Below are 137,885 nucleotides of genomic sequence, written 5' to 3'. Positions count from 1 at the left end.
GAGAGTGTTGTAAGAAATTCAAAACAACAACATAACAACGGGATGCTGGACTACATGGGACTTTGACCTGATCCAGCAGAGCTACCATTGCTCAACAACAGATTCAAGGCACTGGTCCTCCTGGTTCTTCAGGAATTTCTAAGTACTATATCGCTATACTACTAACTACCTGGTCCAGCGGAGCTCTTCTTGTTGTGTTCTTATGCTGGGATTCGAGGCTGCCCGATTTCTGCAGTTTCGTGCTCTGAGCCATGCAAGAAATAGGCCTCTTTGGGCTTGACTGGGAGCTTCAGGGTTAAAGCCAGCGAGTCCCGCTTCCTAGCAAGGCATGTAAGAAAGAGGGATTTTCACTTCCTGGCCAGTCTCCTCCAGTCGGAAAAGAGCACCGGCTGGGTGCAGAGGAGCCCCGGGACGGGGGTGGGGGAGGACAAAGGAGATGTGGGAGGTGCAGGGGAAGGGACTTTGAAGTGCCTTGGCGGTAAAAGCCCAGCTAAGAACATAGGAAGCTGTTGACAAGCAGATGGGGTGGTGTGTCTCTCCCAGCCCTACCTATAGATGCCGGGGCTTGGGCTTGGGGGCTTTTGCCTGCAGAGCACGTGCTTTATCACTGACCTGTGGTCTCTTCCCTAAGATTCCAGTCCTCATGGTTCTAAATGAAGAGCTGTTTAATTAGGAGCATAGGGCCGGGATCTCTTCTCAATCGTCCCAGAGTGCAGGGCACGGTATAATGGGCTCAAGTTGCAGGAAGCCAGATTTCGACTGGACATCAGGAAAAACTTCCTAACTGTTGGAGCCATATGCCAATGGTACCAATTACCTAGAGAGGTAGTGGGCTCTCAGACACTGGAGGCATTCAAGGGGCAGCTGGACAGCCATCTGTCGGGAATGCTTTGATTTGGATTCCTGTATTGAGCAGGGGGTTGAACTTTATGGCCTTGTAAGCCCCTTCCAATTCTACTATTCTATGATTCTATGAATCTGCTTTAGACGGACTCCCATCATTGGTCCATTTAGCTCAGTATTGTCTGCTGCCAGCAGCTCTCCGGGGTTTCAGGCAGGAAGTCTGTACCAGCCCTGCCTGGAGATGCCATCGGGGATTTGCATGACCTTCTTGGGTGAGAAGCAGATGCTCTACCTCGTGAGCCAGGGCCAGGGAAAGGATGCAGCCGCCGTTCGGGAAGGGGAGGGTGTGACGCCCTTCCCTGGCTCTCCCTGTCAGGTTCCTACCTGCTCGTGGTTACTGCCTGTCACTAGGCACCACCAGGGACTCCACCAGTCCAGACTGTCCTTTTTTTATGGTTTCTCTCCCCGCTCTAGCATAGACCTCACCAGATCCCCCTGCTAGGCAGCACCACCAGTCACGTCCTATAACCTGTATTCCCAGAGACTCTGTCATCCTTCCATTTATACCCTCAGCCATTCTAAACACTCAGCCAATCATCCAGCATTCTACTGCCCATTCACTCCCCCCTCCTCTTTCATTCCACTTACCATGTATCTCCTATACAAACAGCACTTACCATATATACACTAATACATGGACATCACATTTCCCCCCCCCTTAAAATAACGGCAGAGTATTATTCCTGTTCCAGGATTCATACGCCGCGTTAACAAATAAAACAAGTCTCTCTGGGGAAAATGTCTTTCTTTGTTCCCCCGTCTGGTCACGTCACTGCAGTCCCAGCCACCTGCCTTGACAGTCCATCGGCCAATACATAGTCCTTGCCTTTGATGAACTGGAAGTCCACTTGATAGTCTTGTAGGGCCCAGGACCACCTCTGCAGCATAGTGTTATGGTTTTTCATAGTCTGTAACCATAACAAGGCCCGAAGATCCGTTGTTACCGTGAATCTTCGTCCCCACACGTATGGGCGCAACTTATTCAGTCCCCACACGACCGCTAGGCACTCCTTTTGGACCGACGAATAGTTTTTCTCCCTCAGCGTCAGCTTGCGACTCAGATACGCCACTGGATGTCTGGTGCCTTCTCTCTCCTGCAGCAAGACGACTCCCAGCGCGAGGTCTGACGCATCTGTAGCCACGATGAATGGTTGCTCATAGTCTGGTGCTATTAATATGGGTCCTTGGCACAAGGCTTGCTTCAGCAGATCAAAAGCCTTCTGACATTCGTCCATACCACACGCTCAGAACACTTCTTCTTTGTTAATTCATGCAAGGGTGTTGCTATTTCCCCAAAATTTTTCACAAACTTCCTATAAAAACCAGCCACACCTAGAAATGCCCTAACTTGCTTTTTGGTTAAGGGGATAGGCCACACTTGTATTGCCTCCACCTTGCTCCATAAGGGGGTGATTCTCCCATTCCCCACCTTATGTCCTAAATAGACCACCTCCTTCAACCCAAACTGGCATTTCTTCGCTTTTATTGTGAGGCCTGCCTTTCTTAATGCCTCTAATACCGTTGTCAGCTGTTGGTGCTCAGGCACCGACTTGCTAAAAATGGCCACGTCATCGATATAGGCCACTGCAAAATCTGCCATGCCTCGCAACACAGTATTGATTAGCCTCTGAAACGAACTTGGTGAGTTCCTTAGTCCCATGGGTAAGGTCACAAACTCATATAACCCATCTGGTGTACTGAAGGCAGTTTTGGCTCTGGATTGCTCATCTAGTTCCATTTGCCAAAATCCTTTACAGAGGTCTAACGTAGAGATAATGGTTGCTGCCCCCAATAACTCTAACATTGCGTCTACCCTGGGCATAGGATACGCATCTGGGACCGTAATTTTATTGATTAGCCGATAATCAATGCAAAATCTTGTCGTTCCATCTTTTTTCGGAACCAGGACAATACTTGAGGCCCAGGGACTGATGGATTCCTTGATCACTCCTAGTTCCAGCATATCTTCGACCTCCTTTTTAATCTCACTCAAAACTTTCCCATTCACACGGTACGGAACAGATCTGATTGGGGCATGATCTCCAGTATCAATGGAATGTTTGGCTATACTGGTTCGGCCAGGTCTATTGCTGAAGAGATTCCCATAGTTTTTCAAAACTCTCAGAATCTCTTCCTTTACTTCCTCCTCCACCTCCTCTGACCATTCCACTTGATCTACCCCTCCTTTGTCTTTGCTTTCCTGTACCAAATCTGGAAGTTCAGGCCCACTTCCCTCAGGGAATAAGGTAACTTGCAACACCTTTGCATCCCTGGTATGGTAAGGCTTTAACATATTTACATGAACCACTTTGCTTTTGTTTAATTGGTCTGTGGTGCTTACATATGTCACTGTGTCAAGCCTTTCTCTTATGGTATATGGTCCTTCCCAGCTAGCCTGTAATTTGTCATGTTTCCTGGGTATGAACGCCATAACCATATCTCCCACATCATACACACGTTCCCTGGCTGTTCTGTCATACCAGTAACTTTGCTTCTCCTGTGCTTGACTCAAATTCTCCTTCACTACTTCCATCATTGATGTTAATTTATTGCAGAATTCCAATACAAAATCTACTACAGATGTTTTGTACTCTCCCAGGGTTCCTTCCCATGAATTTTGTAACAGTTCCAAAGGTCCCCTCACTTTTCTAGTGAACATCAGTTCAAAGGGTGATAAGCCTGTTGACTCTTGAGGGACTTCTCTGTATGCAAATAAGAAGCATCCCAAATGTTCATCCCAGTCTTGTGGGTGATCTTGAACATAGCTTCTTATCATGCCCTTCAAAACCCAATTGAATCTCTCTGTTAGCCCATTAGTGGCAGGATGGTAAGTAGTGGTCTTTAGATGTTTTAGACCACAACATTTCCACATACATTGCATCACTTCTCCCATGAATACACTGCCTTGATCCGTCAGCACTTCATGAGGGAAACCCAGCCTCATAAAGATTTTTAATAAAGCCTCTGCCACTACAGGGGCTTCTACAGATCTTAGTGCTTCTGCGTCTGGGTACCTGGTGGCAAAATCCACCACCACCACTAGATATTTCTTGCCATGCCTTGTGGGTTTGGAAAAAGGGCCCACCAAATCTATTCCCACTCTATAAAAGGGTTGTCCAATTATAGGAAGGGGCTTTAAGGGTGCCTTAGTCTTTACTCCACTTTTTCCCACCTTTTGGCATATACCACAAGATAGACAATGTTGTTTTACATCTTTGGAGATGTTTGACCAATAATAGTGCGCAGCCAATCTCCTCTTGGTCTTTTTTATTCCCAGATGTCCTGCACATGGGACATCGTGGGCTACCTCTAGCAATCTGGTTCTGTATTTGCTAGGTACTATCAATTGCTTCACTGGTTCACATTCATCCTTTCTCTCAGCAGGCATCCACAGTCTATATAAAATCCCATTCTCACACACAACTTGATTCCTCAGTTTGTCAGTGAAACGAATCTGTTGGGTCAGGGCTTGCTCCTTTATTTGCTTCAAACTGGTATCCTTATCCAGTTCTTCTCTGAAATGCTCTGTCTCTTCCCCAGAGACCATTTGATACAGTTTGTCTCCTTCAGCAGGCCTGCTAGTGGTTGCTATGGTGACCTGAGGCTCGCAAACAGATTCCACCCTGTTTCCTTCAGCCCCTTTTAACATGGCTTCTGTTTCTCTGCCAAGTTGCTGTCTGGTCACCACATATATTTTCCCTTGTGCCCCCATAACATCTCTTCCCAGTATCACTGGTTCTTATTGTTGGGCATTAATACCTACTTTATATTTGCCCTCTCGGCCTCTCCACTCCATTTTCACTAGGGCCATAGGCAAGCTTTCTGGTCTACCCCTCACTCCTTGAATAGTCACTGTTTCCTGAGGTAATATTTCCTCAGATTTTATTAAATCTAGCCTCAGTAACGTCTGAGCGGCACCAGTATCAAGCAATGCCCAATAATTTGCCCCCTGTACACTCACTTCCTCTCTCAGACTTGAATCAAGGTCTGTTACTTCTGTCCAGTTTATCTGGCAGAACTGAACCTTTTTCGTGGTTAGATCTTTTGGTTATATTTTTACTGCCCTTGCCTGAGCAGGATTACTAATGGGGTTGGCAACCTCACATTGAAAACGTAGGTGCCCCGGTCTACCACATTTGTAGCATAATTTCTCCTCTATTTTAGGGTACACAGATCCACTCTGGGGTGTCCTGTGCCCTTCAGATTTTACTGGAGGACTCACTCGCTGTGGTACCACATCCTTTCTGCCGCCACTATATGGTCTGGGTTTAAACTCTCTTGATGTTTTCCCCACCCAGCCAGTTCTGTTGGAGGCAAAGTGATCCGCCATCTCTGCGGCCTCCTGCACAGATGTAGGGGAACGGTCTTTGACCAGGAGCCTTATTTCTGGTGGTAACTGATGGTATAATTGATCCAGTATCATGAGGCTTTTTACCTCTTCCACTGGCTGAGCTTTGGCACTACTCATCCACTTTCCAAATATATCCATCAGCTTTGCTCCCAGTTCAACAAAAGACCTCCCTGCTTGTATCTGACAGTTTCGGAATAACTTTCTAAAATAGTCAGGTCCCAGTCTGAATCTTTTGTAGACTGCCTCTTTAAACTCAGCATAGGTGACGGGCCTGTCTGAGGGGAAATATTGGTATACCTCAGCCAATTCCCCTTTGATCAGGTTTGATAAATACTGCATGTATTTATCTTCAGGTAGCCCCCACAACTGAGCTGCCTTTTCAAAGGTTGTGAGATAAATTTGAGGATCTTGACCAGGCTCATACACAGCAAAGTCCTTTGGAGTAATTTTTATTTTTGCTCCATCTCTGTCTTTCCTTGTCTCCTCAGAGTGAAATTTCTCTCTATCCAATTTTAATCTTTCCCCTTGTATCTCAGCATCCACTCTCATTCTCTCAGTTTCCATCCTCATTCTCTCAGTTTCCATCCTCAACTTCTCAGTTTCTAACTCTCGCTGTTTATCTTTCCCATCAGCTTCCATCCTCAATCTCTCAGTTTCCATCCTCAACTTCTCAGTTTCTAACTCTCGCTGTTTGTCTTTTTCCTCAGCCTCCCATCTTAACTTCTCTCTCAAATACTCTATATAAGCGGGATTGCTTAAGTATCCTTCTGGGGTCTCTTCCCTAACAGGTTGTTTTTGCTGGGCAGTTGCAAATCCTATAAGTGCTACCCTCAATTCATCTACCCCTTTACCCTCGTGAGGTAAATTGAATGTTATGCACTTCTCCACCAGCTCCTCTCTTTTCATTTTTATATATTCAGCCATGGTGTTTGAGTTCACTCACTCTTTGCCACACACTCTTTGCCAGTCACTCTCACAAGTAATCTTGTTTTGTTATTTCTGTTTGCCACACCACTGTTAGGGATTCTCTAGTATTCGTACCACCGCTACAGCCAACACCTGTGACGTAGTCTCCTTTGTTCGTATCCCACCGCTACTGCCACCACATGTGACGCCCTTCCCTGGCTCTCCCTGTCAGGTTCCTACCTGCTCGTGGTTACTGCCTGTCACTAGGCACCACCAGGGACTCCACCAGTCCGGACTGTCCTTTTTTTATGGTTTCTTTCCCCGCTCTAGCATAGACCTCACCAGATCCCCCTGCTAGGCAGCACCACCAGTCACGTCCTATAACCCGTATTCCCAGAGACTCTGTCATCCTTCCATTTATACCCTCAGCCATTCTAAACACTCAGCCAATCATCTAGCATTCTACTGCCCATTCACTCCCCCCTCCTCTTTCATTCCACTTACCATGTATCTCCTATACAAACAGCACTTACCATATATACACTAATACATGAACATCACAGAGGGCTGGAAGGAAAGAAAAAGCCACGAGATCTCTCCCCAACCCCCAACACGCACCAGATTCAGCCCTGAGGAAAGGTGTGATGATTGAAAAATGCCTTTTGAGTGCAGGGGAATTTCCAAATCAGGGAGTGAGGTGGGTGGAAGGGAGGGCAGGGAAGGCAGTGAGGGGAAGGGAAGGCAGGAGATGGGGATTCAGAGGTGGCTTACCATTGCCTTTCTCTGAGGCTGAGAGGCAGTGACTGGCCCAAGGTCACCCAGCAAATTTCATGGCTGTGTGGGGATTTGAACCCTGGTCTCCCAAGTTGTAGTCCAACACCTTAACCACTACACCACACTGGCTCTGTATAATCTAATAATAAATAAATAAACGTACAGATGGGGGGGTGCATTGTGTGATGATCACCCAGGTGAAATCTTCAGTTTCTGGGGGTAGCTGAAGGATTGCTCTCCCATCTCTCTTTTCTCCCTGAGTCTGAACATTCACTTACCTTTCCTGCAGGGAGAACTCCTGGTTGGTTGCTGGCCAGAATCAAGCCACTCTTGCTTGCAACAATATTTTTTTGAAAGCCTCCAGAAGTGCAATACTTTGCCCACAGAGTGAACATTTGGCTTTGCAAGCCTATACTGCCTCCCTATCTGCCTAGGAGTCCTTGCCTTAAGAGAGAAACTGTTAGAAGACAAAGGGAGATTTCTCTGTAAGAGCATAAGGAGAGCCCCATTGGATTGGGCCTTTGGCCCATCATAGTCCAGTAACCTTGGAAGTAACTTTGGAGTACAGAGCAAAGATGGAGGAAGAAGATTTGGCTGTTCCTGACACAGAAACAGGAGGCCTTGAGGTCACTGAGGTTGAGAGGAGTGGGGGATTCTGGGAAAGAACAGCGCGCAAGATCCTGGCCAAGGACAAGGTATGCCCAGATGCACAGCACCAGCGTTTCAGGTACTTCCGCTACCAGGAGGCTGAGGGCCCCCGAGATATTTGTAGCCGACTCCACCATCTTTGCTATGAGTGGCTGAAGCCAGAGCGTCACATGAAAAATCAGGTCCTGGACCTGGTCATCCTGGAGCAGTTCCTGGCTGTCCTTCCCCCAGAGATAGAGAACTGGGTGCGGGAATGTGGAGCAGAGACTAGTTCCCAGGCGGTGGCCCTGGCTGAAGGTTTCCTCCTGAGCCAGGCAGAGGACAGGAAGCAGAAACGCCTACAGGTGAGAGAGTTTTGTCCTGGTGGTTTCTGGAGGTAGAAAACATGATCGCTCATACATTGACCCCACTTGTCCAAGCTCCATTCCAACCACCTTGCCTTGGCCTGCCCCATCCCGTTCCTAATGCTGCTTCCCTTTCCCCGGCTGGGATCCTCTCTGCTGTTTCAGGTGGAGGGGAGGACAGAAGTGGCCAGCGATCACCCTAAGGCACAGAAGGCTCTGCTGCATCCCTCACAGAAGCCGCTGTTCAGGAGGACTATGGAGGAGGCTGACAGAGGTGGTGTCTTGCCAGGTAAGATTAATGGGCGTGAATTTCCCCTTGCCTGCAGTCTCTTGAGCGTGCCAGCCGCTGTTGATGTTCCCCTTGAGCTTTTGGTGGGGAAGTGCTGTCTCCAGCCTCTCCCACAATTTAAAGATGAATTCTTCTGCGATGCTTGAATTGAACCCAAGAGCCAATAAAAGAGGGGCGGGATTGTTTCCATACTAGGGGCTGAAATATCAAATGTCTCTGCATAAGAATTTATTTCATGCATGGCTTGGTTTCTTGCCAAGCCGTTATTTCAGGGAACATTGTTTTCCCTCGAGCCCTTGTCCCAGCTTTCCAAACTTCCAGCCTCTTGAGTCGTGTGGTCCCCAGGCCATTAGAGCTTTCATACTGAGGACTAGAACCTTGATGGAAGTCAGGAAGCCAATAGGATCAAGCATCCTCCTGCCAACTTTATCTTCCTTGCAGGCGGTGAAATGACCCTGATGTTTCATTCCAGGCCTCCTCCTCTTTCTGGTGGAGCAGAAATGGCTTCTGAGCAGCTGCCGGATCAGGTAGGAGAACAGTGATTGTAAGGATGGGCAGGGGACAGCCTGGTTGCCTCTGTCTCTTTGCATGGCTCCCCTGAGCTTGAAAGAACCTGCCTCTTCCCTTTGGATCATCTCAAAACTGAGAACAGGAAGAATATATATGCATGATAAGAGGGAAGATTAAGAAGTTACTGGGGCTTGCAAAGTGCCACATTGCAGAAGAATTTTAAATTATTCCTTATTTATTTATTATTTGATTTATATCCCGCCTTTCCTCCCAGCAGGAGCCCAGGGCGGCAAACAGAAACGCTAATAACACTTTAAAACATGATAAAAACAGACCTTAAATTACATTAAAACAAAACAACGTTAAAAACATTTTTTTAAAAATGCTTTAAAAATCTTTTTTAAAAGGGTTAAAAACGTTATTAAAAACAACATTAACAAGCAATTCCAACGCAGATGCAGATTCCTTACCTATTGAATCATATTATGTGAATTGAGTATCTTAAATTGACATACAAGTAGAAGCCCTCCAAACAGATGCCACTGACAAAGACTTTTTCAAAGTCGAGGCAAGTCATTTGGAACACATTTTGTGTAATCGGTGTTTATCTTTTGTATTTCAAGGCTTTGGGTAAGAATATTTTTGTATTTTGCTACTGTGGTGCAGTTAGGACTTACAATGCATATTTTGCCAGCACAGCTAGAGCTCAGAATCATTTCATGTGAGATCGCACACGGTGTTTGTAGGGGAATGTTGTAAAGTCATATAAGATCCTTCGGCTCTTAGTGTATATTCTATCAGCCACAGATCATATTCTGGCATAGTTTTAAATTCTTGTATATGTATGTTTAAAAAAACCCATGACATTCATCTAGACCTTGACTTCCTTCATTTATGTATATTTAGTGATTGGTCAGGGATTATGTTGGCTAAGTTAGGTTTCCTCTCAAAGCTGCCCATGCGGGAGGCTTTGAAGGGGACCAGAGAAGCATCTTTGGTCCCTAAAAGGGAACCTCCAACCACCTCACCTTTACTGCCTCTTTGGATTGGGAAGTTCCCTGTGAGGTGAGACTCTCCCTGTTCTTCTGCTTTCAGGGTCTGGTGACCTCCGAGGACGTGGTTGTGTATTTCACTGAGGAGGAGTGGAGCTTGCTGAATCCGGACCAAAGGGCCCTGCTCAGGGAAGTCATGGAGGAGAATTACAGGAATCTGGTTTCACTGGGTAAGGGCTCCCTCTTTTCCCTTGGCTGACGAAACTCAGACCTGTTTAGCTTCATCCTGCTATTTCACTTTCTTCAATAGGAGATGCTTGGGATTGGATTTGGGATTTTCTGCTTGCAGTCACTAACATACTCCCGACGCTCACCACCTCACAGGGAGCATCCTAGTCAATCAAATAAAAATAAAACAAACTTCCTTAAAGAGCAATAATGCTCTTTAACGAACAGCACATCAACTTCTTGTAACCAGGAAGGCCTTCCCCTCACCCCCGTATTTACAGTAAAACCAAAATGGTGGAATTTGTCAAAAGGCCCAAGTGGCATAACTTGATCTTAGGCGGTCATATCATTGAACAGCATCGTTTGCTTTAAGTACCTAGGGCTTTATTTTCATAAAACACTTAATGGCACACCTATTTCAAGGCAATTAAAATTTCATCTGCTATAATCCTAATCTTTTGTTAGAATCAATGATGAGTTTCTTGTTTCTTAAACCATCCCCTGCATGTTATATCAGAAGTAAGGAACCTTTTTCCACCAGAGGGCCACATTCACTTCTGGGCAGCCTTCCAGAGGCAAGATGCTGGTGGTGGGTGGGGTCTAGGGTTGGTGGCAACCAAGAGGTCTTTTGTATCTTTAAAAGTTGTGCAGGGGGAAGGGAGAATCCCACCTTGTGGTTTTTCTCATTACAGTGTTGCAAGTACACCTGCACTTGGCTGACTTTCTCTTCTCCTAAAGATACAGGATCAGACTCAGGCCCCGAGCCTGACAACCCTAGTGAGGTCAGAGGCAAAAGTGGGTGGCACAAGAAATGTAAACTTTGCCTTTCTACAATAGGTTGGTTTTGTCGGTGCGTGCGTATAGATATCGTACAAGTAAGAAATTCTGGTGCCGGATAGATCCAGTAAAATAAGCCAGGCCAGGCAAGTATCTTGTAAGAGTCTTTACTGACAAAAAGCATTAAACACAAACGACTTTCCCCCACACCTGACCTTCAGTGAGTTCTCTTCTTATCTCCCCGGTTGCCCTTGTCAACCAGCTGCTGACCTTGACAAACCTGGCACTCTGTTCTGCTCTTGTTAACTCTTCTGTTTCAGGTTTCCTTCTCTCACCCTGTCTGTGTGTCTCATAGCCTGCATTACTGATCAACAGCCCCCACCTGAGACTCACAGATCACAAAACTACATTTATCTTATTTTACAGTCATACATTACAAGTTCAATACACATATATATACACATTATTTTGTTTCTCTTTACAGTCTCTATTTCCATTTCAGTTTTGTTTCTTTATTCATACAAGTTTTACAGAGTCATTTATATCACGCACGTTAAGCATCTGTACTAGAGATTGATACTTATCTTCACTGAGTGGTTTCGTCAGTATGTCTGCCAACATATGCCTTGTGTCACAGTATTGTAGCCTAATGACTCCCTGTTGTATACAATCGCGAATGTGGAAATATCGCACACTGATATGCTTCGTTCTTTTTGTGTTAGCTTCCGACGTTGCCAATGCGATAAAAGTCTGGTTATCCTCGAATACTGTTATGGGCAAAACAGTATTCACATGCACTTCTTGAGCAAGTTGTGTAAACCATTGGATTTCATTACAAGCTGCAGACAGACCCACATATTCAGCCTCAGCACTGGATGTTGCTACAATATTTTGCTTTCTGCTGCACCAATCCAGTACTGAGCCATGCAATCTAATTATAATGCCTGTTGTAGATTTTTGACTGGCTAGGTCTCCAGCATGATCTGCATCTACATAACAATCCATGCCTCCTTGTTTCTGTGCTGACAGCATTAATCCCTTTGTTCTTGTGCCTTTCAGGTATCTTAGCACTCTTTTGACCCCAAGCCAATCATGTTCTGATGGTTTTTCAACTTTTCTACATAAAATGCCCACTGCATTGCATATATCTGGTCTAGATACCTTTACAAGGAATTGCAGTTTCCCTATAACATGTCTGTAAAAATCTGGCTTTTCATATGCTTTGTTGCATTCTTCTTGCTGGAATGAAACTGTCATTGGTGTACTCACAGGATTGCATTCACTCATGCCACAAGTCTCTAGCAGACTATCTATCTTCCCTGTCTGCAATAGGGCAAAACCACTATCAGTAGTGCGTATTATTTCTGTTCCTAGATATTGTGCAACTGGCCCTAGGCGCTTTGTATCCACTTGCTGTTGTAAGCTATCAAAGAACTGTCTTTCTTCTGCTTCTCCCGGGCAAAAAAACAGAATATCATCAACATAAATAGCACAATACGTTTTCTTGCCATTTATGCTTTTCACATACACACACGTATCAGCAACACATCTGGAAAAACCCATATCTTTTAACACTTCATCCAATCGCATGTTCCAGCACCTCGCACTTTGACGCAAGCCATACAATGATTTATGTAATTTACAAACTAAGCCTGGTGTTTCGGTGAACCCTGCTGGCTGTTCCATGTAAATGTCTTCTGTTAACACTCCATGAAGAAAGGCAGTGCTAATATCATAGTGGAACACCTGCATTTGACTTATAGCAGCAATCTTTAGTAACAGCCTGATTGATTCGAATTTTACTACAGGCACGAACACATTATCATAGTCAGTGCCATAAATCTGTGTGTAGCCCTTCGCTACTAAGCGGGCTCTATATCTTGTGACTATACCTGCACTATTCTTTTTTCTCTTAAATATCCATCTACATCCCACAGCCTTTTTTCCTTCTGGCAATGTACACAGTGACCATGTTTGGTTTTTCTTTATGGCATTTAGTTCTTCTTGCATTGCAGCCTTCCACTTTTCTTGCTCAGCACGAGGTAATTGAGCTATATCAGCCAAATTAGAGGGATCTCTTTGTGTACCTGATGTATTGATTGAGGCTGAAACGTCCTCCTGGGATGGTTGTTCTACAGCACATTTCTTCACAGCAGCTTGTTTAATATCACGTACCTGTCTTATGAATGCACCCTTTTTGACATATTTTGGTTCATCAAGCTTGCTCTCTACCATATACATTTGGTTCTGTAATTTCCCTTGCATACAGATTTCACCATCTTTTCTCACAAAACATCTATTCCCTTCAAATGTAATTTTACAACCTATTTGAGCTAGTTTTCTCACCGATAGTATGTTATATTTTAAACCAGAAACTAATAACACATCTGTCAATATAGTTCCCAAATTACTTAACCTGATCGTGCCTCTTGCAATTGCGTTCTGAGTTGATCCGTCAGCCAGGTAGATCTTCTCTTGCACTGGCTTTGATGTGTAAAATAAACTACAGTCTGTGATCAGGCAATTAGACGCTCCGCTGTCCAGAAGCCATTTAGAGTTAATTAGTTTATTATCCACCTTAGCAATAAAGTTCACGCTTGGTTTCCGACGTCCAAAGTCCCTGTTATTTCTCTTCTTACTTAAACAATGTCTCTGTATATGTCCCCGGGACCCACAAAAATAACATATTTTATTCTCTTGCCTGTTTCTTTGATATTGTTGTTGTTGTACAGCCTCAGTCTCTTTTATCTCAGTCCTCTTACTCTCTTGTCTCCTATTCCATTCTTGTTGAAGTTTCTGCTCTACAAAGTCCAGAGATAAAGTTCCGTCTGGTAAAGTCTCCAAACTAGAGACCAGTACATCCCATTTTCGATCAAATGAAGATAACAGTATATAGACCATCTGAATGTCACTATGATGTACTCCTCTATCTTGAAGTTCAGCAAATAATCTACGAAATTCAGCCAGATGCTCTGTCATAGTCACTTCATCTGTAAAACGCATCTGATAAAGCTTCCGCGCTAAACACAGCCGGCTCCCTGCGGTTTGCTGCACATGAGCGGCTCTTAGCTTCTCCCACATTTGATTAGCTGTCGGCTCATTACTCACCAGCAACAGTTGAGAATCAGACAGCCCCAGAGTAATAAAAGCCTTCGCTTTCTCATCTTTCTTCGTCCACGCTGCTGAAGGAGCTGCCGGAGGGGTGTGTGATGCGTCCTTCCCTGGCTCTCCCTGTCAGGTTCCTACCTGCTCGTGGTTACTGCCTGTCTCTAGGCACCACCAGGGACTCCACCAGTCCGGACCGCACTCTCTTATGGTTTACCTATCCGCTCTAGCACAGATCTCAACAGATCCCCCTGCTAGGCAACCACCAGTAACGTCCCAATACTAGTATTCCCAGAGACTCTGAATACTGGTATTGTTACTCTCTTCACCGCTGCCACCATTTGTTACAGTTCCCCTTCAGCCTTGGTCATTACCTTACCCTCCCTTCTGGTCTGTGAAACTCCAGCCAAGGATCAGGCCTTTGGTAAACCAAATTAAGTATTTATTAAAGATAACAAAGCTAACAAGATTAACAAGATTTCTTCTTAAGGCACATAAGCATATGGTTTTACTCAATACTAATCCGAACTCCACCTCCCTCCTGGTAAACAACTCTCTAAACCCCACCAAGCAATCCACTCTTTCTCTTCTCCCCCCAGATTCCACAATTCACCACCTCACATTCCCCCAGATTTACCTGTCATCCTTTCATTTATACTGTCAGCCATTTTTCACATTCAGCCAATCATCAAGCATTCTATTGCCCATTCACTCCCCCTCCTCTTTCACTACTTACCATGTATACTCTAAACAACCAGCACTTACCATATATACACTAATATATAGGAACATCACAGGGGTTTTTCTACAACATCATTCAAATCTTCTTTAATCAGAACTGCTCTCATTCTCCATTTCCAGCTGGAGTAGTTTTCAGCATTCAGTCTCTCCATCGGCATCCCGGATGACAGGTTTACAGCCATGTTGTCCACTCTTTACTTGCCTCTTTCTTGCACTTTCTTTTCTCTGCAGCAACGTCACGTAAACGACACTTGAACCCCTTACTATGTATGATAAGCTGGGCCCATATCCCCTGTCGGTGCGTGCGTATAGATATCGTACAAGTAAGAAATTCTGGTGCCGGATAGATCCAGTAAAATAAGCCAGGCCAGGCAAGTATCTTGTAAGAGTCTTTACTGACAAAAAGCATTAAACACAAACGACTTTCCCCCACACCTGACCTTCAGTGAGTTCTCTTCTTATCTCCCCGGTTGCCCTTGTCAACCAGCTGCTGACCTTGACAAACCTGGCACTCTGTTCTGCTCTTGTTAACTCTTCTGTTTCAGGTTTCCTTCTCTCACCCTGTCTGTGTGTCTCATAGCCTGCATTACTGATCAACAGGTTTCTACAAATGGACTCGCAGAGGATGTGAAATAAGGCCAGTGCGGACTGTGGCCTGAGGAAAGGGGGTGTGGCTAGAGGAGGTGTAGCCTGGAGACAATCCCAAGTGCTAGATAAAGAGGCCTGAAGAGTCACTTTCCGGCTTGGGCCTGAGGTTCCCCATCCATGAATCATATGGTACAACAATTTGGGGTAGCTCTAGTACAGTGGTTCTTAACCTGGGGTGCACGCACCCCCGGGGGTGGGAGACACTTTTTCTAGGGGTGCGAGGCATTGTTCAAGAGAACAACCAAAGATTTTGGAAGACTGTAATTTATCTTAGTTAAGTAGGCTAAAACACATTAAAAAAATGAATGGTATTTTTTCACGGGGTGCGAGAGCATATTTTGGAAATCCAAAATGGCAGTGGAAAAGGTTAAGAACCACTGCAGTAGAAACCAAACTGGATATGATCCAAAACAGGTTTCTTCATGGACTGTTGGGAATCCCACCTAATACACCTGGCGCATTACTTAGAACTGAAAATAGATTTCCCTTCTCTAAAAAGACATATTCATAAATTAATGATTCCATGCTGGAGGGGAAATGTGCTAATGCCAGCATTTAGCAAAACCTTTTTTGTTGTTTAATACATTCGGTAGAGAGGTTGGTTGTAAAACCACTCTGGGAGTTGTAGCTCTATGAGAATAGGGGTCTCCTAACAACTCTCAGCACCCTTCACCAGGGCCTGAGCCAGACATGCCGGGGCCCTTGTTCATGGATGGTCAGCTTGGAGGCTCTCTGGGGCACAGCCAGAGTTTAACTTAATCTGGTAACAAATTCTTTTATGGAGGAGCCCAACTGTGCTCCGGAAAGGAATGAGGGACTACCTGTGAATGACTGCAGTCTTTTTGTATGCTGAAATCTGGAATGTGTCCCTGCTTGAAAAGCTCTCTAATGAGATAAAAGGATGAGGACAACCAGAAATTATTTATTTCTAGGATTTCTTACTCATCCTTCACTATAAGGTGCCAGGGTGGGTTACAGTAATACAGGGGTTGCGAAATGTTTGAGGCCAGCAGACACATTTGGAATTCTGGGAAACGTTTTTGGGTGCCAGTCACAAAATGGCTGCTGCGGGGGTGATGTGTGGCATAACACAAAATGGCTACCATGGGAGATGTGCCATAACAAAATGGCTGCTGTGGCATATGCAGCATAATGCAAAATGGCTTCTAAGAGCAGAAAGAGATAGGTACTGTTAACTCGCATTTATTGGGTACCTGATCGTGTGAACCTGCCATCCACGTATCGCATTAAACACGCCTCCTTGAAAGTGTGTGTGTGTGGGGGGAGGTTGTCTTTTGCCCGGGATAAACCAGACACTTTGACCTAAAATATTCCTAAATAGTGTGTGTATAATCCAATTAATGTAGATCCAAACCAGGCTAAAGTAACGATTTCTTTTATTGAGAGAAAAGAGAATAATAGCAATACAAAATTATTGTGGTTTGTGTGGCAGCATTATTAATATCCCAACCCATTCATAACTAAACTAAAGAGATAAAAGGTGCCTACTGCTATAAGAAATGACAAGTCACAGAGATTACCTATCCTAGGCCCAGGGAGCGGGCAGTGGAATACAGCTGAAGTGTTGTGAAGGACCTCTAGCCAAAAAGCAGGAAGGAATCTTTTTGCCTCAGGGTTTGCGCAGAGACACAGACTCCCTTCCCTGAAGTCCTGTGCTGTGATCCTTGGGAGCGTAGTTATACATGTTGAGGCTCTGATCGCCATCTTGGGTCTCAAACTCCTACTCTTAAATACACTTTCTCTCGTACAAACCAACACGAAAAGGAAGGGTCTGGATATTAGGTGAGCTCATGTTGTGTGTGCATTTCTTGCTGACACTCAGAAAAACTAGTTCTGCTTTCTAATGCTATCTTTGAACAATGGGGTTGTTCTGCTGGGCATGAGGGAAATCACCCAAGAAATTAGGTGACATTTAGTTCGGGGTCTGCACGTTCCTCTGAAAGTGCCAAAAGATGGCCCTTGCTGCTTGTCTTCATCTCACAGTACTCAGGAAGGCACAACGAGTCAGAAAACAGGGTGTGGGAAATGTAGTCCAGGATACTCCAGGGCCTTGCCACCCCGACTCCAAATGAACCAAAGTGGGAGTTAGCTAGAGCACTCCTAACAGTACACAAAATGGTGTGGGCATGCTCCGGCCTCTCCTGCACTGTGGATTTTGGCGGAGATTTTTACTGAGACATTTTTTTGGTCCCATAGGAGGGACTGGTGGGCTCAGCAGTGCCCATGGGTGCCTGGCTGATAACCACAGAAATACAGTTACAAAAAAATTATAAAAAGAAGTAGAACAGTTACAATTAAATTAGTAAGTAAAACAAATACTGGCAGGAACAGCAATGATGGGGAAGAGGGTAGAGCTAGCACACTCATCCCCTCTGCTGTCCCCCTTGTGTTTTCTGTACATTTGGTGATAATGCCTGAATAAAAGTATAGTGGCTGACATTAGATCCTGTAATAGTGTTCTTAAGAGAGGACAGAGTGCGGGACTGAATTGGCACCTTGGATTGTTATATGTTTCCAGTTTCTGTCCACATTATGGGGCCTGTTCAAGGTGGCAAATATAGATGTTTCAGGGTTTTCTCAAATCCCCTCTCAGCCACAAAGCTCAATGGGTGACCTTGGGCCAATCACTGTTTTTCAGCCCTAATCTACCTCTCGGGGTTGTTGTGAGGATAACACGGGGGGGGAGGGGAACCATGATGTATGCCACCTTGAGCTTCTTGGGAGGAAAGGTAGGATATGAATGTGATAAATAAATGAATAAACATGAAGGGGGAAGGAAAAATCACAGCGGTGAAGAGCATAAAATCAACAATAACATTACATTCATAAATCGAGTATGAAATACATCACAAGTCAAGAGATCAGATGAATGCATCAACATAGTTGGATCATGACCCTCCCCCCCTCACACCGGGAAAGCCTGGATGAACCAATGAGTTTTTAAGCAGGTGACAATACTGTAGGTGCCTGCCTGGTGTTCCATGGCAGTGCATTCCAAAGGGCGGGGGACACTACACTAAAAGCCCCAGTTGTATTGGACAGAAGATGGACCTTGGGGTCTCGTCTGTAAATAAGAACAGGCCTACCACTCAAGGCCTCTGAGAGGGAGAGACATCATTCACCAGAATGCCTTGAAGATCCTTTAGAATAAATTGGAGTGGTTTCCGATTTCTTGTCTGGGTCTGTCCTGTAGTAGGAAATGGCCTGCCTTCAAGTCAATTCCGACTTATGGTGACCCTATGAAGAGGGTTTTCATGGTAAGCGGTATTCAGAGGGGGTTTACCATTGCCTTCCTCTGAGGCTGAGAGGCAGTGACTGGCCCAAGATCACCCAGTGAGCTTTATGGTTGTGTGTGGATTCGAACCCTGGTCTCCCAGGTCGTAGTCCAGCACGTTAACCACTACACCACACTGGCTCTCATCCTGTAGTAGGATATGCATATTTCATTTGACAAAATTGGAACTACACATGTAGTTCCATAATGGTTGCGCATCCAGGGGTGGGAAATACCTTTTAGCCCAATGGCCGCATTCTCTTCTGGGCAACACTTCAGGGGCCACATGTTGGAGGTGGGCAGAGCCAGAGGCAAAAGTGGGCAGAGGAATAAATGTGAATTTTGCCTTTGCGCAGCAGGCTAATTTTGAAACATTACACAGTTCTGAGGGTCAGATAGGCTGCATTTGGCCCACAGGCCTGAGGTTTCCGCGACCCCTGTTTTGTAAGATGCCCACAAACCATTTTGTTAAGGAAGAAACTAAAGCAACACTGTAGAGTGAATGCAGTAGGTTTTTTTCTTTTTAAATGAAGCTCTCCTTGATAAAGACTGACTGTGAACCCTTTCCCTTAGAATAGACATGGGCAAACCTGTGGCCCTCCAGATATTCATGGGACAGCAACTCTAGACCCCAGCCAGCTTGCCAAATGGTCAGGGATGATGGGAGTTGGAGCCCAGCAACATCTGAAGGACCACACAGCTCCCACAGCCCTTAGATGTCACTGCTAAGTTTACTGAGTGATTTACACAGAAAATATCAGGCAGTGGTAGAAATCAACTTCTGAATAACACAAAACATGATATTATGAAACTCTTTATACAGAACTCAAAATAAACGATTGCCTTTCAAAAACAAGATGACCCGCACAGCTAGACATAGTCTGCTTCTTTCTGCGGGTCTTTCTTAAGCAGAGTTCACTTCTCACCCAAACATTCAGATTTTTCCTGAGGCTTTGGTAGGATTATTATTATTTATGAATTTAAACCCTGTATTTCTACAAGTTCCACAACCCCACCTCACTGGAAGATCAGAATTTGTGCTCCTGCATGGGTGTAGGGCAGAAAACAATGTCCTTATTTATTTATTTATTAAAATACCTTTCATTGAGCTTTCCATTAATTTACAATCCTGAGAAGAGGAAAGAAACAATGAACATAGAAACAAACATGGGGTGCTTTCATCGACATTGTATGTTTTTGGGATATGGGATAACAGAGGAGCAATGAATCTACGAGAGAAGCCTAAAAGGTCAAAGAACCACTTTTCATCTACTAGAGTCCCTTCAAAAGAAGGCCTGAGTAGCTGGTGGTCGAATGCCATCTGTTGTCAAGTTAATAGAAGGGATAAAAGGGAACCATACAGTACTGCCTCAAAAGCTGCAGGTTTGGGCTGACCTTTTCGCAACTGTAATTGTGCATCATTTTGTCTGAGAGAGCAATATGCCAAATGCACCTAAACCAATTACTAAGTGAGAAATCAGCCCAAATCTTCCAGCCACCCCCCTCCCTGATATGGTCCTACTAACAGGAATAGAATGAGGTCCCAGAACAGCAATCTGGGGCCAGTGTTGATAGGAGAGCCAACAATGGGTGTTTTGTTTTGTTTTGTACTGACTGATTGGTGATTCCCGAAACATGAATAGATGCCAAGTCCCAAAATGATGGTGTTGGGATTCCTGGATGATAAGGGAGTTGATAATGTGGCCAGTGGCCAGATCGTCACACCAAAAATGGGCAGTAGAATCACACAGACATTCTGCCCAGAGCCAACACAACAAGAGTTGCCAAAATAACCCCAAAGTCAAACAATCCTGAAGCGTCGGACTGAACCTGCAACTCAGCCTCAAGGAGGCAATCTTCCCTCTGAAGGACCTCTACACACCTTAAACCTACAAAGCTATATTTACAAACATGTTTATACTGGCAGTCCCAGGGAACTACTTACACACTTAGATACAATTTTTCTAGATTATTATTAGTCAGCCACAAAAACCCTTATATGTGCGAGACCAATGTGGTATAGTGGTTAAGGTGTTGGGACTACAACCTGGGAGACCAGGGTTCGAATCCCCACATAGCCATGAAGCTCACTGGGTGACCTTGGGCCAGTCACTGCCTCTCAGCCTCGTGAAAACCCTATTCAGAGGGTCGCCATAAGTCGGAATCGACTTGAACATGCAAACAAAAGATCAAACAAGGCAGGAAAATTATCTGTTGGTAGGGTATAAAACCAAACTCTCTCACCCTCCTGGCTGGCCTGCCACAATGAAGGATTTTAATTTAGTGCCCCATGAGGGAAATTTGTCTAATGTGACTGTTGACAGTCCTTCAGCTGCCTAGATTTTGGGTCCGAGGATGGTAAAGTACTGTCACAAATACCACTAGACCAGCAATAAAATGAATAAAAGCTTTATTGAAATTATATTCCCTATTACAGAAGAGAAATCTAACAGTTATTAAAATTAACTAACAGTAGTAAAAAGAAATCTAATTAAGGTTATACTTACTAGTTCAGAAGACAGATCTAATGATTAAAGCAATAAATTACACTCACACACACAAGCGAAGAGCTAGCTATGTTTTCCAAATAATGGGACGTCTTCCCACAAGAGGTCACCTTCCTGAGGTTTGATACCCCAGTCTTACAGGTGTGGCATTCTTCAGGTTCAGCTCTAACGTTCATCACTCATGCCATTTGAGATCCAAGGATCATGACTGGACCAGCTAAATTTGGGGTCCCTTTACTGTTCAGTCCCCTCTAAGTCAGTTCATTGTTCTTAGGCAGTTATCTGGCGCATATCCAGAGGGAATCACTAAATCCTATTTCCTAGTCCTTGCGGTTACTTTCTCAAGTCAGTGAACCCACTTCTGTGTTCTTTGGGGGCAATATGTACCCTGTTCTATCTCCTAAATAAAGAATATAGGCCCAAGGTCACTTGTGCCAACTAGTGTAGTGGCAAACGTAGAAGTCCAGAGTCCCTTCATGAGTCATCAGGATCAGCCTCACAGGCCACCATTTGTCAAGTGACTGGGGGCACTCACCTGTCAATCGCATGACATCATTATCCAACCCACTTATCAAACCCCCTTGCAGGGGATTCCCAAGCCACAACATCCCGCTAGCCATCAGGTGCTTGGAAACAGCTGCACATGGGGAATTGCTAGCCCTGGGCTACGCACTTCCCGAAGCACCAAACAGAGCTAGCAAAGTGGTTGTTTCTCCTCTCCCCATGGGGAGATGGGGACAAAGAAGCTGGTATTGTACAGGTATTGCTGCCTCCAAAAGTGATCCCTCTCACAGCTGATCTGCAAAAAGCAGGTTTCTTCCTCCTGCATTTTGCACATCAGCTGAGAGGACTTCTCTCTCACACATAATACCTGTAAAATTTACTGTAGTAAAATGGTAGCACAAGGCATTTCATCACCACCACGTGAATCCAGAGCTTGGAAAAGTTACTTTTTTGAACTAAAAACTCGCATCAGCCCCAGGCCATTTATGAAGGAGTCGGAGTCGGTACATTTCTACAGACTCCGACTCCACCCAAAATTGCTCCTGACTCCGACTCCACAGCCCTGCCTTCTTTCCTCCCCCTTCTGTGAGAAAACGTGCTTTGTCTCACTCTTAGTCCCAACCTCCCCACTGCCCCATGCGGCTGTCTTCACCTACCCTCCAAGTTGGATGCCATGGGTCTGCGTGGGACTGTTTTAAAGCCCTTCATTTTAGTAAGATTCTGATGCAAGCCCCCTCTTAAATCAAGGTTGGCTGTCTCTCCTCTTCTCAGTAAACTTCCCTCTCTTAACTATTAACTCTCTCCTTGTGTTTCTCTCCTTGCCACAACAATCAATGGTGGGAGCCAATTATCATGCAAGGAGATTCATACTGGCTGCTGATTAGCTGTAGTGACTCCCAAACTTGTTGGATTTTCCTGCTCTCCTAACATTTGTGGCCCAAAATATTAAAATTACACACTTGATACTGCTAGATACTATACTGGTCCACCTAAATTCCACCAGTCCTCTAGTTTAAAGATGTAGTGAGGCTCACACTGAAATTCCTTCCAAGTTCCATTCATTTTAATGGTTTCTTCCCTGTGTGTGTTCTTGATGAAAAGGTGGTGCTCATACTGAAGATCTTTCCACACTGCATGCATTTAAATGGTCTCTCAGCTGTGTGAGTTCTTTTATGTAAAGTAAGGTTACTGCTCTGACAGAAGCTCTTTCCACCTTTTATGCATTTAAATGGTTTTTCCCTGACAGAAGCTCTTTCCACCCTTTATGCATTTAAATGGTTTCTCCCGTGTGTGGTTTTTTTCACGTAAAGTAAGCGAACTCACAAGATTTGAACAGGGTGGTTCATGACAGATGCTACTAGAGGTCGCTGATTCATAGGGTCGCCATAAGTCATAATAGACTTGAAGGCACATAACACACACACAAGGTTATTGCTCTGACAGAAGCTCTTTCCACAATTTATGCATGTAAATGGTTTCTCCCCTGCGTGTTTTTTTTTCATGTAAAGTAAGGTGACTGCTCTGACTGAAGCTCTTTCCACACTGCATGCATTTAAATGGTTTCTCCCCTGTGTGGGTTCTTTGATGCCTAGTAAGGTGATTGCTCTGACTGAAGCTCTTTCCACATTCCATGCATTTAAATGGTTTCTCCCCTGTGTGGGTTTTTTTATGTGAAGTAAGTGTACTGCTCTGACTGAAGCTCTTTCCACACTGCATGCATTTAAATGGTTTCTCCCCTGTGTGAGTTCTTTGATGCCTAATAAGGATACGATTCTCACGAAAGGGCTTTCCACACTCCATGCATTTAAATGGCTTCTCCCCGGTGTGTGTTCTGTGATGTACACGAAGACTTCTGCCCCCAGTGAAGCTCTTTCCACACTCCATGCATTTAAATGGCTTCACCCCTGTGTGGGTTTTTTTATGTAAAGTAAGTCTACTGCTTTGATTGAAGCTCTTTCCACATTCCATGCATTTAAATGGTTTCTCCCCTGTGTGAGTTCTTTGATGCCTAATAAGGCTACTGCTCTGACTGAAGCTCTTTCCACATTCCATGCATTTAAATGGTTTCTCCCCTGTGTGAGTTCTTTTATGGAAAGTAAGGTTACTGCTCTGACTGAAGCTCTTTCCACACTCCACACATTTAAATGGTTTCTCCCCTGTGTGTGTTCTGTGATGTACATAAAGATTTCTGCTCTCAGTGAAGCTTTTTCCACACTCCATGCATTTAAATGGCTTCACTCCTGTGTGGGTTTTTTCATGTAAAGTAAGCGTGCTGCTCTGCCTGAAGTTCTTTCCACACTCCATGCATTTATATGGTTTCTCCCCTGTGTGAGTTCTTTGATGATTAATAAGGCTGCTGTTCTGACTGAAGCTCTTTCCACACTCCATGCATTTAAATGGTTTCTCCCCCGTGTGAGTTCTTTTATGAAAAGTAAGGTTACTTCTCACACTGAAGCTCTTTCCACACTCCATGCATTTAAATGGTTTCTCCCCTGTGTGCGTTCTGTGATGTACACGAAGACTTCTGTTCTCAATGAAGCTCTTTCCACACTCCATGCATTTAAACGGCTTCACCCCTGTGTGGGTTTTTTCATGTATAGTAAGTCTACTGCTCTGACTGAAGCTCTTGCCACACTCCATGCATTTAAATGGCTTCACCCCGGTGTGAATTCGTTGATGCCTAATAAGGCTACTGTTTTGACTGAAGCTCTTTTCACATTCCATGCATTTAAATGGTTTCTCCCCTGTGTGAGTCCTTTTATGGAAAGTAAGGTTACTACTGTGACTGAAGCTCTTTCCACATTCCATGCATTTAAATGGTTTCTCCCCTGTATGAGTTCTTTTATGGAAAGTAAGGTTACTGCTCTGACTGAAGCTCTTTCCACATTCCATGCATTTAAATGGTTTCTCCCCTCTGTGTGTTCTTTGATGCAAAGTCTGAAAGGTAGTAGATTTCTTACTCGAATTCTTTGACTGTTTTCTTTGAGACATTTTTGGTGACCTGTGAATTCCAAACATCTCTTTTTGTTGTTCACGCCCGGCTATTACCAATGACACCGTCTGTGGTTCCCTATAGTTCTCATTTTTCTGCCTGTCATCTGCTGAGGGGGAGGAGGGAGGGGAAAAAAAGTCACGTTGGAATTTCAAGGCAAAAACACTCATCACAGATCAAGCCCAATTAGCTGCTTCTCAGTTTTTGCATCTCCGCGATTCTCCCCCAAGGGTACAGAAATATTCTACAGTTTCACATAACAACATAAATTCCTTTCAGGTTCATATGCCAATTTTTTAAAAAAATATTATATTATTGTTGTTGTTGTTATTAACAATAACAACAACAACAACATTTATATACTGCTCCATAGCCAAAGCTCTCTGGGTGGTTTACAGCAATTAAAAACATTAAATACAAATTTAAAAACACACAAAAAAATTTAAAAACACATGCTAAAATGCCTGGGAGAAGAGGAAAGTCTTGACCTGGTGCCAAAAAGATAACAGTGTCGGCGCCAGGCGCACCTCGTCAAGAAGATCATTCCATAGTTTGGGGGCCACTTGATGTCAATATGCCCGTATTTTATTTATTTATTATTTGATTTCTATCCCGCCCTTCCTCCCAGCAGGATCCCAGGGCCGCAACATGTCTGGGTTTTCCTTCTACTGCGATATAACGGCAGTATACCTTTCAAAAAGAATATGCCAAAAGAAGCAGGGGGAGGGAGAAGAGAAATGCAGCAAAGCTGCAGAAAAGGCATACTGGGCACAGCTCACTGCTTCCTAAGAATTTGACTAAAGTCAAACGAGGTGGCCAGACGGAAATATAGGAAGTTGCCTTATACTGAATCAGCTCATTAGACCCTCCAGCTCAGTACTGTCTACCCTTGCTGTTACCTGCTCTGCAGGGTTTCAGATGAGGACCCTTCCAAGCTTTACTCAGAAGTTTCCAGGGATTAATCCTAGGAACTTCTTCCTAGAACTCACGTGGTCTGCCACTGATCTAAGACAGGGATGTCCCAGGGCCAACACACAAGTTTGAGATGATGATCTAAACTGTAAGGGAATCCCTTACCAATCAACACACAGCAGGAAGGGCAGGATATACAGTATGCCACCCGGGGCTCCTTCTAGGAGGGAGGGTGGGATATAAATTTAACAAATAAATAATATTTCACTGGAAACCTTCATTGTCTTGTTTCCATTACAACCTTGCCCAAAATATTTTTCAGATCCATACCTGCTGACCTCTCCTGCTCATCAGGGCCCCGTCCATTGTGATCTTGTCTTGCCAGCCAAGGGAAGAAATGCAGTTTTGAAATTTCTTTCAAAGAAACAGAGAAGCTAGTTAGTTTTGAACCCAAATTATGCAGGCATCGAGGACCTAAGAAGAGCCAGCTGGATCAGGCCAGTGGCCCATCTAGTCAAGCACCCTCTCTTCACAGTGGCCAACCAGGTGCCTACGAAAGGAATGGAAGCAGAACCCGAGTGCGAAGGTTGCCTTGTTGGCAGTATGGTGACTGTTCTAAAGCTGCAAAACGCTCTTTGGAGTAGCCTCCCCTCTTGTTTGGGGTGTGTGTGTGGAATTACTGAATGACGACCACCACTGAATAGCAGCAGCAGCAGCAGCACCGGCAGCAATGTGGTTGCTCTTCCAAATGGCCACCAAAAAAGACGCATCTTGACCGACTGCGTGAAAGTATAAAGAGATGAGGCCAGATGCACCTCAGTAAGGAGAGAGTTCCATGCACAAGAAGTCGTCGCTGAAAAAGCTCTCTCCTTTACACCATGCATCTCATCCCACGTAAAGGCCACATCTGCTGGTTTTAAAGCATAGGTAGGTTGATATGGGCAAAGGTGTTGTTGGCTGGCTACTAGCATACGAGCCTGGGAGACCCTCTATCCCAATATTGCCTACATGAGCGTAAAAATGGCTTCAGTTTGGTTCACTTTGCAGCAGGAGCAAAGAGGCCGCAGGAGGCCTGGTGGGAAAAGTAGCCTAAGGAGTGAAATTGGTCATCTCAACTAAGGCGATATTGCAAGTCTCATGCACTGCATGTGTGACCTTTTGCAATGCAATCTAATCCGCCATCATAAGGGGCCCCTCAGGAGAGAAGTCCCTTCTTCGGGTCCAAATCCAATCAAGCTGGCTAGAGAGTGCCTAACACCACTTGTCTCCACAATACAAAATCAGATCAGGGTGGATTGGACCCTGTCTCCCATCCTGTCATGAAGTACCACGAAGCACATAATTCTACTATGCGAGGCTGGCCAGGCAAGACGCCTCTCTCATCCAATCAGTGTTTGAATTGGCTTTGAAGCTTTAGTGCAAAGTTGAGCTTCGGGTCCCACTCTGGGCTCTAGTCTGCACGGTTCCGTTTGCTGCCAGAAACCTGCGTGAACTTGCTCTTGCTGAATCAGTTATCCCCAGATGGCACCCAGGGTGTGATTTCATTATCCTGCCCTGCTTTTCCTTCCCTGCCTGTGGTTCTGGACTGCCAAAAAGCCTTTTAAAGGCTCTGCTGTAGTTCCTGGTTTCCCTAGGCCCCTGTAAGCTGAAACAGAGATCCTTGTTCCACTTGCCTGGAAGCCATTTCCAGTGCTCCCTCTTGCCTGCTGCCTTGGCTGTTTTCCTGCCTGACCCAGCAGCTTCAACGTGCCCCAGTTCTACCTCTTCAGGGTTTCCCACCAGGGCTGGGAAACATATTTCTTGCTCCCTATCCTGTCATCCAGAGGTCTGTCCCCAGAAATTGTAGCCTCCACATCTGCTCCCTTTTCTTCTCTTTCAATGGCTGTGTGGGATGGTGTTTTAGAAGCCACCCTCTGGTCCTCCCTGCCCAGGTGCCCAGGAGGGATAGCTAATACCCTGGAGGACAGACACAAAATTCAAAGCGATCTTGATAGGCTGGAGCATTGGGCTGAAAACAACATAATGAAATTTAACAGGTTCTGCTCCTTAAGGGGGAGTTCAGTCCCTTTAAGAACAGGCAATTCTGCCAACTCCTGAACACAGAAACTGCCTACCCACAGTATTTCTATTTTGTCTGGATTCAGCTTCAATTTGTTTGGCCCACTTCCAACAACGTTACTGTGTCCAGACATGGGTTCAGGATTTCAGTGCCTCTCCTGGGATTGATGGAACAGAGAGACAGAGCTGAGGATCATCAACGTGCTGGAGACACCTTGCTCCAAAACCCCTGAACTCTAAATTCTGGAAAAGGCAGGATACAAGAATTTCAAATAGATATTTGTAAAATATACAGACGCCATCCAAGTAAACCTGCTGGGGAATTGCAGCCTTATTTTAATTTCCAGTTTCTGTTATCATTTGTACATGAAAAGGAGTCCAGAAGTGTGTGTGTGTATGGGGGGGGTAGAGTGAGAAATTTATCACAGAGAGTGTTCCCCCCTCCAACTCCCATTGGCACCTGCTACAGAAATAATGAATTGGAAAAAACATGAATCAGGAACAACCATGGAATCTTCCTCAATGCAAATACAAAACAACTTGTAAAAGACAACAATGTTTTCCAACCCCTAGGGATGTCATGAACCTAGGCAAGAACCCCAACTTCTATGCTTGCGGGCAGGATCCAGGCACTGCTAGCCCTGCACACAGCCTAATGCAAGCATGGTGGTGCCCACCTTGATTCTGCAAACTGCCCCCTCCACCTCTTCCTGCTTCAAAGACAAGAACTTACCTTTGGGCAGAGGAAGGAAGGGAGAGAAGGCCGTGGGTGCTGCCATACGCCAGGGGAGCATCTCTTCCCACTGGGGGTTCAGACTACAAGTGCCAGAGTGTCCGTAGCCTGCAGAGGATTCAGGAGAAGATGCTCTGCTGGGGCTTGGGAGCACATGCCTTCTCCTTCTGCAAGGTACGTCTTATGGGCCGGGAGTGGCAGAAGGCGGCAGGGATGGCAACTATTTGCCGTGAATCAGTGACAGCTGGTGGCTCCATGTCAGTCGGGCAGGCGAATCCACTCTGGGTTTCAGCACCTTGGACAGCTCCTGGAAAAACCTGGAGTGGATTCTACTGCCCCGCTGATGTGGAGCCACCAGCTTCCACTGAAGTGAGTGATGAAAAAGCCCCAAGACTATAGAAAGCTGCATTATACCAGGTCAGTCTTTGTCCATCTGGCCTGGCCTTGCCTACTGCAACAAGCAGTGGATCTCGGGCAGACAAAGACCTTTCCTGGCACCTGCTACCATATCATTCCTCCCCCCCACTCTCAGCTGGAGATGGCAGGTGTTAACATCAGAGCCTATTGATCAGGCCAATGGCCTATCTAGTCCAGCATCCTATTCTCACAGTGGCCATCCAGGTGTTAAACCAAGAATCTTCTGTGTGCGAAGCAAGTTCCCTCCCACTGAGCTGCGGTCCCCCTCCCCTGGCCCAGATACCTGCTTCCGTAGTAGCATCCTTGCAGCACAAGAATAAACAGTGCAAATTCTAAATGCACACCTTTGACATTTATGAGTCAAGAGGGGGGAAAGGGGGAGCTTACCTAGAGAGGCCACAGTCTCATAATTCTCCTCCATAACTTCCCTGTGCAGAGCTCTTTGGCCACAATCCAGCAAAGCCCATTCTTCCTCCGTGAAATACACAGCCACTTCCTGAAAGGTCACCATGCCCTGGACAGAACAGACCCTGGAAAAAGAAGAACAAGTAATATCTCCAACACGCACTGCTTGCCTGGTCTGAAAGGAGTTATTTTATCAGGACTTATGCCTAGGTCGAGAGCCAGTGTGATGTAGTGGTTAGAGTGTTGGACTACGACCTGGGAGACCAGGGTTCGAATCCCCGCACAGCCATGAAACTCATTGGGTGACCTTGGGCCAGTTACTGCCTCTCAGCCTCAGAGGGAGGCAATGGTAAACCCCTCTGAATACCGCTCACCATGAAAACCCTATTCAAAGGGTTGCCATAAGTTGGGATCAACTTGAAGGCAGTCCACGCCTGGGTCACTCTGAGATCTTGCAATGACAGCCGCCAACTCTGGAAGGCTTTTAAGAGGTTAGACCAATTTGTGGAGGATAAGGCTATCAATGGCTCCTGCCTAGATGGCTATGCTCTGCCTCCACTGTCAGGAGGCAGCATGGTTCTGCGTACCAGTTCCTGGACGCTGGATGAGATGGGCCCTTGGTCTGATCTCACAGAGCTCTTCTTATGTAGCGTCAAAAGGAGAAGCAAAAAGGCATAGTCCTGCAGACCCCCGCTAAATACAGAGAGGTGCCCAAGCTGCTGCCTCTCCCCCACCATCCGTCCTTCCGTTATTTGAGGTAGCTGCCAAGCACCTCTTTCCACTCCACCCCCAAAACGAGAGGATCCGTAGGGTGCTTTTGAGGCCATTGTGCTGTCTGTGGGGGAGACAAAGGAGGCGGCAGCACAAAGCAGGCTGCCTCCGGGATTCTCAGAGCTGTTGCCAGGATGCACTTTCAGGCAGGGAGGGGCTCTCAAGCGCCTGCAGGGGAGAGACAGTGGGTGGGAAGAATGTCATCCTTCATACGAACTGGCATTTTAGGGGTTGAAATGTTATGAGCTCCTGAGCTCCTACTGGGAGAAAGGGTGGGATATAAATCTAACAATGGATGACCTTTATCGGGAGAAGGACAGGAGGAGTGAGACTCTGTTACTCTTACTTGATCTCTCGGCGGCTTTTGATACCATTGACTATGGTATCCTTCTGGGCCGACTTGGTGAGATGGGTATCGGAGGCACTGTTTTAGAGTGGTTCCAATCCTATCTCCAAGGTTGTTTTCAGAGAATAGCATTGGGTGACTGTCTTTCTGCCCCCTGATGAAAGTTAAAGAGGAAAACACAAAAGCAGGACTACAGCTGAATGTCAAAAAGACTAAAGTAATGACAACAGATGAGGACATTGAACTTGTCAAGGATTATCAATACCTCGGCACAGTCATTAACCAAAATGGAGACAAGAAATCAGAAAAACGCTAGGACTGGGGAGAGCAGCTATGACAGAACTAGAAAAGGTCCTCAAATGCAAAGATGTATCACTGAACACTAAAGTCAGGATCATTCAGACCATGGTATTCCCAATCTCTATGTATGGATGTGAAAGTTGGACTGTGAAAAAAGCGGATAAAAGAAAAATCAACTCATTTGAAATGTGGTGTTGGAGGAGAGCTTTGCGCATACCATGGACTGCGAAAAACACAAATTATTGGGTGTTAGAACAAATTAAACCAGAGCTATCACTAGAAGCTAAAATGATGAAACGGAGGTTATCATACTTTGGACACATCATGAGAAGACAGGATTCACTAGAAAAGACAATAATGCTGGGAGAAACAGAAGGGAGTAGAAAAAGAGGAAAGCCAAAGAAGAGATGGATTGATTCCATAAAGGAAGCCACAGACCTGAAGTTACAAGATCTGAACAGGGTGGTTCATGACAGATGCTATTGGAGGTCGCTGATTCATAGGGTCACCATAAGTCATAATCAACTAGAAGGCATATAACAACAACAACCCTGGCAGCTGTGCTGTGGGGTGCTGCAGAGTACCATCTTGTCCCCCATGCTGTTTAACATCTATATGAAGCCCTTGGGAGTGGTTATCAGGAGATTTGGGACAAGGTGTCAGCAGTATGCTGACAATACCCAGCTCTGTTTCTCTGTAACGTGATCAGGAGAGGCCGTGCAAGCCCTGGACCACTGCCTGGACTTGGTGGTGGGCTGGATGAGGGCCAATAAACTGAGACTGAATCTTAGCAAGACGGAGGCACTGTGGGTTGGTGGTTCCCGAGTTCAGATAATTGGTCAGTTGCCTGCTTTGGATGGGGTCATAATCTCTCTGAAAGAGCAGATCCATAGTCTGGAGGTGCTCTTGGATCCATCTTTGTCACTAGAGGCTCAGGTGACCTCAGTGGCTAGGAGTGCCTTTTACCAGCTTTGGCTGGTAAGACAGCTGCAGCCATTTCTGGCCTGGAATAGCTTGACCATTGTTGTCCACATACTGGTAACCTCCAGGCTAGATTACTGTAATGCACTCTATGTGGGACTGCCCTTGAGGTTGGTCTGGAAGCTGCAGCTGGTTCAAAATGTGGTGGCAAGACTGCTCACTGGCTGCCCATTTGCTACTGGGCAAACATCAAGATTCTAGTTTTGGTGTACAAAGCCCTATACAGCTTGGGACCAGGATACCTGAAAGACCATCTTATCCCTTATGGACTGTGTTCAAGTCGATCCCGACTTATGGCTACCCTATGAACAGGGTGTTCGTGGTAAGTGGTATTCAGAGGGGGTTTACCATTGCCTCCCTCTGAGGCTAGTCCTCCCCAGCTGCACAAGCCAGCCCCTTCCTGCTCTGCAACTGCCAGTTGGGGGGCAACTAGGCTTCTTGGGACTCTGCAGCTTGCCCACGGCTGCACAAGTGGCAGGGCACATGACCCGAGCCACTCGCTGTGGGGGTGATCTTTAGCTGGCCCTTGACACCCAGGAAACACGAGTGGGGCTTTGAACTCAGACTCTGGACTCCCAGCCAGGCTCTCCTCCCCACTGTGCTATACCTTATATACCCAGGTGATCACTGCGCTCTGCAGGTGAGGGTCTCCTGCAGATACCATCTTATCAGGAAGTCAGTTCTCCACAACATAGGAAACACACCTTTAGTGTGGCGGCACCTACCCTGTGGAATTCCCTCCCTTTAAATATTAGGCAGGCGCCATCTCTGTTATCTTTTCAGCGCCTACGGAAGACCTTCCTCTTTCAACAAGCCTTTGAGACCTATCCCAGTCTGCATCTGTGCTGGAATTGCTGTTTAATGTTTCAAACCTTTTTTAAAAACAATGTTTTTAACCTTTCTCTTTTAAAGATGTCTTGAAAGCATTTTTTTAAAAATGTTTTTAAAGATGTTTTGTTGTAATATATTTTAAAGTCTATTTTGATGATGTTTTAAAGTCTTTCTAGTGCTTTTGTTTGCTGCCCTGGGCTCCTGCTGGAGGAAGGGCGGGATATAAATCAAATAATAAAGAAATAAGCAGTGTGAAGTTTTGTCCACGTCGCTTTCACCTATTTGTCTTCATGCTCGGTTTGCTTCTGGATGTCTAACTCCCAAGAGGCTTTAACACTGAGGCCCTAAATCTCTTTCAGACTCCTCCCCAGTCCAGTGGAGGCTGGTGGCACCATGCCAGTGGGGCAATGGAATCTACTCTGGGGTTTTCCAGAGCTGTCCAAGGTGCTGATACCTAGTCCTAAAATAGCTTTCAGCATCTTGGACAGCTCTGGGGAAAACCTGGATTAGATTCCATTGCCCTACTGACATGCAGCCCCCACTACCCCAGTTTCTTGCAGACTCTTCTCCGTACCTGGGGGAAGGAGGATCTTGGCCTCCTTTGCCATCCCCCAGCCAATCTGGTCCCCCTCCCATCTCATCTCCACTCCCGCTTCTGCAAGACCTTTCCTTCCTGCTGTCAAGAAATCCTGAGTTAAGTGCTTGTGTGGCGAGGCTTTCATGTACACCCCAAGCCTGGGAAGTCCCAAACAACTATCCCTCTGATTGGTTAGTGTATGTTCAGGTCTAGAATCCAACTGCCCCTTTGATTGGTCCAGAAATCTGCCTGCTATTGTTAAACTTGAGTTATAAAAATATTTGGGGATCCTTTGTTCCCTGCCCCACATCTTGATCCCCATCTTGGATGCTGAGACCATGTTACTTGCTGGTTGCTGGGGCCAAATGCTCTAATATGGTTTATATTTAGAAAAAGGCAAGTTAGCAATGTTTCTTTTATTTTTGTCTTGCTTTGTAATCTGCCCTTAGATGTACTGTCGCTCTTTGTAACATCTTTTTAATCTGTATACTTTCACTGGATGTGGATTCCTATATTTTCATGCTGCTACATTTTAAAAAATATTTAATAAAACCTACCTCTTAAGATTTGGTGTGCTTCATTGATGAGATTTGCTTTTAAGTGCAGACCTAACTGTTTGGCTCATAGCTACTGAGGAATTGTTGAGGCTTTGAGGATCAGGGCCAGAGTTTGGCTTTAGCTTTTCTCCTGGTGAATCTCAAAGGGCATCTGGGAAGACTCTTGGGAGTCTCCAGGCTCACATAGAGGAGGACATAAAGAGTGGTGGCAGAAGTATTACACGGCAGGGCTGGTTTTACCCTGGTTGTTTGGCACCTTGTACCCCACCTGTCATGAGTCCCGTGGAAAACGTTTCGACTGAACATCAGGAAAAACTTCCTAACTGTTAGAGCCATACGACAATGGAACCAATGACCTAGAGATAGTGGGCTCTCCGACACTGGAGGCATTCAAGAGGCAGCTGGACAGCCATCTGTCAGGAATGCTTTGATTTGGATTCCTGCATTGAGCAGGGGGTTGGACTTGATGGCCTTATTAGGCCCCTTCCAACTCTACTATTCTATGATTCTTTGAAAAGGCATGGACTGATGTGAGTGACGACAGGCAGTCAGACTGGGAATTGGAGGAAAGCGCTGATGACGTGCCTTTGGGTGCATTTGAGCCTGCCGACTCCCACGCCATGGACAGTGACAGTTCAGGCCCTATAGACTTGCCTGTCTCTGAGGAGGCACCGCCTGTTCAGGAAGTTGCTTCTTCACCCTCTCCTAGCCCCCTTCCCTACTCGCTCAGTCATTATCGTGCAGCTCTGCTCCTCCTTGGGAGAAGGACCGTGCTGAGGTGGTTCAAGCCCCTTCATTGTTCATTCCACTGCTGCCACCACACAGCCCCCCTCCCAAGGGGGAAGATATTGTCGAAGTGGTCCAGCCCCCACATTGTGGACCTGTGGACGCTTGAGCTGGCAATCTCAGCGAGCTCTCGCTATCCCTCTGGGGCGGAGCGCTCGTTTGCACGTGCGCTCTCTGTAGTGACTGGCAGGCCACGCAAGTAGGGCACCTGCCCGTCCTTACTTAAGGTTGGTGAGGGGGCATGACTAGTTGCTGCGACAATGTCTGTAGCCTGGTCTAGTCGTGCCTAGTTAAGTTCTGTAGAGATGCTGATTCCTGTATAACCTCTAAGTTGACTCATGAAGTGCTCTGAGCCGAGACCATCTATTAAACTAATAGAAATACAAGCACACCTTTGTCTTCGATTCTGAATTCCGTGGGCTTGGGACCCGTCCACCTTGACACCTGCCCAACACAGCCCTTAAATTGGGCCCTTTACATCAGGTCTGGGGCACAGAATAACAACTTAACCAGTACGAATAACAATCGAATATAATGTCCCTGACAGTTGGCACTACATAGGCTTTGTACAGTGGGGAGGAGAGCCTGGCTGGGAGTCCAGAGTCTGTGAGTTCAAATCCCCGCTCGTGTCTCCTGAGTGTCAAGGGCCAGCTAAAGATCACCCCCACAGTGAGTGGCTCAGGGGTTACGTGCCCTGCCACCTGTGCAGCCATGGGCAAGCTGCAGAGTACCAGTTGCCCCCCAGCTGGCAGTTGCGGACAAGGAAGGGGCTGGCTTGTGCAGCTGGGGCAAGCTGAGCAGGCCCTAGCCAGCTGGGGAGGACGAGCCTCAGAGGAAGGCAATGGGAAACCCCCTCTGGATACCGCTTGCCATGAAAACCCTATTCATAGGGTAGCCATAAGTCGCGATCGACTTGAAGGCAGTACATGAAAGGGAGGAGTGGATGAGGCCAACGACTCCATCTTGGAGCTTCCTGGAGAGGCAAAAAGCCTTCATTCTTTCCATCAGAAATATGCAGAAAGGAATATTGAGTTGCATGAAGTCTGGTTCAGCTCACTGGGCAAGGAAAGTGTTTCAACACATCTGTGTTAAAAAATAGCAGGATGCTTTATTGGTATCATCCACTTGAATACCCAGTAGACTACAACTCCCATCATCCCTGACCATTGGACATGCAGGCTGGGGCTGATGGGAACTGCAGTCCAACCGCACCTGGAGGGCACCAGGTTATAGAAGGCTGCTTTGTTGAGAAGGGGGTGCATATGGTGGAAAGCTTAACAGCATTCTTACTTACATTATAGGCAAGTAATATTTATTTACTTAGATTTTAATCCATATATTTTAAGGGAAGGGGCCATAGCACAGTGGTAGAGCATCTGCCTTGCATGCAGAAGGTCCCAGGTCAAGCTCTGGCATCTCCAGGTAGGTCTGGGAGAGACTCCTCGCCCGAAATCGTGGAGAGTCACTTCCAGTCAGTGTAGATAATACTGAACGGGATGGGCCAACGGTCTGACTCAGTATAAGGCAGCTTCCTATGTTTTATATTTCTAACAAGGCCATCCTCTAATCAGCTTGCAGTGGGAAACATATTTTGACACCCTCCTCCCTTTGTCTTCACAACACAGTCAGTGGGGCCAAGGTCACCGACATGATTTCACTCCTGAGCAGGAATTTGATCCTGGATCACTTTGGACATAGGTCAGTATTACATGGAAAGTATTTCTAATAACAAGATCGATACACACACACACTTGCACAGATGCGAAAGCTCACACATAGTGGATGTCCATAAAGGCTGTCCCTTTATTCTCACAACAGTCCAATGAGGTAGGCTGAGCTGAGAAACAGTCACTAGCTCACTAGTGAGCTGTGAATTTGATTCTGGGTATTCCTGGTTCAGGCCAGCGCTATGCACCCTCAAGTGCTGCCTGCAGTTGTGTGGCTAAAATGTGGCCTAGTGTAAGGTCACTGTTCCACCCACACTTTCCCCCTGGGGCTGCCAACCACTGGAAAGTGGTCCCAGGGAAGGCTTGCTCAGGGTGGAACGTGGCTGTCACGACTGGAACATGTCCCTCCATCACCACCACCTGCACTAACCCCTGCATTATGCACAGGCTCTTGTCCTGGCTGGCCCACCTTGCAAGGCTGTTGGGAGCATTGCCCAGGAGTTGTCCTTCAGACCCCCTTGAGCACTAGGAGGGCCTTCTGCCAAAGCGGATGTTTCCAAGGCCAGCGGGGAGGCCAGCCTCAGCAGAGAAAGGCCCTCAGCACCGCTCGGCTGGGCCCATCCCGCAAGAGAAGCTGAGATCCACCTGGCGGCTCTGAAGGGGAGACCTGGAGAAGACTCCCCCACCTCGGCTGTCTGCCCAGCGAGTCCATCTGAGGGGGCATTTATTATTTATGTATTTCTTCCAGGCTCTGCCTTGAGATTTGTTAGGAGGCCATGAAGCGCCTGGTCAGTTTCAGCCCCCACTCCCCCAAAGTGCATCCCCCCCAAGACTGTTTCCTTTCTGCCAAGGCAACCCCATCTGATCAGCCCCTTATCTATGGATTCCAAGAGGGGGACTAGGATGTGGGGGGATTCTTTTCTCTCCCCCCCCGAAATGGCACATTCGTGGTTCCCCATCCTCAACCCCCAAGCCCCACCTTTGGGTGCATTTTCTCGCCAGGCCGATTTCCCTTCCCAATGTCTATCTATCCCTGGCGCCCAGCCCCCAGCCCCATTTAAAATCCCTTTCCTCTCTCCGAATCTGGGGCAGAGAAGTCACCGCAAGCCCCCCCTCCCTCTCTCGGCCCAGGCCTACATATCCTCTTGAGGGGGTGGGGAGGAGGGCTGATGCGTTGATCTCTGCGGAGGGGAGGCTCCGAAAAATGACCTTGCAATGGAGACCCTGCAGGAGTTGGGGCCGCACTTTGCAGCCAGGCTGCCTGAATGAGGCCCCCGCCTCTGGATTCCCAGTGGGGGGGTCTCTTCCCTCCTTTCCCCTCAACCCCCCCTTCTCGCTCCATTGAGGGAAAACAGCACATCCTTTCTCTTTCTCTCCCCACCGCCCTCCATCTCCCTCACGTTGCACCTCTTCGTCCTGTGCGCGCGCCAGTCTCCACCTCTCCGGGCCTATTTCGCTTCAGGGGGAATGAATGGCGAAGCCCCTCTCCCTCTAACAGTCTCTCTCTTATCCCCCCCCAGACCCCGCTTCTAAAATTTCCCGCCTATTTAGGAACCGGAGCGCAGTTCCTGGACCCAATCGGAGCGCTGAATGGTCCGAGCTCCCGCCTCCCCCTCTGCAAGCCTTACGATTCCCCCCCCCAACACACACACTTTTGCAAGCGAAGCCTGTGCTTGATCGGTGGGGCTGCCCCCCCGTCCCCCCACCATTTTAACCCTCCTCCTCCCTCCTGCTATCTTGTCTGGTCTGTCTTTTTTTAAAAAACCTTTGTTGTTTCACTTACCACTCGGATGGTAGACCGCTGGGACTGGGGGAAGGAGGGATCAGCACGGCTGGGGTCTCCCAAGCCCCCTCCCTCCTGCCCTCCCGTGCCCCTCTCTCCCCCTGCACAGCCTGATGGTCCTTTCTGCCTCACAGCTTTGCTAATGGCTTCGAAGACAAAGAACCCCACTGAAGTTTGCAGGAGCGATTTAAGAACATAAGAAGAGCCTGCTGGATCAGGCCAATGGGCCATCTAGTCCAGCATCCTGTTCCCACAGTGGCCAACCACAAACAGGACCTCTCCCCTCCTGTGGTCTCCAGCAATAAGTATTCGGAAGCAGAGCTTCCCACTGTGGTGGCAGAGCACAGCCATCATGGTTATGGGCCATTGATAGCTTTATCCTCCATTTGTTGTTGTTGTTATGTGCTTTCAAGTCGATTACGACTTATGGCAACCCTATGAATCAGGGACCTCCAAGAGCATCTGTTGTGAGCCACCCTGTTCAGATCGTGTAAGTTCAGGTCTGTGGCTTCCTTTATAGAATCAATCCATCTATTGTTTGGCCTTCCTTTTTTTCTACTCTCTTCTGTTTTGCCCACCATTATTGTCTTTTCTAGTGAATCATGTCTTCTCACGATGTGACCAAGGTATGATAACCTCCGTTTCATCATTTTAGCTTCTAGTGACAGTTCTGGTTTAATTTGTTCTAACACCCAATTATTTGTCTTTTTCACAGTCCATGGTATGCACAAAGCTCTCCAACGCCACATTTCAAATGAGATGATTTTTCTCTTGTCCGCTTTTTTCACTGTCCAACTTTCACATCCATACACAGAGATCGGGAATACCATGGTCTGAATGATCCTGACTTTGGTGTTCAGTGATACATCTTTGCATTTGAGGACCTTTTCTGGTTCTCTCACAGCTGCCCTCTCCAGTCCTAGCTGCCTTCTGATTTCTTGACTATTGTCTCCATTTTGGTTAATGACTGTGCCAAGGTACTGATAATCCTTGACAAGTTCAATGTCCTCATTGTCAACGTTAAAGTTACATAAATCTTCTGTTGTCATTACTTTAGTCTTTTTGACGTTCAGCTGTAGTCCTGCTTTTGTGCTTTCCTCTTTAACTTTCATCAGCATTCATTGCAAATCATTACTGGTTTCTGCTAGTAGTATGATATCGTTTGCATATCTTAAATTATTGATATTTCTCCCTCCAATTTTCACACCTCCTTCATTTTGGTCCAATTCCACTTTCTGTATGGTATCTTCTGCGTACAGATTAAACAAATAGGGTGATAAAATACACCCATCTCATACCCTTTCCTATTGGAAACCAATCGGTTTATCCTCCATGAATTTGTCTAATCTTTTAAGTTGGGGGCCATTACTGCCTCTTGTGGGAGCAAATTTCATAGTTTTAACTATGCGCTGCGTGAAGAATTCTCTTTTGTCGGTTCAGAATCTTCCAACATTCAGCTTCACTGAACCTCCAGGAGTTCTAGGGTTATGAGAGGGAGATTTGTGGGGCATGGGGGAGGGCAGATGAGCAACAACAAACTGGCTCTATCCCTCCTTCTCTGCTCGCTGATCTCCCTGGTTTTGATGCAAATCGTGGCTAAGTTGCTGCTGCTTGTGATCAACAAATAATGACAGTAACTTGCATCAGGCTGAACTTAGCTCAGGCAGCTGCCACCTTAACTTCCTTGGCTTCAGTTAAGTTGTGTAGAATTTGGCATCAACACCAGCCATTTGGACACCAACCTTGAGGACTTTCCAATCAAAAAGTAGAGGGAGAAACAATATTGAAAGAGGGCAGCAACAGGAACAGAAATAAGCCTGGAGAGGAGGCTGCAGAGGATGATCAGGGAACTGGAAACAAAGACCTGTGAGAGACTGAAAAACCTGGGCACGTTTAGCCTTGAGAAGACTGAGGGGAGATATCATAGCACTTCAAGTACTTGAAAGGTTGTCACACAGAGGAGAGCCAGGATCTCTTCTCAATCATACGAGATTGCAGGACGCAGAATAATGGGCTCAAGTTGCAGGAAGCCAGATTTTGACTGAATATCAGGAAAAACTTCCTAATTGTTAGTGGTAAGACTATGGAACCAATGACCTAGGGAGGTGGTGGGCTGTCCAACATTGGGGGCATTCAAGAGGCAGCTGGACAGGCACCTGTCAGGTGTGCTTTAATTTGGATTCCTGCATTGAGCAGGGGGTTGGACTCCATGGCCTTAGAGGCCCCTTCCAACTCTACCAGTCTATGACAAAGGTGCAAGATATGGGAGGTGATGGGGAGGGAGGAACCCAGCAGGAGCCCAGGGCGGCAAACAAATTGCTAAAAACACCTTAAAACATCATAAAAACAGATCTTAAAATACATTAAAACAAAACAGCATTAAAAACATTTTAAAAAACTTTTAAAAGGGGTTAAAACATTATTAAAAAAACGTATTAAGCAATTCTAACACAGACACAGTCTGGGATAGGTCTCAACCTAAAAGGCTTGTTGAAATATTTGCTTTTTGTAAAGTGCTGAATTGAAAAGGGGGGGGCAGGATGAGAGGGCATATACAGCCCAGGCAGAGGGAAAGGATACCTTTGAGGAGGGGAAGGGCAGTTTGCTGTGCTGCTTTTGTGTCCCAGAGCTAGAGAGGAGACACATTTGGATTCCCTGGACCTGAGAAGTACTTGATCAGTTTTCCTCTTGCTAGGCAAAGGATCAGGATTTGAAACTCACCAGCCTCCTGAGGACCTTCTTAAAAGTCTCTAGGCAGAGGCTGAAGAAAATAATTGCCCCCTCCTCAGCTGGACTTGAAAGGGTTTCTCCAGATGTCCTTTTGCGAGTTTTGGATGGGAAGATTAAAAAAAAGTCACCAGGTGGATCTCAGCTTCTCTTGGCCCAGCTGAGGGTCTTTCTCTACTGGTGCTGCCAGCCTTGCTTCTGCCAGGCCACACCACTTCCTTTGGAAACATGCACATTGGCAAGAGAGGGTCTGTAAGTTCTGTAGGGGGTCCAAAGTACAATGTCTGGGCAATGCTCAGAACCCTGTAAGGTGGGCTGGGGGGTGGGAGAGCCTGTACATAATTCAGTGGTTATAGATGGGATGGAAAATCTTTCCCAACCTGAGGGCCACATTCCCTCCTGAGCAACTTTCCAGGGGCCACTTTCCACTGGTGGGCAGGGCCACATAAAACAGTGGGTGAAGCATATGGATGTAACCCTTACCTTTGTGCAGTAGGCTTCATTTTAGCCATGCAAAAGTCAATAGGATCTTCAACACACACACACACGAGCACTCAAGGAAGGTGCAGAGCACTGCGCTTAGATCAGGGAGTTGAGATTTAAAGGCTCAGGAAAAAGTAGAATCCCATTATTTCCCTCCCCCCTTTTCTAATGGGCCTTCACATCTCTACCAGGGCCCCCCAGAATCAAATTCCCAGTCAGCTATGCAGCTCCGAGTGACCTTGTGCCAGTGACTATTTTTTCGCCTACCTCACTGGATTGTTGTGAAGATAACAGAAAGAGGACTTTATGTGCTACTCTAAATTTTGGACATCCACTATGTGTGAGCTTGCACATCTGTGCAAGTGTGTGTGTCTTAATATTAAAAATACAATTTAATACTGAACTATGTCCAAAGGGACCCAGGTTCAAATCCCTCCTTAGGAGTGAAATTATTCAGTTGGTAACCTTGGCCTACTGACAGTGTTGTTATGAAGACAAACAGCGGGCCTTGATAAGTCACAAAAGAGATGTAGGAAGCAAAGCCAGAATGATCTCCTTGCCGCGTCTGTTTCTCCTGTTGCTAATGCCCATGGGCTCTGTGGGTCTTAGGAACTTGAAGCCGAAATGCCCCCTTGAACCTGACTAGGGAAGAAAATTATGCACAGAATTACTACCGGCATGGAGACTTACTCATTAGCAGAATCATTAAGGAGAGAACAGTTCCCTCATGGAGAAAAATAAATGACAATGCAACTCTCCTTCCGTAGGTCTCTCTTTTAGAGTTGGATGTAATGGTGGCTTGGGAGAATTTTTGTGTGGGTTATAAATATTCTTATAAATAAAATCAATAAATGTGTTGTCATCTCCCAGATTTGAGATCTGAGTTGGGTGCCAGTGTGTTATCTATCCTAAAGGACTGAGCCTGGTCCATTCCTTGTGATTTATCTGTAGTTTATGCTTCTAAATGTCTCAAACACACTTCACACTGTGTATCTATGTAGCTCTAAAACACTGCAAATTAAGGTATAATTGTATTCTCTAGCAAAGAGAGCTCCCGATACTTTAAATCAAACTTTTATTACTCCGATCAGCATTCCCTCTGAAAAATTCCCTTGCGACGTTTCCCAGGCGGTTTGTTTAGTTTCATCCACTCTGCTTACATTTTAAAACAAGACCGATTTTATGAGAACTTTCTCTTTCTGTTGCTTCTTCCTTCACGGAGTCTTTGATGAAAAGTAAACCTTTTGCTCTCAACAGAAGCTGTTTCCACACCCCAAATCAGTTTCGTGTGGTTTCTTTCATGTGAAGTAAAAAAATTCTCTTCCTGAACCATGTCCTACTTTCTATATATTTGTATATTCCCTGTGTGGGTTTGTTAATCCCTAGTAAGACGACAGCTCATACAGAAGCTCTTTCTACAGTCCAGGCATTTATATGGTTTCTCCCCAGCATGGATTGTTCGAGGTAAAGTAAGGTGTTCATTCACACTGAAGTGTTTTCCACATTCCAGACTTTATATGGTTTCTCCCTGATGTGGATTCTTTGATGTTTAGTATGGGTTCCGATCACATGGAGGCTCTTTCCATATGCCATGCATTTATATGGTTTCTCCCCTGAATTATCGATGTGATGTACGTGTTATGCTACTACCAAAGGTATTTCCATATTCCATAAATTTATATCGTTTCTCCCATGTGGATTCTTTGATGTTTAGAAAAGTTCCACTCATGCTCAAGCTCTTTCCACAAAGTACACAGTTTCTCCTTTGTGTGGACTCTTTTATGTAAAGTAAGGCTACCGCTCACCTGGAAGACCTTTCCACAGTCCACACATTTATATATTTTCTCCACTTTGTGGACTCTTTGATGTTTAGCAAGGGTTCCGCTATGCCGGAAACTCTTTCCACAGTCCATGCATTTATATGGTTTTTCCCCTGTGTGGATTCGTTTATGGATAGTAAGGGTTCCGTTATCCCGGAAGCTCTTTCCACACTCCATACATTTATATGGTTTCTCCCCTGTGTGGATTCTTTGATGTTTGGAAAGGGTTCCTCTCACACTAAAGCTCTTTCCGCACTCCATACATTTATACTGGTTCTCTCCTGTGTAGGTTCTCTGATGTTTAGTAAAGGATACACTTTCATGGAGGCTCTTTCCACAGTTCATCTTTGCACAGTTATATGGTTTCTCCCCTTTGTGGATCCTTTGATGAGAAATAAGGTGTACATGCTGACTGAAACTTTTCCCACACTCTGTGCATTTATATGGTTTCTCCCCTGTGTGGGTTCTTTGATGCAAAATAAGGTGTCCACGCTGACTGAAACACTTTCCACATTCCATGCATTTGTATGGTTTCTCCCCAGTGTGGGTTCTTTCATGTATAGTAAGGGAACTGCTCATATTGAAGTTCTTGCCACACACTGTGCATTCATATGGTTTGTCTCCTGTGTGAGTTCTGCAATGTGTATTTAACTGTGATTTATATTTGAATATTTCCCCACACACTGGACACATTTTTCTCCCATTTTCTTTACAGTCACCATGTGGGATCTGAAGTTCATGGCCCTTAGCAGCCTGTGAAGTAGAGGATTTCTTCCCTCCGAGCTTCGGTTGGTTTCCCTGTTGACTTTCTGGTTCACTTTGATTTCCAAACATATCTTTTTGCATGTCACACATGGTTGTTTCTGATGACACTATAGATGGCCCCTGATCATTCTTATTGACCTGCCCATCACCTGCGTGCGGGGAAAAACAGAAAACGGGAATCCTGTTAGAAGTTCAAAGCACCCAATTGCTCCAATTTCTGCCTCTCAATTATCAAACCATGATCACCAATCACTCAATCCACTCTATTTAGGATGTACTACAAAAACACCCGGTGACAATGAAACCACTCATGGGAGTGGCAGTCCAGCATCATCCAGAAGGCCACAGGTTCCTCCACCCTTGTTCTATATCCAAGGACCTACCAATCACTCTCTCCTGGACAAACAGCTCTTCTTTTTCTTCAAGCCAGGAGATGAGGTCTGATTGAGGCATCAGAGGTGCTTCTTTGTGGGAAGAAAAAACATAAACAAAATGGTTATTGATGGCACATGTGACTGCAGAAAATAGTAATAATGTTTTAAAAACAGAAAATCCAAACAATGCTGCCTCTTTTCCATACCTCCATCCCATCTAAAAGGCAAATGGAATGAAGGCCAAGATATTTGAATGAGGACAGGAACAGGTAGGGAGAGCACACAGTGGACTTGGAATCTGATGCCTGAAGCTTGCTCAGCTAGCACCAAGATACCAGATGAGCAAAAGGGCAATGCAGGGGTAACCAACGTGGTACCCTCCTGATGTTGTTGGACTACAACTCCCATCAGCCCCTAAGCACTGCTGGCTGGAGCTGATGGAGGTTTGAGTTCAAAACATCTGGAGGCAGTAGTGTCTGGTGACCACTGGGAATGGTGGAGCAGAAAGCAGAGAGCCAAACAGCAGGTGGAGCCAACTAATTCTAGTTTGGTCCCCATCTTCTTCCCTGCTGATTTCTACAATGGCAGCACTGAGACTAAGCTGACAGCCAGGGGCTCCCCCTGGACTGCATATAAGTAAAAAGGCAGGCAGGTTGGGGCTGACTGAGGTTGGTGGGGCAGGACTGCATCTGCCCTAATGGACCAGCCACCACTGCCTGGAGGGCACCATGCTGTCCGTCCCTGGTATAGAAGAAGAGAAGCCTGAGCGGTTCCCCTTCACAGCAGTGTCTGAGCACAGAGAAAGCCCAGCCTAGGGGAAAACACCTGCTTGGACCATCCCACCACCTGCAAGGGAGAGCTGGGAAACAACTTTTGGAATCTGTTCTGGTGCCCCTCCATGTAGACCTGGCATCACGCCACCAGGCAAGGGTTCCCCCATCTCCAAAGAGCCTCTGGATCCTTGCCAGGCCAGAAGAAAGGAGCACAGGAAGGCTTGGCTTAGCCAGAACCAGTCAAAGACTTCCTATATGGTGGGGTCCCTACTGGCAAGGAACAAGAATAAAAAGGAATTCAAGTAATGGGAAAAAGGGATCCTTACCCAGAGAGGCCACATTGCCATAATTCTCCAGCATGATGTCTCTGTAGAGCACCCTTTGCCCTGGATCAAGTAGAACCCACTCCTCCCTGGTGAACCTCACAGCCACCTCCTCAAAGGACACCAAATCCTGAAAAAAGTAGCAGTAATTGTGAACAGGGTGGTTCAGGACAGATGCTCTTGGAGGTCACTGATTCATAGGATCGCCATAAGTCATAGTTGACTTGGAGGCACATAACAACAACAACAGTTGTGATGATCCCTTTGCCCAAAAGAGAGAAACAAATCCAAGCAGAAAGTAGAAGTAGAAAAACACTGTTATGAGGACCCAAAATCACAATGCCTTGAGCCTTTGTGTACAGCAGCGACTCTCCCTAGGCCACGCCCTTCATGAGCTTTGCTTCACACCCTCCTTGAGTGCTTTTGCCTGGCTGGAATGTGACCTTGAGCTCTGAGATTGTTGCCTGTTTGCCTGGATGGAGAATAGAGAGGAGTGTGTGAGCATGTGGATGCCAGTAGACAAAGCGGGGCTCGCCCTCGGCTGCACTGACAGCAAGCCCCTCATCTGCACTAGAGGTTTCCCAGTAGGGAAGTCTTTAGTGCAGCTGATGTGGGGCAAGGGGCCTGATTAGAACCCGTGCCAGGCCTAATTCAGCTCCTGGTCTGGAGGTTCCCCAAACCCACAGTATGGATTTGTTGTTACAAATCAATATACATAATGGAGAGGATTTGATGAAGCATCTCAGAAATATAAATCAATTACACAAACAAAGAAGCCTCCCCCACTGAAGGAGACCCCCTCCCTTACCTGAGCTGAGTGGAAAGTAGCTCCTTCAATTTCACCACAAAGGGAAAAGCATCTGGAACATGTCACTGACGAATTTTCACTACCTGTAAAGGTGACATAAAAAAAAGATGGTGGAGATATATATATTGGATTTGTTATACTGGCTCCTTATACGTCATTTGCCCTGGTCAGGGCTATGGAGCCCTTTTCAGCCTGGGAGCCATACTCTGTTCTGGGCTACCTCTTGAGAGCCACATGCCAGGAGTGGGTGCAGTCAGAGGCAAAGTGGGTGGAGCATGTGATGATCCCACCTTTGGCTCCACCTGTCAGGTTCCCACCTGCATGTGGCTACAGCCTTTCACTAGGCACCACCTCAGGACACCACCAGTCAGGATCGTCGTTTTTATTTTTTCTCACTCTGCTCTAGCACAGATCTCACAAGATCCCACTGCTAGGCAGCACCACCAGCCACTCCCTGTAAACAATACTGCTAGAGACTTTACCTCAGTCTCCCTATGGCTTGTTACTTTGTGTCTGGGTGCCCTTGCTGTCCACAACCCCCTTGTATCTTTGTCTATAAAGCATACAATCCTGGGTTGCTCTAGATACTTGATGTTGTTACAATATCTCCCTTCACTGCTGCCACCATTAGGTACAGTTTCCCTTCAGCCTTGGTAATTACCCTGCCCTCCCTTCTGTTTGTATATCCCCAGCCAAGGATCAGGCTTTAGGTAAACCAATAAAAGTATTTATTTGATAACACCAGGAAATAACAAGATTACTTTAGGAATGTTTAACAAGCGTATGGTTTCATATAGTGTCACTCTTATGTTTCCAGTTATATATATATTCTGTCCAAATATCAGACTAATAGAATCCAAACCTCCCTCAGAACTCTGCCAACCAACCCATCCAAATAACTCTCCACTAACGACTCTCCAACAGCTCTCACCAACCACTCTCACCAACCGCCCTCCTCTCAACTGTCATCCTCCCATGTATACCTTCAGCCATTCACTCAGCCAATCATCATAAGAACATAAGAACATAAGAAGAGCCTGCTGGATCAGGCCAGTGGCCCATCGAGTCCAACATCCTGTTCTCACAGTGGCCAACCAGGTGCCTGGGGAAAGCCCGCAAGCAGGACCCGAGTGCAAGAACACTCTCCCCTCCTGGGGCTTCCGGCAACTGGTTTTCAGAAGCATGCTGCCTCTGACTAGGGTGGCAGAGCACAGCCATCACGGCTAGTAGCCATTGATAGCCCTGTCCTCCATGAATTTGTCTAATCTTCTTTTAAAGCCGTCCAAGCTGGTGGCCATTACTGCATCTTGTGGGAGCAAATTCCATAGTTTAACTATGCGCTCAGTAAAGAAGTACTTCCTTTTGTCTGTCCTGAATCTTCCAACATTCAGCTTCTTTGAATGTCCACGAGTTCTAGTATTATGAGAGAGGGAGAAGAACTTTTCTTTATCCACTTTCTCAATGCCATGCATAATTTTATACACTTCTATCATGTCTCCTCTGACCCGCCTTTTCTCTAAACTAAAAAGCCCCAAATGCTGCAACCTTTCCTCGTAAGGGAGTCGCTCCATCCCCTTGATCATTCTGGTTGCCCTCTTCTGAACCTTTTCCAACTCTAGAATATCCTTTCTGAGATGAGGCGACCAGAACTGTACACAGTATTCCAAATGCGGTCGCACCATAGATTTATACAACGGCATTATGATATCGGCTGTTTTATTTTCAATACCTTTCCTAATTATTGCTAGCATGGAATTTGCCTTTTTCACAGCTGCCGCACACTGGGTCGACATTTTCATCGTGCTGTCCACCACAACCCCGAGGTCTCCCTCCTGGTCGGTCACCGCCAGTTCAGACCCCATGAGCATATATGTGAAATTCAGATTTTTTGCTCCAATATGCATAATTTTACACTTGTTTATATTGAATTGCATTTGCCATTTTTCCGCCCATTCACTCAGTTTGGAGAGGTCTTTTTGGAGCTCTTCGCAATCCCTTTTTGTTTTAACAACCCTGAACAATTTAGTGTCGTCAGCAAACTTGGCCACTTCACTGCTCACTCCTAATTCTAGGTCATTAATGAACAAGTTGAAAAGTACAGGTCCCAATACCGATCCTTGAGGGACTCCACTTTCTACAGCCCTCCATTGGGAGAACTGTCCGTTTATTCCTACTCTCTGCTTTCTGCTTCTTAACCAATTCCTTATCCACAAGAGAACCTCTCCTCTTATTCCATGACTGCTAAGCTTCCTCAGAAGCCTTTGGTGAGGTACCTTGTCAAACGCTTTTTGAAAGTCTAAGTACACTATGTCCACTGGATCACCTCTATCTATATGCTTGTTGACACTCTCAAAGAATTCTAATAGGTTACTGAGACAGGACTTTCCCTTGCAGAAGCCATGCTGGCTCTGCTTCAGCAAGGCTTGTTCTTCTATGTGCTTAGTTAATCTAGCTTTAATCATACTTTCTACCAGTTTTCCAGGGACAGAAGTTAAGCTAACTGGCCTGTAATTTCCGGGATCCCCTCTGGATCCCTTTTTGAAGATTGGCGTTACATTTGCCACTTTCCAGTCCTCAGGCACAGAGGAGGACCCGAGGGACAAGTTACATATTTTAGTTAGCAGATCAGCAATTTCACCTTTGAGTTCTTTGAGAACTCTCGGGTGGATGCCATCTGGGCCCGGTGATTTGTCAGTTTTTATATTGTCCATTAAGCTTAGAACTTCCTCTCTCGTTACCACTATTTGTCTCAGTTCCTCAGAATCCCTTCCTGCAAATGTTAGTTCAGGTTCAGGGATCTGCCCTATATCTTCCACTGTGAAGACAGATGCAAAGAATTCATTTAGCTTCTCTGCAATCTCCTTATCGTTCTTTAGTACACCTTTGACTCCCTTATCATCCAAGGGTCCAATTGTCTCCCTAGATGGTCTCCTGCTTTGAATGTATTCATAGAATTTTTTGTTGTTGGTTTTTATGTTCTTAGCAATGTGCTCCTCAAATTCTTTTTTAGCATCCCTTATTGTCTTCTTGCATTTCTTTTGCCAGAGTTTGTGTTCTTTTTTATTTTCTTCATTCGGACAAGACTTCCATTTTCGGAAGGAAGACTTTTTGCCTCTAAGAGCTTCCTTGACTTTGCTCGTTAACCATGCTGGTATCTTCTTGGCCCTGGCGGTACCTTTTCTGATCTGCGGTTATGCACTCCAGTTGAGCTTCTAATATAGTGTTTTTAAACAACTTCCAAGCATTTTCGAGTGATGTGACCCTCTGGACTTTGTTTTTCAGCTTTCTTTTTACCAATCCCCTCATTTTTGTGAAGTTTCCTCTTTTGAAGTCAAATGTGACCGTGTTGGATTTTCTTGGCAATTGGCCAGTTACATGTATGTTTAATTTAATAGCACTGTGGTCACTGCTCCCAATCGGTTCAACAACACTTACATCTCGCACCAGGTCCCGGTCCCCACTGAGGATTAAATCCAGGGTTGCCGTCCCTCTGGTCGGTTCCATGACCAACTGATCTAGGGAATAGTCATTTAGAATATCTAGAAACTTTGCTTCTTTGTCATGACTGGAACACATATGCAGCCAGTCTATGTCCAGGTAGTTGATCTAGTTGATCCGGCATTCTCCAGCCTTCCAACCCATGCTCTCCCCCCTCTCATTCAATCCACTTACCATATGTCCCTTAATAAACCCACACTTACCATATTTACAGGTTTTAACATATAAGGACATCACAGAGCACGATTTGTAAAATTCACTATAGTAATCTTTTTACACACTTTCACACATCTCTCTCTAGTAATGTGGACTCTATCACTTTAACTCTAGAGATTGGGCTGCCATGTCTCCAGCATACCAGAGGAGACAGGGTCTGGTGATGTCACAAGATGGCCAATCTTTGAAAAAGAAGCTCCTAAGCAGAAAATGAACATAAGGAGAACCTGGCTGCTGGGTCAGGCCAAAGGTTCATCATAGTCCAGCATTCTGTTCTCACAGTGGCCAACCAGATGCCTATATGGGAAGCCCACAATCAGCACAAGAGCACAACAGCACTCTCTTACTGTTGTTCCTCAGTGACTGGTTATTTAAGGGCATAACACCTGGCACTGGAGGGTAGTAGTACAGCCATCATGACATCTGTGTTGCTTTGATGAAGAACAGATCACAGTGCCTGCAAGGGGAAGAGGACCATCACCGCCCAGGGAGGGAGAGCCATCTGCCTGTCTGCGCTGCTGCTGCTGCTGCGCTCCTGCTTGGATAACATCTCTGCTCTCTCCTTCTTGGGCTCCTGCTCTGCACGTGGGCACCTTGCAGGACCAGGCCCCAGGTACTCAGCCAGCTGTGCCTGATACTGTTCCATCTGTCCCTTCTTTGGAGGGGATATATAAGCCGGCTGGCTGAGGGGCCTTGGGAGACCCATTGCCTGCTTGGGAGACCCACTATCTTGGCCAAGTCGGCCGCTGCAGTCCCATCTGATTGAGTGTTGAATGTTTAAACGCCTGTTGTTATTGTTTAATTGTGGACTGTGTTTAGTGTGTTAGTGTGAAGGAGTTTGAGTCTTTATTCGAATGTATTTTGTGTAGTTAATTTGTGGATTGTGTTTTGTGTGAATGAGACTGAGTGAGTGTATGAGTACGTGAGTGTGAATTTATGTGTATTTTACTATGTGCCTGGGAGAGAGGACTTCGCTCCAAGCGGGGGGACTTTCGGGGGCCCCAATTAATGTAGTGACGGGTAATGGGAGGTATGGTGTTGTGAGGAGAACATGCCAGATAAGGGGAACTCATCCCAGACAAGTTGTGTCTGTACCTTGTTCCGGTCCTCCTCACATCCGCAGGACTGTTGGTTGTCCTATCAGCCAGCTCTCGGATCTCCAAGTGTTGCTCCTAAACGCCAGGTCGGTACATAATAAAATCTCCCTTGTCCACGATTTAATTGTCAATGAGGGTGCCGACCTGGCATGTATGACTGAGACCTGGGTGGGTGATCAGGGAGGAGTTACTCTTTCCCAGCTTTGCCCACCTGGGTATATGGTTCAACACTGTGGTAGATCTGAGGGTCGGGGAGGTGGAGTGGCTGTGGCCTATAGGAGCTCTCTCGCTCATCAAGCACCCTGTCCAGGTAACGACTGGCTTGGAGTGCCTCCACCTTGTGCTGGGTCAAGGAGACAAAATGGGAATCTTGTTGGTGTACCGACCACCCTGCTGCCCAACAGCTTCCCTAACTGAGCTGACAGAGGTAGCCTCGGAGGTTTTGTTGAAGTCCCCCAGACTATTGGTACTGGGGGACTTCAACATCCATGCCGAGGCTGCTTTATCTGGAGCGGCTCAGGACTTCATGGCCTCCATGGCAACCATGGGGCTGTCTCAATTTGCTACTGGCCCAATGCATGTGTCGGGACATACTCTTGATTTGATCTTTGCCACTGGACACGGAGATGGTGATCTGGAGATGGGGAGTTTTTAATCGACCCCATTGTCATGGACAGATCACCGCTTGCTGAAGTTTAGGCTTACAGCCACCCTTTCCCTCCGCAAGGGTGGGGGACCTATTAAGTTGGTCCGACCTCGGAGACTAATGGATCCTCAGGGTTTTCAAAGGGCTCTGGGGGATTTTCCGGCTGATAAGACAGGCGGTCCTGTCGAAGCCTTGGTCGCACTGTGGAATGCGGAAATGACCCAGGCTGTGGACACAATCGCTCCTGCGCGCCCTATCCCATGCAGAGCTCATGCAGCCCCATTGTATACCCCGGAACTGAGAACGATGAAGCAAGAGAGGAGAAGGCTCGAGTGCAGATGGAGGCGTACTCCTGACGGATGCAATTATGCCTTGCTAAGTGCCTCCACTAAGTTGTATACAGAAGTGTCGCTGTTTCGCTGCCACCATTAAATCATCCCTCAACCGTCCAGCGGAGCTTTTTAAAATTGTCCGAGGGCTTTTACACTCTAGTCCTCAGGATATTATAGAATCTTCGGAAACCCGCTGTAACGAGTTCGCTGGGCACTTCCAAGACAAAATCTCATGCATCCGCCGGGACTTAGACTCCAATATTATGGCAGTTGAACCTAATGAGGTATCTGGAGCACGGTCTTGTCCTCATTTATTGGATGAGTTTCAGTTGGTACAGCTTGAGGACGTTGACAAGGTGCTTGGACTGGTGCGTGCAACCACTTCTGTACTGGATCCTTGCCCCTCTAGGCTAGTGAAAGCTGGCAGGACTGGAACAGCCGGCTGGGCCAGGGAAGTGATAAATGCCTCGAGAGAGGGAGTGGTCCCTAGTTGTTTGAAAGAGGCGGTAGTGAGACCACTCCTGAAGAAACCTTCCCTGGATCCAGATAATTTGAACAACTATAGACCGGTAGCGAATGTTCCATTCCTGGGCAAGGTCTTAGAACGTGTGGTGGCCAGCCAGCTCCAGGTGCTCTTGGATGAAACCGATTATCTAGATCCGTTTCAATCCAGTTTTAGGCCCGGTTTTGGCACCGAAACAGCCTTGGTCGCCCTGTATGATGACCTATGTCGGGAGAGGGACAGGGGGAGTGTAACTCTGTTGATTCTCCTTGATCTCTCAGCTGCTTTTGATACCATCGACCATGGTATCCTTCTGGGAAGACTCACGGAGTTGGGAGTTGGAGGTACTGCTGGGCAGTGGCTCCGCTCCTACTTGGTGGACCGCCTCCAGAAGGTAGGGCTTGGGGAGCATTGTTCGATACCCTGGACTCTCCATTGTGGAGTCCCGCAGGGATCGGTTCTGTCCCCTATGCTTTTTAACATCTACATGAAGCCGCTGGGTGCGGTCATCAGGAGTTTTGGAGTGCGTTGTCACCAGTATGCTGATGACACGCAACTCTATTTCTCCTTTTCATCTTCATCAGGTGAGGCTGTTAATGTGCTGAACCGTTGCCTGGCCGCGATAATGGACTGGATGAGAGCTAATAAACTGAGGCTGAATCCTGACAAGACTGAGACGCTGTTGGTGAGTGCCTTCTCTGCCCAGATGGTGGATGTTCAACCTGTTCTGGATGGGGTTACACTCCCCCTGAAGGAACAGGTTCGTAGCTTGGGGGTTCTTTTCGATCCATTCCTGTCTCTCGAGGCTCAGGTGGCCTCGGTGGCACGGAATGCGTTCTACCACCTTCGTTTGGTAGCCCAGCTACGCCCCTATCTGGAAAGCGATGACCTCACTTCAGTCATGCATGCTCTGGTAACCTCTAGATTGGATTACTGCAATGCGCTCTACGTGGGGCTGCCTTTGAAGACAGTTCAGAAACTACAGCTAGTGCAAAATGCAGCTGCTAGACTGTTGACGAGGACCAGGTGGTCCGCACATATAACACCTGTCCTGGCTCGTTTGAACTGGCTACCTATTTGTTTCCGGGCTAAATTCAAAGTACTAGTTTTGACTTATAAAGCCTTACACGGCGCGGGACCACAATACCTAGCGGAACGCCTCTCCCGATATGAACCTACCCGCTCACTACGTTCAACATCAAAGGCCCTCCTCCGAGTCCCGACCCACAGAGAGGCTCAGAGGGTTGTAACAAGATCCAGGGCCTTTTCAGTAGTGGCCCCCGAATTATGGAACAGTCTCCCCGATGAGGTACGCCTGGTGCCTACACTTTTATCTTTTCGGCGCCAGGTTAAAACCTTTTTATTCTCCCAGGCATTTTAACTTAATTTATTTTTTAGCTTTCAATTTATACCAGGCTGTTTTACTGTTTAATATGTATGCTTTTTACTGACCTTTGTAATTTTATTATATTTTACTCTATGTTGTGCACCGCCCTGAGAGCCTTTTGGCTGTGGGCGGTATAGAAATCGAAATAAATAAATAAAATAAATAAATAATCAAAACTGAAGCTGTGCACAGAAGGGCCCTGCTGGATCCGGCCAGTGGCCCACCTAGTCCAGCCTCCTGCTCTCACAGTGGCCAATCAGATGCCCCAATCGGAAGCCCACAAACAGGACCAGAGTGCAAGAGCAATGTCCACCACTTATGATTCCCAGCAACTGGTATTCAGAAGCATATATAGCCTCCAACAGTAACTACTGATAGACCAACTCATGGAGGAACAGGTTAATTCTCTGCATCTGTCCTTTCTCAATCTCCTGCCAGTTTCTTGCAACATGTGGATGAGACTGGGCTACATTTTATGAACATAATAAGAGCCTGCTGGTCAGGCCGAAGGCCCATCTAGTCCAACACCCTGTTCTCACAGTGGCCAACCAGATTCCCCAGTGGGAAGCCTGCAAGAAGGACCTGAGCTCAACAGTCCTCTCCCTACTTGTGATTCCCAGTAACTGGTATTTCAGAGGCATATACTCTTTCTGACAGTGAAGGGAGAACATAGTCATAGTGGCCACTAGGCATTGATAAGTCTCTTCTTCCCATGGATGTTTGTACAGACTCTTTGCAGAGAGAAAGAGAGAGAGCAACTCTGACAAACTGAGTGGCTGAAATCACTGGAGACGTCTGCTGGAGATTTCAACAAAGTCAAATCTAATCCAAATTTTAATTTAATTTAACTTATTTGCAGATTTATATACTGCTTCACTGCCATGTGCTACTAAGCAGTGTGCAATGCAATAAAATAAAGATAAAACATGAAATGCAAAATACTGTGAACTCAGTAAACTAAAGGCAATACAAATACAATTCACTAATAGGCGAAAAAACCTTGCAGTTTAAGAACATATCTATGTTGTGGTTGTCATGTGCCTTCAAGTTGATTAAGACTTATGGCGACCCTATGAATCAGCGACCTCCAATAACATCTGCTTCTTTTAAAGCATTCATAGTTTTTCATGATCTACACAATCAAAGGCTTTGCTGTAATCTATAAAGCACAGGGTGATTTTCTTCTGAAATTCCTTGGTCCATTCCATTATCCAACGTATGTTTGCAATATGATCTCTGGTGCCTCTTCCCTTTCTAAATCCAGCTTGGATGTCTGGCATTTCTCGCTCCATATATGGTAAGAGCCTTTGTTGTAGAATCTTGAGCATTACTTTACTTGCATGGGCTATTAAGGCAATACTTCAATAATTACTGCATTCCCTGGGATCCCCTTTCTTTGGAATTGGGATGTATATTGAATGCTCCCAGTCTGTAGGCCATTGTTTAGTTTTCCATATTTGTTGACAAATTTTTGTCAAAATGTGGACAGATTCAGTCTCAGTAGCTTGTTACAACTCTATTGGTATGCCATCTGTTCCTGGTGATTTGCTTCTTTCAAGTATTTTAGAGCAGCTTTCACCTCACATTCTAAAATTTCTGGTTCTTCATCATACGGTTCCTCCTGGCATCTCTTTTATAGAGTTCTTCAGTGTATTGCTTCCATCTTCCTTTTATTTCACCTCAGTCAGTCAATGCATTCCCCTGTTGATTATTCAGCCTCCCTACTCTTGGTTTAAATTTCCCTTTAATTTCTCCAACCTTTTGGAATAGGGCTCTTGTTCTACCCTTTTTGTTGTCCTCTTCTATTTCTATACAATACTTATTGTAATAGTTCTCTTTGTCCCTACATACTAGTCGCTGTATTGTTGCATTTAGGGTTCTAACCGTGTTTCTTTCTCCTTTTGCTTTTGCTTTCCTTCTGTGTTTTTGCATTCTTTCCTGATAATGTCTCTGACTTTATTGACTGCACATCAGCCTCTGGGCTTCCTTTCAGCTTTGACCCAGCTGCGTCATTAGTCACAGTGCTACTCGGACTTGTCCTTTGTTCTTCCCCAGCAGCTTGGTGAGTGCCTTCTGATCTAGGGGTCTCATCTTCCAACGCTATCTAGTGTTGCATTTTGGATATTCTGTTCATAGGGTTTTTGTGGTAAGAGGTATTCAGAGGTGGTTTACCATTGCCTTCCTGAGTTTGGATGCATCTTAGTTTGGTGTCTCAGCTTTGACCTTGGGTTGCCTTGGGTGCCCCTGCTAGGAGTCTAGACTCTTGATGGCATTGCTGTCAGCTTCTTCGACACTCTCAACCCCCCTCACCACATTAAGGTGTGCATCCTGGAGGGATCTATAGGCAACAGATATTTCTATCAAACTTTAAAAAGCACGAAAATTGGGCAGCTTTAGTGAATGCACCAGGGGAGCAGGAGACCTGACCTCCTCTCTGAGATATTGTACTGCCCTACAAATTTCTCAAAATGCAAACACAATTTGGGTTGCTCTTTCACCGTCCAATCTACTTCCTGTGTAGCTTGGAAGAATTTGGTACCATGTTCCTCTGAGCATATGGTGAGTGGTGGCAACACCTGCCATCTGCAAAGATGGAGAATTACATTCTTGTATGTTGGTGGTATTCTTCTTACTTTGCTTCTTTCCCGTGTTACTACTGTTTCTTCAGAGAATCTAACCTAGAAAATTATATTTCTCTCATTATTCATCCTAGAAATCTGTGCCAAATTTATTTTTATTAATTTCAAAAACTTTTTATTGGTCAATGTCATATGATGGTGAAGACAGCCTTTTGTGTTTCAAATTGGAGGTTATGGTCTATTTCTATTTTGGGTGCATTAACAGTGGAATCTGAAACTGCAGTTTGATGTAAAATCAGACTGATTACAATATGTTGCTACTTAAGCAATGACTCTAGCTGTTGGAAAAAACAAACTTGGCCTGCCCAAGATGCATGTTTTCAGCCTGCTATGTTTAAACCACTTCATTTAAGGAAAGGAGGGCATGGTCAATTAAAAACATAGAGCACACCTAGAAATTTGCTAGAATATATTTTACTTCCCACTGATTTATCTTGTGCAAACTGAGACACTCTTCATGTCCACTGGAAACTATTATGCAGAATAGTCAGTGCCATTATTCCACAATTGTTTTTGAAGTTTTTTTAGTGTTGCAAATTCTTGCTACACTTCACATACTCACAGAAACAGAAGCAAAAGAAAATGATTTACTATAGGAAACTTCACTAAAATTGCAAAGTAAATCAAACATATTTAAAGTGACTATATGAACTATATCAACTGTCTTAATATTGCTGCTTCCTCCCTGCTAAAACAAGATCAGCACAGCACATGTCTTGTTTCTGTTATTTGGGCTGATTGAGAGTTGCTAGGAGATGGCCTGTTCCCCTCACAGAACTTCAATCAGAGCAGCTGACTGTTAAACCACTCTGGCCGTCTGTCAGGGGAATAGCAGTCTTTTCTTGGCACCTTTCACAAACTACACTTCCCAGAATTCTTTGGGGGAAGGCATGACTGTTTAAAGTGAAATAAAGCTCTGGTGTGGGTGTGGCCTCCTGATTAGCCAACCCAAACAGCTATGAGTCTGGCTTTTAGAACACTGACAGTTGGTTCTTACTGAGCATGCCCAGACTTATTATTGACTTTAATGTTAACTTTCTTAAATTAATTAAAAATCAGCTAGGCATTTTTTAAACTTCTAAACTGCAGAAGACAAAGGTCAGAGTATGGGGCAAGGTCAGTAATAAGATTACATGTACTCTGTGAACATGGCTGTTTTTTAATTCATTTCAATAAATTATGAGAACACTGACAAGAAAGTCCAGGTGGAGTCTGGTTTCTCTCTCTCTCTGTTTACACTTTGAACTCTGAATTCTCTCTGGCTGTTTTGTGTATTGCCATGAAAACTTAGAGGGTTGTTAAGCAAGCATCTTTGAGTTCAGGACTATAAGTTTTATAAGCCTTTTTTTTTTTAATGAGCTTATGGGAAGCATTGGAATGGCATGGGAGGATTTTCAATTTAACATTGCAGAATGTGAAAAATCCACACTGGCTATAGTATACAACCACTCTTGTGGCTGTATAATTACATGAGAACAGAGGAAGTCTTATATTGAGTCAGACCACTGGTCCACCTAGCTCAGTATTGTCTACACTGACTGGCAGCAGCTCTCCAGGGTTTCAGGCCAGGAGTCTTTTCCAGCCCTACCTGGACATGCTGGGGGTTGAATCTGGGACCTTCTGCATGCAAAGCAGATGCTCTGTCAGTGAGCTCCACCCCTTTCTTATACAGTTATTATTCCATAAAATGATGGAGTTACTTCAGTTGAGCATTGGTCTCCAAGTGGTAGGTTGGGACCCACTACTGGATAACAGCCCAATTTATTCATTTATTTATTTTATATTCCACGCTTCCTCCCAGAAGGAGCCCAGGGCAGCATGTTGGCTATTAAACCGAGAAAGCAGAGGTTAAATTTCCACAAGTGAGCTACGTGACTTAGAAGCGAAAGTTGGCAGAGCTCGAGCCATCTTCAAGGACACGTTGCTAAGCAACCTAGGCTCGGGCAGCTGGCCTTATCTATATAGAGGGCCAGCAGACACTTGTGAGTGTGGGGGTCGAGGAGTTTGTACAGAGAGACCTTGTGATATATCGTCAGTAAAGTGACTCTTAAAACTTATTGCTTGTCCGGCTCATTGCTTCAACTGGCATCTAGCCTGTCACTATACTGTTCTGCATCCTGGGCATCTGCTTGCACCAGATACAACATCCAACAAGTGGTAGCAGAGAATGGTTACCTGGTGCTGAGGATTACCTGGTGCTGAGGATTGCAGAAAAGCGGCAGAGAAAAGCCGGAACTGCAGACCAGCGAGTAAAACAGCAGAGAGACGGAGAAACCGAAAGCTGAGCTGAAAGCTGTGAGAGAGCCGTGGAAAAAAAAAAACCTGACTGAAGGACAGAGGTGAGAAGCTCTAATTACAAAGGCGGTGAACTGTGAAAAGTGAAAGTATGTCTGTTACGTTATCGGCCGGGATTCCCTTGGAAAGGCTGACAGGGAAAAATTATGGCACTTGGAAACAGAGAATGCAGGCTTTTCTAGTGAAAGAAGACCTGTGGAAAGCTATCGCAGAAGACCCACCCACCGTGGTGCCAATACCAGCAGATTGGAGAAGGCTGGATGAGAGGGCAAAGGCGTTAATTGTTCTTTCTATTGATGATTCTCAATTACTGCACGTGCGTGAAGCAACAACAGCTAAGGAAACCTGGGAAACTTTAAGAAATATTCATGTGAAAAAGACTGCTAGTTCTAAAATATATCTTGCCAGAAAATTGTACCAGATGTGCTTATCTGGAGATACAACCATGTCAGAGCATTTGTTGGAAATAAACAGACTGTTTACTGAGTTGTCAGAACGTGAAATTGAACATTCTCAAACGCAAAAAGTGTATATCACATTAGCTTCACTAGATTCAAGTTATGATAGTCTGGTGAGCTCTTTGGAAGCAATGGACGATGCAAATCTCAATATGGATTATATAGAAGGCAAACTTTTACAAGAATTCCAAAGGAGGCAGGAAATGGCAAAGCAGGAAAAGACTGAGTCTAAACACAACGTGGAAAAACAGAACAACAAAGCTGCACAAGAGAGACTGTATGGACAAAAGGCGTGTTATTTTTGTGGTTCCAGGCAACATCTGCAAGGAATTGTGAAGCAAGAAGAAGAGAAAGAGGAAGAAAACCATGTGTACAGGTGATCTATGCTAGTAAGAATAAGCAATGTATTAACAATGAGCAGGGAAATAACTGTAAAGATTTATGGGCAATTGACAGTGGGGCAACAAATAGTATAATCAAAGATAAATCTATGTTTCATACATTTTGTGACGTAGAGAATCATGTAATAATGGCTGATGGATCTAAGAAACAGATCAAAAGTAGGGGTACAGTGAAATTAGCAGGTTTCAATACCATTATGACAGATGTGCTGTTTGTTCCTGATATCGAATGTAACATTATGGCTGTGTCGAAACTCAATGAAATGGGGTTCACAGTAATGTTCAAAAGGGGTTCAGTGCATGTGATGAGAGGAGGAAAAATATTCATGAAAGGGATAGTAAAGAAGTCACTGTTCTATATGCAGCTGAGAGTCCTCAGTAAAGACACAGACAGGACACATAGAGGTTCAATAGGGATTAACCTGACGCAGTCAGTGAAAGCACAGACGCCAGTGATTGATGCTGATGTCGTGGCTTATAAAACAGAGCAGGAAAAAGAACCCTCAAGCCTCGGGGATATAAAACAATTACCCATAGCCGAACAGAATGAATGGCATGCAGCGATGAAAGAGGAGCTGGAAGCAATGCGAAATAATGGCACATGGACGCTAGTACCTCTGCCCCCAGGGAAGAAAGCTATAGGGTGTAAGTGGATATTTAAACGTAAGCGGTCGAGTACAGGACAGATACAAAGGTATAGGGCACGCCTAGTAGCTAAGGGCTTTACACAGCAATTCGGGACGGACTACGATGCAGTTTTCGCTCCCGTGGTGAAACATGAGTCAATCAGGGTTTTGCTAAAAATAGCTGCCATAGAAAACATGCATGTAAGCCACTATGACATTGGCACGGCGTTTTTACATGGGGAGTTGAAAGAAGAAATCTATATGGAACAGCCTCCCGGATGTGAAACACAGCCAGGTCTAGTTTGCAAGTTACAGAAATCCCTGTATGGTCTGCGCCAGAGTGCGCACTGTTGGAACGAAAAACTAGATGATGTTCTGCAGTCAATGAATTTCAAGCGTTGTGTGGCAGACCCCTGTGTGTATGTGAAAGAAAGAAAGGGGGGGCTCACATACTGCCTAGTTTATGTGGATGACATCCTGTACTTGTCCCATGAGGAGGAAGACGAAAGAGAGTTCCATAATAGTCTAAAACATGTGGTAACGAAAAGTTTGGGACCTGTAAGTCATTATTTAGGTACAGAGGTCATACGGGGTTCAGACGGGAGTTTCATGTTAAAACAGGAAGGAAAGATAAAACAAATACTAGCAGATTGTGGGATGTCTGAATGTAAGGCAGTAGGGACTCCCATGACAACATCATTTCAACAAGAAAACACAGAGACAGCTTGTGAAAACACTGCTAGGTACAGACACATCATAGGACAGTTGCAATATCTTGTTAAGGTAACAAGACCTGACATTTGTAATGCTGTTAGCATCTTAAGTCGAAAAGTAGAACAGCCTACTGAGGCAGATTGGCAAGGAATAAAACGAGTCCTGAGGTATTTGCAAGGTACTAGCAGTAAAGGTCTAGTGTTGTCCAACAGTAAACACGGGAGTATGTGCTGCTATGTAGATGCGGATCATGCTGGCGATCCCAGTAGCCGCAAGTCTACTACTGGTGTTGTCATTCTATTATATGATTCAGTGATTGATTGGTGCAGCAAGAGGCAAACTATAGTGGCAACATCAAGTTCAGAAGCTGAATATATAGCGTTGTCTCTGGTTTGTAACGAACTTACCTGGTTTGACCATCTACTGTTTGAAATTGGAAAAGGCATAGACAAACCAATCAAAATATATGAGGACAATCAGACCTGCATTAAGCTAGCTCAGTCAGAAGCACACACCAAGAGAACCAAGCATATCAGCATCAAATATCACCATGTCAGAGAAATGATTAAACAAGGGTTTGTGGAATTAACTTATTGTAACACTGCTGATATGCTGGCTGACGTTATGACAAAACCACTAAGTGAAGACAAGTTCTCAAAACTAAATCAAGTAGGTATGACTGGAAAAAGTGGGATGATGGAAATCATGAAGAGTAATGAAATATAATGAAAATGATGCTGAGATTACAATAGAGTAACTGTATTACAAATGAAAGTGATGAAAACTGAAATAAAAGGAAATGTATCAGAAGTATAAAACCAAATGATGTAAATGTAATGACATGTAAAATGTAACACATGTAAATGGAAGAGAAATGTAACTGGCTGAATGTGGAAATTTAAGGTGGGGGATTGTTGGCTATTAAACCGAGAAAGCAGAGGTTAAATTTCCACAAGTGAGCTATGTGACTTAGAAGCGAAAGTTGGCAGAGCTCGAGCCATCTTCAAGGACACGTTGCTAAGCAACCTAGGCTCGGGCAGCTGGCCTTATCTATATAGAGGGCCAGCAGACACTTGTGAGTGTGGGGGTCGAGGAGCTTGTACAGAGAGACCTTGTGATATATCGTCAGTAAAGTGACTCTTAAAACTTACTGCTTGTCCGGCTCATTGCTTCAACTGGCATCTAGCCTGTCACTATACTGTTCTGCATCCTGGGCATCTGCTTGCACCAGATACAACATCCAACACAGCAAACAAAAACACTAAAGGCACTCTAAAATATCTTAAAAACAAAAGACTTTAAAACATATTAAAACAAAACATCTTTAAAAACTTATTAAAACAAAACATCTTAAAAACATCTTTTTAAAAAAGCTTTAAAAACTTATTAAAAAACTATTCCAACATGGACACAGACTGGGATAAGGTCTCTACTTAAAAGGCTAGTTTAAAGAGGAAGGTCTTCAGTAGGTACCAAAAAGATAAAAGAGATGATTCCTGTTTAATATTTAAGGGGAGGAAATTCAAGTGTCAGTGCCGCTACACTAAAGGTCCACTTCCTATGTTGTGTGGAATGGACCTCCTGATAAGATGGTATCTGCAAGAGGCCCTTGTCAGACCCCTACTCTGGGTCTGGTCTTGTAACGGATCTCTCACACTGGCCCCAGCACAGGTCTCTCATGATCCCACTACTAGGCACCACCACCTGACACTCTGTAATGCAATACTACCCTGAGACTGTGCCTTAGTCTCCTCCACAGATTGCTACGTAGTGTCTGGGTGCACTTACAGGCCACAACCCCCCTGTATCTTTCTGCCTTTAAAGATTACAGCCCTGGGTTGCTTTGGATACCTGCTGCTGTTACATTATCCCTTCACCGCTGCCACCATTGATACCGTTCCCAGCTTTGGTATTTGCTCTGCCCATCCTTCTGGTCTGTAATATCCCAGCCAAGGATCAGGCGTTAAACCAAAACTATTTATTTAATAACACAAGGAATAAACAAGATTACTTTAAGTTCAGTCAACATGTATGTGGTTATTTATAATAGTTTTTCTCTTTATACATCTTAGTCCTAAAACCTGCCTCACTACCCGCCTAAACACAAATCCACCCCTCCAAAACCCAGAACCAGCAACCAACCAACAACTCTCCAACTGTCATCTTCTCATTTATACCTTCAACCACCCAGACAGCCAATCACAACTCAGCATTCTTCAACATTCCAAAACATGTACTCCTCCCTCCCAATTCTCTCTACTCGCCATATTTACACTACAAAACCCGCACTTAGCATAAATACTGTACAAATATAACAGGGGCATCACAGCCCTCACCTGCAGAGCGCAGTGACTGACTGGCTTATAAGAGGTAAGACAATCTTTCAGGTATCCTGGTCCCAAGCTGCATATGATTTTTTATACCAAAACCAGAACCTTGAACGTAGCCTGGCAGCTAATGGGTAGCCAGTGCAATTCTTTCAGCAGCAGGATAACATGTTGGTGATACCCTGCTCCAGTGAGCAGTCGTGCTGCCGCATTTTGCACCAGCTGCAGCTTCTGGACCAAACTCAAGTGCAGTCCCAGAGTGCATTACCGTAATCCAATCTGGAGGTTAGCAGTACATGGACAACAGTGGTCTAATCTAAGATGGATCACAACAGCAGCAATAACATTGTGCAAATATACAGGAAAAAAATTAAAAATGAGTCCCCAAATGCATTTTTGGGTTAAGGACAGGTCCCGGGTCTGAAAAGGTTGAAACTACTGATTTAGAGAAAACAGGACTGTAGAAACGAGTTTATCTACACACAGAATTAGGCACAATACAAGCCGAATGCAAATCGAGAGCACCTACCTGCCACTTTCTCCTGGACAAACTCCTCTTCTTGTTCTTTCAACCAGGAGATGAGGCGAGGTTGAGGAAACAGAGGTCCTTCTTCAAGAGAAAAGCAAAAGAAGCATCATTGTTACTCCAAATTTTCAAGGATTCCGAGATAGCCTGCCTCTGTTCTTTATCCCCAAAGACAAATGGAGAACAAGCAAGATATATTTTTAAAAAGTGAACAGGGCCTGGAATCATCCATTTGGTGTCTGGTGTTTGCTGAGCTCTGATTGAAATACCAGATAGGCTACTAGCCATGATAGCTATGTTCTCCCTCCACTGTCAAAGGCAGTATAGGCCTCTGAATACCAGTTCCTGGGAATCACAAGTGGGGAGAGTAGTGCTGTTGCGTTCAGGTTGTGCTTGCGGGCTTCCCACAGAGGCATCTGGTAGGCCACTCTGAGAACAGAAGGCTGGACTAGATGAGAACTTTGGCCTGATCCAGATGAGCTTTTCTTATGCCTTTATGGGAAATGGTGTTGTGGAAGAGAAACCAGTGATATTCCATTCACAGTCGTATCTCTGCACAGGAAAGGGAAGGCCGAGCCTGGAAGAATGTGCCTGATTTAGGTCACTCCACTTCCTCCAAATGAGAACTAGGAAGCATCATTTGCCACCTGATCTGGTGCCCTCTCAGATAGCTCTGGCACAGGGTCACAGATAGGGCTCCTTTCCTCTCTGGAAAGGAATCCTCGCCGGGATGGAAGGAAATTGAACAAGACAGTAAGTCCTAGCAAATATGGTCAGGGCAGAGAGCCTGGCCATGTACTTCTTTCGTGATGACATCACTACTGATAAGTTACATTCTCTTTATCCGTCAAGGGAACCTATAACTATCAGTCAAGGGATCCTTACCCAGAAAGGTCATATCCCCGTAATTCTCAAGCATAACGTCCCTGTAGAGAACCCTTTGACCTGGACCCAGCAGAGCCCACTCCTCCTTGGTGAAATATATAGCCACCTCCTCAAAAGACACCGGAACCTGAAAGAAAAATAATGCAGTTCCCATCACGTGGCCACCATATGCACGCACACACACACACACTCCCAACAATCAAACACCCCATACAGTACTCTGTTCCATTGGCTACAGTGGAAAGCTTCTTTCAATATTAATTTCATCTAGGGTAGAGGAGGAATACCCTGTGGGTGCGTGGAAAGGCTCCAAGCTGGCAACTCCTGCTTTAAAAGGGCCAATGACACATTCCTTTACCTTCTCTCTCTGCCTCATAAGGATCCCACGAGGTTTACTTTCTGCCTGAAACAAATTTAGGTAACCTTGGCCTTTTCTGCCTTCGAAAGGGGGAGTGGCCAGAGCCACTTTTTGTCCCAGTGTGTCTCAGAACAGCGCCCTTGCTTCCTGTGTTAGATCTTTTGTGTCAGAGCGCAGGTTCATTGAACCTGCCTGCAAGAGTTTACTAGATTGATATGCTAGAGGCTGGGGCATCCACCAGGCCCTCTATCAGGGCTATTAACACCCCTAGCCCTCTGCTGCTCGCTTAACATCAACCCAGTGGAAGAGTTCTGTACATAAGTGCAAAAGATCATTTATTGTGTTGTGGATTTTTTCACTTTTTCTGATAAAGCTGCTTTCTTTTCTTTTACCATCTCTGTTTGGATTGATCCACACACGTAAACCTGGGACCCCTCTCTAGGATGCACACCTTAACATGCTGAGGGGGTTTGAGAGTGCTGAAGGAGCTGAGAGCAATGCCATCAGGACTCTAGACTAAGAGGCTAGACTCCTAGCAGGGGCACCCAAAGTCAAAGCTGAGACACCAGACTAAGATGCATCCAGACTCAGAGGAAAGCAATGGTAAGCCACCTCTGAATACCTCTTACCGTGAAAACCCTATGAACAGAGTATCCAAAATGCAACATGAGATAGTGCTGGAAGATGAGACTCCCAGGTCAGACGGCACTCACCAAGCTACTGGGGAAGAACAACAGACAAGTCCGAGTAGTGCTGTGACTAATGACGCAGCTGGGTCAAAGCCAAAAGGAAGCCCAGAGGCTGATGCGCACAGATGCGAAAGGAGAGTCTGGAGTTGTATGCCACACACAATAGGAACATGGAATGTGAGAAGCATGAACCAGGGAAAGTTAGAAATTGTCAAGAAAGAAATGGAACGTATCAACATTACAATACTTGACGTGAGCGAATTAAAATGGACAGGAATGGGACACTTTCAATCAGGTAACTACAAAATACTTTATGCAGGAAATGCATATCTTTCCAGCGCCAGGTTAAAACTCTTCTCTTCACCCAGGCTTTTCAACATGTTTAGTATGCGCTGATATTGTTTTAATTTTTTAACATTTTAAACTTTTAATGTGTTTTTATATTGCTACACGTTTATTGTATTTTTGATGTTTCTTGTCTTGTGAACCGCCCAGAGAGCTTCGGCTATGGGGCGGTCTATAAGTTTAATGAAATAAAATAAATAAATGAAATAAATGATAAATTAAGAAGAGATGAGGTTGCTCTAATAGTGAGAAGTGATGCAGAAAAACAATTAGGAGCTATAATGCAAGGTCTGAGCAAATGATATCAATGAGATTAAACGGGAAACCTATCAACATAAGCATCATCCAAGTCTATGCTCCAATGGCAAACACAGAAGAAGAGGAAATGGAGAGATTTTACGCAGAAGTACAGGAAGGAATTGATCACACACCAAAACAGGATGCTCTGATCATCATGGGGGACTGGAATGCAAAAGTAGGGAACAGAGAAGAACTAGGAATTTTTGGGAAATGGGGCTTAGGAGATAGAAATGAAGCAGGAGAGAGACTTATTGAGTTCTGTGAATTTGTTTTTTGCAAACACATTTTTCAAGCAACCGGAAAGATGACTGTACACATGGACATCACCATATGGTCAATATAGAAATCCAATCAGTTATATAATTGGAAGCAGAAGATGGAGAAGTTCCATAATTTCTGCAAAAACAAGACCAGGAGCAGACTGCGGTACAGATCATGAACTGGTAATATTGAAAATCAGAGTAAAGCTAAAGAAGAACAAAGCAATCATAGTGCCAAAATACAATTTAAATAACATCCCAGAAGAATTTAAATATCAAATAAGGAACAGATTTGAGGTTTTTAACCTAGCTGATAAGAGAACCAGAAGAACTATGGATTGAAGTCAAAGACATTATCAGGGAAGAATGCAAAACGATAATACCGATAATAATGCAAAACGATAATAACGATAAGTTAAAAAGTGAGAAAGACCTCAATGGATGACTGAAGAAATTCTTTAAATGGTTAAAGACAGAAGGAAAGCAAAAGGTAAATGCAACTATACAGCGACTAGTACTTAGGGACAAAGAGAACTATTACAATAGTTATTGTATAGAAACAGGACAACAAAAAGGGTAGAACAAGAGTCCTATTCCAAAAGATTAGAGAAATCAAAGGGAAATTTAAACCAAGAGTAGGGATGTCGAATAATCAACAGGGAAACACACTGACTGATTGAGATAAAATCAAAGGAAGATGGAAGCAATACATTGAACATTGAGATGCCAGGATGACAGATTCATTCACGGAGGAACCGAATGATGAAGAACTGGAAGGGGATCTGAGGGAATGCAGTAATTATCGAACTATTGCCTTAATATCCCATTCAAGTAAAGTAATGCTCAAGATTCTACAACAAAAGCTCTTACAGAGCGAGAAATGTCAGACATCCAAGCTGGATTTAGAAAGGGAAGAGGTACCACAGATCACATTGCAAGCATACATTGGATAATGGAACAGAGCCAGGAATTACAAAATAAAATCACCCTGTGCTTTATAGGTTACAGCAAAGCCTTTGATTGTGTAGATCATGAAAAACTGGAATGCTTTAAAAGAAATGGGGGTGCCACAGCATCAGATTGTCCTGATGTGCAACCTATACTCTGGATAAGAGGCTACTGTAAGGACAGAATATGGAGAAACCGATTGGTTCCCAATCGGAAAGGGTGTAAGACAGGGATGTATTTTATCATCCTATTTGTTTAATCTGTATGCAGAACATATCATACAGAAAGCGGGATTGGACCAAGATGAAGGAGGTGTGAAAATTGAAGGGAGAAATATCAATAATTTAACATATGCAGACAATACCATACTATCAGCAGAAATCAGTAATGATTTGAAACGAATGCTGATGAAAGTTAAAGAGGAAAGCACAAAAGCAGGACTACAGCTAAAAGTCAAGAAGACTAAAGACAACAGAAGATTTATGTAACTTTAACGTTGACAACGAGGACATTGAACTTGTCAAGGATTATCAGTACCTTGGCACAGTCATTAACCAAAATGGAATCAATAGTCAAGAATCAGAAGAAGGCTAGGACTGGGGAGGGCAGCTATGAGAAAACCAGAAAAGGTCCTCAAATGCAAAGATGTATCACTGAACACTAAAGTCAGGATCATTCAGACCATGATATTCCTGATCTCTATGTATGGATGTGAAAGTTGGACAGTGAAAAAAGTGGGTAAGAGAAAAATCAACTCATTTGAAATATGGTGTTGGAGGAGAGCTTTGCTCACACCATGGACTGTGAAAAAGACAAATAATTGGGTGTTAGAACAAATTAATCCAGAACTCTCACTAGAAGCTAAAATGATGAAACTGAGGTTATCATGCTTTGGAAACATAACGAGAAAACATGATTCACTAGAAAAGACAATAATGCTGGGGAAAACAGAAGGGAGTAGAAAAAGAGGAAGGCCAAACAAGAGATGGATTGATTCCACAAAGGAAGCCACAGACCAGAAGTTACAAGATCTGAACAGGGTGGTTTATAACAGATGCTATTGCAAGTTGCTGGTTCATAGGGTCTCCATAAGTTGTAATCGACTTGAAGGCACATAACAACAACAACAACAACAACAAATGCCATTCTGAACAGAATCAACAGAAGGGGTTATATAATTAATTAATTGAATAATTAAAGCATGCAGGGTGTCCTTAATTCACTCTTACCTGAACTGGCTGCATTTTCGCTTCACCCCCAAAAGGACAGCATCCAGAATGTGTCACTGGCGAATTTCTGCCGCCTGTGAGGGAGACATGGAAGGACAGAGGGATACATTTGAGCCTGATGCCAGGTGATGATTGTCAGGACTTCAAAGTACCCATGCAGAGCTTGCAAAGCATCTCTTGTGGCACTCTGAAACACTGCTGATCAGTAGGTTTGAAATCTCCACCTACCAGCCAATGGACAGTGACTTCAAGGGACATGTTTTGCAGGGATCGGCTCCGTTTCTACCGGGACCACACCTGATGCCTGTAATACCGCCAGGTGTGGGGCAGGTGGCCATGGTTTGAGGAAAATGGCATCATGAGCCAAACAGAGACCTATGCCAGGCTGAATTTGGCCTGCAGGCCGGAGATTCCCCATACTTAATATGGACAATACCGAGCTAGATATGCTCATGGTCTGATGGCATGGCAGCTTCCCATCCCAAAGACGTTACCTTTAGGGCAGCTGTACGGGGGCAAACCAGTGGGGCCCCAGCAGCTCTCAAAGTTGGACAGGAGAAGAAATTCTTGCCATGCAAGGGCGAGAAAATTTGCACCTCCTGGAATACACCTTCAGAGCTTGGAAAAGTTACTTTTTTGAACTACAACTCCCATCAGCCCAATCCAGTGGCCATGCTGACTGGGGATGATGGGAGTTGTAGTTCAAAAAAAGTAACTTTTCCAAGCTCTGCTGCAAACTCTTTAGGGCTTTGTACGCTAGTACTAGCACCTTGAACTTGGCCTATGAGCTCAATGGTAGCCTGTGCAGCACTCTCAGGACCGGTGACCCATTGTTACATGGGGCTGCCCCACTTATCAACCTAGTAGCCACATTCTGCACTAACTGTAGCTTCCGGGCCATTCTCAGACGTGGTATCCCTATAGCATGGACAACAGATATTCATGATATCCCAGGCCTTCAATCAGGGCCGGCCTCAAACATGCTGGGGCCCTTGGACAAAAGCCTGCTCCAGGCCCCAGCCTTCCCCTTCCGCGACTTGTGCACGGCGAGAGCTTTGGGGCTCCGCCATCCCCTTCCTTAACTTACCTTGTTCTGCTTGCGCACGCAGCGGTACCTTAAGAAAGATGGCGGCTGAGGTTTTCCTAAGGAGCTGAAGCCTCTGTGACCATCTTGGTTCACGGCAGGGATGCAAGTGTGCAGCATGCATATGTGCCATCAGCCAAGATGGCGGCAGAGGCTTCAACCTCTTAGGAAAACCTCAGCTGCCATCTTTCTTAAGGGCACCGCTGTGTGCGCAACTGCAGAACAAGGTAAATTAAGGAAGGGAATGGCGGAGCCTCGAAGCTCTCGCCCTGCAATCCGCGGCAACAATCCTGCTGTGAATCGCGGAAGGGGAGTAGAGGGGCCCCTCAGGGGCTCCTGTAGCCTCAGGGGCCCTCAGGCCAGTGCCCCAACTGGCCACCCCTTGGAACCTGCCTTCAATGGACGTAGCTAGTGAACTGGCCTAAGCTGGGCATAAGCACATCTCAGCCACATCCAGAGCATACATTTAAAGCACTATTATTCCACTTTGATAGTTGTGGCTTCTCCCAAAGAATCCTGGAGTTGTAGTTTGTTAAGGCTGTCCAGAGTTGCTAGGAGACCCCAATCCTCTCACAGAACTACAATTCTGAATGGTTTAACAATCAATAAGAACATAAGAACATAAGAAGAGCCTGCTGGATCAGGCCAGTGGCCCATCGAGTCCAGCATCCTGTTCTCACAGTGGCCAACCAGGTGCCTGGGGGAAGCCCACAAGCAGGAGCCAAGTGCAAGAACACTCTCCCCTCCTGAGGCTTCCGGCAACTGGTTTTCAGAAGCATGCTGCCTCTGACTAGGGTGGCAGAGCACAGCCATCACGGCTAGTAGCCATTGATAGCCCTGTCCTCCATGAATTTGTCTAATCTTCTTTTAAAGCCGTCCAAGCTGGTGGCCATTACTGCATCTTGTGGGAGCAAATTCCATAGTTTAACTATGCGCTGAGTAAAGAAGTACTTCCTTTTGTCTGTCCTGAATCTTCCAACATTCAGCTTCTTTGAATGTCCACGAGTTCTAGTATTATGAGAGAGAAGAACTTTTCTCTATCCACTTTCTCAATGCCATGCATAATTTTATACACTTCTATCATGTCTCCTCTGACCCGCCTTTTCTCTAAACTAAAAAGCCCCAAATGCTGCAACCTTTCCTCGTAAGGGAGTCGCTCCATCCCCTTGATCATTCTGGTTGCCCTCTTCTGAACCTTTTCCAACTCTAGAATATCCTTTTTGAGATGAGGCGACCAGAACTGTACACAGTATTCCAAATGCGGCCGCACCATAGATTTATACAACGGCATTATGATATCGGCTGTTTTATTTTCAATACCTTTCCTAATTATCGCTAGCATGGAATTTGCCTTTTTCACAGCTGCTGCACACTGGGTCCACATTTTCATCGTGCTGTCCACTACAACCCCGAGGTCTCTCTCCTGGTCAGTCACCGCCAGTTCAGACCCCATGAGCGTATATGTGAAATTCAGATTTTTTGCTCCAATATGCATAATTTTACACTTGTTTATATTGAATTGCATTTGCCATTTTTCCGCCCATTCACTCAGTTTGGAGAGGTCTTTTTGGAGCTCTTCGCAATCCCTTTTTGTTTTAACAACCCTGAACAATTTAGTGTCGTCAGCAAACTTGGCTACTTCACTGCTCATTCCTAATTCTAGGTCATTAATGAACAAGTTGAAAAGTACAGGTCCCAATACCGATCCTTGAGGGACTCCACTTTCTACAGCCCTCCATTGGGAGAACTGTCCGTTTATTCCTACTCTCTGCTTTCTGCTTCTTAACCAATTCCTTATCCACAAGAGGACCTCTCCTCTTATTCCATGACTGCTAAGCTTCCTCAGAAGTCTTTGGTGAGGTACCTTGTCGAAAGCTTTTTGAAAGTCTAAGTACACTATGTCCACTGGATCACCTCTATCTATATGCTTGTTGACACTCTCAAAGAATTCTAATAGGTTACTGAGACAGGACTTTCCCTTGCAGAAGCCATGCTGGCTCTGCTTCAGCAAGGCTTGTTCTTCTATATGCTTAGTTAATCTAGCTTTAATAATACTTTCTACCAGTTTTCCAGGGACAGAGGTTAAGCTAACTGGCCTGTAATTTCCGGGATCCCCTCTGGATCCCTTTTTGAATATTGGTGTTACATTTGTCACTTTCCGGTCCTCAGGCACGGAGGAGGACCCGAGGGACAAGTTACATATTTTAGTTAGCAGATCAGCAATTTCACATCCCTCTTCTTGTTGAACTCTGGCAAACAGGGGTCTCCTAACAACTCTCAGCACCCTTAAATACTAAAAATAATAAACCCCAGTATTGCTACTGGGACAATGATTGTGCTGTTCACTCCCCCTCCCTCAGATCAGGAAAAGCCTCTTTCCTTTGGCCAGAAACAAAGAAGACAATGAACACTTAACACTCAGCAGAGCTGCTGTCATTGATCACTGAGATCAGTCAAACGCAGTGCTGGCTCAATCTGTGGGGCTGCTGCCTGCTGAGCTAGTGTTTTAGCCCTGCCTGTTGAATGCTTATCAGACTGGTCAAAGCAATTGAAATGGCAAGCAAGGTGCACCTGGTGGATAGGCATATTGTTGATCATACTGCCCAAACTCTAAGGCAGCCTTTCCCAACCTTTGGGTCCCTAGAAGTCATTGGACTACAACCCCCATCAGCCCCAGCCAGAACGGCCAATGTCAGGAATGATGGGGATTGTAGTCCGGCAACATCTGAGGACTCAAAAGTTGGGAAGGGCTGCCCTAAGGCACAGGAGGCTAACCCACAATCCACAGTTGGCCTCCCCAAGAGTTTTTTGGGGGAAGACCTCCCCAAATTTGTGATTTAATTAAAAACTATCAAAATTATTAATTTAATTTAAAATTCTTAACGTTTTTAAAATAAAACTTTCCACTTTAATTTTTTTAGAACAAAAAATTAGTGACTGCTTCTATGAGTCCCTCAGTGTGATTACATGATGACAAACATTTTTTTGGGGGGGATTTTTCCCATTTTAAAATGTGTATTTTTTTACTTTTTAAAAATATATAGTGAGACTCCTTTCATAGGAACCCCACTGCAATGCCAAAAGGTTTTGTTTTATTTATTTATTATTTGATTTATATCCCACCCTTCCTCCCAGCAGGAGTCCAGGGCGGCACACAAAAGCACTAAAAACATCATAAAAACAGACTTTAAAATACATTAAAACAAAACATCTTTAGAAACATTTTTTAAAAGCTTTCAAGTCATCTTTTTTTTAAAAAGTTAAAAACATATTGGTTTTAAAAAAAATAAATTTAAAAACATATTAAAAAGCAATTCCAGCACAGAGGCAGACTGGGATAAGGTCTGAACTTAAAAGGCTTGTTGAAAGAGTAAAGTCTTCAAAAGGTGCCAAAAAGATAACAGAGATGGCGCCTGTCTAATATTCAAAGGGAGGGAATTCCACAGGGTAGGTGCCGCCACACTAAAGGTCCGTTTCCTATGTTGTGCAGAAGTTTTGTGCCCCCACAGACCATTTGTCATTTATATATCTCTATCTATGTATATAGTTTACTAACCACTCCCACAGTTTTCCTTACTCTGATGAAGAAGTTCTTCTTTGTGTCTGTCCTGAATCTTCCAACTTCATTGGATTTTCCCTGGTTCAAATATTGTCAGAGAGGGAGTAAAGCTTTTCTCTATCCACTGTCTCTGCCCCATGCACCAGTTTAAACATGCCTATCATGTCTCCTCTTTCTCGCCTTTTCTCTATACTAAAAAGTCCTATATGTTGGGAGCAGCTCCAGCCCTTGGTCATTTTGGTTGCCTTCCTCTGAGTCTTTTCTAGCTCTTTAAAGCTTTATACTAGAGATAGGCTGTTTCTGAATGTGCAAGTTCCATGGTTAAGTAGGCTCAAATAGCTGTCAAATGGCCCTCTCTGAATGACAGAACAAAGAGAAAGAACCTGGTTCAGCAACCTGAATCCTAGCTAATCCCTCCAGAGCTGGAAATGGATCTTCCCACCCTACTCTGATTTTGTAGCCATTCTTTCCTTCCCTGCAGCACCGGAATAGTAATTTAGAGTTTACTAGACCCCCTTCACTACCTCAGCGAAGAGCAGAGCACACTGTCCTCCCTCCCCCCACCCCACTGATTTACTCTAATCACTGTGCCCCTCTGGAAAACAGACACTCTGCACATGCTCCAATAAACTCTCCTCTTGTAATAGTTCACTTGGGGCTGACAATTCAGCCAGATAAGTGACTAATAAGTCGAATAAATGAAATGAATAAATGAATCAGCTGGCAAAAACTGACATTGGGCTGTACCTGAGGTTAGTCATCCTCAGGGTAGGCCTACTGAACCACTGGAGGTTTTTCAGTTAGGACAAGTGGTACACTGACTCCATTAAAATTCTAGGTCCCCTCTGTCTTTCATAATGCTTCCATTTTCAGTTTAAGAGAGTGGAGACATCATTGTCCATCGTCATCTTTAGATTTTTTCCCTGCCCTTTACGACAAGGTTCCAGGGCAGGTCACAACAAGGATGGATGGATGGATGGATGGATGGATGGATGGATGGATGGATGGATGGATGGATGGAGTGTCAAACGCGAGGGTAAAGAGGTGAGTCTTCAGCATACTACAAAAACTGTATAATGAAGATGCCAGAAGCTTTGGGGCTGCCACTGAAAATATCTTCTCCTGGGCCACCACTCCCCCCAAACTTCCAAGGGTGGCCGAACTACCAAGAGGGCCCAATCTAAGGAGAGTCACAATAACAGCACTATGACCCCAAATGCAGATTTGAGTTGAAGGTGGGTCCTGGATCTGAAACACTTGAGGACTACTGATTTAGGGCTTTAAACACTAATGTGAGCACCCTAAATTAAGCCTGGAAACAAACGGGCAACTAAAGTAGCTGTTTTAAAACCAGGAGTGGGGGGTGTTATATGAGATCTAAATGCAGCCTCAACCAATAATCTGGCCACTGCATTGTTTCTATCAATCTTCTCAAATCAGCCAATCCACTCTTTTAAACTCCTAGCCAACAGAAAACCATTGCTGTGGCCCGCATCCCACCTCCTATCTCCAGAACAGAAACACGTAAGCACAACATCTAATACTGCATCAGCCTGAATATAAGCCGCCCCTGAATGTAGGCCACACCTCTAAAATGAGATCTCCTAAATCACAGCTTCTCTACCCATAAGAGTGTGATTATAGGCACCACTCAGGTTTTATACAAGCCAGATTTGCCCCCCTCCCAAAAAAAGAGTATTGTTGCGCACCCCTGGAGCGGTGAATTTTAAGGCTCTAATGTGAATTGTATGTTTTTATGTTGTGCGTCGCCCAGAGTGGCTGGACAGCCAGCTGGCAACTAATAAATTTAATAAATAAACAAATAAATCTCCAGAGGTCCCTGCGCTTGTCCAGGTTTGGTTTCCTTGGAAAGGTCAGCGGAGACTGTGGCATCTTTTAGGAAACTCCTGCAGAGTTTCAATAACACTAGGATCTCCCTGGCCCATTCCCCAATGGGCACTCAACAGACTCATTAGCCCACCTGGCCACTCTATTAGACCAACGGAAACTCACCTGACCAGCAGAGCTGGTTTCTCAGCTGCAGAGACCACCTCCAGGTGCAGGGTTCCAAATCAGAGGCTGGAAGGGGACTCATAGAAATCATTTATCTCAACCCCCCATAGCCATAACAGTATTTTATTAGGATGCCAGCTGGTCCCTCAGAAATGGCAGTTTTGCCTTCTCTCCTCCCACCTTCACTGGACGTAGCAGAACTTTACATGGGGAGCAGAGCACATCAAATTGACAGAGGAGGTAAAGTGGGGTTATGGCCGCCCATAGCCACTTGCAATGCAAGCTCCGGCAACCCCGCCCCCATAGACTAGATTGAGCTCCCAGAGATGACAGGAAGATGGTGACATGGAAGCAATGTTGTTTGGAGGCCACTGCCTCTTCGTGAGTCAGACCATTAGTCTACACTGACTAGCAGCTACCCTCCAGGGTTTCAGGCAGAAGCTTTTCTCATCCCTACCTGGAGACACCAGGGACTGAACCTGGGACCTTCTCGCATGCAAAGCTGATGCTCTGCTATTGAGCCACAACAAAAACCTTCATAAGTTACACAGCGAACACAGGATTCCACCCCCATGTTTAAACACACTGGAAGCTGCCTCCTACCCAGTCAAACCCTTGGCCCATCTAGCTCAGTGCTGTCTACACTGACTGGCAGCACCTCTCCACGCTTCCAGGCGGCAGCTTTTCTCAGCCCGACCTGGAGTCACAACGGATTGAACCCGGGATCTTTCTGTATGCAAGGTAGATGGTCTGCCACTGAGCTAGAGCCCTTTCCACTGAGCTTTCTTCAAGGGGGGGCTTCATACAGGATCGTGCAGTGGAAACCGTGAGCCCCATTTCGTGGATCAGCCTCCTACCTATGCTTCCGAGATGAGTGCTAAGAGGGGCTCTTCCCTCCTTTCCCGCAAAAACCAAAAAAGCACAATCTGGGTAGCTCCCAAATCTCCTTCCCAAGGAATCTCCCCAGACCGAATTATCGGGCCGCTAGGAAGGAGGATTCACTCACCGTTGTCTCCCTCCAGTTATTAAACTCCCTGCCTCTCTAGGAAGCGGAGCTCTGTCCATTTAACCATTGGAGGACCGAGTGGCAGATGCTGTCTCTCCCCCTGCCTCACCAACCTTTCCTCTGTACTCCTTAATTCCCCGCCCCTTTCCCCAAAACCTCTCATAGCGCCTAGTAGTTAAATGACAGAATTCACTCCCATCTTGTGGCCACCGGGTTTTGCATTTTTAATACTCATCTACATTGCAGCGCTATCCTGCCTGCAGCAATGACTAGGAAAGGGCCCTAGTTCCTTGGTGCAGCATTTGCTTTGCGTGCAGAAAATCCTAGGTTCAATCCCGGCGTCTCCAGCTAGGGCTGGGAAGAGACTCCCAGTCTGAAATTCTAGAGAAGCTTTGCAGGTCAGTGGGGACCCTACAGAGCTAGATGGCTGCCCAGATGATGCTAAGCACAATTACTTGAGAATAAGCAACGTTTGTTGTGGAAAAGGACAATATTTTTTAAAAAGGTAAAAGCAAAGTGCGCATCTGTAACCATGTGCATGCCTGGCCAGTCACCACCCTATACAAATGTTTTAAAAAAATAAAAAGGGAGGCTGAAATGGCCAACATCAGCCCTGATGGACGCTGGCATGCCCATGCCAACCCAGGTGCTGACAGGGCCAGTCCCAAAGGGCGGCCAGGTTGGGCCCTGGTCAAGGGCCCCTGGAGCCACAGAGGCCCCTCAGGGGCCTCTCAATAGGATGGGGGAGGAGCAGCACTCCTTTTCCATGATCCGCAGCAGAATAGCTGCCGCAGATCACAGAGAGGGAGCTTCTTCCGTCCTCCTGTCTCTCATCTTTTGAAGCTGCACGGGCAGGACTGCCATTAACCAAGATGGCAGCTGAGGTTTCCCTAAGGGGCTGAAGCCTACGGCACCATCTTGATTTATAGCAGCGATGTGTGCGCATAGCAGCCATGCAGCCACAAGCGACAGGAGAGATGGAGCCAGTGAACAGGCAGGCAGAAGCAGCTCCCTCCCTGCGAGAGACAGGTAGGAACACGCGCACGTGCGCGCACTGGGGCCCAGGGCAAACTGATGCCCAAGGGCCCCGGAATGTCTGAAGCAGGTCATGCTCACACCTTGGGCCTATTTGCTGCTGCACCATCACCTGCTGTTCTCTGGGTGGTCATTTGGGGGGCCCCTGGGCTGTCAACATGAGGAGCATAAGCAGTACCTACACTTTGGAACTCCCTGCCTATATCCATCAGGCAGGCACCTTTGCGGTATTCTTTTTGGGGCCTACTTAAAACATTTCTGTTTAGGCAAGCCTATCCAGACATGTAGATGTTGATGTGTTTAATCTCTTTAATTTACTGCTGTTTTAATCATTTTTAAAATATTTCAGTTACTTGCTTTTTAACTGTTTTTATTGATAATTTTAATGTTTCTTGTAAACTGCTCAGAGGTTTTTTTTACAATCAAGCAGTATATAAATGTTAAATAAAATAAGGATACTCTGTTCATAGGGTTTTCATGGTAAGAGGTATTCAGAGGTGGTTTACCATTGCCTTCCTCAGAGTTTGGAGGAACCTCTGAGTTCACGGAGGAATGCGAGGTGAAAGCTGCTCTAAAATTCTTGGAAGAAACAAATCACCAGGAACAGATGGCATACCAACAGAGTTGCTGCAAGCTACTGAGACTGACTCTGTCCAAATTTTGACAAAAATTTGTCGACAAATATGGAAAACTAAATGGCCCACAGACTGGAACCATTGAATATATATATATCTTTTTTGCAAACCAACAATTATGCATTTTTCAAGGATTATTTCAAACAGTGTTATTTTTAATAAACATATTAACTATCCCGTTCTGATAAATGTTTTTAATTTATTTTCAATCTCTCTTACTCTAAGTTAAACCTAAGTCACTTAAAACCCTGTTTAAAGTAAGTAGTAACATTTGGTTTGCAGGAAGATTTAAGAAGGGGGGGGGCAATCATGCATCTTGCCCCCAGGCCCAGTGTCAGCTCTCAGCAGCCCTGTTCATCTACATCAGTGGTTCTTAACCTTTTTTGGGGACCCGGACTCCTTTGAGAATCTAATGAAAGCTATGTTCTCCCTTTTTCCCCCCCACAATCTCTTTCAAAGTAACAGGTAAAATTTGTTTTGCGTGCCCAGTTCATGGACCCCCTGAAGAACTTCTCATCTACACTGACTAGTATAGATACTATATTTGACCAACCAGTCTAGGCCCAAGACCCACAAACTCCCAACCTGCAACGTGGGACTCACTTTCACATTTTCACTTTTTATTTATACTTCATAGTAATAGTGCTAATAATAAAATGGCAATTCAGAGTAACTTACTGTCACCTTAGCATTCCTACTAAATGAAAATCAGTGATTTTTTTTTTAAAAAAAATGCTCACAATTTCCATGGGATACCTTTGTTGTTGTTGTTTTTAAAAAAAGACTCACAATTTCGGGGGGGGGGCGCTATGGTTCTTTCAAAATTATGCCAAGTAAGAAATAAAATGACTGGCATCAGCTGTGCTAATTAGTTGCTTTTATTCAGCTAACAGATTATAATTCTACATTACAGATCATACGTTACCAGGCTCAACTATGGCAGGGAAAGGGGCCTTTTGGGAGCCAGTTCAGTAGCCCTCCCTCTGCCTCCATAGTCTGTACTATTGATGTTCAGTGGTCGATGGTCTGCTGTCCCAATGAATTGTGTGTTGTTTCTGCTCTCTCCTCTCCTGAATGTGGGAGAGTCCTAATATAGTCTCATGGCCCCTCCCTTATAGTTGAATAGCATGAGGCTCACAGTGCGAGCTTAGCTGGTGCACATGCTGTACCTCTCATGATTTAATAGGGATACTATACTGACTTGCAGTGAAGTAATTCACTGCCCTCTCTAGTCTTATCAGTGATATGACTCATCTTTTTCCCAAGCTGTAAAAGAGAATAATTGTTGGAATAACTCCATACACACACACAATGGAGATGTAAAAATATACACCCCATATAATACTTTATTGTCAAAACCAGTTGGTCACTGCAGAACTTTTTTAAAAAAAATAATTTTCTGTCAAATAACAGCAGCGACACCTAAGCAAGCCTTGCCTAACTGCTTAAAAATAGGATTGGAGGAGAAAAGAAAGAGATTTACAGCACAGTCCTTTGCTATGTCTACTCAAGAGTCCCATCCACTTACAGGACAATTTTAACCATGTCTACTCCAAAGTAAGTCCTATTGACTTCAATGGGGTTTAATTCCAGGTATTGGGATTAGCATTGCAGCTTTACTCCCAGAAAAATGAGTATAGGATTAAAACTTTATATTGGGAAAGTTTTTAAAACAGGCTATGAATTAGACAAACTGCCCTCTTCAGCAGCCCAGGAAAATTTGAACTTGTATGACTCCATATTTAGAAAATAACATATTGTAATTGCATCATAAGCTGCATGTACACTTTTTAAAATTTCTGTGTAAAATTTATTTGATAGATAAAAAGTATAATATCCTATTTTTTGCAAGTAATTTTTTAAAAACATGTATGTACACTTTTATCATCATCACCACTGAAATTGTTTACTGTGCATGCCTACCAAGATTCTGCTGTGATCTTCTGTTCTGGTCCTCATGCTGGATGTGCACACAGAGAGAAACATGGGCAGGGAGGTACACGTGCTGCTGCTGAAAGCTATAAACTTACTCAACTCGTGTGATACAGACACAAACCATTAACCGATATATAGAAACAAGCATGAAAAGTCAGCTGGACTTGCAAGTGGTTGTAGCTGTTGCCTGGAGATCAACAAATGCCTCACGAGTCACAACTCTGACTTCGTTTAGTGGCTAAAATCCTGACAGGGCAGGTATTGGAGCAGCCAGCTACTAGCTCATTTAAAAGAATTTGTGAGGAAGGAGGACGGCTGACATTTTGGTGTATATCTTTTGATCCACAGCACTTAGAAACTAAACTTTTTTAAAAATGAAAGCTAAGAGCATGGGGGCCCTAGGCCTGGGAGAAATGGACTCTTTTCACCTGATTGTCGGTGGCCCTGGCTTCCACTATTGATGAAGCTCTTTCTGCTCTCCATGAACATATATGTGAAAGTGAGGTTGTGAGGTTTGTAACTAGATATGAGCAGAGGCTGGAATCAGTTTGGAAATATTATTTAAAATACTTCAGCACGAGACCACACACTTCACTTTATTACAGATTCAAGCATCATCTACAAATAACATCAAAGGAAAATCAATAGCACATCATACGTAGATAAATCTTGGGGAAGGTAAAATATATGGAAACAGCATATGCACGCAACAGTAAAGTTACAAGGGAAAATAAAGTACAAAATAAGTAGTATTAAAACATCAGATCAAGTGCCTATTACAATAATCACCAATGTGGTGCAAGTGGGTGCCGGTGTGCCCACCAGCACTTTGCATGGCACATATGAAAGATCTGAGTATATATTCCATCAAAAATTCACAATGTACGTGAGACTGTTTGCTCTTCCTGCTCCCTTCCTATTCCCACTGGCTTGGCTTCTTTTACACTGAACATGCCACCTCAAGCATGCCCACATTTCATTGGATGCCAGGATTGGACACCCACCCTCTCTAGCATTCTGAGCAGAGGGGAGTTTTTTCCCACTGATGGTGTGGGGCAGGCCCACACCTTTTTGTGGTCGTCTCTCTTCTCCCGGCTTTTAAAAATGACTGCCATTTTATACTATGCCATGCCCCCAGGCAGCCATTTTTGTTCCTGGCGCCACAGCACATTCTCAGAATTTCAAGTATGCCCACTGGACCAAAAAAGTTGATGGCCCCTAGTCTATAACATGCAAGCATTAAAAAATGCACAATTAAGATTAACTACATCTTCTATTGCTAAATTATACCTGATTAATGCTTACTACATCCCAGCTGTCCTAGTATAGGAGGCATAGTGAACCATAGTAATTGTCATCTGGCCCACGAGACCATTTCCTCCTAGGCACACCCATGTAAACCTGTAGCTGCAATGAAATTATTGGGAGCCTTAAAGTGTGCTCCTGTGCAGCGGTGGTGGGTGCCCAGGAGACTTGGTAGGGCTGCTATGGGGGTGTAGCCAATGAGGTCATGGGAGAGTGGCAAAGTTTTGGTTTTCTCCCCATACTCCTCTCTTGCAAACATACTGTGGATAGTTAAGCATTCCAGTTTTGCATATAGCACCTAACTAAATAAAATGTCTTACTTTGATTCAGAAGGAATTCTGGCTGGTGTCACAACTGCTCCTCTGATGGGGGAAAAGCTGTGTGGCGTCCACCTGTTCTGGATCTTTCCCTATACTCCTCCTTTGCAAAGAAATAGTGGACACTTAAATACTGCAGTTTTTAATACTTAGGACTACAACTCTATTGGGTACTATGCTTGCTCTCATGAATGTACACCCAGTTAAGTCATACCTACTCAGCAGTGAACAGAAAACTAGACCTTCGCTCATTAAGTAATGCTCTCTTAATCCTGTTTAAAAACACACACACATTCATTTAAATAGTTTATCTCCTGTGTGGATCCTTAGATGTAAAGTAAGATGTCCTCTTTGACTGAAGCTCTTTCCACATTCTATACATTTATATGGTTTCTCCCCTGTATGGGTTCTTCTATGCAAGGTAAGGTTTCCACTATAACTGAAGCTCTTTCCACACTCCACACATTTATGTGGCTTCTCCCCGGTGTGGGTTGTCTGATGTGATGAAAGGTTTCCTCTTTGACTAAAGCTCTTTCCACACTCCATACATTTAAATGGTTTCACCCCTGTGTGGGTTCTTTGATGTGAAGTAAGGTTTCCTCTAACACTGAAACTCTTTCCACACTCCACACATTTAAATGGTTTCGCCCCTGTGTGAGTTCTCTGATGTGAAGTAAGGCTTCCTGTCTGACTGAACCTTTTTCCACACTCCATACACTGAAATGGCTTCACTCCTGTGTGGGTTCTTTGATGCTTGCTAAGGCTTCCACTACAACTAAAATTCTTTCCACACTCCACACATGTAAATGGCTTCAACCCTGTGTGGATTCTTTCATGAGAAGTAAGGTTTCCTCTGATACTGAACCTCTTCCCACACTGCGCACATTTAAATGGCTTCTCTCCTGTGTGGGTTCTTCGATGCTTAGTAAGGCTATCGCTGACACTGAAGCTTTTCCCACAGTCCAAGCATGTATACGGTCTGTCCCCTGTGTGCGTTCTTAGATGTAAAGTAAGATGTCCACTCTGACTGAATCTTTTTCCACACTCCATACATTTATATGGTTTATCCCCTGTGTGGGATCTTTGATGTGCCTTAAGGCTTCCTTTCTGAATGAAACGCTTTCCACACTCCATACATTCATATGGTTTCACACCAGTGTGGGTTCTTTGATGGAGAATAAGTTTTCCATTATCACTGAAGCTCTTTCCACACTCCACGCATTTATATGGTTTCTCCCCCGTATGGGTTCTTTGATGTAGAGTAAGGCTTCCACTACAGCTGAAGTTCTTTCCACACTCCATACATTTATATGGTTTTTCCCCTGTATGGGTCCTTTGATGTAAAGAAAGGCTTCCACTGCGACTGAAATTCTTTCCACACTCCACACACTGATATGGCTTCACCCCTGTGTGTGTTCTTAGATGTGAATTAAGACTTCCGCTACAATTGAAACTCTTTCCACAGTCCACACATTCATACGGCTTCACCCCTGTGTGGGTTCTTTGATGTAAAATACATTTTCCACTATCCCTGAAGCTCTTTCCACATTCCATACATTTATATGGTTTCTCCCCTGTATGGATTCTTTGGTGTGAAACAAGGTGTCCATGTTGACGGAAGCTCTTTCCACACTCCATGCATTTATATGGTTTCTCCCCTGTGTGAGTTCTTAAATGTGAAATAAGGCCTCCTCTTTGACTGAAGCTCTTCCCACACTCCACACATTCATGTGGCTTCACCCCTGTGTGGGTTTTTAGATGTAGATTAAGACTTCCTTTTTGACTGAAGCTCTTTCCACACTCTTCACATTCATATGGCTTCACCCCTGTATGGGTTCTTTGATGTTGGGTAAGTTTTCCACTATCAGTGAAGCTCTTTCCACACTCCATGCATTTATATGGTTTCTCCCCTGTGTGGGTTCTTAGATGTAATGTAAGGCTTCCTCTTTGACTGAAGCTCTTCCCACACTCCACACATTTAAATGGCTTCACCCCTGTGTGGGTTCTAAGATGTACATTAAGACTTCCGCTACAACTCAAGCTCTTTCCACACTCCACGCATTTAAATGGCTTCACCTCTGTGTGGAGTTTGCAATGCATATTTAATTGTGATTTATATTTAAATATCTTTCCGCACACTGGGCACTTTCCTCTTCTCCTTCCTTTGAAACTTTGTGGAACCAGGAGTTTATGGACATCAGCATCCTGAGGAGAAGATGGTTCTTTCTCCAATTTTCCCTTGTGCTTTTTTGGGCCCCTTTGATTTCCAATCATCTCTCTTTCCTCTTTATGGTTGTCTTTTCCCTGAAGTCAGTTCAAAATTCACATTCTGGATAATTCAAATTCATTCTCATAGTTCTACCTATCACATACTTGGGGGAAAAAAGAAAAGACATTGGAAATCCCATTAGGAGTTCAATGCAAAAGGGGGGGGAATAAGGATTCCTCTATGATTGAAGCTTATTCCACACTTCATGCATTTATATGGCTTCTCCCCTGTATGGGTTCTTTGATGTAGCATAAGTTTTCCACTACCACTAAAGCTGTTTCTATATACCACACATTTAAATGGTTTCACTGCTCTGTGGATTCTTTGATGTGAAGTATGGCTTTCTTTGCATGCTTCATGCATGTATATGGTTTCTCCCTCTGTGGATTCTTTTATGCACAGTCAGGATATGTACGGTCCTGACTGTGACGGGAGCTCATCCTACACTCCACTCATTTATATGTTTATTCCCTTGTGTCGGTTCTGCAGGGTCTATTTTATATTTGAATATTTTCCCCACACTGAACACTTTCCCCATTTGTTCTATTTTTGATCTTGTTGCAGGAGTAGACACTCATGGACATCAACACCCTGAGGCATACAGGATTTCTTCCTCTCATTCTTAAATTGGTTTCCCTTTTGCAGGGCTGGTTCTAAAGGGCGGCCAGGTGGGGCACTGGCCAGAGGGCCCCTGGAGCTACAGGACCTCCGGAGGGGCCCTTTGCTCCCCTTCTGCGATCCATGGCAGAAGCTACAGATCACAGGACAGGAGGAGCTTCCGAGCTGACCGCCATCCCCCCACTTCACTTACCTTTCTCTCTGCTGTTTTTTGCAGTGCATGCAGGGTTGCCATCAATCAAGATGGCGGCCGAGGTTTCCGTAAGGGGCTGAAGCCTCTGCCGCCATCTTGGTTGATGGCAGCAATGTGTGTGCTGCGTGCCATCAACCAAGATGGTGGCAGAGGTCTTAGCCCCTTATGGAAACCTCAGCTGCCATCTTAATTGATGGCAACCTTGCGCGCGCAGTCACAAAAAACAGCAGAGAAAGGTAGGTGAAGTGGGGGGATGGCGGGGGGCTCGGAAGCTCCTGTCCTGTGATCCGTGGCTCCTGCCGCAGATCGCAGAAGGGGAGCGGAGGGGCCCGGGAAGGCTGGTGCCCAAGGGCCCCGGCATGCTTGGAGCCAGCCCTGCCCTTTTGCCTTTTCAGTCCCTTTGATTTCCAAACATGTCTTTCACCACATTATACTTGTTCATTTCTGATGACACCGCAGTTGGGTCCTGATAATTCTTATTGTCTTGCCCACCGACTACATGCGAAGGAAAAATGTTAGAGGAGTCCAAATCAGAAACTAAGGATCACATCAGGGATCAAGTCCAATTAACTGCTTCTCTTCGTCCAGTTTTCTCCTTTTTCTCACTACACTGACACTGGAAAGGTTTGCTCTACTTTTCTGTACTATAAGGAGAATGCCTCACCCAGTAAGGAGTGTATTGCACCAGCAACCTGTGGATTTAGTCTATTAAGTACAGGTATTTATTTTATTTTTTAATTTTTTTTAAAGTGTTTTTAAATTTGTATATTTGTATATTTGTTTTTAATGTTTTTAATTGTTGTAAACCGCCCAGAGAGCTTCGGCTATGGGGTGGTATACAAATGTTTAATAATAATAATAATAACAACAACAACAACAACAACAATATCATTGATATTTGTTAGTTACCTCATAACATATGCAATATAAAATATGCTTAAAAGAAAAAGTTAATATATTGTATAGTAAATATAGTTCAAATTCATTAATAAAAAATGAGAACTGCTACAGAAAATGTAAGAAGAGTTGACTGCTGGATCAGGCTTAAAGCCCATCTAATCTGGGTTATTACTGGATTACTGCAATGCACTCCCCATGGGGTTGCTCCTGGACACTATATCTTATGTACCAACTAATCCCTTATATCACTACCCAATAACTGAGAACTTTGGGGGAGTCTCTGTTGGCAGCTCCCTGTGGCTCAGATGCGCAGCTCAGAAGTACTAGAAGCCCTGCATTCAGTGTGGTGCACCCCAGCCTGTGGAAGTCCCTCCCAAATAAACAGGCACCCTCCCTCCTTCATGAATGTGACTTTTATTGTTTAATAATTTACATGCTTTATTTTTATGTACACCGCTCAGCAATGCTAATAATTAAGCAGCAGATGAATGTCTTAAATAAATAAATAGGATGACTCAGAAACTCCAACTGGTCCAAAATGCCAGAGCCAGATTATTGGGGAAGAGCTGTAGCTCAATGGCTGAGCATCTGGTTTGCATGCAGACAGTTCCATGTTCAATCCTCAGCATCTCCAGGTAGGGCTGGGATAGATGACCACAAGACCTTTCCCCCTGTGTCTGTTTCCAGCAAGGAACTAACGACCAGAAAGAGGTTTGCGTTGGAATCCCCAGCTAAAACAAAGGGTTCATCCTCTGTGCGAGCAGGACCTTCGGTGGAAACCCCTTCCAGGTTCAGGAAGGACTTTACATCGAAATCCCCTGCGAATATGAAAAAACCCCAACCCATTTTAGCAGCACCTTCCAAGGTGCTTTAAAGCCCCTTTGGGCAGACTTGCCCACCTGTCAAATTTGCCCCCCAAGCCCAATCTTGATAAAGATCTGGCCTATGAAGTTGAAAACATTTCCCACCACTGTCTTTGGGCAGGTAGGGCATGTGGGAAAAGACATTAATTCAGATACCAAAGACCCAACCCATGTAGAACAGCAGTGGGGAACCACAGTCTGCATCTGTGTTGGAGTGACTTTTTAAGATGTTTTTAAAGCTTGTTTTAAAAAAAGATTTATTTATTTATTACATTTATATACCGCCCCATAGCCAAAGCTCTCTGGGTGGTTTATGTTTTATTTTAACATGTTTTTAAATTGTTTTGTTTTAATATATTTTAAAGTCTTACAGTATTTTAGAGTGCCTTTGGTGTTTTTGTTAGCCGCCCTAGCAGGCAGGGCAGGATATAAATCTAATAAATAATAATAAATAAACGTCCGGCCCATGGGTCCACCAAGCCTCCCCATTTGGCCCATGGGGTCATTTCGGCTAAGCCACGCCAACCTGCCCACCAAAGGCTTTATGGTGCCTCCTGTGCACCAGGTTTTGCAAATGTTGACAATCAGTGGATTGTCACAAATTGCAGTGTACAGTGCTTTGTAGGCACAATTATCAAAACTAGCACTTTGGACTGAGGCCAAACAGAAACAAACCAGAAGACTGTGAAGCCATGAAATGGCAGGCATAAAATATTCATAACACCCAATCCCAGTTCAGACCACTATTGCTATCTACATTCTGCACAGGGAAGGATGTTACCAGAGAATACACCATTGACACATGTATCCTTCACAGTCTTTAGAATTGGCTGCCGCAAAAATGATAGAAGTATATAAACTTTTGCCTTGGGGTATCCATTGGGATATCCATTGAAGCTGAATATTGGAAGATTCAGGACAGGCATTTTCACACAGTGCATAGTTTAACTATGGAATTTGCTCCTACAAGAAATAATGATGGCCAATAACTTGGATGGCTTTAAAGAAGGATTAGATAAATTCATGGAAGAGAAGGCTATCAATGGCTTCTAACCATGATGGCTATATTCCACCTCCACTGTTGGAGGTAGTATGCCTCTGAATAGCAGTTGCTGGAAAACTGCATGAGGGGAGAGTGCTCTTGTGCTCAGATCTTGCTGGTGGGCTTTCCATGAGCATCTGCTTGGCAACTGAGAACAGGATCCTAGACTAGATGGGCTCTGGTCTGATCCAGCATGGCTTTTCTTATACCCGCTTCTGCCTCCACCCCAGCCACCACTGGCAAGTGACCCCCTGGAAGGCTGCCCAGAAGGTAATGTGGCCCTCAGGCTGAAAAGGGTTCCCCACTCTTGCTTTATGCTCTTGAAATGGAGACTCCTTATGTGGCAAATGATTAATTTATTATTATTAATAACAATAATTGAAAGAGCTGCCAATGACAGGCAAAGCTGACGTGACTTTTCAATTTACGGCCTGTCTTCATCTATTTTAAGATGCCTCTGTTGGGGTCTTGGGAAAGGGCCACAGCTCAGTGGAAGAGCATCTGCTTTGCACACAGAAGGTCCCAGGTTCAATCCCCGGCATCTCCAGGGGAATGGAGGAACCCCTGTCTGAAACCCTGGAGAGCCACTGTCAGTTTTAGCATGGCCAATATGCAGCTAGACGTGCCAATGGTATAAGGCACTTTCCTGGGTTCCTATGTTTTAGTTGTTCTCTCTTTTTAATTTTATAGTGGTTGACATTTTTTAAACAAACAAACCTCACTTTATGAGTATAGGCAAACCAAGTGATTTTTATGAAGTTTTGGCAGATGAATCACCGTCTGAACCTAAAGCAGGGTGACTAACCCATGGCCTGCATCTCTCCCCCCTCCACCCAGATTTTTGTGGCCCAGGATCTCCTAAGCCGAGCGATTTTTAAAAATTACTACTATTTTTGGATTTATTAAAAAACTGACTACTCCTTTCCCACTTTTTTCTCATTCAAAAAATGTTTTTAATTTTTTTTTAACCATATACAACTTTAACACACCTTTCTAGCTGAGGCAGGATACTGCAACAGCGATGCAGGAAATACCTGGCCTCCTCCCAGAATGCAACGCTCTGAGAAGGACCTCCACTGATCCCTTTCTCAGAAGCAAGGCAGGGAGGTGGAGGCAGTTGGCTAGGCAGATGGGAGCCAGGCATGGTGATGAGTGAGCAGGTTGGGCTGGTTAAGAACCATTCTGGATCCCGGGGCCCTTGGCCAGTGCTCACTTTAGTCAAGTGCTGGCACTTTTAGCGTAGCCATAAACACCAAAGCCCCCATTCTGGAACACCTCAGGAATGGGTCAACAGCGGCACTCATACAAATCATGGGAGCCTCATAGTGCAAACGCCTCTTTTTCATTCAGGCACTTTTATAGCCAGATTTCACCTCCTGTTTCTTAACCACCACCCCACAGTTTCTTACCACCAGCTGTGAAGGGGTCTCTAGAACAGGGACAGAGAAACTGTGGCCCTCCAGGAGGTTGATATAACTCCTCCCACTCCTAACCATCCTTTCTCTTGAGACTGGAGCTTGAGAAGGGCAGATAAGAGCTTAGCCAATTTCAACCTCCCTCCACTTTCCCTTGCCTAGCAGAAGGGGGAACTGGCACGACAATTTGGGGTTGAAGGAAATTTAGAGACTTTTCAGGTCTCCAGCCTCTGGCAGACTAAAAGCAGCAGAGCTATCCCCCCGCCTCCACCCAGCACATCTGGTGGTTCCCGTGCCCAAGCTGCATAAAAATAGTTTGGTTTGCCTATACCCATTATTTGAGGGGAAATTCCCCCTACCCCACAATTGCTATTCTCTAAATATTTGTATAGCACAAAACCATATTCATTTCCTCTAGCCCCAATGATATGAAATACGTGCCGTTATGAGAAAAGGGAGAAACTCTTTACACTGAACACTTTCCCTAGAGAGAGCGAGAGCGAGAGCGCGCGAGCTCTGCCTCCCCCAGGCAAGCAAGCATGGTCCCGTCCCCACCCCCCAACTCCAGGGACTGGGCTGATCTTCAAGGGAGGAGGGACTTCAAAGAGGACCTTGCTATTGAAATCATACCGCTCTTTAAGTCCCACTTTGCATGAATCAGCCCCCTACCTAAGATTCTGTGAAGGGAATTGGGGGAGAGCCCTTTCCCCAAATCCTTCCCAAAAAGCACCTTCTGGGTCTATTACCTCTCTCTGTCCTGTCCTGTTCTATCCAAGCCACAGTCCAGACAAAGGCATCTTCCAATATCAATTTCCCTTCCGGTCCACTAGAAAGAAGGGTGCATTCACTTTTATGTCCCCTAGTTATCAAACTTCCTGCCTCTCTAGGAACCGGAACTCACTTCATTTAACCATTGGACTCTCCCCTCAGCTCCGCCGTCCACCCAACTTTTCAACTGCATTCATACTGGAGGTGGAGCTTGGCAGAATCAGCTGGCAATGCCTGGCATCACTTTCTATCGACATCTAATCCATTTTTTTGGAAATTGCTATATTCTTTTTACACTATGTCTCTTTTGTATCCTTTTTATTTATTCAGTAAAAAACGTAAGCTGTTCATTGGGACCTGTTACGTTTCCTGTTGGTGGTTTCCCTCACGGTAATGGCACAACTAATTGGAAATCCAGGAATGGATTCTCACTGAAAGGGTGGATTGACAGAATGTGGGAAATTGCCCTTTTGGCGAAACGAACGCCTCCTAGCATGTGGTTCCCTTTCTTGACTTCATAAACAAGAACTTATCTATACTTAATCCTCCATTAGCACTCACATTTCTTTAGAGCAGAATATTCATTTACTTTGATTAAACATTTATATGCTGCTTAATCACTGGCAATTCTAAGGGGTATTGCTAATAGAGGGCAGAGCACAGTCTCTCAATGAATGCTCAACACAATTAGCACGGTAGGTTTTCTCCCAGGCCATGAACACACAGCAGTTTAAACAGAGATTGGAAAAGTTAATGTTTTGAACTACAACTCACATCAGCCCAATCCAGTGGCCATGCTGGCTGGGGCTGATGGGAGTTGTAGTTCAAAAAAGTAACTTTTCCAAGCTCTGAGTTTAAAGTGGATTTACCCTCCAGGCAGCTTTGTAGCTGGATGGGAATGGGTGCACTGCTGTGCTTTGCCCCCCTGGATTTTTTTTTTAATTGTCTTTTTAATTTGTGACATGATAGAGAATGACAGCCTTGATTTGAAGAATGACAGCTTGTTTTAAGAACAGGAGCAATTTAAGAATAAGACCCTCTGAAAAGTTCAGTGAGTAAAGGGCAAGTGCACAACAAAAGCCTCATCTGGAAGAGCTCCCAAAAGACTGCTCACTCCAGACATCCTTGACTGAGGGTGGGTTTTCATTATCACAATCACCCTACAGTTACTTAAGTGACCCTGAAAAAAATAGCCTGTATGACCCTTACCATGACCCTTGAAGGGTTAAGTATTAGAACTTTGTATGATGTGCCAGAGTTAGACTCCACCCCTTGGAATGTCCTTGGCTCTGCTTTTCAGTTTCAGTTATGTTCCCTACCCATGTTTGTTTACCTGCAGTAGGGTTTGTTTATTCAGCAGTTATTATAATGAATAGAGCAGGAATGATTAGGTACTTATTGGTAAAGGGTGAAATAAAGAGATAATCTGAAGTGATCTGAAGCGTAGTAGTGGTGGGAGACTCCCTACTGCATGGGATTGAAATCCAAGTATGCCGAGAAGATCCATGGACTCGGCAGGTATGCTGCCTCCCTGGAGGACGGATTTGAGGTGTGACGGAAGGGTTGCCATCGCTCATAAAGCCCACTGACAGATATCCCTTCTCATCCGTGTGGGAACAAATGATACTGCCAAGTGGAGCTATGAAGAAATCATGTCAGACTTTGAAGCGCTGGGTAGGAAACTCAAGGATGTTGGGTCCCAGATAGTTTTCTCATCCATCTTTCCGGTACTTAGGAGAGGAGTGGAAAGGGAAAGAAAATTCACTGGGTAAACAACTGGCTACAAAGGTGATGCCTACCCAAGAGATTTGGATTCTGGGACCACGGGATCCGCTTCTTGAAAGATGGACTGCTGGCAAGTGATGGGTTGCGCCTCACAAGGACTGTTTGGCCACAGCATGGAGAAATTCATCAGGAGAGCTTTAAACTGAATGCTAAGGGACAGGGAGACGTAAACTTGGCGGTAACAAGTAACAAAGGCTTGTACACAGTAAGAGGAACTTGGGAATGGCTATAATGGGGCCCAGTAATAGTCTTCATAAAAAGGTAGGAAGGAAGCCAGGCTGTAAATCACATGGTCTTCGATGTCTGTATACTAATGTCCAGAGTACGGGAAACAAACAGAACACACTTGAACTCTGAATTCACAAGAGTAAATACAACTCGATAGGTATAACTGAAACTTGGTGGGATGACTCCCATGACTGGAATACAGAGACTGAAAGATATAACTGGTTCAAAAAGAACAGAAGGAATAAAAAGGGAGGCGGAGTCGCACAATAATTTAAAAATATATATCCCTGCACAGGAATACAGGAGGATGAGCTTGGTAGCTCCACAGAGAGTATCTGGATTAAAATTAATGGGGCAAGAAATAAAAGGACCATGGTAGTTGGAGTCTACTACTGACCACGCAAGCAAGGAAAAGACAAGGATGAAACTTTTGCAAAGCAAATTGACAATGTTTTGAGGAGGCATGATGTAGTAGTAATGGGGGACTTCAATTGCCCCAATATCTGCTGGGAGACAAATTCTACCAAAAATGGCCCCTGACTTTTGTTGGAGATAACTTTCTCCTACAGAAAGTGGACGAAGCAACTAGAGGATCAGCTACCTTGACTTGATTCTAACCAACAGAGATGACTTGGTACATGAAGTGGCAATTACAGGAATTTGGGGGGAAAGTGACCATGCTATACTAGAGTTCTTGATTTTAAAGGAAGCAAAAGCTGAGAGTAGCCATACATGTACCCTGGACTCTAGGAAAGCCAATTTTAATAAACTCAGAACAACGATAAGTAAGGTTCAATAGCAAGTGACCCTAATGAGAAAAGGAGTCCAAGATGGGTGGGAGTCTCTAAAGGAGGAAAGTCTAAGGGCGCAAATGGCAAACAATTCCATCAAGGAAAAACAGGGGAAGACAGCAGAAGAAACCAATGTGTCTTCACAGAAAGCTTAGAAATGACTTGAGAACAAAAAAGGACACATACAGGAAGTGGAAGGAAGGCCAGACCAGAAAGGAAGAGTACAGACATGTAGCACAGAATTGCAGGGATGGTGTCAGGAAGGCTAAAGCTGAGAATTAGCTGAGGTTAGCGAAAGATGTCAAAAGCACCAAAAAACATTCTTCAGGTACATCCATAGTAAAAGAGAAAAGAAATGGTGGTACAGCTACTCAATGCGGATGGCAAAATGATAACAGATGACGAAGAAAAGGCAGAAGTGCTCAATTCCTGCCTTGGCTCAGTCTTCTCCCAAAAGAGGGTCTATGATCCTCCTGGGAAACGTGAAGGGGCAGGGCTGGAGCTTGAGACTGATAGACAAATGATCAAGGAATACCTAATAACTGAATGAGTTCAAATCTCCAGGGCCCTATGAACTGCATCCTAGGGTATTGAAGGAACTGGCTGAAGAACTCTTGAAACCGCTGTCTATTATCTTTGTGAAATTGTGGAGGATGGGTGAAGTGCCTGATGACTAGAGGAGGGCTACTTGTCCCTATCTTCAAAAAGGGCAAAAAGGAGGAACTTGGGAACTACAGACCAGTCAGCTTGACATCAGTCCCTGGGAAAAATCTTGAGCTGATTACAAAGCAAGCAATTGGTAACCATCTTGAAAACAATGCAGTGATTACTAGAAGCCAACATGAATTTATCGAGAATAAATCCTGCCAGACTAATTTATTTCATATTTTGATCAGGTAACCTTCCTGGTACACTGTGGGAATGCTGTGGACATAATATATCTTGACATCAACAATGCTTTTAACAAAATGCACCATGATATTCTGATTAGCAAGCTAGCTAAATATGGGCTGGATGGGACAACTATCAGGTGGATCCACAGTTGGCTACAGAATCGTACTCAAAGAGTGCTTATCAATGGCTCTTTCTCAAACTGGGGGGAGGTAATGAGTGGGGTACTGCAGGGCTTGGTCCTGGGCCCAGTGCTCTTCAACATTTTTATTAATGATTTGGATGAGAAGCTGCAGAGAATGATTAGCAGATTTGCAAATGATACAAATTTGGAAGGGATAGCTAATACCCTGGAGGTCAGAAACAAAATTCAAAGGGATCTTAATAGGCTGGAGCATTGGGCTGAAAACAACAGAATGAAATTCAACAGGGATAAATGCAAAGTTCTACACCTAGGAAAATGAAACCAAATGCACAGTTATAAGATGGGGGATACTTGACTCTGCAATACTATATGCAAGGAGGAGCTTGGAATTGTTGGTGCTCACAAGCTGAATATGCCAACAGTGTGATGTGGCTGCAAAAAAGGCAAATGCTATTTTAGGCTGCATTAGCAAAAGTATAGTTTCCAAATCGCGTGAAGTATTAGTTCCCCTCTATTCAGCTCTGGTTAGGCCTCATCTTGAATACTGCATCCAGTTCTGGTTTCCGCACTTCATGAAGGATGCAGACAAACTGGAACAGGTTCAGAGGAGGGCAGTGAGGATGATCAGGGGACTAGAAACCAAGCCCTACGAGGAGAGACAAAGAACTGGGCATGTTGAGCCTTGAGAAGAGAAGACTGAGGGGAAATATGATAGCTTTCTTCAAGTACTTGAAAGGTTGTCACACAAAGGAGGGCCAGGATCTCTTATCAATTGTCCCAGAGTGCAGATCATGGAATAATGGGCTCAACTTAGTTGCAGGAAGCCAGATTTCAAATTAATATCAGGAAAAACTTCCTAATTGTTAGAGTGGTAAGACTATGGAACCAATGACCTAGGGAGGTAGTGGGCTCTCCAACCCTGGAGGCATTCAAGAGGCAGCTGGACAGGCACTGGTCAGGGATGCTTTCGGTTGTATTCCTGCATTGAGCAGGAGGCTGGACTCAGTGCCTTACAGGCCCCTTCTATCTAGCTCAGTATTGTTGACACTGACTAGTAGTGGATCTCCAGGATTTCAGACAGATCTTCCCAGCACTACCTGGAGATGCCCCATCATTGCTATTCTTCAGTTATGTTTATACCACAAAGCCATATTTAGTTCCTTTAGAGATCCCCATGTCTGGACTAAGGATGAACGTGGTGCTGTTAAGAGAAAAGGGAGAAACTCTTTCCACTGAATCCTTTTCTTTTTGTTTGCTGGCGCAAGGGGGTAGCGAGATGTCCCCTCCTCCTCCCCATCCCCAGGAACTACGTTGATCTTTGGGGGATAGGTGGGTGGGTTGTCTCGCAATGGAAAGCAGGCAGCTCTGAGCCCCATTTGGTAAGAATCACCATCCCCCTTCCTATGATTCCGAGAAGGGAATCCCCTGACATTACTTTCTATTGGCATCTAAGCTGTTTTTAGAAATTGTATAGTCTTTGCCCAAGTGTTTTTTCCTTGTGGCAATGAGTTCCATAGCTCAGGTTTCCTCAAGGAAAGCTATTCTGACTCAGCCTCCCCATTTTTGTATATTGTTGCTTCTCTGTTTATCTTTACTACTTTGTTCTGTGCTCTGGGACTGAAATTATTTGAGGAAGAGCCGGCTAGAAATACTGTAAATAACTAACTAAATACACTTACTCACCAGAACTGTCACTAGAAGCTACAATGATGAAACTGAGATTATCATACTTTGGACACATCATGAGAAGACATGATTCACTAGCAAAGACCATAATGCTGGGAAAAACAGAAGAGAGTAGAAAAGGAGGAAGGCCAAACAAGAGATGGATTTATTTCATTAAGGAAGCCACAGACCTGCTTACAAGATCTGAACAGGCTGGTTCATGACAGATGCTCTTGGAGGTCCCTGATTCATACGGTCGCCATAAGTCGTAATCTACTTGAAGGCACATAACAACAACAACCCAGAGGGTGTAAATGTAGATCGCTGTTTCTTTTTTGTTTTTCCTTTCCTACCTCAACATGCCATTCAAAGTATTGTTATCCATCTCCTGTAATTTCCTTGTACCTTATCCCCACCTCCAAAAACTTACCAGTTTCTCCCATCCCTCCTTCCTATTACACTTACTTCTTCCTCCTATAAGCGCCTGTGTCTCTTAACCCCTTCCATTCTATTTCCAGTATATTTATTGCTATTATTTGTTACTAGTACTGCTGTTCTCACAGTGGCCAACCAGATGCCCCAATGGGAAGTCTCCAAGCAGGACCTGAACACTACAGCACTCTCCTTGCTTCTCATTCCCAGCAATTGGCATTCAGAGGCATACTGTCTCCCAACAGTGAAGGGAGAACATAACCATTGTTTAGTAGCCATGGTGATATTTTTATTATTATTTACCCACCCTTCAACCCGAGGTCCCAGGACAGTGTACAATTTACAGCGTAAAACAATTTTTGTAACAGCCACATAGGTCTAGCCCCAACCTCCATTAATTTGTCTAGTCCTCTTTAAAAGCCATCCAAATTGGTGGCCATCACTACACCTTGTGGGAGCAAATTACACAGTTTAACTACACGCTGTGTGAAGTACAGTCCTGAATCTGCCAATCATCAGCTTCATTGGATGGCCCAGGTTATGAGAGAGGGAGAAAAGCTTTTTTCTATTTACTTTCTCCACATGATGCATCATTTAATAACTTTTTATCATGTGTTGCAAATGCCCATCATTTACTTCTGCATTCCTGATATGTTACAGCAACAAACAAGCAAAGTCTAATTTGCCAACCCTGGTAAAAAGAGAAATTGCTCTGAGCATGTGCACTTTTGCTTTGTTAAATCTCACCTGAATTGCAGCACCATCATGACTACAGGAATAAAATGGGAGTTTGGTTCTGCCGAGAGAGCATTCCACAAACAGGGAGCCACCACTGAAAAGGCCCATTCTTATGATACTTTAAAGCAGCCTTTCTCAACTTTTGGGTCCCCAGATATTGCTGAACTACAATTCCCATCATTCCTAGCCATTGGCTGCTTTAGAGGGAACCTGGCAATCCTAGCTGATCTGATGCTCAGCACATTTACTTGGAAACAAGCAATGCTTTGTTGTAGAAAAAAACAATATTTTTAAAATGTAAAAATAATAAAATGAGCATCCATAACCATGCATGTTCTTATTCTCAAAAAAATGAGGAGGTGACCAACACTGGCCCAGTGTGCTTTGGCCCAGACCTCTGAGTGGTCATTTGAGGGTCCCCTTGGAAGCCATGTTTTGCAGAGTCCAGAACTTTGGTACATCTATCTTGGTATTGTCTGTGCTGACTGGCAGCGGCTCTTCAGGGTTTCAGGCAGGCAACATTCCCAGTCCTGCTTGGAGATGCTGGGGGTTGAACTGGGACCTTCTGCATGCAAAGCAGCAACATGGGTTGGGAAAACCACGTTGGCCATGCCTATTTCAGAGTAAGGGAAGCTGTGTGACATAGAAATTGGTCAGGAGAAAAAGGTTTATGGGGGAAGATGTTGAAATTATGACAAGTCTGTCCCTGGAAAGATATCCATGGGGAATTCCATTCAAATTTCTAATTTAAGGAGAATGGCCTTCGGGGATAAGGATGGCTGAGCCACGTAGAATGGCAGGCCATACTTCTGCAACTACATTGAGAACATCCAAATATGCGAAATCAATAGAATTCACCTTTGGAAATCCCACAAGGAAGCAATTCTTTTATCTTTAGAAAATAAATTGGATTTATGTGGGGGGATTCCCCCTTCCCTTTTTCTCATTTATTTTATATTTTATTTCATTTTTCCTTTATTTATTCAGAAAAAATCTAAATATTTACAAGGTGAGTTTCCTGTCAGCAGTTCCCAGCATGGAAATTGCAGCGAATTGGAAATCTGGGGATGGATTCTCACTGAAAGGGTGGACTGACAGAATATAGGAAATCATCCTTTCAGAGAAGTGAACACAACATAATGGGGCTGTCAAAGCAGTCTCCTGTAGACAATTCCAAAGGAATGTGGTTCCCTTTTTTGACATTTGTAAACTAAGAACCTATTTGTATTCAATCCTCCATTATTTTATTTATATACTGCTTTATCAGTGGCAAGAAGCCTTCTTGCTGCGAATTGCTTCTTTGCCTCTGCTTGTAAACCACACACTGGCATCCTCTTGGCCCTGGTAGTACCTTTCCTGATCTTCGATTTACATTCTTACTGAGGAATTCCTACTGAGATTACCATACTGAAGGCATGGGGAACCCGCTAGAGGTTCTAATTTGGCCCACAAGGCAATTTTATTTTATTTTTAAACGTTTAGATATTACTAACTTGTCTATTTAAAAAGAAATGACGATCCTTGGAGGCTTTACATTGGGAGAACATTCCATATTATTGGACTGGCCAGGCTAAACATTCAGTTTCTCCTAGATACCAAGTAGGCCTCAGTCTCATGGGGGAGAAGTTATTTGATTTATTTGTTTGTTATTTGATTTATATCCCACCCTTCCTCCCAGCAGGAGCCCAGCATTCCACCTTCCACTAATCCCACGCCTGGTGTCATATGATATCAGGTGAAGGGCAGGTAAAGCTACAACTGTAAGAAAAAGTATTGGGAGCCCTGGCCTGTCCTTCCAATTATTCTTCATGCAAGTTGCGTTTGCTGCCATCAGTACGCTTCTGAATACCAGATATTGGAAACCGCAGAAGGGGAGTGTGCTCTTGCACTCGGGTCCTGCTTGTGAGCTTCCCATGGGCATTTGGTTGGCCACTGTGAGAACTGGATGCTGGACTAGATGGGCCACTGGCTTGATCCAGCCGGCTCTCCTTATGGGCTTTTGAGTTTAAATAAGTTAGGAAATATTATTTAAAATACTTCAGACAGAGACCATGCATTTTACTTTATTAAAGATTCAAGCATCATCTACAAATAATATCAAAGGAAAATCAAAAGCACATCACACATAAACGAATCTTGAAGAAGGAAAAATATAGAAACAATGTATGCAGGCAACAGTAAAATTGTATCAGAAGATAACGTACAAAATATACAGCACTTCAAGTGTCTATTACAGGGGTTGCCAGTGTGGTGCCCATGGGAGTCAGGGTGCTCACCATCATCTTGTATGGCACATGTGAAATATCTTAGTATATATGCCCTCAAAAATCCACAATATATGTGAGACTGTTTGTTCTTCCTGTTTGCACTGGCTCAGCTTCTTCTACACCAGCCTTTCCCAACCGGTGTGCCTCCAGATGCTGTTGGACCACAACTCCCATCAGCCTCAGCCATTGGCAATGGCTGATGGGAATTGTGGTCCAACAACATCTGGAGGCACACCGGTTGGGAAAGGCTGTTCTACACTGAACATGCCTACCCTCCTTTTTGCGTTCCTGCCTCTTTCATGCCCCAGCTGTTTTAGAAATGAAAGCCATTTTATGCTATCCCATGTCCCTATGGCAGACCTTTTTGTGACTGCTGCCGTGGCACTTTCTCAATTCCAAAGGTGCCTACTGGGCCAAAGAAATTGATGACCCCTAGTCCATTACATGCAAGGATTTAAAAATGTACAACTAAAATTAACTATAGCATCTATTGCTAAATTCTACCTAAACTACACCAACCCTCTGGTTAATGCTTACTATATTCCCAGCTGTCCTAATATAGGAAGTCTAGCATGCCTCCAGCCCATGGGCTGAATTAGGCCCAGCAGGGGTTATCATTTGGCCCATGAGGTAATTTCCCCCTAGGCACACCCATGTAAACCACAGCTGAAAAGAAAAGATTAGAAGCCTTAAAGTGTGCTCCTAAGCATTCCTTTGCAAGTGGGGTTTGACTATGGCACTTTTAAAATTTGGTACCAATGTAGGTTCCATTGCGGCAGGGGTCAGTTCACCTGGAAACCTGATAAGACAAAAGAAAAATCTCCCCAAAAAAGTAACAAAGGCTGAACAGAGCTATACAAAAATTGGTGGAGAACACACCACACAGAAACCTAAGTCTGTGTAAAATTATTACAAATAGCAAGAATGAACTCTGAAAGCAACAGTTTCTTCTCTCTGTGTTCCAAAGAAGAGATAAATTACAGCACAATAAGTCATTAGAAAAAAAGTTCTCCTTGTGTGAAATACAGATAAAACTAAGTTGGGGTCTAGAAAGAATCATGTGAAGCTCCCCAGTTTCCCAAAACCCTTTTCTTGCTCATTGATTGGTTCCTTAAATGTAGTTTTTTACCTCCATTATAGCAGCAATTTCAGTCCAGACCACTTCCTGCCACTGAAGCAAGGTCCACTCTCAGGAACTGATGGGGAGTGGGAGTGCACAATGCTCCAGCAAACAGGGCTGTGGAGTCGGTATGTCAAACCTTCGACTCTAACTCCTCTATTTTTCTACTGTCCGACTCCGACTCCTTCATAAATGGCAAATGTATATTAATTTTTCTACAGTCTGACTCCGACTCCTTCATAAATGGCAAATGTATATTAATGTATTAATATTAAAAATTAATATTAATATTAAAATATTAATTTTATTTTGAAGTTGGAATCAGTACATGCTTCCGACTCCGACTCCACCCAAAATTGCTTCCGACTCCGACTCCACCCAAAATTACTTCCGACTCCGACTCCACCCAAAATTACTTCCGACTCCGACTCCACCCAAAATTGCTTCCGACTCCGACTCCACCCAAAATTGCTTCCGACTCCGACTCCACCCAAAATTGCTTCCGACTCCAACTCCACCCAAAATTGCTTCCGACTCCGACTCCACGACTCCGACTCCACAGCCCTGCCAGCAAAGGAACAATTGGGAGCTCTTGATTTTTCCTTTATATCCATGTCGGTACCTGTCCCACACCTGATGTCACATATCAGGTGAGGGACAGATGTGCGTATCTTCTAAGGAAGAGCGTCACCAGCCATATTTGGCCCATGGGCCAGAGGTTCCCCACCCCGATATAAAATAAGACCCTAATTCCAGTAAATGCTTTTGCCGTACAGTAGACATTTGCAGCTTCCTGGATGTGAGGTATGCTTGGCCAGAAACTCTTTCCATCTTCCATGCTAGGGATGGATTTCGTACGGGTGGAGACTCTTCCAGATGTGGTTCTAATGTTGTTCTACTGGAACACAGTGGTTTGGAAATGGGTGGGGGCCAGGGATATAAGACATCACAACTGTGATACGAGTGACTTAGCAGAGACAGTTGGGGGAAAGCATTGAAGGAATAAACCTGGAAGCCTAGGTTGTAAGGAGTGACCAAAACCAAAGGAAACATTTCCAAGGGATTGGTTGTAGGGGAGGTTAAAGAACTAGGAATATTTATTGAGATGGGGAAGTAGCATTGTGAACTTTTTAACCTGTGAGATGTCCCTAAACTGAGATCTGGGCTGGGTTATACTTAGTACTCTCAGGGTAGCAACTGGTTCTGAGAGGTCTTCTTAGAAAGAGGGCTAATCACAGATTCATTTAAATCATTTCTTTCTTGTGTGGGTTTTTAGATGTAAAGTAAGATGTCCACTCTGACTGAAGCTCTTTCCACATTCCATACATTTAAATGGTTTCTCCCCTGTATGGGTTCTTTGATGTAAGGTAAGGTTTCCACTATAACTGAAGCCCTTTCCACACTCCACACATTTATGTGGCTTCTCCCCTGTGTGGGTTTTTTGATGTGATGTAAGGTTTCCTCTTTGACTGAAGGTCTTTCCACACTCCACACATTTGAATGGTTTCACCCCTGTGTGGGTTCTTTGATGTGAAGTAAGGTTTCCTTTAACACTAAAACTCTTTCCACATTCCACACATTTAAATGGCTTCACCCCTGTGTGGATTCTTTGATGTGAAGTAAGGCTTCCTGTCTGACGAAAACTTTTTCCACACTTCAGACATTTAAATGGCTTCACTCCTGTGTGGGTTCTTTGATGTTTAGTAAGGCTTCCACTACAACTAAAATACTTTTCACACTCCACACATTTAAAGGGCTTCTCCCCTTTGTGGATTTTTTCATGTGAAGTAAGGTTTCCCCTAATACTGAACCTCTTTCCACACTGCACACATTTAAATGGCTTCTCACCTGTGTGAGTTCTTTGATGCTTAGTAAGGCTGTCACTGACACTGAAGCTATTTCCACACTCCAAGCATGTATAAGGTCTGTCCCCTGTGTGGGTTCTTAGATGTAAAGTAAGATGTCCACTCTGGCTGAACCTTTTTCTGCACTCCATGCATTTATATGGTTTCTCCCCTGTATGGGTTCTTTGATGTGAAGTAAGGCTTCCTCTCTGACTGAACCTCTTTCCACACTTCATACATTCATATGGTTTCATACCTGTGTGGGTTCTTTGGTGAATAATAAGTTTTCCACTTTGACTGAAGCTCTTTCCACACTCCATGCATTTATATGGTTTCTCCCCCGTATGGGACCTTTGATGTAAAGTAAGGCTTCCACTACAACTGAAGCTCTTTCCACACTCCACACATTTATATGGTTTCTCCCCTGTATGGGTTCTTTGATGTAAAGTAAGGCTTCCACTACGACTGAAATTCTTTCCACACTCTACACATTGATATGGCTTCACCCCTGTGTGGGTTCTTAGATGTAAATTAAGGCTTCCGCTAGAGCTGAAGCTCTTTCCACACTCCACACATTGATATGGCTTCACCCCTGTGTGGGTTCTTAGATGTAAATTAAGACTTCCGCTACAGCTGAAGCTCTTTCCACACTCCACACATTTATATAGCTTCACCCCTGTATGAGTTCTTTGATGTGAAATAAGGTGTCCATGTTGACTAAAGCTCTTTCCACACTCCAAGCATTTATATGGTTTCTCTCCTGTGTGGGTTCTTAGATGTACAGTAAGGCCTCCTCTTTGACTGAAACCTTTTCCACACTCCACACATTTGTATGGCCTTACTCCTGTGTGGGTTCTTAGATGTAAATTAAGATTTCCTCTTTGACTGAAACTCCTTCTGCATTCCACACATTCATATGGCTTCACACCTGTGTGGGTTCGTTGGTGCTGAGTAAGTTTTCCATTATCAGTGAAGGTCTTTCCACATTCAATACATTCATATGGTTTCTCCCCTGTGTGGGTTCTCAGATGTAAAACAAGGGTTCCTCTTTGAGTGAAGCTCTTTCCACACTCCACACATTCATATGGCTTCTCCCCTGTGTGAGTTCTTAGATGTACATTAAGACTTTTGCTACAACTGAAGCTCTTTCCACACTCCACACATTCATATGACTTCATCTCTTTGTGGGTTCTTAGATGTAAATTAAGACTTCCTCTTTGACTGAAACTCTTTCCACACTTTACACATTTAAATGGCTTCACCCATGCATGTATTTTGCAACCAGGAGTTCATGCATATCAGCATCCTGAGGAGATGATTTCTTCTCCAAATTTCCCTTGTGCCCTTTTGGACCCCTTTGATTTTCAATCATCTCTCTTCCCACTTTATGCTTGTTTTTCCCCTGATGCCAGTGCAGAATTCTCATTGTGAATAAAACAAGTTCATCCTCATTGTTCTGCCTACCATCTACTGGGGGAAAAAAGAAAAGAAAATGGAAATCCCATCAGGAGTTCTCTTCTGTTCTTTTGCAATCTTCTTGCGAGTAGAGATTTCTTCTCTCATTCTTAGTCTGGTTTCCCTCATGCCTTTTCAGTTCTCTTGATTTCCAAATATTTCTTTCACCATGTTATACTTGCTTGTTTCCAATGACAATTCAGATGGCTCCCAATAATCCTCATTGTCTGGCCCATCCACTGCATGGGGGAAAAAAACATCGAAACCAAAAATGAAGGATCACATCAGGGAATCAAGCCCAATTAGCAGCTTTTCTTCATTCCTCACTCCATTAACACTGCAGAGGTTTCCTTTGCTGTTCTGTACTGTAAGAGGAATGCCTCACCAGTTAAGGTCTAGTAAGATGTATTTTTCAACTGCAACCTGTAGCTACCCTATTATATGCAGGTATTTATTTATCATGCATATTTGTTTGTCACCTCAAAGTATATGTAAAATAAAAAAGCCATTTATAAGATAATATACAGTTCCTGCTCTTTCCAAGTGAATGAGTTCCAAAGAAGTGGCCCAACCAGGCCAAAGTCCCTCAATTAGATTTGCTTTTTTTCCCCTTCACATCATAAAAAACCCCAAAGTCAATCTACGGCACCTCAAAGCTCCCAGAGAAAGAATGCAGCCCCTAATGTGTCCAGAAGGCTGATGCAATTGGGTCAGATACACAATGGGGAGGGTCTCTTTTAAACAGAAGAAGCCTAAAAGGGCTTCATAACTACACCAATTTTTTAAAAAACAAAACCTTAGGCATCTCCTTTAGTGTAAAAGGCTGTACAACTGATCCTCCATGGCGCAGAGTGGTAAGCGGCGGTAACGCAGCCAAAAGCTCTGCTCACGGCCGGAGTTCGATTCCAACAGAAGGAGGAAGTCGAATCTCCGGTAAAAGGGGTCGAGGTCCACTCAGCCTTCCATCCATCCGTGGTCGGTAAAATGAGTACCCGGCATATGCTGGGGGGTAAAGAAAGACCGGGGACGGAACTGGCAATCCCACCCCATATATACGGTCTGCCTAGTAAACGTCGCAAGACGTCACCCTAAGAGTCGGAAACGACTTGCACTACAAATGCGGGGACACCTTTACCTTTTTACTGTCAACCAAATTCCATAATAAAACATGAGAACTGCCACAGAGAACATAAGAAGAGCCCGACTGCTACATCAGGCCAATGTAGTCTGCACTCCTTAGGAAGCTTTCCCTGGATCCAGAATGCTTAAAACAACAAATGATGGGTTGCTAATGTCCCCTTATTGGGCAAGGTTCTTGAGCAGGTGGTCCCTAGCCTCTTCCAGGCTCTCTTGGATGAGACAGATTTTCTAGATCCACTTCAATCAGGGTTTAGGCCTGGTTTTGGCACAGAAACTACCTCGGTCACCCTGCATGATGCCCTTTGTTGGGAGAGAGACAGGGAAGTGCAACCCCAATGATTCTCCTTGACTTCTCAGCGGCTTTAGATACCATTGACCATAACATTATTCTGGACAGGCTGTCCAACTTGGGAGTGGGTGGTACCACTTGGTTGTGGCTCCAGTCCCACTTGGACGGTCGTCTCCAGAGTGTGGTGCTTGGGGGACGCTGTTCCACCCATGGACGTAGCGTGGGGTTCTGCACGGGTCAGTTTTGTCTCCCATGCTGTTTAACATCTACATGAAATGGCTGAGTGGGGTCATTCAGGGACTCGGAGTGCATTGTCATCAATATGCAGGTGATATGCCACTCTGTTTCTTCTTTACATCGGCAGGTGTGGCAGCAGATGTGCTAGACTGGTGTCTGGCCTCAGTGATGGACTGGATGAGAGACAATAAAGTGAAGCTCAATCCAGGTAAGACTGAGGGACTGTTAGTGAGTGGTTCCATTGACTGGATAGGTGGGCTTCAACCTCTTCTGGATGGGATGGCAATCCCCATAAAGGAGCAGGAGTGCAGTTTGGGCATACTACTGAATCCATTACTGTCAGTAGAGGCATAAATGGCCTCGGTGGTGCAAACTGCCTTCCATCAGCATTGGTTGGTGGCGCAGCTGTGACGCTATCTGGTCACAGATAGCCTAGCTTCTGTTGTCCATGCTCTGGTAACTTCTAGGTTAATTTATTGCAATGTGTTATACATGGGGCTGCCTTTGAAGACAGTTCAGAAACAACAGCAGGTGCAAAATTCTGCAGCCATATTGTTGACTGGAGGTTCAGAGGCTGGAGTTGATCATATAACACTGATCTTGGCCCAACTGCAGCGGCTGCCAATGACTTTCTGGGCTTAGTTCAAAGCGCTGGTTTTGCCCAATAAAGCATTGTGCAGCTCAGGATGCCAATACTTTAGGGACTGCCTCTCCCCAAATGAACCTACATGGCCTCTACATTCATCACCTGAGGACTTTTTGTGTGTGCGCCCTCCGAGGGAGGGAAGGGAGGGTGGCAACATGAGACCAGAACTTTTCAGTGGTGGCTTCCTGACTGTGGAAGGCTTTCCCCAGAGAGCTGTGCCTAATGCCATCATTATCAATCTTTAGGTACCAGATGACCTTTTTATTCACCCAGGCATTTTCCTCTTAACTGGAGTTCATATTTTAGCTGGTTACAGTAGGATATGTCCCTTTTACATTATTGTAAGATGAGCAGTTTAAATTAATAACGTCCTTTCATTATTATTATTTATTAAATCCGTGAGTCGCTTTTCTTCACAAGGTGAATGCAAAGTGACCGACAGTCAGTAAAAGATTAAAACAAATCTAAAAATTAAAACAAATAAAAAAGTTTAAAAAACAAATACATAAAGGTCAATGCAATGAGAATGCCTACCCCTTATAAGAGGCTATAGCATCAAAGTCCTCCCAAAGCCCACCAAAATTAGGAACTGAATGCTAGTTACAAGAAATGTTTTTGCCTGGTGCCTAAAAATAAATAATGATGGCACCAAGTGTGCCTCCCTGGTTAGAGCATCCCATAAGCGGGGAGCCACAACTAAGAAGGCCTGTCCTTGTGACACCACTTTCTGCACCTCCCTTGGAGAGGGTACACAAAGGAGAGCCTCCAATGAAAAATACCAGGCCTGGGTTGGTTCACGTGGGGAGAGGCGGTCCTTGAGGTATTGGGGTCCAGAGTCATATAAGGCTTTACAGGTCAAAAGCAGCACTTTGAATTGAGCCCAGAAACGAATTAGTAGCCAGTGCAGTTATAACAGAATTGGTGTTATGTACTCAGACCATCTTACCCCAATGAGCAATCTGGCTTCTGAATTCTACACCGGCTGCCATTTCCAAACTGTCTTCAAAGGCAGCCCCACGTATAACACTTTGCAATAATCTTACCTAGATGTTACCAGAGCGTAGACAACAGAAGTCAGGCTATTCCTATTCCTATAAACTGGGCCACCAGCCAAAGCTGATGGAAGGCACTCCTCGCCACCAAAGCCACTTGAGCCTCAAGGGAAAGTAATGGATCCAGAAGTACCCCCAAGTTATGCACCTGCTCCTTCAGAGGGAGTGTAGCCCTTTCAGGAGCAGGCCACATCCCCTCCATCGTGTCTAGGGAACCACCTACTAACAATGCCTCAGTCTTATCGAGTCCATTAAGAACATAAGAACATAAGAAGAGCCTGCTGGATCAGGCCAGTGGCCCATCTAGTCCAGCATCCTGTTCTCACAGTGGCCAACCAGGTGCCTGGGGGAAGCCCGCAAGCAGGACCCGAGTGCAAGAACACTCTCCCCTCCTGAGGCTTCCGGCAACTGGTTTTCAGAAGCATGCTGCCTCTGACTAGGGTGGCAGAGCACAGCCATCACGGCTAGTAGCCATTGATAGCCCTGTCCTCCATGAATTTGTCTAATCTTCTTTTAAAGCCGTCCAAGCTGGTGGCCATTACTGCATCTTGTGGGAGCAAATTCCATAGTTTAACTATGCGCTCAGTAAAGAAGTACTTCCTTTTGTCTGTCCTGAATCTTCCAACATTCAGCTTCTTTGAATGTCCACGAGTTCTAGTATTATGAGAGAGGGAGAAGAACTTTTCTCTATCCACTTTCTCAATGCCATGCATAATTTTATACACTTCTATCATGTCTCCTCTGACCCGCCTTTTCTCTAAACTAAAAAGCCCCAAATGCTGCAACCTTGCCTCGTAAGGGAGTCGCTCCATCCCCTTGATCATTCTGGTTGCCCTCTTCTGAACCTTTTCCAACTCTATAATATCCTTTTTGAGATGAGGCGACCAGAACTGTACACAGTATTCCAAATGCGGCCGCACCATAGATTTATACAACGGCATTATGATATCGGCTGTTTTATTTTCAATACCTTTCCTAATTATCGCTAGCATGGAATTTGCCTTTTTCACACCTGCCGCACACTGGGTCGACATTTTCATCGTGCTGTCCACTACAACCCCAAGGTCTCTCTCCTGGTCGGTCACCGCCAGTTCAGACCCCATGAGCGTATATGTGAAATTCAGATTTTTTTTACTGAGGCAAGATATCAGTCTAGCACTTCCACTGCCACACCTGGAGATGTACAGGAGAGGGAGAGTTGTGTGTCATCAGCATATTTCTGAAAACTTACTCCAGTTCTCCGGATGACCCCACTCCGAGGTTTCACGTAGATGTCAAATAGAATGGGGGATAAAATCGAACCCTGCACACACTGAAGGCTCCATGGGACCAAACAATACTCCCCAAGCAGCACCCTCTGAGAGCAACCATGCAAGTATGACTGGAACTGCTGCAAAGCAATGCCATACACCCCCAACTTAGCTGCTGCAGAAGGATACCATGGTCAATGGTACTGAAAGCCGCTAAGAAATCAAAGAGGAATAATAGGGACACACTCCCCGTTTCTCTCCTGACATACTTCATCATACCAAGGCAGCTTCTGTGCCAAAACCAGGTCTAAACCCTGACTGAAATGGATCTGGAAATATGGTTTCATCCAAGAGAGCCTGGATCTGGCCTGCAACCATGCACTCCAGAACCTTGCCCAAGAAGGGAACAGTTATTTAGATTTTCCAAATCCAGGGAGCGTTTCTTAAGGAGTGGTCTTACCACTGTCTCTTTTAGGCAGTCGGGGACCACCCCGTCTCACAGGGAGACATGAATCACCTCCCTGGCTCAGCCAGCCACCTGTCTGTTCGTTGCTAGGCTTTAATCAGCCGAGAAGGGCAAGGGTCAAGAGCACAAGTGAGTCCTCAAACCGACAGCACCATTGTGCACATTCTCGAGCCCAACCAACTGAAACTCATCCGAAACAAAGATTAGACAGTGCTCTGGATACCTCCTGAGATTCATCTGCACTAACAGTGGAGTCAAAATCCTGGCAGATGCGAGCAATTTTACCCTCCAAGTGTTTTGCAAACAAGTCGCAGCAAGACACAGTAGTTTTTATCTTTTGATGTATTTTACATTTTGGTATTTAAGATATTTTTAAAATCTTTGTTAGGTTGCTTTAAGACAAAAAAACTTTAGTAAACTAATAATAGCAATAATAATAATAAAGATATAATCTGGGTTATTTCTGGATTAATGCACTGCACGTGCGGCTGCCCTTGAAGGAGCATTATATTAAGGATCACCTAATCTCTTATATCCCTGCCTGATCACTGAGATCTTTGGGAGAGCCTCTGTTGGTGGTCGCCCATGGCTGAGATGCATGGCTCGTAACTAATTATTTATTTATTACATTTATATACCACATTTTCTCCAAGGAGCTCAAAGCGGTGCACATGGTTCTACCCTCTCCATTTTGTCCTTGCAACCCTGTGAGGTAGATTAGGCTGAGAGACAGCAACTGGCCCAAGGTCACCCAGTGAACCTCATGGCTGAGTGAGGATTTGAACCCTGGTCTCCCAGGTCATAGTCCAACACTCTAGAACAGCCTTTCCCAACCAGTGTGCCTCCAGATGTTGTTGGACCACTACTCCCATCAGCCTCAGCCAGCATTGCCAATGGTCAGGAAAGATGGGAATTGTGGTCCAACAACATCTGGAGGCACACTGGTTGAGAAACACTGTTCTAGAACATCAGACCAACATTAGAAGCTGTGCATTCAATGCTGTGGGCCCAAGCCTGTAGAAGTCTCTCTGAACTGAGGTTAAACAGGCACTCTCCCTCTTTAATGAATTTTTATTGTTTTATTCTCTCTGTGCTTTTCTTATGTACACCACTTAGAAATGCTAATGATTAAGCAGTAGATAAATGCCTTAAATAAATAAATAGGATGACTCAGAAACTTGAACTGGTCCAAAATGCCAGAGCCAGATTATTGGGGAAGGGCAATTGCTTAGTGGGGGAGCATCTGCCTTTCATGCAGAAGGTCACAGGTTCAATCCTCCGCATCTCCAGGTAGGGCTTGGAGAGAGTCCTACCTGAAACCCCGGGGAGCTGCTGCCAGTCAGTGTAGACAATACTGAGCTAGATGGACCAAGGGTCTGACTCACCATAAGGCAGCTTCCTACATCCTATGTTCCTATTGGCTGGGGTTCCATTTAGAACTCATATATAACCCCTCTTTTAATACACCTGCATTGGTTCCAGTTCCTTTTTTAAGCCCAGTTTAAGGAGCTCACATTAGTATTTAAAGTCCTACATGGCTTAGGCCCCAAATATCTGAAAGACCGCCTCCTTTCCTACACTCTTTTGTATGTTAAGATCAGCAGAAGATGCCTTCTTGGTAGTTCCACTGATCTCTGAAGCTCAGAGGGTGGTGGCCCAGGGGAGGGCCTACTCTGTGGCAGCCCCTAAATTGCAGACCTCCCTCCCCACAGAGGGGCATCTGGCATCTTCACTACACATTGAAGCCTTTTCCCTCCATTTTAGCAGGATCTTTGATGACAACCCATTTTTGATTCAGAAAGGGGTTTGGTTCAGAGTCCTCTGGGAAAACGAAGGGGAAAAACCCTCATTTTTGCACCACCTTCCCATGTTCTTTCAAGTCCCTTCATTGTGACATCAGGTGATTCGCACACGGGCAGACTTATCCACCTGTCAAATTTGGCCTGCAAGGCCATGCTTGATAAGGATCTGGCCCATGAAGTGAAAATGGTTCCCCACCCATCTTCAAGAGCAGCGGTTGTTGTTGTTGTTATGTGCCTTCAAGTCGATTACGACTTATGGCGACCCTATGAATCAGTGACCTCCAATAGCATCTGTTGTGAACCGCCCTGTTCAGATCTTGTAAGTTCAGGTCTGTGGCATTAATTCAAATACTGAAGATTCAAACCATGAATCTTCAAACCATGTAAAGCCACAGTGGAGAACTTCTAGCTGAATGGTGGAGGAGTGGGGCATGAGGGCATACAGAAATAAGCCACATGTACCAAGATCCAATTCACACTTGTTGCTCTACCAACCATTGGCATGTGGGCCCCCGGAAGACTGCCCAGTCAGAAATGTGGCCTTTGAGTTGAAAAAAGGTCCCCGTACCCCAGCTTTATGCTCTTGAAATTGTGTAAGTCACTTGGAGACTCCTTACATGGTGAGCGATTAATAAACTGGAAATAATAATAATAATTCAAAGTACTGATAATGACAGGCAACACCATCAATAGCTTGGGACCAAAGGCCACCTTCTCTCATGCGGGCCTGGCTAAGTCATGAGACCTTCCAAAGGTGGTCCTTCTCTCAGTCCTACCAAGATCTCAGGTACATTTGGCAGGCATTCATTGTTTGTTTATGTACTTTTTGAGTAGCTTCATGAGACATCCTGAAACCATTTATTCCATATTCCTTTAATTTTCATGTAATCACAGAATAGTAGAGTTGGAAGGGGCCTATAAGGCCATTGAGTCCAACTCCCTGCCTAATGCAGGAATCTAAATTAAAGCATACCTGACAGGTGGCTTTCCAGCTGCTTCTTGAACGCCTCCAGTGTTGGAGAGCCCACCACCTCTCTAGGTTATTGGCTCCAATGTCAAACCACTCTTAACAGTTAGGAAGTTCCTGGCTTCCTGTAACTTGATCCCATTATTCCATGTCCTGCACTCATGAGACGATCGAGAACAGATCCTGGCCCTCTTCTGTGTGACAACCTTTCAAGTACTTGAAGGAAGCTATCATATTTTCCCTAAGTCTTCTCTTCTCAAGACTCAACATGCCCAGTTCTTTCCATCTCTCCTCACAGCTGTTTCCAGTCCCCTGATCATCCTCACTGCCCTCCTCTGAACCTGTTCCAGTTTGTCTGCATCCTTCTTAAAGTGCAATGTCCAGAACTAGATGCAGTACTCAAGACGAGGCCTAATTAGTACCAAATAGAGGGGAATTAGTACTTCATGCAATTTGGAAACTATACTTCTGTTAATGCAGCCTAAAATAGCATTTGCCTTTTTTGCAGCCACACACACTGTTGGATCATATTAAGCTTGTGATCAACAACAATTCCAAGATCTCTCATGTAGTATTGCTGAGACAAGTATCCCCCATCTTATAACTGTGCATTTGGTTTCCTTTTCCTAGGTGTAGAATTTTGCACTTATCCCTGTTAAATTTTATTCTGTTGTTTTCAGCCCAATGCTCCAGCCTATCAAGATCCCTTTGAATTTTTGTTTCTGTCCTCTAGGGTATTAGCTATTGTGATGCCCTTCCCTGGCTCTCCCTGTCAGGTTCCTACCTGCTCGTGGTTACTGCCTGTCTCTAGGCACCACCAGGGACTCCACCAGTCCGGACTGTCCTTTTATATGGTTTCTCTCCCCGCTCTAGCACAGATCTCAACAGATCCCCCTGCTAGGCAGCACCACCAGTCACATCCTATAACCAGTAGTCCCAGAGACTCTGCCTGAGTCTCTCTATCTGGTTACCTCTGTGACTGAGTACTAAAGCTGTCCCAATCCCTTTGATTTACTCAGACTGCTTATAATTCTGGTTTGTTCTGAATACTTGTGGTGTTCTATTCTTCCCTTCACCCGCTACCACCATTTGTCACTCTTCAGCCTTGGTTATTTACCTCACCCTCCCTTCTGGTCTGTGAAACCCCAGCCAAGGATCAGGCCTTTGGTAAACCAAATAAGTATTTTATTATATAACAGAGATAACAAGATTTCTTTAAAAGGCACTTAAGCATATGGTTACATCTATTCCTGAGGTACTGGTCTTAGTATTAATCCGAACTCCACCCTCTCCTCTCAAAACCCACCAAAACAACCCTCTCAAGTCCACCAACGTCCACACCACATCCACCCATATTTACCTGTCATTCTTCCTTTTTATACTGTCAGCCATTTTAAACACTCAGCCAATCATCCAGCATTCTACTGCCCATTCACTCCCCCTCCTCTTTCACTCCACTTACCATGTATCTTCTAAACAAACAGCACTTACCCTATTTACACTAATACAGGATCATCACAGCTATCCCTTCCAATTTTGTATCATCTGCAAATCTGATAAGCATTCCCTGCACCTCCTCATTCAAATCATTAATAAAAATATTGAAGAGCACTGGGCTCAGGACCAAGCCCAGCAGTACCCTGCTCACTACATCCCCCCAGTTTGAGAGCCATTGATAAGCAGTCTTTGAGTAAGATTCTGTAACCAACTGTGGATTCACCTGATAGTTGTTCCATTCAGCCCATATTTAGCTAGCTTGCTAATCATAATATCATGGTATACCTCCTCATCAAGGTCAATAATAAAAATGTGACCTTCTCAGCAATGCCTGTGCACAACCTGTGGAATCCAGTCCCTCAAGAAAGGCCAAAACAGCCTCCTCTCCAGTGTTCTTCTGCTATCATGCAAACACTTGTTTTTATTTAGGCCTGCCCAGGTGACATGACTTTTCTATTTTTGGCAGCTCTTAATCTATTCTAATGTGCCTTTGTTGGAGACTTGAGGAAGGGCCATAACTCAGTTGTAGAGCACCTGCTTTGCATGCAGAAGATTCTAGGTTCAATCCCCGGCCTCTCCAGGTAGGGATGGGAGAGACTCCCGTCTAAGCCCCTGGCAATCTGCTGCCAGTTAGTGTGGACAATATGGAACTAGATGCACCAATAGTCTGACTTGGTATAAGGTAGCTTCCTGTTTTATCTGCTCTGCCTTTTAATTTCATTGTGGTTGACATTGGGGGGAAAAACTTAAATAATGGGTATAGGCAAACCAAATGATTTTTTATGCATTAAAAATGTTCATATATATATTTGATATTAACATTTAATTGCCCCCAACTGTGGAGGAGGCAGGAGCAAAGCCTCCTTGGCATCTGCTCTCTGGAACAGGGAAGGGGAGCCTGTGGCCCTCCCAGAGCGGATGGGCTACCACTGCCCCCCACCCCTAACCATTGCCTGCCTTGAGACTTGAGCTTGCGAAGGGCAGAGATGAGCCTGGTCAGCTTAAAGCTCCCTCCGCTTTCCCTTGCCCAGCAAAAGGGGCCCCTGGCAAGGCTCTTTGGAGGTGAAGGACTCTGAGGCTGTGAAGTCCTCCCCACTCTCTGGCAGACTAAAAGCAGCACCGCTCATCCCCCCCACCCTTCTCAAGCAAGTCTGGCTCCCAGTAGCAATGGGTGGCGTGGAGCCGAGTCGTTCACCTAGGAAGCTGCCTTATACCGAGCGGGACCCTTGTCCCATCCAGCTCAGCGCTGTCCACACGGACAGTCCCTACCTGGAGATGCTGCTGGGGATCGAACCTGGCATGCGAGGCAGAGGCTCTACCACTCGGCTACAGCCCTTCCCCATAAGACCCAGGTGGCTTCCCGACAAGGAGGCTGCAGCTACTCTCCAAATATTTTTACCCCACAAAGCCATATTTGGTTCCTCTTGCGATCCCCATTCCTGGACTCATGACGAACGTGCCGCTGTTTCGAGAGAAGAGAGAGAGCCAGCCCCATTGGATCCTTTCCCCTCTTTGTTTGGGGGACCGCGAGCTCTGCCTCCCCCCGCCACGCAAGGCTGGCCCCTCCGCCTCACGACGTCCCCTGCCCACCCCCAGGGCGTGGGTGGTCCATCGGGGGGCGGGCTTCAAGCCGGTTCCCGCGATGGAAGGCGGGCAGCTCTTTGCGCTCCGCTTGGCACGAATCATCCCCCTACGTATAGCTCCGAGAAGGGAGTTCTGGCGGGCTTCGCCCCCCAACCCTAACCCCGAAAAGCACATTCTGTGTCTTTTACCTCCCCTCTCCTGTCCACGCATCCTGTCCACGCATCAGCCACAACAAAGGATTCTTCCCAGCCGGATTTCCCTTCCTGGGAGGAAGCGACGTTCATTATTGTCTCCCTCCACTTGCCAAAGTTCCAGCCCCTCTGGGAACTGCAGCTCTGTTCTTTTAACCATAGGAGGGCTGAGTTGCAGAAATGCCTTCTCTCTCCCTCTCCTCGTCCCCCAAACCATCCAGCTGCATTCAGAACGGTCTCAGATGGAGGCAGAGTTTGGAAGAATCGGCTGGCAATGACTGACATCGCTTACTATTGACATATAAACGACGCTGAAGTTGGTTCCTAGTTCCCAGTTCCCAGTTCCTTCTTTGTGTGAAACTTCAGTCACTAACAAAGAAGAAAAGTTGACAGCTACAGCAACGTCAAGCCAAATTTAAAGTGTCCCTGAACCCCAAAATAAATAATGGTATGATATATCGCTGTAATCAGGAGACTCTCGCCGTCAAGACCGACAATAAATTTATACAATCAAAATAATCAGGATCCCGATATTATCATAAATACATAATGATGTCATAAAATCATAAATCATAAGTAACTGGGGGTACACACCCCCAAATCTGCTCTGGGCCAGGACAAATCATACACCCCAGGAAAGGGGAGGGTGTCCCCTACAAGATGCCACTGCGTCCCGCCCGGCCCAGAGCCTCTACTGGGCACCAGGCACTCACGAGGGCATCTATGCAAAATCAAACTGGACAAAAACATGCAGAAAAAAATAAGTAACTGGGGGTACACGCCCCAAAATGTGCTCTGGGCCAGGACAAATCATATATTCCAGGAAAGGGGAGGGTGTCCCCTACCAGATGCCACTGCGTCCCGCCCGGCCCAGAGCCTCTACTGGGCACCAGGCACTCACAAGGGCATCTATGCAAAATCAAACTGGACAAAAACATGCAGAAAAAAAAAGTACCTGGGGGTACACACCCCAAAATCTGCTCTGGGCCAGGACAAATCATATACTCCAGGAAAGGGGAGGGTGTCCCCTACAAGATTACACTGCGTCCCACCCGGCCCAGAGCCTCTACTGGGCACCAGGCACTCACGAGGGCATCTATGCAAAATCAAACTGGACAAAAACATGCAGAAAAAAATAAGTAACTGGGGGTACACGCCCCAAAATCTGCTCTGGGCCAGGAGAAATCGTATACCCCAGGAAAGGGGAGGGTATCCCCTACAGGATTCCACTGCGTCCCGCCTGGCCGAGAGCCTCTGCTGGGTGCAGGGCACATGGGAGGGCATCTATCCAAAATCAAACTGGACAAAAATTTACAGGAAAAAATAAGTAACTGGGGGTACACGCCCCCAAATCTGCTCTGGGCCAGGACAAATGGTATGCCCCCGGAAAGGGGAGGGTGTCCCCTACAAGATTCCACTGCGTCCCGCCTGGCCCAGAGCCTCTGCTGAGTGCAGGGCACATGGGAGGGCACCTATCCAAAATCAAACTGGACAAAAACTTACAGGAAAAAATAAGTAACTGGGGGTACACGCCCCCAAATCTGCTCTGGGCCAGGACAAATCGTATACCCCCGGAAAGGGGAGGGTGTCCCCTACAAGATTCCACTGCGTCCCGCCTGGCCCAGAGCCTCTGCTGGGTGCAGGGCACATGGGAGGGCATCTATCCAAAATCAAACTGGACAAAAACTTACAGGAAAAAATAAGTAACTGAGGGTACATGCCCCAAAATCTGCTCTGGGCCAGGACAAATCATATATCCCCGGAAATGGGAGGGCGTCCCCTACGAGATGCCACTGAGTCCTGTCCGGCCCAGAGCTTCTGCTGGGCACCAGACACTCACGAGGGCAACTATGCAAAATCGAACTGGACAAAAACATACAGGAAAAAATAAGTAACTGGGGGTACACGCCCCAAAATCTGCTCTGGGCCAGGACAAATCATACACCCCAGGAAAGGGGAGGGTGTCCCCTACAAGACGCCACTGCGTCCCGCCCGGCCCAGAGCCTCTGCTGGGCACCAGGCACTCATGAGGGCATCTATGCAAAATCAAACTGGACAAAAACATACAAAAAAATAAGTAACTGGGGGTATACGGCCCAATATCTGCTCTGGGCCAGGACAAATCATATACTCCAGGAAAGGGGAGGGTGTCCCCTACGAGATGCCACTGTGTCCCCCCTAGCCCAGAGCCTCTGCTGGGCGCAGGGCGCATGGCAGGGCATCAATCCAAAACTAAAGCAGACAAAAACATACAGGAAAAAATAAGTAACTGGGGGTACACGCCCCAAAATCTGCTCTGGGCCAGGACAAATCATATACCCCAGGAAAGGGGAGGGTGTCCCCTACAAGATTCCACTGCGTCCGGCCTGGGCCAGAGCCTCTGCTGGGTGCAGGGCACATGGGAGGGCATCTATCCAAAATCAAACTGGACAAAAACTTACAGGAAAAAATAAGTAACTGGGGGTACACGCCCCAAAATCTGCTCTGGGCCAGGACAAATCTTATACCCCAGGAAAGGGGAGGGTGTCCCCTACGAGATGCCACTGAGTCCCATCCGGCCCAGAGCTTCTGCTGGGCACCAGACACTCACGAGGGCATCTATGCAAAATCGAACTGGACAAAAACATACAGGAAAAAATAAGTAACTGGGGGTACATGTCCCAAAATCTGCTCTGGGCCAGGACAAATCATATACCCCAGGAAAGGGGAGGGTGTCCCCTACGAGATGCCACTGAGTCCCATCCGGCCCAGAGCTTCTACTGGGCACCAGACACTCACGAGGGCATCTATGCAAAATCGAACTGGACAAAAACATACAGGAAAAAATAAGTAACTGGGGGTACACGCCCCAAAATCTGCTCTGGGCCAGGACAAATCATATACCCCCGGAAAGGGGAGGGTGTCCCCTACAAGATTACACTGCGTCCCGTCCGGCCCAGAACCTCTGCTGGGTGCAGGGCACATGGGAGGGTATCTATCCAAAATCAAACTGGACAAAAACTTACAGGAAAAAATAAGTAACTGGGGGTACACGCCCCCAAATCTGCTCTGGGCCAGGACAAATCGTATATCCCCGGAAAGGGGAGGGTGTCCCCTACGAGATGCCACTGCATCCTGCCTGGCCCAGAGGTTCTGCTGGGCGCAGGGTACATGAGAGGGCATCTATCCAAAACCAAAGCAGACAAAAACATACAGGAAAAAATAAGTAACTGGGGGTACACGCCCCAAAATCTGCTCTGGGCCAGGACAAATCATACACTCCAGGAAAGGGGAGGGTGTCCTCTATAACATTCCAGTGCGTCCTGCTTAGCCCAGAGGTTGTGGAGGCCGCAGGGCGTGTATGATGGCATGTACTCACAACTAAAATGGACAAAAACATTCTCTACAAGAATCCGTGGCTTCCTGACTTGCCCAGAATTTCTTGTGTGCAGAAGGAGTGGATCTGAGCAACTATACATACCCAAATGTTTAAATTAGGTAGGGGGGAAAAGGATCTGGTGGTGCCCACCCTAAAACTTTATTTGAAGTATTATATATCATTCATTCATTCATTTCATTCATTCATTCATTGGCGATCACTCGTGGCCGAGTAAGACTGTAAGGTCTTTAGCGGTGGGTCCATAAGTGACTGTAGAGGCCAATTCTGGATCCACACAGCCTCCCACAGTGAGGACATAGGTTTCCAGATGGAAGATGGTCACGATGAGGATTTGCTTGGCGTGCCTTCCGCTTAGCTCGCTTGTCCCTTTTGCCCTCTACTCGTGCTTCTTCAAAGTCCATAGCACCTTTGATAATGGCCGACCTCCATTTGGGACGTTCATGGGCCAAGGCTTCCCAGTTCTTAATGCATGTTACATCTTTTAAGATTAGCTTTGATAACATCTTTAAACCTCTTTTGCTGTCCACTGATATTCCTTTTTCCATCCTTAAGTTGGGAGCAAAGTACCTGCTTTGGAAGACAGCGATCAGGCATTCGAACCACATGGCTGGTCCAGCGAAGCTGGGTTTGAAGGATCATTGCTTCAACACTGGTGGTCTTTGCTTCTTCCAATACGCTAACATTAGTCCGCCTATCTTCCCAAGTAATTTGCAGAATTTTCTGGAGGCAGCGTTGGTGGAATCTTTCAAGAAGTTGAGAGTGGCGTTTATAGATGGTCCATGTTTCACAGGCGTACGGTAAGGTCAGTAGTACAATGGCTTTGTAAATAAGCATTTTGGTCTCCCTGCGAATATCCCAATCCTCATACACTCTACGTTTCATTCGGGAGAATGCGGCACCTGCAGAACTCAGATTAAGCTGAATTTCAGCATCGATGTCAGCTTTTACAGAGAGATGGCTGCCAAGGTAAGAAAATTGATCGACATTCTCCAGCATTGCACCATTAAACTGGATTGACGTGCTACAGAGGAATTGGTTCGCACTTGCTGATGAAGCACTTTGGGTTTTTTTATGTTAAGCGAGAGGCCAAGCTTTTCATATGCTTCTGCAAAGACATTTAGGATAGTTTGAAGATCTTCCTCTGAATGTGTGGAGACTACATTATCATCGGCATATTGAAGTTCTATGACAGAGGTTGTAATTACCTTACTTTTTGCTTTCAGCCTACTGAGATTAAAAAGCTTTCCATCTGTTCGATATGTGATTTCCACGACAGTGGGAAGTTTCCCCTCAACAAGGTGTAGAATCATGGCGATAAAAATAGCAAATAAGATCCGAGCAATGACACATCCCTGTTTGACGCCTGATCCCACTTTGAATGGATCACTTTGAGAGCCACTGTTATCCAAAATTGTTGCCCTCGTGTCGTCATGGAGGAGTCGCAAAACATTCACAAATTTATCAGGGCATCCAATTTTCAGAAGGATGGTCCAGAGAGCAGTTCAATTTACAGTATCAAAGGCCTTAGTCAGATCAATAAATGCCATATACAGAGGTCGGTTTTGCTCCCTGCATTTTTCTTGAAGCTGTTGTGCAGTGAAGATCATGTCCACTGTCCGCCTGGAAGGGTGGAAACCATTTTGGGATTCAGGGAGAATGTCTTCTGAAATAGGTAGGAGGCAATTTGCAAGGATCCTTGCAAGGATTTGACCTGCGGTAGCAAGAAGAGAGATACCTTGGTAGTTCCCACAATCTGTTCTATCACCCTTCTTGACAAGAGTGATAATTATGGCATCCCTAATGTCTTCCGGGATCTCCTCCCTCATCCAGATTTTTTCGATGAGCTTATTAAGTTGTTGTGTAAGTTCAGGCCCACCTTTTTTAAAGACTTCAGCAGGAATCCCATCAGGTCCACTAGCTTTGTTATTTTTCATTTGATTAATGGCTTTACTGACTTCATCCAAATTAGGGGATACTGCAAACTCATCTCTAATTTGTTGTTGCGGGATTTGCGAAAAGACCTCATCAGCCACAATAGAGTTACGATTAAGGAGATCGTGGTAATGCTCTTTCCAATGCAGTGCAATAGACTCTTTGTTCTTTAGAAGTTTGGTACCATCTATTGAACGTAAGGGATTTGTACCATAATTTGTTGGTCCGTAGATGGCCTTTGTGGCATTAAAAAAGCCCCGTGCATCATGAGCATCTGCAAAATGTTGGATTTCTTGAGCTTTCTTTATCCACTGGGCGTTCTTCTCTAGTTCTTCTTTGGACCTCAGCCTTTGCACTAGCATAGATTTTTTTCTTAGCAGCACAGTTAATGTCTTTTTGCCATATCTGGAAGGCTTTCCTTTTCTTGTCAATGATATGTTCAATCTCACTATCATTCTCATCAAACCAGTCCTGATGTTTCTTAGTTTGGTATCCAATAGTTTGTTCACATGCTGCAATAATGGATGTCTTCAGTTTAATCCAGTGTTCCTCGACATTTTCAGGGAGTTCCGTCAGTAGATGTTTCTTGAGAGTTGTTTGAAAGCAAGCTCACTTAATAGGATCTTGAAGGGCATGGGTGTTCATTTTATGCCTTGGTTTTCTTCCTTGGAGCCTACGTTGAGGAACAATATTAATGGCCATAGTGGATTGAATTAATCGGTGATCTGTCCAGCAGTCATCGGCGCTCATCATGGCCCTAGTGAGTACATCACGACGATCTCTGGCACGGACAATTATGTAATCCAGGAGATGCCAGTGCTTCGACCGAGGGTGCTTCCATGATGCTTTAAATTTATATTTCTGTCAAAAGAGTGTGTTTGTGATAACAAGATTATGCTCTGAACATTAACTCAGAAGTAGAGTTCCATTCAGGTTGCTATTGCCAACTCCTTCTTTCCCAAAGATTTCTGGCCATAAATCAAAATCACACCCAACTCTTGCATTGAAATCGCCCAGGAGGATAATTTTGTCCTCCTTAGGTATCTCTGATAAGATGGTGTCCAGCTGGGTATAAAAATTTTCCTTGATGTCTTCATCAGCATCTAACGTTGGTGCATAAGCACTTAGAATAGTTGCCTGCTGGTTTTTGGCAAGTTTTAATTAGAGAGTTGAGAGTTGTTCATTAATGCCAGTAGGAACTTCTGATAAGAGCTTCACAAGATCATTTTTAATAGCAAAGCCTATTCCATGTATTCGTCGTTCTTGTTCAGGCAGTCCTTTCCAGAAGAAGGTGTAACCACCTTTTTCTTCCTTCAGTTGTCCCTCTCCTGCTCTTCGAGTTTCTTGGAGTGCTGCTATGTCAGTACCAAAACATCTCAACTCCCTCTCAATGATGGCAGTTCTGCGTTCAGGACATTCACTGTCTGTATTGTCCAGCAATGTCCGTATATTCCACGTTCCAAAGTTCATTTGTCTTTTGCGACTGCTAAGTGGTGACCCCACTGGACGTGGTAATCCAGTCAGGGAGAGAGATGAGGCAGACTATATTTAGGGCACCTTTTCTAGCACCTTCCCCATAAGGGGTGAGCAGAGTGGATCCTGAATAGGAATGCTCAGTCGTGGATACAGCTGCCGAACAACTCAACTGCCTCGGTCCTTGAGCCAGGACTACTGAGTCTGTATCCACTGCCCATGTGCCGGTCCATGACTAGCGGCTTCCGGATTTCACAGTCCTGCCCCCGTTGCTATCCGCCAATCGCCATGTGACTTTTGGTTTGGTTTGGTTGGAAGACGCCTGTGCGTGAATTTGTTTTATGTGGGGAGATCAGTGCACGACAATCAACACACAATCTTGATAGAAAAAGGCTTTGATCCAATGGCATGGATACCACGCTGACTGGAAGTCTTTTATCTGCTGCAGCCTTCATCCGCCTTCACAGCCGTTGTAACATACACATTGTTATCCTCCGCTTGTTCTGCTGTTGAGGACTTTCTTTGATTGTTCTTTGTCTGGTTCCTCTGCCTTGACCTTACCGCCATGGATGACCCTGCTGGGAGTACATGACTCCCGACGGCATTGCTCACAGGTTTCATTGGAACACGCAATTCCACTCACCACTGCAAGGTGACGATCCATACACATATTCATACAGGACAGGGTCCTCTACAAGATGGCATTGGTTCCAACCCAGGTCAGAGTTTTTTGTTCAGTTATAGCTCAGACAAGGTCATTTATCATTTCTGATTTTAGAGTGTTTTGAACTGTATTTAATTATGCATTTTATAACTTGTGTGATCCGCCTGAAACGTTTTAGTTAACTGCAGGGAATAAATCTAAACAACACCAACAACATTAATTTATGTATCAGAAGAATAGCCAAAATCTATAGGAAACATTATAAGAAACTTGGATGCCCATTCCAAATTATGATTTGGGGCACCACGAATCATAGTTCCACACATCAGGGATACTGTCTTCTATTAGATGTCATCCATGCATAGTTTAGAGTCTCATCTATGAAATTACATCTTTATGCTTCTTGAGTGAATCGTTGTCTGGTGATCCGGCCAAGTTTCCATCTGCCATGGCACCAGATAACATAGAGTCATACTGTGAGAAGAATTGTTGTGCATTTGATTTATTATATCTCTAAATAAATTATTACACATATATATTATATTTCTCCAACAGGTAAGAACCAAGTATACAAATGAACATATAAACAAGTGCAGACTTAATTTAAAAAACAAATAAGGAAGTCACATTTATCAGAACTGGTAAAACGGTAAAAAACATTTTGCTTAGAAATATATTAGAACATTTTTGCAGTTTACAAAATCAACACCATTTCACATGGGCTGGAATTAAACAATTTCACCCATTCGAAATAATCTCCTGGTTTTCAAACATCTCTGAAATAGTAGTAGATTTAGAAGAGGACCTTCTAAACTGCACATTGCACATCATCATTATTGTTTGGTCCTTTATAGCCTGGTTGCTACAATATGACTTGGAGTACTATTTTTCTTTGTGAAGTCTTGGAACAACTCATTTGTTGCACAAACATCACCACATTTGCCCAGGGTGGCAAAAAAGTGATACCCCCCCAAGTCTTTTAAAAACATCTTAAAAACAAAAGATCTTTACAAAATCAAATACAAAACATTGAAAAACACCTTTTGAAAATTACAAAACATTGTTGAAAACATCTTGAATATAATTCCAATACAGATGCACACTGGGACAAGGTCTCTCCTTAAAAGGGTTGTTGAAAGATGGGATTTTCTTATGTTTAATTTTTGTATCGGTCTACCCTCTTACTCACCTTGTTACAGCTCAAATATTATTATTTCAAAAAGCCATTGGTACTGGCGACAGAAGGAAACGTGGCAGGTTAAACAACAATGATTTCTTGAAGATGTAATTTCATAATTGACACTCAAAAGCATTCATGGATGGCATCTCAGAGAAGACACTCTTCCAGGTGCAATGTAGTATGTTTTATGGTGCCCCAAACCATATTTTGTGATGGGCACCTCATTTCCTTATTCTTTTCCTGTACATATTTGCTATATTTTCTAATACATATATGCCCTTGTCTGTGCCATACAGATACAAGAAATTCTGAATTGGGTGGGAACCCTCTCCAGAATGCATGGGTGTATGACCTGCAGTGCCCAAAGCATGTTTGATGGTGGAATCCCACAGTTCCTTATGTATTTTCTACATAGCTTGATTATTGTTGTTGTGCATAGATGTCGATACCTGTTCCGTATGACCACAAACCATGCCAGGCAGGATGCAGTGGCATCTCGCGGAGGACACTATTCACTTTGCTCAAGTGAATGATTTTTCATAGCCCACAGAAGATTTTGTAGTGGTCACCACAAATTATTTATTTATTTATTTATTTATAGAATTTATTAGTCGCCCATCTGGCTGGCTGTCCAGCCACTCTGGACGACATACAACATAGGCATATAATACCTAGACATTGAAAATCTAAAAACAATGAAGATAAAATCTAGCCCACCCCAAAAGCCTGCCTGAAGAGCCCGGTCTTCAAGGCCCGGCAGAAGCTCATCATAGAAGGGGCATGGCGGAGATCATTTGGGAGGGAGTTCCACAGGGTGGGGGCCACAATTGAAAAAGCCCTCTCCCTAGTTCTCACCAGTTTGGCTGTTTTGACTGATGGGATGGAGAGAAGGTCTTTTGAGGCTGATCTTGTTGGGCGGCATAGCTGATGTTGCTGGAGGCGCTCCTTCAGATAGACTGGGCCGAAACCGTATAGGGTTTTAAAGGTCAAAACTAACACCTTGAATTGGGCCTGGTAAGCAACTGGTAACCAGTGCAGCTCTTTTAGCACTGGAGTGATATGATCTCACCAGCAGCTGCTTTTAATCAGGCGCGCCGCCCCGTTCTGTACCAGTTTTGCCATATTTACTCTTCATTATTTTAGCTGGGAAAGACATGCATGTCATAGAGTACACCATCTTTTTTCCTGGGGTATATGATTTGTCCTGGCCCAGAGCGGTTTTTGGGGCATGTACCCCCAGTTACTTATTTTTTCCTGTATGTTTTTGTCTGCTTTGGTTTTGGATAGATGCCCTCCCATGTGCCCTGCACCCAGCAGAGGCTCTGGGCCAGGCGGGACGCAGTGGCATCTTGTAGGGGACACCCTCCCCTTTCTTGGGGTATATGATTTGTCCTGGCCCAGAGCAGATTTGGGGGCGTGTACCCCCAGTTACTTATTTTTTCCTGTAAGTTTTTCTCCAGTCTGATTTTGGATAGATGCCCTCCCATGTGCCCTGCACCCAGCAGAGGCTCTGGGCCAGGCGGGACGCAGTGGAATCTTGTAGGGGACACCCTCCCCTTTCCGGGGTATATGATTTGTCCTGGCCCAGAGCAGATTTTGGGGCGTGTACCCCCAGTTACTTATTTTTTCCTGTAAGTTTTTCTCCAGTCTGATTTTGGATAGATGCCCTCCCATGTGCCCTGCACCCAGCAGAGGCTCTGGGCCAGGCGGGATGCAGTGGCATCTCGTAGGGGACACCCTCCCCTTTCCTGAGGTATAAGATTTGTCCTGGCCCAGAGCAGATTTTGGGGCGTGTACCCCCAGTTACTTATTTTTTCCTGTATGTTTTTGTCCAGTTCGATTTTGCATAGATGCCCTCGTGAGTGTCTGGTGCCCAGCAGAAGCTCTGGGCTGGACGCGACTCAGTGGAATCCCTTAGGGGACGCCCTCCCCTTTCCGGGGGTATATGATTTGTCCTGGCCCAGAGCAGATTTTGGGGCGTGTACCCAGAGCTTGGAAAAGTTACTTTTTTAAACTACAACTCCCATCAGCCCAATCCAGTGGCCATCCTGGCTGGGGCTGATGGGAGTTGTAGTGTAAAAAAGTAACTTTTCCAAGCTCTGTGTGTACCCCCAGTTACTTATTTTTTCCTGTAAGTTTTCGTCCAGTTTGATTTTGGATAGATGCCCTCCCATGTGCCCTGCACCGAGCAGAGGCTCTGGGCCAGGCGGGACGCAGTGGAATCTTGTAGGGGACACCCTCCCCTTTCTGGGGGTATACGATTTGTCCTGGCCCAGAGCAGATTTGGGGGCGTGTACCCCCAGTTACTTATTTTTTCCTGCATGTTTTTGTCTGCTTTGGTTTTGCATAGATGCCCTCGTGAGTGACTGGTGCCCAGCAGAAGCTCTGGGCCGGACGGGATGCAGTGGCATCTCATAGGGGACACCCTCCCCTTTCCGGGGGTATATGATTTGTCCTGGCCCAGAGCAGATTTTGGGGCGTGTACCCCCAGTTACTTATTTTTTCCTGCATGTTTTTGTCTGCTTTGGTTTTGCATAGATGCCCTCGTGAGTGACTGGTGCCCAGCAGAAGCTCTGGGCCGGATGGGATGCAGTGGCATCTCATAGGGGACACCCTCCCCTTTCCGGGGGTATATGATTTGTCCTGGCCCAGAGCAGATTTTGGGGCGTGTACCCCCAGTTACTTATTTTTTTCTGTAAGTTTTTGTCTAGTTTGATATTGGATAGATGCCCTCCCATGTGCCCTGCACCCAGCAGAGGCTCTGGGCCAGGCAGGACACAGTGGCATCTCGTAGGGGACACCCTCCCCTTTCCAGGGGTATATGATTTGTCCTGGCCCAGAGCAGATTTGGGGGCGTGTACCCCCAGTTACTTATTTTTTCCTGCATGTTTTTGTCCAGTTCGATTTTGCATAGATGTCCTCGTGAGTGTCTGGTGCCCAGTAGAAGCTCTGGGCCGGACGGGACTCAGTGGCATGTCATAGGGGACACCCTCCCCTTTCCGGGGGTATATGATTTGTCCTGGCCCAGAGCAGATTTGGGGGCGTGTACCCCCAGTTACTTATTTTTTCCTGTATGTTTTTGTCCAGTTTGATTTTGCATAGATGCCCTCCCATGTGCCCTGCACCCAGCAGAGGCTCTGGGCCAGGCGGGACGCAGTGGAATCTCGTAGGGGACACCCTCCCCTTTCCGGGGGTATATGATTTGTCCTGGCCCAGAGCAGATTTTGGGGCGTGTACCCCCAGTTACTTATTTTTTCCTGTAAGTTTTTGTCCAGTTTGATTTTGGATAGATGCCCTCCCATGTGCCCTGCACCCAGCAGAGGCTCTGGGCCAGACGGGACTCAGTGGCATCTCGTAGGGGACACCCTCCCCTTTCCTGAGGTATAAGATTTGTCCTGGCCCAGAGCAGATTTTGGGGCGTGTACCCCCAGTTACTTATTTTTTCCTGCATGTTTTTGTCCAGTTCGATTTTGCATAGATGCCCTCGTGAGTGTCTGGTGCCCAGCAGAAGCTCTGGGCCAGGCGGGATGCAGTGGTATCCCATAGGGGACACCCTCCCCTTTCCGGGGGTATATGATTTGTCCTGGCCCAGAGCAGATTTTGGGGCATGTAACCCCAGTTACTTATTTTTTCCTGTAAGTTTTTGTCCAGTTTGATTTTGGATAGATGCCCTCCCATGTGCCCTGCACCCAGCAGAGGCTCTAGGCCAGGCGGGACGCAGTGGCATCTCGTAGGGGACACCCTCCCCTTTCCTGGGGTATATGATTTGTCCTGGCCCAGAGCAGATTTTGGGGTGTGTATCCCCAGTTACTTATGATCTATGATTTTATGACATCATTATGTATTTATGATAATATCGGAATCCTGATGATTTTGATTGTATAAATTTATTGTCAGTCTTGACGGCGAGAGTCTCCTGATTACAGCGATATATCATACAGGGTACCCCATTATTTATTTTAGGGTTCAGGGGCATTTTAAATTTGGCTTGACGTTGCTGTAGCTGTCAACTTTTCTTCTTTGTTAGTGACTGAAATTTCACACAAATAAGGAACTGGGAACTGGGAACTAGGAACCAACTTCAGCGTCGTGACATATAATCCGTTTCTGGACATGACTATATGCTTTGCCAGAGCGTTTTTCCTTGTGGCAAGTAGTTCCATAGGTCAGGTTTCTTCCAGGAAAGTACATATATTTGCTCCCACCTAATTTCATAAGAGCATAAGGAGCTTGTGGATGAGGCCAGTGGCCCATCATAGTGCAGCATCCTGTTCTCACAGGGGCCGACCAGATGCGCTAATGGGAAGCCCACAAGCAGGATCTGACCACAGCAGCATTGGCTCCTCTGAATCCACTTTCTCTATAGCATGCATAATTGCATATATTTCTGTCACGGAAGCTGTCTTATATTCACACCATTGGTCCATTTTGGCTCAGTGTTGCCTACACTGACTGGCAGCAGCTCCCCAGGGTTTCAGGCTGGGGCCCTGAGATTGCTTTGTCCTGCATTGGGCTTGCTGCAGCACTCCACAACTCTCATCACCTCTGATTCTTGGCTAAGCTGGCTGGCACTGGTGGCAGACCAAGAGCATCTGAGGCATCGCAGTGGCTGCCCTACAAATACAGGAAGCTGTGTTACATCATCATTGGTCGGGGTAAAATAATAATAGGATGAAAATGCTTAAATTATTGTTGTTGTTGTTGTTGTTTATTTCTACCCCGCCTTTTGGCCAAAAGGCCCTCAAGGCAGCTTACAAAAAATAAACACAAATATAAAAATACATCAGTAAAAACAATACAATTTACAAAAAGCAACAGTTACAACTTCCAATAAAAATACATAACAAATCACAAAGCGAAAATCAGAAGGGTAGCAGTGAACATAGATCATGAAAAACTATGGAATGCTTTAAAATCAATGGGGGTGCCACAGCATATGATTGTCCTAATGCACAACCTATACTCTGGACAAGAGGCTACTGTAAGGACAGAATATGGAGAAACCAACTGGTTCCCAATAGAAAAAGGTGTGAGACAGGGGTGTATTTTATCACCCTATTTGTTTAATCTATATGCAGAACATATCATATGGAAAGCAGGATTGGACCAAGAAGAAGGAGGTGTGAAAATTGGAGGGAGAAATATCCATAATTTAAGATATGCAGGTGATACCATACTCTTAGCAGAAACCAGTAATGATCTGAAAAGAATGCTGATGAAAGTTAAAGAGGAAAGCACAAAAGCAGGACTACAGCTGAACGTCAAAAAGAATAAAGTAATGACAAGATTTACGTAGCTTTAAATTTGACAACGAGGACATTGAACTTGTCAAGGATTATCAATACCTTGGCACAGTCATTAACCAAAATGGAGAAAATAGTCAAGAAATCAGAAGAAGGCTAGGACTGGGTAGGGCAGCTGTGAGAGAACTAGAAAAGGTCCACAAATGTAAAGATGTATCACTGAACACTAAAGTCAGGATAATTCAGACCATGGTATTCCCGATCTCTATGTATGGATGTGAAAGTTGGACAGTGAAAAAAGTGGAGAAGAGAAAAATCAACTCCTTTGAAATGTGGTGTTGGAGGAGAGCTTTGCGGATACCATGGACCACGAAAAAGACAAATACTTGGGTGTTAGAACAAATTAAGCCAGAACTATCACTAGAAGCTAAAATGATGAAACGGAGGTTATCATACTTTGGATACATAATGAGAAGACGTGTTTCACTAGAAAAGACAATAATGCTGGGACAAACGGAAGGTTTTTAAATTGTTTTAAAAATTTTAAATTGCATTTTAAATTGTTTTTAAAAGATGTGTTTTAAATTTGTATATTTGTTTTTAATGTTTTTAGTTACTGTAAACTGCCCAGAGAGCTTCGGCTATGGGGCGGTATATAAACACAATAAATAAATAAATAAATAAGGAGTAGAAAAAGAGGAAGGCCAAACAAGAGATGGATTGATTCCATAAAGGAAGCCACAGGCATGAACTTACAAGATCTGAACAGGGTGGTTTATAACAGATGCTATTGGAGGTCCTTGATTCATAGGGTCGCCATAAGTCGTGACTGACTTGAAGGCACATAACAACAACAAACTGGTTCCAACTGGGGGAGTCCCTTAGGGAGTCCTAAGGGCGAGGGCGCTACCCCCTTCTGTTTATTTATTTTTTATACCAAGCTAGAGATTGGTAGTGTGGGGAGGGCATGAAGTGATTGTGTAGTTCCTGTGAAAGGTGGGAGACTGTGCAGTGAACTGAACGAGAGGAGAAAGTCGCCAGATGCCTTCAGAGTGAGAGTCTGTCACTGGCAGAAGGCTGGCCCTCCCTGGGTGTGCGAAAGGAGGGGGAGTAGATATGCCCTGTGTGAAAGATATTGAGTGGGTCTGACTGTTCCCAAATATCTCAGAGGCCTACTGGGATAACTGGGTCAGGTAGGTTTTGTTGGTGGGTTCTTGTTGGGTTCTTGTTGGGTCCATATTAGGTTTTTAGGAGGAGTCTTAGTAACGAGGGGCATGGGTGATGCCACCCCAATTTCAGTGATCATAGGTAGAGGGAGATACAGCCGTGGGGAGGTGGTGAGCCACTGTAGAAATCGAAGGCAAGGCTATCTTCGCCTTGTTCCTCACTCCCACTCCTTCCATGGATGGGTTCCTTGTTGCTCATCTGCTGTGCCCACTGGCCTGTGTGTGCTGTTATTTAATGCCAGATCGGTACACAGTAAGACCATACTCATCCGTGATTTGGTCATGGATGAGGGTGCCGATATGATTCACACACACATACACACACACATGAGACCTGGGTGGATGAGCTGGGAGGAGTTGATCTGACCCAGCTTTGCCCACCTGGATACTCGGTGCAACACCAGCACAGGCTGCAGGGATGAGGAGAGGGGTTGCTGTGCTCTGCAGAACTTCCATCTCTGTCACCAGGAAACCACTCTGTCTTGGAGCTGGCTGTCAGGGCCTGCACCTGGTGTCGGGCCAAGGAGATAGTAAACTAGGGTTGCTGCTGGTGTACCGTCCACCCTGCTGCCTGGCAGCTTCCCTGACCGAGCTGGTGGAGGCCGTCTTGGCTGTGGTATTAGATGAGCCCAGAATGATAGTCCTGGGTGATTTCAATGTCCATGCTGAGGCTGCCTCCAGTGCCCCAGCTCGGGACTTCATGGCCTCCATGACGACCATGGGGCTGTCTCAAATTGTCACCTGCCTGATGCATAGGGCACGGCACACCTTCAATTTGGTTTTTGTTCCAGATGGAAGAAGGGGTGGTCTGGAGATGGGGGTGGTGGATGTCACCCCATTGTCATGGTCAGACCATCTCCTGGTGAAGTTTAGACTTATGACACCGATCCTCCCCTGCAGGGATGGTGGACAGATTAAGATCCCCCCCCCGAGACTAATAGAATTCACTGGATTCCTGAATGTCCTGGGGGAGTTCCCAGTAGACAGAGCAGGTGACCCTGTCGAAGCCCTTGTTACACTGTGGAACAACAAGATGCATTAGGCTCTTGACACGGTTGCCCCTCAGTGCCCTCTCTGGCATTGTGGAGCCTGGTTTGCACCTTGGTACACCAGAGTACTAAGGGCAATGAAACACCATCGCATCCTCAAGTAGCCATCCAGTGGAGCTTTTTTGTATTGTCATGGGTCTGTTAACATCAGCTTCAGTAGATGGCGTTTTAGATCCTTCAAAGGCCTACTGTGAAATGTTTGCAAGGCACTTTCAGGGTAAAGTTGCTTGCCTCCGTAGCAGTCTTGATGCCCCGTCCACATCTACCGTAGTACCAGTGAGGTGCCCAGTACAACATGTGCTGCAACTTCTTCGGATTGGTTTCAGCCAATGAGGCCTGATGATGTGGACAAGGTGTTTGTGACAATGCGGCCAGCAACGTGTCCTCTTGACCCTTGCCCTTCTTGGCTTATTAAAGCTTGCTGAGGGGGTTTCACCGTGGATCCAGGGTGTGGTCAATACGTCGTTGCAGGAGGGAGTGGTTCCACCTGCCCTGAAGGAGGCAGTGATCCGACCACTCCTGAAAAAGCCCACCCTGGACCCATTTGTTTGTGACAGCTACCGCCCGGTTGCAAATACCCCCTTTTTAGGAAAAGTGATTGAGAGGATAGTGGTGGAGCAATTGCAAGTACTCTTGGATGGAACAGATTATTTGACCCATTCCAATCTGGGTTCAGGCCTGGTTATGGGACTGAATCGGCCTTGGTCGCCCTGATGGATGACCTCTATCGGAAGAAGGACAGGGGGAGTGCGACCCTGTTATTCTTATTGATCTCTCAGCGGCTTTTGATGCCATTGGTCATGGTATCCTTTTGGGCTGACTTGGTGAGATGGGTATAAGAGGCACTGTTTTACAGTGGTTGTGATCCTACTTTCAGGGTTGTTTTCAGAGAATCGCATTGGGTGATTGTCTTTCAGCCCCCTTGCAGTTGTGCTGTGGGGCACCGCAGGCTACCATCTTGTTCCCAATGCTGTTTAATATCTATATGAAGCCTTTGGGAGCAGTCATCAGGAGATTTGGGGTGAGGTGTCAACAGTAAGCTGTACATCTCTGTAACATCTGAATTAGGAGAGGCCATGCAAGCCCTGGACCAGTGCCTGGACTTGGTTGTGGGCTGGATGAGGGACAATAAACTGAGTCTGAGTCCTAGCAAGACAGAGGCGCTGTGGGTTGGTGGTTCCCAAGTTTGGATAATTGGTCAGTTGCCTGCTTTGGATGGAGTCATACTCCCTCTGAAAGAGCAAATCCATAGTCTGGGGGTGCTTGTGGATCCATCTTTGTTGCTAGAGGCCCAGGTGACCTCAGTGGCTAGGAGTACCTTTTACCAGCTTTGGCTGGTAAGAGAGCTGCAGCCATTTCTGGACCAGGATAGCCTGACAACTGTTGTCCATGCACTGGTAACCTCCAGGTTGGATTACTGCAAAGTGCTCTATGTGGGGCTGCCCTTGAGGTTGGTCTGGAAGCTGCAGGTAGTGCAAAATGTGGCAGTGCAACTGCTCACCAGGCAGGGTATCACCAAAATGTCACCCTGTTGCTGAAAGCATTGCACTGACTGCCCATTAGCTATCAGGCTAAGTTCAAGGTTCTGGTTTTGGTGTACAAACCCTATACAGCTTGGGACCAGGATACCTCAAAGACCATCTTATCCCTTATATACCCAGTCGATCGGTCTGCAGGTGAGGGTCTCCTGCAGATACCAGCTTATCAGGAGGTCAGTTCCATACAACATAGGAAGTGGACCTTTAGCATAGTGGCACATACTCTTTGGAATTCCCTTCCCTTAAATATTAGGCAGGCGCCACCTCTGTTACTTTTCAGCGTCTACTGAAGACCTTCCTCTTTCAACAAGCCTTTTAAGCCTTATCCCAGTCTGTGTCTGTGTTGGAATGGCTTTTTATGCATTTTTTAAAGCTTTTTTTTTTTAAAGATGTTTTTAGAGATGTATTGTTTTTTAACATATTTTAATGCCTGTTTTATGATGTTTTATAGTGTTTTTAGTATTTTTGTTTGTCGCCCTGGGCTTCTATTGGGTGGAAGGGTGAGATATAAATTTAATAAATAATAACAACTGTGGGAGGGAGACATGATCACGCTTTAGAAGCCATTGATTAATAATATGTATTTATTTATTAAATTTATAACCCACCTTCCTCCCAGAAGGAGCCTTTCATTCCAAGGTGGGTTACAACCATTTAAAATTCCACCTTACAAACACATTAAAAACAGTTACATAGTTTCATAGTCTCATCCTCCATTAATTTGTCTAAACCTCATTTGAAGCCAAGCAAATTGGTGGCTGCTACTTCTTCTTCTTGGCGATCACTCGTGACCGAGTAAGACTGTCTTCCAAAATATAGTCTTTAACAATGGATCCGTCTGAATCTGTATCCATCGCCGATGTGCCAGTCCATGACTAGGGGCTTCTGGATTTCACAGTCCTGCCCCCGTCGCCATTCACCAATCGCCACGGGACTTTTGTTACGGAAGACGCCTGTGTGTGAATTTGTTTTATGTGGGGAGATCGGTGCACCACAATCAACACACAATCTCGACAGAAAAAGGCTTTGATCCAATGGCATGGGTATCATGACGGTTGGAAGTCCTTTATCTGCTGCAGTCTTCATCCGCCTTCACAGCTGTTGTAACATATGCATTGTTATCCTCTGCCTGTTCTGCCGTTGAGGACTTTCTTGGATCGTTCTTTGGTTCCTCTCCCTTGACCTTACCGCCATGGGTGACCCTGCTGGGAGTACATGACTCCTGACAACGGCATCGCTCACAGGGTTCATTGGAACATGCAAGCCCACTCACCACTACAAGGTGACGATCCAGCGAGGGGACTACACTTTGCAGGAGCAAATTACAAAGGTGAACCATGCACTGTCTGAAAAATTAGTCTCTTTTGTCCTGAATCTGCTGACAATCAGCTTCATTGGATGGCCCAAGTTCCGGTATTATGAGAAAGGGAGAAAAAACTTTTCTCTATCTACTTGGTCCCCATAATGCATAATTTAATACACTTGTATCATGCCTTACAAATGTCCTTGTTTTACAACAGCTTCTGCATCCCTGATGTTACAGCAACCCCCACAACAGAGTCCAGTTTGCCAGTCTTGATAACCAGATAAATATGTCTGAGCATGTGCAGTTTTACTTTTTTAAATGTCTCCTAAACTGCAGTACCATCATGACAACAAGAATAAAATGGGAGCTCGCTTCTGCTGCCCTGATGCCAAGCACATTTACTTGGGAATAAGCAACGTTTTTGCTTAAACCTGCACCCTGGACAGCTGCAGGAAAACGCGGAGTGGATTCCATCGCTCCACTCTGTTACGACACGTGCTCTTGGGAACCTGAGTGTGTGAACTTGCCACCCACATGTCCCATGAAACACACCTCCTTGAGAGGAGGGGGATCTTTTGCTAGGGATAAAACAAGCGCTTTGCCCTGAAGTGTGCCTAAATGGTGCATATATGTCCCAAGAAATGCAGGTCCAAATCAAAATAAAGGAAAGCTTGATTTTATTGAGAAAAAGAGAATAGCGTTACAAAATTACTTGACAGCATTAATCATCAATATCCTAACCCATTCATAACCTTAAACTAAAGAGATCAAAGAACCCTATTACTATAAGGAGTGACAGGTAGGAGAGATTACCTATCCTAGGCCCGGAGTGGGCAGTTGAATGCAGCTGAACTGACGTGGAACAGCTCTGGCCCCAAAACCGGAAGGAATCTCTTGATCTCAAGGTTTGCACCGAGACCCAGACTCTCTCCCTGGTTCTGTTCCTGCAGTCCTGCCTTGAGAGCGTTTTTTTAGAGCATGGCTACACATGTTGGAGCTCAGATCATCATCGGCCCTCCTTCTCCTTCTTCCTAGATTCAAGCCTCTGTTTTTAAAAATACTTTTTCTCTCTCCCCCTCCTGCCAAGGAGGGGTCTGGGCATCTGGTGATTTTGTGTGTGTGTGTGTGTCCTTGCTGAACCAGAAAAACCTCAGGCTACTTCTAATGAATAATGGGATTATTCTGTAAGATGGGAGGGAAGAAACTCTGCCAAGGAGTGCTATTAAATTAAACATACATGTAACTGGCCAATTGCCAAGAAAATCCAACACAGTCACATTTGACTTCAAAAGAGGAAACTTCACAAAAATGAGGGGATTGGTAAAAAGAAAGCTGAAAAACAAAGTCCAGAGGGTCACATCACTCGAAAATGCTTGGAAGTTGTTTAAAAACACTATATTAGAAGCTCAACTGGAGTGCATACCGCAGATCAGAAATGGTACCGCCAGGGCCAAGAAGATGCCAGCATGGTTAACGAGCAAAGTCAAGGAAGCTCTTAGAGGCAAAAAGTCTTCCTTCAGAAAATGGAAGTCTTGTCCGAATGAAGAAAATAAAAAAGAACACGAACTCTGGCAAAAGAAATGCAAGAAGACAATAAGGAATGCTAAAAAAGAATTTGAGGAGCACATTGCTAAGAACATAAAAACCAACAACAAAAAATTCTATAAATACATTCAAAGCAGGAGACCATCTAGGGAGGCGATTGGACCCTTGGATGATAAGGGAGTCAAAGGTGTACTAAAGAACAATAAGGAGATTGCAGAGAAGATAAATGAATTCTTTGCATCTGTCTTCACAGTGGAAGATATAGGGCAGATCCCTGAACCTGAACTAACATTTGCAGGAAGGGATTCTGAGGAACTGAGACAAATAGTGGTAACGAGAGAGGAAGTTCTAGGCTTAATGGACAATATAAAAACTGACAAATCACCGGGCCCGGATGGCATCCACCCGAGTTCTCAAAGAACTCAAATGTGAAATTGCTGATCTGCTAACTAAAATATGTAACTTGTCCCTCGGGTCCTCCTCCGTGCCTGAGGACTGGAAAGTGGCAAATGTAACGCCAATCTTCAAAAAGGGATCCAGAGGGGATCCCGGAAATTACAGGCCAGTTAGCTTAACTTCTGTCCCTGGAAAACTGGTAGAAAGTATGATTAAAGCTAGATTAACTAAGCACATAGAAGAACAAGCCTTGCTGAAGCAGAGCCAGCATGGCTTCTGCAAGGGAAAGTCCTGTCTCAGTAACCTATTAGAATTCTTTGAGAGTGTCAACAAGCATATAGATAGAGGTGATCCAGTGGACATAGTGTACTTAGACTTTCAAAAAGCGTTTGACAAGGTACCTCACCAAAGACTTCTGAGAAAGCTTAGCAGTCATGGAATAAGAGGAGAGGTCCTCTTGTGGATAAGGAATTGGTTAAGAAGCAGAAAGCAGAGAGTAGGAATCAACGGACAGTTCTCCCAATGGAGGGCTGTAGAAAGTGGAGTCCCTCAAGGATCGGTATTGGGACCTGTACTTTTCAACTTGTTCATTAATGACCTAGAATTAGGAGTGACCAGTGAAGTGGCCAAGTTTGCTGACGACACTAAATTGTTCAGGGTTGTTAAAACAAAAAGGGATTGGGAAGAGCTCCAAAAAGATCTCTCCAAACTGAGTGAATGGGCAGAAAAATGGCAAATTCAATTCAATATAAACAAGTGTAAAATTATGCATATTGGAGCAAAAAATCTGAATTTCACATATATGCTCATGGGGTCTGAACTGGCGGTGATCGACCAGGAGAGAGACCTCGGGGTTGTAGTGGACAGCACGATGAAAATGTGGACCCAGTGTGCGGCAGCTGTGAAAAAGGCAAATTCCATGCTAGCGATAATTAGGAAAGGTATTGAAAATAAAACAGCCGATATCATAATGCCGTTGTATAAAACTATGGTGCGGCCGCATTTGGAATACTGTGTACAGTTCTGGTCGCCTCATCTCAAAAAGGATATTATAGAGTTGGAAAAGGTTCAGAAGAGGGCAACCAGAATGATCAAGGGGATGGAGCGACTCCCTTACGAGGCAAGGTTGCAGCATTTGGGGCTTTTTAGTTTAGAGAAAAGGCGGGTCAGAGGAGACATGATAGAAGTGTATAAAATTATGCATGGCATTGAGAAAGTGGATAGAGAAAAGTTCTTCTCCCTCTCTCATAATACTAGAACTCGTGGACATTCAAAGAAGCTGAATGTTGGAAGATTCAGGACAGACAAAAGGAAGTACTTCTTTACTCAGCACATAGTTAAATTATGGAGTTTGCTCCCACAAGACACAGTAATGGCCACCAGCTTGGATGGCTTTAAAAGAAGATTAGACAAATTCATGGAGGACATGGCTATCAATGGCTACTAGCCGTGATGGCTGTGCTCTGCCACCCTAGTCAGAGGCAGCATGCTTCTGAAAACCAGTTGCCGGAAGCCTCAGGAGGGGAGAGTGTTCTTGCAGTCGGGTCCTGCTTGCGGGCTTCCCCCAGGCACCTGGTTGGCCACTGTGAGAACAGGATGCTGGACTAGATGGGCCACTGGCCTGATCCAGCAGGCTCTTCTTATGTTCTTAAGGAGAAGACAACATGTATTTAGTAGCTTTTAGTTAATTTTGTCTCAACAGCTGCCCTTGTCCTTTGCATAATACCTCAGAAACGCATATCCAGCCATAAAAAGGGGTGGGAGTTATAGTTCCTGGCCGTGCACCTCCTGGGTTCCACTTGAACCAAAATGGGGTTAGCCAAGCAATCATAACAACTGACGTGGAGCCACTGTAGCCTTATCTGTAGACCTTCTGCATGCAAAGCAGCAATATCAGGGTGGGACCTCATTGGCCACCCCTGTTTTAGAGTAAGGGAAGTTGTGTTACATAGACATTGTTTCTGTCCCTGGAAAGACATCAGTTGATCATCCCATTACAGTTCCTAAATGGAAGAAAAGGAGAATGGTCTTTGGTGATAAAGATGGCTGAGGCACATGCAATGGCAGACCATTTATATGCACCTTCATCAAGAACATCCCAGTCACTGAAATTGATAAAATCCAGCTTCGGAAATCACTCAAGGGAACAAATCTTTTACCTTTAGAAAATGAATTGGATTTATTGGGGGGAGGAATTCACCTCCCTTTTTCTCATTTATTCTATATTTTATTCATTCTTCCTTTATTTGTATTTGGAAAAAAATATAAATATTTCACAGGTAAGTTCCCTGTTGGCAGCTGCCTGCATGGAGATAGCATAGGAATGGAAATATGGGGATGGATTCTGACTGAAAAGGTGGATTGACAGAATCTAGGAAACTGCCATTCCATAGAAGTGAAAGCAACACAGTCGGCCTGTCAGAGAAATCTCCCATAGAGATTATTCCAATGGAGTGTGGCTCTCTGTTTCAACATTCATAAACAAGAACTTATCTGAACTAAATCCTCCATTATTTAAGACAATCACTGGCAAGAAGCCTTCTTGCCTCTAATAACTTCTTTGACTCTGCTTGTTAACCACACTGGCATCTTCCGGTAATACCTTTCCTGATCTGAAATTAGCATTTTAAAGACCTTTACAGAGAGCTTTTACTCCATTGGATCAGAGCCCTTTCAGTAAATAGAAGGAGCCGTCTTCTAAAGAGATTCAGACACTTGGGGGAGTCCAACCCCTGCAAAAATATACATTATATTTTAGAATGCCCATTTTTGTCACGAGACATGCGAGTGTCCTCAGCAGTCTGAAGCATCTTTTCCTAGCCTAGGTTAGTATCCCTACTTGGGTGCAGATAGCCTAGTTTTACAGATCCATGTCCTGGAAATGCCCTAATTAGATGACTGTGGCATGGGCATGGGGTACCTCTGACCAATTTAAGCCCGCCAGAGGTCCCTATTTTCCCACAAGGCTGTTTTATTTTATTTTCGTTATATATATTAAAAAATTATATACCACTAACCTCTGTTGAAAACATCTCAGTGATGTACACAAATATAATATAAAATTACCCATAAGAAATATATGAAAAAATAAATGTAAAGAACTGGCCAATCACACAATATTCATCC

At 45.0% G+C, this 137,885-nt stretch overlaps 2 protein-coding genes across 3 annotated transcripts; both read right to left on the bottom strand.

Annotated features, from left to right (window-relative positions):
• Positions 1–22,496: 22,496 nt before the first annotated feature.
• Positions 22,497–113,901, bottom strand: LOC133381288 (zinc finger protein 585A-like). The gene is made up of 11 exons (XM_061620210.1): positions 113,826–113,901; positions 68,390–68,463; positions 64,261–64,387; positions 63,379–63,459; positions 45,712–45,794; positions 44,907–45,033; positions 43,817–43,897; positions 42,699–43,582; positions 28,189–28,194; positions 23,064–24,429; positions 22,497–22,735 (listed from the first exon to the last, which is right to left on the bottom strand). The coding sequence occupies exons 1-11, from the start codon at positions 113,845–113,847 to the stop codon at positions 22,581–22,583; spliced, it is 3,006 nt and encodes a 1,001-aa protein (XP_061476194.1). The 5' UTR covers positions 113,848–113,901; the 3' UTR covers positions 22,497–22,580.
• LOC133381302 (gastrula zinc finger protein XlCGF57.1-like) lies at positions 80,248–113,881 on the bottom strand. Of its 2 annotated transcripts, none has more exons than XM_061620259.1 (2): positions 113,826–113,881; positions 80,248–83,650 (listed from the first exon to the last, which is right to left on the bottom strand). In XM_061620259.1, exon 2 carries the CDS (start codon positions 83,550–83,552, stop codon positions 81,573–81,575), a length of 1,980 nt encoding a protein of 659 aa, XP_061476243.1. In that variant the 5' UTR covers positions 83,553–83,650; positions 113,826–113,881; the 3' UTR covers positions 80,248–81,572. The 2 variants fall into 2 exon arrangements, with proteins under 2 accessions (XP_061476243.1, XP_061476242.1); XM_061620258.1 differs by lacking the exon at positions 113,826–113,881 and adding an exon at positions 89,325–89,399.
• Positions 113,902–137,885: the final 23,984 nt, after the last annotated feature.

This window comes from Rhineura floridana, chromosome 3 (genome assembly GCF_030035675.1).
Source record: "Rhineura floridana isolate rRhiFlo1 chromosome 3, rRhiFlo1.hap2, whole genome shotgun sequence".
In the NCBI taxonomy this organism is placed as follows: Eukaryota; Metazoa; Chordata; class Lepidosauria; order Squamata; family Rhineuridae; genus Rhineura; species Rhineura floridana.
The sequence above is the reverse complement of the archived record's forward strand: the minus strand, read 5'-3'. Positions and strand labels throughout refer to the sequence as shown.

Bases quoted from the DNA above. Each gene is read 5' to 3' on its own strand.
- LOC133381288 (XM_061620210.1), bottom strand. From the start codon at position 113,847: ATGCGTGGACAGGAGAGGGGAG. The intron at 45,795-63,378 runs GTAGGTGCTCTC...TCACCTTTACAG, and splicing joins TGTCCAGGAGAAAGTGGCAG to GTAGTGAAAATTCGTCAGTG. The intron at 43,898-44,906 runs GTAAGGATCCCT...CTTCCCACAAAG, and splicing joins TGGCAATGTGGCCTCTCTGG to AAGCACCTCTGATGCCTCAA.
- LOC133381302 (XM_061620259.1), bottom strand. From the start codon at position 83,552: ATGATTGGAAATCAAAGGGGCCCAAAAAAGCACAAGGGAAAATTGGAG.